The sequence below is a fragment of the Lipotes vexillifer genome, unplaced genomic scaffold, assembly GCF_000442215.2.
Source record: "Lipotes vexillifer unplaced genomic scaffold, Lipotes_vexillifer_v1.1 scaffold58, whole genome shotgun sequence".
Taxonomy (NCBI): Eukaryota; Metazoa; Chordata; class Mammalia; order Artiodactyla; family Lipotidae; genus Lipotes; species Lipotes vexillifer.
In genome coordinates, this window is record NW_006781997.1 from 4,836,542 (window position 1) to 4,975,934 (window position 139,393).

Consider the following 139,393-nt stretch of genomic DNA (forward strand, 5'->3'; position numbering starts at 1 on the left):
CAACTTCATGTACCCTGCATCTGTGGAATACCTGAATACACAACGAATCATCCCAAAATTGAATTGGTGGACTTTGGGAGCAACTGTAGACTTGGGGATTGCTTTCTGCATCTAATTTGTTTCTGGTTTTATGTTTATCTTGGTTTAGTATTTAGAGCTTGTTATCATTGGTAGATTTGTTTATTGTTTTGGTTGCTCTCTTCCTTTTTGTTTTTAATATATATATTTTTTTCCTTTTTCTCTTTTTGTGAGTGTGTATGTGTATGCTTCTTTGTGTGCTTTTGTCTGTATAGCTTTGCTTTTGCCATTTGTCCTAGGGTTCTGTCTGTCATTATTATTTTTTTTTGCATAGTTTTTAGCACTTGTTATCATTGATGGATTTGTTTTTTGGTTTGGTTGCTCTCTTCTTTCTTTCTTTTTTATTTTTAATAATAATATTTATTATTCTTTATTTTAATAACTGTGTTTTATTTTATTTTATTTTTCTTTCTTTCTTTTTTTTCTCCCTTTTCTTCTGAGCCGTGTGAGTGACAGGGTTTTGTGCTCCAGCCGGATGTCAGGCCTGAGCCTCTGAGGTGAGAGAGCCGAGTTCAGGACATTGGTCCACCAGAGACCTCCCAGCTCCACATAATATCAAACAGCAAAAACTCTCCCAGAGATCTCCATCTCAGCACTAAGAGCCAGATCCACTCAATAACCAGCAAGCTACAGTGCTGGACACCCTATGACAAACCACTAGCAAGACAGGAACACAATCCCACTTATTAGCAGAAAGGCTGCCTAAAATCATAATAAGGTCACAGACACACCAAAACACACCTCCGGACATGGTCCTGCTCACCAGATAGACAAGATCCAGCCTCATTCACCAGAACACAGGCACCAGGAAGCTGACACACCCACTGAACCAACCTTACCCAATGGGTGCAGACACCAAAAACAACAGGATCTACGAACCTGCAGCCTGCAAAAGGGAGACCCCAAACACAGTAAGTTAAGTAAAATTAGAAGACAGAGAAATACACAGCAGTTGAAGTAGCAAGGTAATAACCCACCAGAAAAAACAAATGAACAGGAAATAGGCAGTCTACCTGAAAAAGAATTCAGAATAATGATAGTAAAGATGATCCAAAATCTTGGAAATAGCATAGAGAAAATGCAAGAAACATTTAACAAGGACCTAGAAGAACTAAACAGCAAACAAACAATGATGAACAACAAAATAAATGAAATTAAAAATTCTCTAGAGGGAATCAGTAGCAGAATAACTGAGGCAGAAGAACAGATAAGTGACCTGGAAGATAAAATAGTGGAAATAACTACTACAGAGCGGAAAAAAGAAAAAAGAATGAAAAGAATTGAGGAGCGTCTCAGAGACCTCTGGGACAACATTAAACACACCAACATTAGAATTATAGGGGTTCCAGAAGAAGAAGAGAAAAAGAAAGGGACTGAAAAAATATTTGAAGAGGTTATAGTCAAAAACTTCCCTAACATGGGAAAGGAAATAATCAAGTCCAGGAAGCTCAGAGAGTCCCATACAGGATAAATCCAAGGAGAAACACGCCAAGACACATATTAATTAAACTATCAAAAATTAAATACAAAGAAAAAATATTAAAAGCAGCAAGGGAAAGCAACAGATAACATACAAGGGAATCACCATAAGTTTAACAGCTGATCTTTCAGCAGAAACTCTGTAAGCCAGAAAGGAGTATCAGGACATATTTAAAGTGATGAAAGGGGAAAACCTATAAGCAAGATTACTCTACCCAGCAAAGATCTCATTCAGATTCAGTGGAGAAATTAAAACCATTACAGACAAGCAAAAGCTAAGAGAATTCAGCACCACCAAACCACCTTTACAACAAACGCTAAAGGAACTTCTCAAGGCAGGAAACACAAGAGAAAGAAAAGATCTACAATAACAAACCCAAGACAATTAAGAAAATGGTAATAGGAACACACATATCGATAACTACCTTAAATGTAAATGGATTAAATGCTCCAACCAAAAGACATAGACTGGCTGAATGGATACAGAAACAAAACTTGTATATATGTTGTCTGCAAGAGACCCACTTCAGACCTAGGGACACATACAGACTGAAAGTGAGGGTATGGAAGAAGATATTCCATGCAAATGGAAATCAAAAGAAAGCTGGAGTAGCAATTCTCATATCAGACAAAATAGACTTTAAAAAAAGACTATTAGAAGAGACAAAGAAGGACACTACATAATGATCAAGGGATCAGTCCAAGAAGAAGATATAATAATTGTAAATGTTTATGCACCCAACATAGGAGCACCTCAATACATAAGGCAAACAGCCATAAAAGGGGAAATCAACAGTAACACCATAATAGTAGGGGACTTTAACCCCCCACTTTCATCAATTGATAGCTCATCCAAAATGAAAATAAATAAGGAAACACAAGTTTTAAATGATACATTAAACAAGATGGACTTAATTGATATTTATAGGACATTCCATCCAAAAACAACAGAATACACTTTCTTCTCAAGTGCTCATGGAACATCCTCCAGGATAGATCATATCTTGAGTCACAAATCAAGCCTTGGTAAACTTAAGAAAATTGAAATGGTATCAAGTACCTTTTCGACTACAAGGCTATGAGGCTAGATATCAATTACAGGGAAAAAATCTGTAAAAAATACAAACACATGGAGGCTAAACAATATGCTACTAAATAACCAAGAGATCACTGATGAAATCAAAGAGGAAATCAAAAAATACCTAGAAACAAATGACAATGAAAACACGACAACCCAAAACCTATGAGATGCAGCAAAAGCAGTTCTGAGATGGAAGTTTATAGCGATAGAATTCTACCCCAAGAAACAAGAAACACCTCAAACAACCTAACCTTACACTTAATGCAATTAGAGAAGGAAGAACAAAAAACCCCGAAATTAGCAGAAGGAAAGAAAGCATAAGGATCAGATCAGAAATAAATGAAAAAGAAATGAAGGAAACAGTAGTTAAGATCAATAAAACTAAAAGCTGGTTCTCTGAGAAGATAAACAAAATTGATCAACCATTAGCCAGACTCATCAAAAAGAAAAAAGGGAGAAGACTCAAGTCAATAGAATTAGAAATGAAGAAGAAGTAACAACTGACACTCCAGAGATACAAAGGATCATGAGAGATTGCTACAAGCAACTACATGCCAATAAAATGGACAACCTGGAAGAAATGGACAAATTCTTAGAAATGCACAACTTCCAAGACTGGACCAGGAAGAAATAGAAAGTATGAACAAACCAATCACAAGCACTGAAATTGAGACTGTGATTAAAAATCTTCCAGCAAACAAAAGCCCAGGACCAGATGGCTTCACAGGCAAATTCTATCAAACATTTAGGGAAGAGCTAACACCTATCCTTCTCAAACTCTTCCAAAATATAGCAGAGGGAGGAACACTCCCAAACTCATTCTATGAGGCCACCATCACCATGATACCAAAACCAGACAAAGATGTCACAAAAAAAGAAAACTACAGGCCAATATCACTGATGAACATAGATGCAAAAATCCTCAACAAAATACTAGCAAACAGAATCCAAAAATGCATTAAACGGATCATACACCATGATGAAGTGGGGTTTATCCCAAGAATGCAAGGATTCTTCAATATACACAAATCAATCAATGTGATAAAACATAGTAACATATTGAAGGAGAAAAACCATATGATCATCTCAATAGATGCAGAAAAAGCTTTTGACAAAATTCAACACCCATTTATGATAAAAACCCTCCAGAAAGTAGGCATAGAGGGAACTTACCTCAACATAATAAAGGCCATATAAGACAAACCCACAGCCAACATCGTTCTCAATGGTGAAAAACTGAAACCATTTCCTCTAAGATCAGGAACAAGACAAGGTTGCCCATTCTCACCTCTATTATTCAACATAGTTTTGGAATTTTTAGCCACAGCAATCAGAGAAGAAAGAGAAATAAAAGGAATCCAAATCAGAAAAGAAGAAATAAAACAGTCACTGTTTGCAGATGACATGATACTATACATAGAGAATCCTAAAGATGCTACCAGAAAACTACTAGAGCTAATCAATGAATTTGGTAAAGTAGCAGGATACAAAATTAATGTACAGAAATCTCTTGCATTCCTATACACTAATGATGAAAAATCTGAAAGAGAAAGTAAGGACACACTCCTATTTACCACTGCAACAAAAAGAATAAAATACCTAGGAATAAACCTACCTAAGTAGACAGAAGACCTATATGCAGAAAACTAGAAAACACTGATGAAAGAAATTAAAGATGATACAAACAGATGGAGAGATGTACCATGTTCTTGGGTTGGAAGAATCAACACTGTGAAAATGACTATACTACCCAAAGCAATCTACAGATTCAGTGCAATCCCTATCACTCTACCAATGGCGTTTTTCACAGAACTAGAACAAAAAATTTCACCATTTGTATGGAAACACAAAAGACCCCAAATAGCCAAAACAACCTTGAGAAAGAAAAACAGAGCTGGAGGAATCATGGTCCCTAACTTCAGACTATACTACAATACAGTATGGTACTGGCACAAAAACAGAAATATAGATCAGTGGAACAGGATAGAAAGCCCAGAGATAAACCCATGCACATATGGTCACCTTATCTTTGATTAAAGGAGGCAAGAATATACAATGGAGAAAAGACAGTCTCTTCAATAAGTGGTGCTGGAAAAACTGGACAGCTACATGTAAAAGAATGAAATTAGAATGCTGCCAAACAGCATACACAAAAATAAGCTCAAAATGGAGTAAAGACCTAAATGTAAGGCCAGACACTATAAAACTCTTAGAGGAAAACATAGGCAGAACACTCTATGACATCAATCACAGCAAGCTCCTTTTTGACCCTCCCCCTAGAGAAATGGAAATAAACAAATGGGACCTAATGAAACTTAAAAGCTTTTGCACAACAAAGGAAACCATAAACAAGAGAAAAAGACAACCCTCAATGGGAGAAAATATTTACAAGTGAAGAAACTGACAGAGGATTAATCTCCAAAATATACAAGCAGCTCATGCAGCTCAATATCAAAAAAACAAACAACCCAATCCAAAAATGGGCAGAAGACCTAAATAGACATTCCTCCAAAGAAGATATACAGAGTGCCAACAAACACATGAAAGGATGCTCAACATCACTAATAATTAGCAAAATGCAAATCAAAACTACAATGAGGTATCACCTAACACTGGTCAGAATGACCATCATCAAACAATCTACAAACAATAAATGCTGGAGAGGGTGTGGAGAAAAGGGAACCCTCTTGCACTGTTGGCGGGAAGGTAAATTGATACAGCCACTATGGAGAACAGAATGGAGGTTCCTTAAAAAACTAAAAATAGAACTACCATACGACCCAGCAATCCCACTACTGGGCATATACCCTGAGAAAATCATAATTCAAAAAGAGTCATATACCACAATGTTCATTGCAGCTCTATTTACAATAGTCAGGACATGGAAGCAACCTAAGTGTCCATCAACAGATGAATGGATAAAGAAGATGTGGCACATATATACTATGGAATATTACTCAGCCATAAAAAGAAATGAAATTGAGTTATTTGTAGTGAGGTGGCTGGACCTTGAGACTGTCATATAGAGTAAAGTCAGAAAGAGAAAAACAAATACCATATGCTAACACATATATATGGAATCTAAAAAAAAATTGGTAATGATGAACCTAGTTGCAGGACAGAAATAAAGGCATAGAGAATGGACTTGAGGACACGGGGAGGGGGAAGGGTAAGCTGGGATGAAGTGATAGAGTGGCATGGACATATATCCACTATCAAATGTAAAATAGATAGCTAGTGGGAAGCAGCCGCATAGCACAAGGAGATCAGCTTGGTGCTTTGTGACCACCTAGAGGGGTGGGATAGGGATAGTGGGAGGGAGCCACACGAGGGAGGGGATATGGGGATATATGTATATGTGTAGCTGATTCACTTTGTTATACAGCAGAAACTAACACAACATTGTAAAGCAGTTATACTCCAATAAAGATGTTAAGAAAAACGAGCTCATAATACTCTAAAATATAGCCACTTATTAGTTGTGTGATTGTGGACGAGTCATTTACCCCCCTTGGTATCTCAGTATCCTGATGTGAAAAAAAAAGAATATATTTTGGAAGTTCTAATTCTGTCCTCTGTGTCTCTTAACTTCTCTTTTCTGCTTTTTGCACCTTTATCTCTGTGCTGCATTTAGATTATTTCCTCAGGTCTATTTTCTAGCTAGCGTTCTTTCCTCCTGATCATAATGCTAATTATCTTTTCTTTTCACAGGTAAATTTTTCCCCAGCTAAATGCCTAGTTTCCTTGCCATTTCCTCTGGCTGGTGAGAGGAGTTTTAGTCATTTCACAGAAATACCTCAGCTCTCTGCCCAAGATCCAAATCCTGAACACGCTTGTTGGTGTAGAGATTCAACTCCCAGCCCACAGCTGTTAAAGCCAATATTTTCCCCTAATGTTCCCGTTTGAAGCCATTTCCTTCTATCCTGGCTTCAGTCCTTCTCATTCCCCAGCAATTCATGCCTTTTTCGTTCTTTCCATGTCTGGTACCTGAGGATTTCCCTTTCTTGAATTTGAGCTTCATTAAGTATTTGAAAATATATTTGTTAACTTTTTATCCAACAAATATATCCATGTGTGCCAAGAGAGGGTGAGGGCAGAATTTTGATATCAGCTGTCCTGTTGACTGGAACTCTAGCAACTGAAGTAAATTTTTTTTCTGTACCAAAGGATCATTCTTCTCAAATGCTATGTGTGACAGATGCTTTAAGTTACTTCTCTCCTTTTCATAGAGTCTTTCCTGTGTTTCTCTATCTAAAACACAAATTCTTCCAGAGTGTCAAAATGCTTTGCTTTTTATTTGTTTGCTTGTTTCTGCAGGCTGCAGAATGACACGAGTCTTTAACAAGTTGGAACCTGGCAAATAAGGCAAAGTGGCATGAGGAAGCTGCGTTGGCTGCACAGGGCAAGGCTAAATGATAGTCTAACTGACAAAGTGATCATCAGGACATCACAGCAACACAGACATCACAGCATCACAGCAACACAGACATCACAGTTATCAGCAACAATAAAAGATAGGTAAAAGAGACTATTTAACAAGATACTTGCCAAGGTTTTACTTTGGTAACAAGAACCACAAAGTCTTTTTTATTTCTACTTTTTAGTAAAGTTTTGTTGAAGTATAACATACATTCAGAGAATGCACAAAAGTGTATACAGCTTGACAGATTTTTACATAGTGAACACACTTCTATAGCCACTGCCCAGGTCGAGATGTAGAACATCATCAAGAGCACATCAGAAGCCTCCTTTCTGCCCTGTCAGTGATTACCCTCCACAGATAACCATCGTTGTGAGTTTTATCACCATAGATTATTTTTGCCTGTATTCAGACTTCATATAAATAGAATTACACAATATACACCTGTGAGTGTGAATTCTTATACTCAGCATTATATTGTGAGATTCATCCACAGATTGTAGCATGTGTTCATTCATTTTTATTGTGTTATAGTATTCCATTGTATGAATATGCCACAGTTTATCTGAATATTTGGTCCAGTTTTTGGCCACTAAAGATAATGCTAAAATGAGCATTCTGTGCATCTCATTAAAACATTGTTGAATTGAATCACTAAGGGCTCTTTAAAACCTAAACTAATTTTCAACCAAAGTTCTACTGTATTTGGTGATTGGTTAGTCCCTCTGGGTATTCTTTTCATAGTTTGCAACTAGATGAAACAGGTTTAAAAAGTCTTATAAACTGAGAAGTATGAATTTCAAAACCTATTTTAAAATGATAAAAGTACTAAAACAGTAATTGTAAAAGCAATTTAAAAAAGACAAAAACATTAAAGAAATAAAAATGGTATGAGTCAATGGTCTTCAAACTTGAGTAAGCCCTAAAACAGCTTTACAAATTATATATCTCCTCACACATTTTAATTTGGCATCTATAATTTTAAAATGTAATTAGTTGAAATGATATAAATTCCATTTTATTGTGTATTAAATGTACTTTAAATATATTTTCCATCATAACCCTGAAGCTACCTAGTTAGCTCATTCAATTTATGGAGGATGTCCGCTTTGTAATTTTCAGGACAAAGCCAGTCCTCATTGTCAAACTAATAAGTCAAATCAAACCTAGAGTAACTTTCTGTTAGAAAAAGTCTCACTTTCATTTGAAAATGACAGTGATACCCATTCCTCTGACAATAATCTCACTTCTGAGTTCAATTCTAAGGTAGATAGAGAAGGCAGGAAGCACTGTTATGAGTCCACCCCCTGGATGAACCAAGGCATTGACTGCTGTAGCCTTTTGCACAGGGGCTGTCTTTGCCCTTGTGGGACTCCTCTTCAGGAGCTGTGTGTTCTGAATTACCCATTTGTCATGCAGAAGGCTTTTACACCACGGAGTAAAGCATGAATAAGAATCAAGAATGGAAGACAAGTATTGATATTTTGGGTGGCATAACAGTACAAAGTTGATTATGAGAAGAGGTAAGAACTAGCAGACCACAGTCTATTCTCAGACAGGTCAGTTTTAGGAAAGAGTATATATAAAGTTTAAAGATCTAGAAATCAATTTTCTTAAGAATACCTTACTCTGTATACTTCCTTGAAAGTCTTTGACACTCTGCTCGAAGATTCCTGGGATATTCTAAATATTATAGAAAACCTCAAAGAAAATGTTTATAAGGATAGATGTGATGATTTCCCTTTCTGGGTAGATGGAAGACTAGATTTCCAGAGAAGTCATCCAGCATTGAGCTAAAAATCCTGGTTAAAATATTTTTTAAAACATCTTTTAAAACACTTGACTGAACTGTTGGGAAAAGAAGGAAGATCCTTGCTATAGACAATAAGAAAGTAAAAATCCAGAGTTAAGCCTGTCTTATGCTGCTGCTTGCCATGGGGGCATCTAGATATCCTATGTGATCATATGCTAGGGGGAATAAACAAAAACATGAGGCTAGGTAAAGCTGAGAGGATGGACATCCACATGAAGCCAGAATCCCAGAAAGTTTATATTGTCAGAGGATTGAGCTGAGATTTGGTGGTAATGGTGGGGTGCCTGGAGCAGTCAGATTTCTGACTGATTATATCTATACCTATATCTATATCTATATCTATATCTATAATCAGTACAAGAGTTTATGTCTATATAAATAGATTTATCTATATATTTATCTCTCTATATATATTTATTCATTAACATTTTATTTATTTATTTAAAGGGATTGGCTTACATGACTGTGGGAGCTGGCAAATCAGAAATGTGTAGGGCAGCCCAGCAGGCTGGGAACCCTCTGGCAGGAGCTGAAACTATAGTCCAAAGGCAGAATTTTTGTCTTCCTCAGGAAACCTTTGTTTTGCTCTGCTGGTCTTTCAAATGATTGGATAAGGCCCACTCAGATTATCAAATGTATCTCCTTTTCTTAAAGTCAACTGACTGAAAGTATTAATCCCACCTACAGAATACCTTCACAGCAACATTTAGATTAGTGTTTAAGTGGGTAACTGTGTACTATAGCCTAGTCAGACTGACACAAAAACCAACAGAGTGAGGGGTTGAGTAAGAAACTCACCTATTTATCATCTTTAGATTTAAATGAAAAGTAGAAAACAATTCTTGAAGAATTCCTAACCACAAGTTTGTTACCACGTGTATTTGGGGCCAGAATTTATGCCATCTGTGTTAGCTGCAGCTCCCAATAAATCTACACCAATTATTTGGTTAAAAGTATTAACAGCAGAACTTAGGTGGTGGAAGTGCTCTGAAACTGGATTGTAGAAATGCACAACTGTGTGAATTTATGAAAACTCAAATTGTACACTTAAAATGGGTGGATATTATGATATATAAATTACACCACAATAAAGCTGCTTTTTTAAAAAGTGAGCTGAATAACATACCATTTCCATATGTGAGAAGGAGGTGCTCACATATGTTGCTGTTTGGAATGAAAGATAGTACAACCCTTATGGATGGAAATTTGACAATACCTAGCAAAATTGTATACGTATTTACTGAGTTCGAAATTTACAGTGATATTCATTGCCACACTATTTACAATGGCAAAAGACTGAAAACAATTTAAATGTCCATCAGTGGGGGATTAATTGAATAAATGTCAGACAAAATAAACTTTAAGATAAAATTAATTACTAGAGATATAGAGGGTTACAAGATATTGGTAAAAGATTCAATTCATCAAAAGATATCATTCTCTTGGTACAATGGCATCCAATGGCAAGATTGGCCTGTCCACCCTCAACAGCAATCTGGCAAATTTAGGGGCTGAGAGCCCCTAGATGCTGGACTTCAAGGCTGGTTCTCTGCCCTTGGATATATTTTGTCCCCAACATCACCTTTGGTCACCCTGCTGTAGAAAGCCTCCACAAGCAGCTAGGTTTGGATATGCACGTGATAGTGTCTCGGCTAGACCAGTGGATAAAGTGAATGGCTGTAGCAAGAACCAATCAATATTTAATCTGGGGGTTACTGAGAATCCAGGGCTTTGATTAAAGACATATGAGAATGAGATGAAATTGACCCTGCCATTAAACTAGGCATGTGAGCATTTGGCACCATGGGCTAATCAGATAGAGAAGGCTTTGGTTATGACAGTGGAACCTGGATTTGGAAGGCAGAAATCCATGGAAGATATGATGCCAAGGATTCACTGATTGACAGTGGAGTGGGTACTGACACTGTCCATAACTGTACAGAGTCAGGAGGTAACATGATTGTGTCTGGCAATGAGGAGTGATGACGTATCTGTGACAATGCTTTTAAAAATGTTTGCTCAGTGTCTACTCAGAAACGTTCTCTTGATCAGTGAAACCTCAAAAGCCGAGTGTTTCTTCTCATGAAATCTTTTAACTGGAAAGCAAGAATGTTGACTACCAAATTATATTGGGATTGAGGCAATGCTGCTTTTCTGGGCAGTTATTCATTCCAGTGCCTAAAATCTATTTGTTCTGAGAGGTTAGAAATTGATGTATTTAACTACATTTTTAGAGATGGAATTTAAAGATTAGTGTGATGAATATTCTGCTTTTACTTGGTGATTTCATTTTTATGAAGTGTGAATATATGGCTTTATTATTACGATTATAAAAAAGTATGTTTTAATGACTAAGGAAGGCATATTAGTCACTATTAGAAAATTATTTTTCCTGGTTTTCTAAAAAGACTTGTGTCTCACACATCTTCTAAAAGCAAAGGGAGTTGTTATGTTTTTCCTGTTTGGGGTCATTTGTGATTTGTCTATATGCTTGATAATGATTAGAATGGAATATATGAAAAATTAAGCTTGAGTCTAGCTGGGATAGATACCATATTTTTCTTATGTCTAAAACATCTATTTTTCACTTTCATCTTACAGTTGATGCATCAAAACTATTTTAAAATGTATGAAATACAGGGTATTTCAAGTGGTCTGTGGTCTATTCTAAAATGTGAGCATAGGTTTCACCTGTCAATTTTGCTGGTGGGATAGATTATTCAGTGATTTTTTTCCCCCTTTCTTTAACACATCTAACATCCTTAAGGACATTGTTGCCTTACTTTACAAAGGAAAAAGTAAAGTCTCTCTTTGGAAGTAATATCCAGATTCCCGGCTCTGCCTTTTCCAGCTGTTTGAACTTAGCAAAGCACTCAACCTCTGAGCTTCTAATATTTCATTTATAAACTCAATGTAATTATAACAACTTTGCAGGGTTGTGTTGGGGATTAAAAGAGGTAACATTATATATGTAAAGCACCCAGCACTACTCCTAGAACTTAATAGATGCTCAATACAAAGTAACTATTATATAAATTTATGTTTCGTAGGTACAGAGTACTTCGGTATAATTTCATTAAGTCTGTAAATCATTCTAATGTGTGTTGGGACAGGTATTTTTGACCCTATTTTTAAAATGAAGAAACTAAAATTCAGCAATAGGCTGATACCCTGGAAAGGATCCAGGGGACATAGGATTTCCAGTCTGTACTCCTTACAAATGGGGCCTTGGAAGGTGGGTCAGGTAAAGCAAGATGCTTTTATCTAACATTTTCTTATTTCCAGTCTAACTTTAGCATGTAGCAGACCAGATAGCTGAGAATATTCTGGAACTATAGATTTTCACCCCAGGGATATGCATTTTATTATTCCATGAAAGACCAGGTGGGCTATTAGATGACAGAGTTAATTCATAAACTAAAAGTTTTATGTGTTCTCCAAATTACACTTGGACAACAAATATGTATTTACCCCTTAATTCTTATAATTACTCTTGCTACATAATAAATATGACAAGAAATAACAGAGCCAGTGTCTCTAAACTTCTCAAGGTTACTATGAATTTTGAGAAATAAGGTTTGAAAAATAAGAATGTTAGCACTTAAGTATCAATATATAATAGAGTCTGTTTTTTTCCCTCTAACAGTATAAGATAAAATTTTGTTTCTTAATATTTGTTTTTATTTTGGCCTAGGAAAGGGTTGTGTCATGAACAAGTGGCATTTCACCCAAATCAGACAACACAAGGAATATAAAAACAGCTGTAATTTTTAAATTTACATACTAGATTATAATATCAGACATGACGGAAAGATTTGAGTTTATTTGTCTGGGAAACTTGGGCTCGACCAGCTTTTACTTTCTTTTTCTTTAAAAATAAATGTACAGTGAAAGTACAATAGTGCTTGCTTCAACAGCATGTATACTAAATTGCAATGATATGGAGATTATGGCCCCTGCACAAGGATGACATGCAGATTCCTGAAGCGTTCCATATTTTTTCATCACAAGAAGAAAACCAATTTTTTTGTTTTTGGGGGGATATCTATGTGAGATGATGGATATTAATTAAACTTACTGTGGTAATCATTTCACAATAATTGTAAGTCAAATCATTACACTGTACACTTTAAACTTAAAACCACAAGTGACTAACACTTGTTTGTGGGTGAAAAGTTAGTTACTCCTATGGTTCAAGAAGGAAAGAAAAAATACTTATCTTGCCTGTCTCATAAACAGCATAAAAGATTAATACATGAAGTATACATTCTTATTCTGAAATTGTGGCTGCAGGGAGTAGGGGATTGAGAACAGGGCTTTTTTGTTGTTACGAATCCTGTTTTCCCTTAAGTTACGTCATTTTATTAACCAACCTATTCTCTTTCACTTATTTTTTTTAACATTAGTAAATCCTAGATCAAAGGTTTCATACTCTTCCATTCCATCTGCTGTCTGCCTCTTTGGATGGTGGCCATATTCTGGTGTACTGGTACAGAAGATTTCATCATGTAAAGCCATGCCTGACCTTTTGATCTGATCATATTTTTCATCTTGACCTAACACTGCTATATCTTCAGCCTTCAGGAGGGAAGTCCATTGTTCCCACCACAAACACTGAAAGGGAAAATATTTTCAATTAAGTTTCAACTAGTTTGTTTTATTTAAATTCACTTCTCATGTAATCTGAAAATATCAGTTTTGTAATAACTATTGTTCTATTCTTTTAGCACATAAATGTACAGATTCTCATTTGAACCTGAAAAAATGATATAGTAATTCTAAATCTGTATGCACAAAATAATGTAGCATGTAAATACAGCCAGAACTCCAAGGAAAAAAATGAATAAACCCACTATCATCTTGGGAAATTTTAACACACCTCTCTTAGAAACTGACAAATTAAGCTGAATAGTAAAGATATAAATTATGTGAATCAATTAATAAAACAAATTCTTTTCTAGCATGCATGCAACATTTCACTAAAACTGAGCACATACTAGGTCATGAAGCACATTTCATCAACTTTTAAACTACATGTAATCACATCACAACTTAGAAATTAAGGGCATGTTTTTAAAGTTTGAAGATTTAAAGACACATTTCTAAATGACTCTTTGGTCAAAGAGTAAATCATAATGGGAGGGGTTTTTTTGTTTTGTTTTTAAAGATGATGTTCGGGGTAGGAGTTTATTAATTAATTAATTTATTTTTGCTGTGTTGGGTCTTCGTTTCTGTGTGAGGGCTTTCTCTAGTTGTGGCAAGCGGGGGCCACTCTTCATCGCAGTGCGCGGGCCTCTCACTATCGCGGCCTCTCTTGTTGCAGAGCACAGGCTCTAGACGCGCAGGCTCAGTAGTTGTGGCTCACGGGCCTAGTTGCTCTGCGGCATGTGGGATTCTCCCAGACCAGGGCTCGAACCCGTGTCCCCTGCATTAGCAGGCAGATAACCACTGCGCCACCAGGGAAGCCCATAATGGGAGCTTTAAAATGCTTAGAGCTGAATGATAAGAAAAAGCTATATATATTAAAGCTTGTGGAATGCAGCTGAAGTGGTACTTCAAAGTAAATTGTTAGCCTCACAAAACGCTTTTCTCAGAAAAGAAAGGTTTAAACAAATGTGTAAACATCCCTAAGAAATTAGAAAAAATTGAATAAATCCAAAGGAAATAAAACATTGGAAATTATAAAATTAATGTTGCTGAAACTCAGCCTCTGTTCACCGGTGCTGAAAAGAAACACGGAGACAGAGTTTTGGGTGAAGGAGAAATGAGTAGCTTTTATTGCTTTGCCAGGCAAAGGGGGCCACAACGGGCTAATGCCCTCAAGACTGTGTGTCCCCCCTGGAGCGGGTAGTGAGTTTTCAAGGAGCAGGGTGTGATCAGCTTGTGGACATTCATCTGATTGGTTGGTGGTGAGGTAATCGGGAGTCAGCATCATGACCCTTCTGGTTCCAACCGGTCTGGTCTGGAGTCTACATACTTGTGGGCAGCGGACAGTTAACTTCTTCCACCTGGTGGGGGATTCAGTATCTGCAAAACAGCTCAAAGGACAGGGCTCAGATATTATCTACAGCCCTTGAGGAAGAACTAAAGGTCCTTGACTCTGTTTAATGGCTAAAGTATTATTATTTTGTCTTGCTTGACTGTTTTCCTTTCTTCCTGCATTTTCTCACTTCTCTGATCCATTTTATTCTTTGACTAAATTCTTTCTACAGACAAAAGGCAGGCAGAGGACATGGGTGGGGTCTGTCCTGGGAAGGTCTTAGAGCGTCCTGCTCGGTTACATTAGGAGCAGAAACTAATGAGGTAAATGCAAACATAGAATTTAGAGGATCACTATAACCTAATTTGGCAAATGTCATCAAGATAAAAAAGTACAAGAAAACAAAATTAGAAATGATAAAAGGGATGAAAGCCAAAAGAACATTATAAATTGGCATGTCATCTTTCCCTCTGGCCAAAATGGAATAATAGGGACAAGAGTCACTCTCCTGCCACAAACAACTAAAAAATCAGACAGAAATATGAAATGACACTTTCCAGACACTGGATATCAGGCACTCAAGGACAGTGATCTGTAAAATAGAGGAAATAGGTTAGTTGGGCCCTATGATTGCTCCACCTTACTGCCTAGAGAGTTTCAAGACTGCAGGACATAGAAGGGAAACCCATGTGGAACTTAGAATTCTGAGTTGAGGAGAAAGAGTTGGGAGGCCAGGGAAGATAAGACAACCAGATTTCACAGGGTAGAGTATCAAGGTGACAGAGCTGCACAGATAGCTCCGGAGATCTGCAGCTGAGTACTGATGACCACATGTGACTACTACCCAATACCATGAAAAGAACCACCTGAAAGAACAAGGAGAAACAATTTTTGGAGCTCACACATGGCCAAGAATAGTTTCCAGACAAAGTGGAAACCCTTCTGTTTCATAGAGTAGCAGAGTACTAGGAATAGTATTGTCTCAGTAAAAAAAAAAAAGAAGAAGAAGAAGCTATCTGTGCTTGCCTTACAAAGTTCAAAAGCAAGCCTTTATGTAAAGAATAAAAATTTCTCCAAGTAACTTAATTTTTCTGATAACAAAGCTCAAGAATATACATATATATGTGTGTGTGTATATATATATATATATATATATATATATATAATCTAATATCTAATAGCCAACAAAGTAACATTCACAATGCCTGGTATCCAATAAAAAATTACCAGATGTGCACAGAACGCATGCCAATGTAAAATATAACCCATAGTATGGAGAAAAATCAATAAAAAGAAAGACCAAGAAATGACACAGATGATAGAATTAGCAGACAAGGACAATATAACATAACATCTATAATTCTACTTGTTATGTTCAACACAGTGGAGGAAAGCTTGAGCATGGTAAGAAAAAACATGGCAGATATAAAACAGACCCAAATAGAACTTCTAGAAATAAAATATACAAAGTATCATATGAAAAATACACTAATGAAATTAAAAGCAGATTAGACACTAATCTTGTTGATTAGTGAACTTGAAGACAAAGCAAGAAAAATTATCCCAAATGAAACACATATTGAGAAACAACTGAAAAAGAAATGAACAAAGCATCAGTAAGCAGCATGACTATTTTGGGCAACCTAATATAAGTGGAATTGGAATTTTAAAAATATTTGAAGAAATAATGGTTGAAATGTTTCCAAATTTGATGAAAACTATAAACTCACAAATCCAAGAGGCTCAGCTAACTGCAAGAATAAGAAACATGAAAAAAAGGCATACCAAGTTACATCATAATCAAATTGCTTAAAACCAGTGATAAAGAAAAAAATTTTTAAAGCAGAGAAAAGTTAACATTACACACAAAGGAACAACAATTAAGAATGATAGCAAACTTCTTGCCAGAAACAAAGCAAATAAGATGACAGTGGGGGCAACATCTTGAAAGAACAAAATGTGTTTGGAATTCTATACCCAATAGAAATATCTTTTTAAAATGAAGGTGAAATAAAGGTTTATGTTGGCATACAAAAGCTAACAGAATTGATCACCAGCAACTTACAATACAAAAATATAAGTCCTTCATGCAGAAGGAAAATGATATCAGATAGAAATCTAGATCTACACAAAGAATTGAAGAATAGTAGAAATGGTAAGTATGTGGGCAAATATATTTTTAAAAACCTTTATAATTTGTTTAAACCTTTTAAAAATAGTTGACTGTTTAAAGCAAAATTTTAAAAAATGCATTGTGGAGTTTATAACATGTAGAAAAATCTGACAGTAGCACAAAGGCAGAGAGGGAGGAAAAGGAAGTTTACTGTATTAAGCTTCTTATACCACTGTCAATGAATAGAAAAATAATGCCATATATGTAATTTATGTTTCTAATAGCCATGTTAAAAAGTCAAAATAATCAGTGAAATTAATTTTAATAGAATATTTTACTTATTAATCCAATGTCCAAAATATTACTTTAGCAAATAACTCCTCAGTTTGCCTTAAATAAAACTCTTTTCTATTCCTATTATAGATTGTCTATTATTTATCGATAACATTTATGAAGACAATTATAAAAATTTGTTGAAATACACTACAGAAGATCTAAATAAATGGTGAGCTATATAACTTGTTCATGGATAGGAAGAGTTAGTATCATTGAGATGTTAATTCCTCCAAAATTGTCCTATGGATTACATGTAATTTCATCCAAAATCCCTAAGAGGCTTTTCATAGAATTGAACAAGTGAATGCTACATTTATATGGAAATGCAAAGAGCTAAGACGATTCTGAACAAAAGCAAAATAGAACTTTCCCTATCAGTCATCATGATGTAGTCACAAAATGGATTAGTATACAGCAAGGAAAATGAACAAACCACAGATACATGCATCAGTATGAATGAATCTCAAAAAATGTTAACATTCAGCCAAAACAAAAGAGCCACAGATATAAAAAATACTCCAGTTTACATATTTAAAAAACAGGCAGGGGAATCTGTATTTCTTAGGGATACATACACATGAGATGAAACTGAGGAAAAAGCACAGGGATTATTAATAAAATCCAGAGTAATATCTACAAGGGACTGATAATAATTAATTAAGCTGGATGGCGAATACACAGGTGTTCATGTTATTATTCAAATTGTCTTCTTACACATTATTCTCATCGTGTGTGTGTATATATCTATATATACTTTTTTTTTTTTTTTTCCCGTACTTGGGCCTCTCACTGCTGTGGCTTCTCCCATTGTGGAGCACAGGCTCCAGACGCGCAGGCTCAGTGGCCATGGCTCACGGGCCCAGCCGCTCTGCGGCATGTGGGGTCTTCCCGGACCAGGGCACGAACCCATGTCCTCTGCATTTTCAGGTGGACTCTCAACCACTGCACGACCAGCGAAGCCCCCGTGTATATTTTATAATAAAACAATTTAAAAGATGGAATGGAGCGATCAGGAAGATGGCAGAAGAGTAATACACGGAGATCACTTTCCTCCCCACAGATAGACCAGAAATACAGATACACGTGGAACAACTCCTACAGAACACCTACTGAACGCTGGCAGAAGACCTCAGACTTCCCAAAAGGCAAGAAACTCCCCACGTACCTGGGTAGGGCAAAAGAAAAAAGAATACACAGAGGCAAAAGAATAGGGACGGGACCTGCACCAGTGGGAGGGAGCCGTGAAGGAGGAACGGTTTCCACACACTAGGAAGCCCCTTCGCGGGCGGAGACAGCGGGTGGCGGAGGGGGGAGCTTCGGAGCCGCGGGGGAGAGCGCAGCAACCGGGGTGCGGAGGGCAAAGCGGGGAGATTCCCGCACAGAGGATCGGTGCCGACCGGCACTCACCAGCCCGAGAGGCTTGTCTGCTCACCCGCTGGGGCGGGCGAGGTTGGGAGCTGAGTCTCGGGATTCGGTCAGAGCGCCAGGAGAGGACTGGGGCTGGCGGCGTGAACACAGCCCTGCAGGGGGTTAGTGCACCGCGGCTAGCCGGGAGGGAGTCCGGGAAAAGTCTGGAGCTGCCGAAGAGGCAAGAGACTTTTTCTTGCCTCTTTGTTTCGTGGTGCGCGAGGAGAGGGGATTAAGAGCGCTGCTTAAAGGAGCTCCAGAGACGGGCGCGAGCCACGGCTATCAGCGCGGACCCCAGAGACGGGCATGAGACGCTAAGGCTGCTGCTGCCGCCACCAAGAAGCCTGTGTGCGAGCACAGGTCACTATCCACACCCCACTTCCGGGGAGCCTGTGCAGCCCGCCACTGCCGGGGTCCCAGGATCCAGGGACAACTTCCCCGGGAGAATGCACAGCGAGCTGCCGCAGGCCCGCCCCGCATCCGCACCCCTCCCTCCCCCTGGCCTGAGTGAGCCAGAGTCCCTGAAGCAGCTGCTCCTTTAACCCCGTCCTGTCTGAGAGAAGAACAGGCACCCTCCGGCGACCTACACGCAGAGGCAGAGGCGGGGCCAAATCCAAAGCTAAGCCCCGGGAGCTGTGCGAACAAAGAAGAGAAAGGGAAATCACTCCCAGCAGCATCAGGAGCAGCGGATTAAAGCTCCACAAACAGCTTAAGCTGTAGCCTGCATCTGTGGAACACATGAATAGACAACGAATCATCCAAAATTGAGGAGGTGGACTCTGAGAGCAAGATTTATGATTTTTTTCCCCTTTTCCTCTTTTTGTGAGTGTGTATGTGTATGCTTCTGTGTGAGATTTTGTCTGTATAGCTTTGCTTCCACAATTTGTCCTAGGGTTCTATCTGTACGTTTTTTGGTTTGAGTTTTCTTTAAAAAATTTTCTAATAATTATTTTATATTTTAATAACTTTATTTTACTTTATCTTTCTCTTTCCTTCCTTCCCTCCCTCCTTCCTTCCTTCTTTTTTTCTTTTTCTTTCTTTCTTCCTCTCTCTTTCCTTCCTTCTTTCTTTCTTTCTTTCTTTCTCTTCCTTCGTTCCTTCCTTCCTTCCTTCCTTTCTTTCTTTCCCTTTCTTTCTCTTTCTTTCTTTCTTTCTTTCTTTCTTTCTTTCTTTCTTTCTCTTTCTCCCTTTCTACTTTTTCTCCCTTTTATTCTGAGCCATGTGGATGAAAGGCTCTTGGTGCTGCAGCCAGGAGTCAGTGCTGTGCCTCTGAGGTGAGAGAGCCAACTTCAGGACACTGGTCCACAAGTGACCTCCCAGCTCCACATAATATCAAACAGCGAAAATCTCCCAGAGGTCACCATCTCAACACGAACCAGCTTCACTCAACGACCAGCAAGCTACACTGCTGGACACCCTACGCCAAACAACTAGCAAGACAGGAACACAACACCACCCATTAGCAGAGAGGCTGCCTAAAATCATAATAAGTCCACAGATACCCCAAAACCCACCACCAGATGTGGACCTGCCCACCAGAAAGACAAGATCCAGCCTCATCCACAAGAACACAGGCACTAGTCCCCTCCACCAGGAAGCCTACACAACCCACTGAACCAATTTTAGCCACTGGGGACAGACACCAAAAACAACGGGAACTACAAACCTGCAGCCTGCAAAAAGGAGACCCCAAACACAGTAACATAAACAGAATGAGAAGACAGAAAAACACACAGCAGATGAAGGAGCAAGATAAAAACCCACCAGACCTAACAAACGAAGAGGAAATAGGCAGTCTACCTGAAAACGAATTCAGAATAATGATAGTAAAGATGATCCAAAATCTTGGAAATAGAATAGAGAAAATGCAAGAAACATCCAACAAGGACCTAGAAGAACTAAAGATGAAACAAGCAACAATGAACAACACAACAAATGAAACTAAAAATACTCGAGATGGGATCAATAGCAGAATAACTGAGGCAGAAGAACAGATAAGTGACCTGGAAGATAAAACAGTGGAAATAACTACTGCAGAGCAGAATAAAGAAAAAAGGATGAAAAGAACTGAGAACAGTCTCAGAGACTTCTGGGACAACATTAAATGCACCAACATTCGAATTATAGGGGTTCCAGAAGAAGAAGAGAAAAGGAAAGGGACTCAGAAAATATTTGAAGAGATTATAGTTGAAAACTTCCCTAATATGGGAAAGAAATAGTTAATCAAGTCCAGGAAGCACAGAGAGTCCCATACAGGATAAATCGAAGGAGAAACACATCAAGAAACATATGAATCAAACTGTCAAAAATTAAATACAAAGAAAACATATTAAAAGCAGCAAGGGAAAAACAAAAAAATAACACACAAGGAACCCCAATAAGGTTAACAGCTGATCTCTCAGCAGAAACTCTACAAGCCAGAAGGGAGTGGCAGAGAAGATAAACAAAATAGATAAACCATTAGCCAGACTCATCAAGAAAAAAAGGGAGAAGACTCAAATCAATAGAATCAGAAATGAAAAAGGAGAAGTAACAACTGACACTGCAGAAATAAAAAAAATCATGAGGGATTACTACAAGCAACTCTATGCCAATAAAATGGACAATCTGGAAGAAATGGACAAATTCTTAGAAATGCACAAACTGCCAAGACTGAATCAGGAAGAAATAGAAAATATGAACAGACCAATCACAAACACTGAAATTGAAACTGTGATTAAAAATCTTAATAGACTTTATAAAGAGTATTAGAAGAGACAAAGAAGGACACTACATAATGATCAAGGGATCGATCCAAGAAAAAGAGATCTCAAACTCTTCCAAAATATAGCAGAGGGAGGAACCTTCCCAAACTCATTCTACGAGGCCACCATCACCCTGATACCAAAACCAGACAAGGATGTCACAAAGAAAGAAAACTACAGGCCAATATCACTGATGAACATAGATGCAAAAATCCTCACCAAAATAGTAGCAAACAGAATCCAACAGCACATTAAAAGGATCATACACCATGATCAAGTGGGGTTTATTCCAGGAATGCAAGGATTCTTCAATATACGCAAATCTATCAATGTGATTAACCATATTAACAAATTGAAGGAGAAAAACCATATGATCATCTCAATAGATGCAGAGAAAGCTTTTGACAAAATTCAACACCCATTTATGATAAAAACCCTGCAGAAAGTAGGTGTAGAGGGAACTTTCCTCAATATAATAAAGGCCGTATATGACAAGCCCACAGCCAACATCATCCTCAATGGCGAAAAACTGAAAGCATTTCCACTAAGGTCAGGAACAAGACAAGGTTGCCCACTCTCACCACTCTTATTCAACATAGTTTTGGAAGTTTTAGCCACAGCAATCAGAGAAGAAAAGGAAATAAAAGGAATCCAAATCGGAAAAGAAGAAGTAAAGCTGTCACTGTTTGCAGATGACATGATACTATACATAGAGAATCCTAAAGATGCTACCAGAAAACTACTAGAGCTAATCAATGAATTTGGTAAAGTAGCAGGATACAAAATTAATGCACAGAAATCTCCTTGCATTCCAAACACTAATGATGAAAAATCTGAAAGTGAAATCAAGAAAACACTCCCATTTACCATTGCAACAAAAATAATAAAATATCTAGGAATAAACCTACCTAAGGAGACAAAATGCCTGTATGCAGAAAATTTTAAGACACTGATGAAAGAAATTAAAGATGATACAAATAGATGGAGAGATATACCATGTTCTTGGATTGGAAGAATCAACATTGTGAAAATGACTCTACTACCGAAAGCAATCTACAGATTCAATGCTATCCCTATCAAACTACCACTGGCATTTTTCACAGAACTAGAACAAAAAATTTCACAATTTGTATGGAAACACAAAAGACCCCGAATAGCCAAAGCAACCTTGAGAATGAAAAATGGAGCTGGAGGAAGCAGGCTCCCTGACTTCAGAGTATACTACAAAGCTACAGTAATCAAGACAGTATGGTACTGGCACAAAAACAGAAATATAGATCAATGGAACAGGATAGAAAGCCCAGAGATAAACCCACGCACATATGGTCACCTCATCTTTGATAAAGGAGGCAGGAATGTACAGTGGAGAAAGGACAGCCTCTTCAATAAGTGGTGCTTGGAAAACTGGACAGCTACATGTAAAAGTATGAGATTAGATCACTCCCTAACACCATACACAAAATAAGCTCTAAGTGGATTAAAGACCTAAATGTAAGGCCAGAAACTATCAAACTTTTAGAGGAAAACATAGGCAGAACACTCTATGACATAAACCACAACAAGATCCTTTTTGACACACCTACTAGAGAAATGGAAATAAAAACAAAAATAAACAAATGGGACCTAATGAAACCTCAAAGCTTTTGCACAGCAAAAGAAACCATAAACAAGACCAAAAGACAACCCTCAGAATGGGAGAAAATATTTGCAAATGAAGCAACTGACAAAGGATTAATCTGTAAAATTTACAAGCAGCTCATGCAGCTCAATAACAAAAAAAGAAACAACCCAATCCAAAAATGGGCAGAAGACCTACATAGACATTTCTCCAAAGAAGATACAGACTGCCAACAAACACATGAAAGAATGCTCAACATCATTAATCATTAGAGAAACGCAAATCAAAACTGCAATGAGATATCATCTCCCACCGGTCAGAATGGCCACCATCAAAAAATCTAGGAACAATAAATGCTGGAGAGGGTGTGGAGAAAAGGGAACACTCTTGTACTGCTGGTGCAAGAATGTGAATGTGAATTGATACAGCCACTATGGAGAACAGTATGGAGGTTCCTTAAAAAACTACAAATAGAACTACCATACGACCCAGCAATCCCACTACTGGACATATACCCTGAGAAAACCATAATTCAAAAAGAGTCATATACCAAAATGTTTATTGCATCTCTATTTACAATAGCCAGGAGATGGAAACATCCTAAGTGTCCATTATTGGATGAATGGATAAAGACGATGTGGCACATATATACAATGGAATATTACTCAGCCATAAAAAGAAACGAAACTGAGCTATTTGTAATGAGGTGGATGGACCTAGAGTCTGTCATACAGAGTGAAGTAAGTCAGAAAGAGAAAGACAAATACCGTATGCTAACCCATATATATGGAATTTAAGAAAAAATAATGTCAAGAAGAACCTAGGGGTAAGACAGGAATAAAGACAGAGACCTACTAGAGAATGGACTTGAGGATATGGGGAGGGGGAAGGGGAAGCTGTGACAAAGCGAGAGAGTGGCATGGACATATATACACTACCAAACGTAAGGTAGATAGCTAGTGGGAAGCAGCCGCATAGCACAGGGAGATCAGCTTGGTGGTTTGTGACCACCTAGAGGGTTGGAATAGGGAGGGTAGGAGGGAGGGAGACGCAAGAGGGAGGAGATATGGGAACATATGTATATGTATAACTGATTCACTTTGTTATAAAGCAGAAACTAACACACCGCTGTAAAGCAATTATACTCCAATAAAGATGTAAAAAGAAAAAAATGTTGGAATGCTCAGAAAATAGTCATGCTGAAAACCTAAACAAAGAATATATTAAACTTTGCCATGCTTTTTTAGAACAGTTTAAAAAAACAACCATAACTGAAAGGGAACAGGAGGGATCCCTCAAAAGTAATATTGTCCAAAGTTTAAAACTCCCAATTTTTAAATAACAGGTACTCTGGGGAATTGCACATTAAATTCCCTAAACTGCCTACTGTTTCCAAATTTAAATATTTATGCATAAACTAGTAAACACTCCAAGCTCTTTACTTGGTGGGGTTGCTCCCAATCAACATTTTAGTTCTGGTAGTGCTATACAGCAGTGCTTGGAAGTGCAACTACTTGAAATTTTTATTTCAAAACAGAATGGAAAATTGATATGTTAAAGTGCTACTAATAATGATATGATGTATGTATCTCTTAAAACTTAAACTACTGAAGCAAACATGAAAATCAGTAGATGTCCTGAAAGGGGGGAATTATATGCTCATTTAATTTCAGTGGTAAACTGTTCAAATATCAAAGGAAAAAAATGAAAGAACAAATACACAACTGAGTAAACACATAATTAAAGGGTATACTTAAGGATTTCTGCGATGGGACCTCCACTGCGTGTTTAAATCTATTGTTTGACTTGTACATTATATTTTTCATACATTTTCAGGAATTCATTTCCCACTAAAACTGCCAACCACTTTACTGGGAGCAAGAAACCCTAAAAATAATTGATCCAATTAGTTTCACTACTCTGTGATTAACACAGTTTCAAATACTGAAGGAAATGACGCCAGCCAAAGCAAACAAACACCCCCCCCCCCCACACACACACAAAATGAACAACAGAAAACCATGGTAGTGGAAGAAGAAAAAAATAAAAACAGTAAGCTAGGAGGGCCTAAGCTTGGCTACTGTGTGATTTTGTGTTTCACAGTATATTAAGGAAGTTAAATCAGACATTCCCTCGTATTTATTAGGTTTAAAACTCGAAGCCTTAAATAAATGCATTGTATTGCATTAAAATAACAGAAAAGTAAAAGTAATCTCAGTTGAAACATGTGAATGTCCCACTAACTGCCAAGACTTGAGCTACAAAGATAAATTGGATATGTTCCCCGTTACAGCTGAATATACAAGTTCTAAAATAAAAGCAACATACTACTTTATCAGATAATGCTACCAATGAAATCTTACTGGTTTTATAAACGGGATGGAATTTTAATGAATCAGGGCATCTATTTTTGCTTTATTAGGCATATACAATCATAAGTGAAAACAAGTGAAACAGACACTTATATAAATGCAATTGTAAAATAGTATTTTATTATTTTTAATATAGTGCTGTAACATTTCATAATATTGCATACTACTCAAATGTTGGTTTATTTAGTTTGGCAAGAATATCTTCCCCTCATCCCATTTCCCAATTAGAATTTAAAGATGCATTATCCTTTTAGAGATCCATCATATGGGCTCCTAATATGTTACATTTCATAAAACAGTAATGCTATGAACTAAAATGAGTAAAGGTTAACAACAATTACTTTGATTTCACAGTTTCACAAAGCAGCCAGTAGATTGCTGAATTTAGAACAGCAACAAAAATACACAAAGACTTTGTATTATAATTACTTTATCCATAAATGCTCCTTCTTGAGAGAAGAAAAAATATGAAGGCAAAGGTAATGCTTTGTCCAACAAAAGTCCTTTATCCAAAAAAATCAACCTTTATCTGCAAATAGGTTTTACAGTTACCAAATGATATGCCGTTTCTGTGCCAACAGATTTTATCACTTTTTTTTTGTTTTTATTTTTTGCTTGCTTGTTCTAGTGCTATCAGCAAGTGAACAAAATGACACTAACAATTAAGTTCTAGGAACAATTTTCAAAATAAAACAGAGTAAAAAAAACCCCCAGGGCATTGAGTCAAGTACTTACAAATATAAAACAAGTAAGCATAATTGCATAGATTAGCTAGTAAAAATTCAAATTCAGACAAAAATAAAACACCGAATTTAATTCAATAAATGTAAAGGACTCTTTCAAGTATTCTCTTGATTTTTACATTAATGTTGCATGCATTGCCCTTTTACAACATGTTTTCATTTTTTTTTTTGGCACAGTTTCTCTCGGATTAAAATATAATAAATCTTAGGAAAGCAAGTTGAAAAAAGAAAAATTTTCCCACAAGGGTCAGTGAAGATTAATGAAAATACATTTTGGAGCATTTAAAATAGTACATTTGAAAAGAGTAGTCATATTAAAAAAATTTTTAGGAACAAAGTATTTGCTAGTATTGGTTCAATAAAGTCATCACCACACCAACTATTACATATTACCCTTTGCATTCACATCTAATCAAATTAATTACCCAAGTAACAGATCCAATGAATTAAATATAATTTTATATATAAATGCTTAAAATATGGTCAAATTCTATACTTAGAGATATAATGCTTATTTCACTGGCAAAAATTTAAAAATCCTCCCCTCAAAGGTCATTCTATTATTTCTATTATTTTTCCTTCTGTAAGAACTATTTTGTTTGAAAGACTTAGCTTAAAGATTTATTAATGTGACTACAGGGTCCTCAAAAAAAAAGCAGGCACAGCTGGTTAGTCTATGAATTATGCTGCATTAACAAGTTCAATTGATTAGAAAGAGTGGAACACCCTGTCACCTGATACTTATAGACTATCTGCATCACAAAAAAGTGTTTATCTGATAAATTCACCATCAATTTGGTGATCTTTAATATAACTACCCTGTTCTTTTGAATATACATATACTGAACTTCATAACTTCTACTACAATAAAAAGAGCACAGATACAATCTTCTACTTAACAATATAAAAGAGGTTTGGCAGATGCAGTCAGCATTGTGGACACCATTTAAACCTGTATTCTATAGCTTGTAGGTTTTTAAGTGTATTGCCAAAAGCTTAGTTTCATGATATTTAATTTACAAAGTGTCATACTATTTAAAAGTACTACTATATACATTTCCTTTTTGTAACATACCTCTGATTTCCAGCAGAAACATTATAAATGCTATCATAAATGAAACCTTTCTTTACAGAATAGACTATGAATCATATCAAAAATGCTTTTAGTTCCCATCTTAAAACATCAGTAAACTAATTTTTAAACAAGTATTTTAGGTATACAATTGGAAATGTAAATAGCCTGCACATAACTATAATGATGAAAAGACTGATTCAACAGTACCATATCTGCTTAGAAAACTACCAAGTATAGTACTGTGAGAAAAACGCACACACAAATATATATGTATTTGTAAATAAATATATATATATAATTTTCTATTGAAACTTTTTTTAAAAAGTTTCACAGTATGAAGAGGTTTTTGCTGTTAATACATAAACAGAAATATTATATTGACGTATCTGATACAAATGTAATCTAATACGATGGTTCATTAACAAGCAGCAGTTTGACCCTTTGAGGATCACCAAAGGGGAAAAAAATCCTAATATAGGGTTCACCCAATTAAAGAATCCTTAGTAATTTTCATGAATAGCATCCTTTTGTGTCCAAACCATTTAAGTCCATTTAATGAAATTTAACACATAACAAGGTGATTTCTTCAGGAGAATTTTGCCATTCAAGTACCTAAGTTCATTATTACATAGAAAGTGAAACTTTTCAATTACTGCTCTGAAAAATCAGAGAAAGGAATACAGTATTATTTTTGCTATGCAGCACTACTTTAGATTCATGATGGCATCTCATGATGCTCTTTAAAATGAGCAGTGAAAAAATAATAAAACACTATTCCAAAAATGTTGGCATATTTGGTCAAAATACAAAATATACTAATATAATAGCATTTATATGTTAAAAACACAAACATTTAAATGTTGTGTAATCATTTTAATGTGTTCAACATGAAGAACAGCTTCTCTCTTCACAATTGCCACATTTTAATTGATTATCAGTACAATATTTCTTCTGTATTTTATAAGTAACTTTTACAGGTTTTCTGTAGTAATTTTTTTTTTGCAAAGTATAACATAGCACAGTGATTTATAATTTAAGGTAACAGCTACTTTCACATTCTAATTTAGCTTTTTCTCTGTTTCATGCTTCTGAAGCTCTTTTGTTTTGTTTTTGCTTTGAGAGGTAGATTTAGTAAAGAATGGGCATATCAAACTTACTGCCAAAATGCAATTATCGACAGCTGTACTGCTAATGTGCAGTTTCTAAGAATGCTAGAAAAATTCAGAACCATTACTGTAATACTTTACTAAAGTTTTCCTTTTCAGGCTTAAATTATTAAATAATCTCATAATGTATTTAACTGGTCACAAATAGATACAAAAAAAAGATAAAACAATGAAAGACATATATACAGGCACACCAAAATAACAACAAAACTATAATAAAAGGTTGCATATGGATGGAAACTTGTTTTGTTTTGCTTTTTAAAAGTGCATTAACGTCTTTTTTTTGTTCTACATAAAAACACATCAAATATTCCTAATGACATTACAAGAAAAAGGAGATATCTGAAGCTACCCTTTTTAGACATTAATTTTTCCTCCTACCAAGTTAAAGTTGAAACCCTTCCATTGGTGCTTCCTGATGCTGAAATACAAATTGTTGTTGGTTTTCATCCACGTGAGGTACAATACTGGAGTCGTCATCTTCTACACCAAAGTAATGTTCAATCAGATCAAAAGCCTTTTGGTAAATTTCCTGATTTTCATGACTTTGAAGAAATTCGATTTTATCCAGGCCTATTAACACAAAGCATATGTACAAAAACAAAGTTGTAACTCGAATTTCAACATATATTTAAGTCAAAATAATGAATCAATAGCATCCATCAGTCCACTGGCAATTGGATTGTTATTTTTATCTAATTAAAAAGATTAAAATATAATTTTTAAAGGTTACTTTCCATTTACAGTTATTACAAAATATTGGCTATATTCCCTGTGCTGTATACTACATCCTTGAGCCTATCTTACACCCAATAGTTTGTACTTCCCACTGCCCCACCCCACAGGTAACCACTAGTTTACTCTATAAGAGTCTGCTTCTTTTTTATTATATTCACTAGTTTGTAGTATTTTTTAGATTCTACATATAACTGATATCATAACTTTTATCTAATTTTTGCACATACCGATAGCCAACACTTATGCCTTATACTTCAAGAATGAAAGAATGGGGCAATGTGGTATGAAGAATAAGCACAGGCTGGGGAGTAGGAAGATCATAGACTCCACCCTTCTAGTTGTGTGATTTTTCCCAAATAAGTTTGGTTCCTCTGTACTTTAGTTTCTGAATTTTAAAATGACAGTTTTACATTATGTAACTCCACAAGTTGTTTCCAGAGTAACTGCTAAATAAAAAGCACAAAAAGGGAAAGCAACAAAATAAAAATAAAAAAACTAAAATACAAGCAAGCTACCACACAAGTTCTTTCAAAGAATCAGCCAAAAGATATCAATAAGGATAAATGAATACTATTTGCAAATCTAATACAGCCTATAAGTGAAACTGAAAAAGCTCATTTCGATAGTATAAGGAGAATCTACAGCGCTCTATTTTATTGCTTACAAGAAAATAATCTACATACAAGTCTGGGTGATGCTAAAAATCTTTTTCACTTATTACAGATAAACCTCTTTAATTATATGATTGCAGGATATAAGGAATAAGCAAAGTAGTCATATCTATATACAATCATAGAATAGCCTAAACTCTAGTATAACTTGGGATCAAAATAATGATTGTAGTATGGAAATATTCTTAAATCGGTGATTGATAACTTTTATTTATATGATGTTTTAACCATTGGCATTATATAATTTGAAATAAAGGCAAAGTGATCTCCCAGGCTTGGTTCAAGAATCACAAATAAAAGCTTGACTCAACCATATAATATAATAGGACTTAAAACAGAAAGTGAATATTTAATGGAAATATATTGAGAGGAAAAAATACTGACTTAGATTCATGTGTTATCCTAAAATAAATTCCATGTGAGTTAAGTTATATATTTTAAGACTCCAATCAGAAAAATCTAGCCAATAAATAAAATAATTTTCATCAAATCTCTGTGAGGACAATGACTTTGTAAACTTTGAAGGAATAGAATATTAGGCTGAACCATTTATTAATTATAAAAGAACACAGTTTATCTCATTAAATTAAAAAGGTAAAAAAGATGGGAGAAAAGCTGTATTAAAATAAACTATAAAATAAAATTAATTCAAATTTTTACAGAAAACTACAAGTTGGTAACTGAACAAAGTATAATAAAGATGTAATTGAGATAAGGAAATATACTAACACATGGAAAATACACACCACTTTCTACATGAAACAAAACAAGAAACACATAAAAACAACTTGGTGGTACCATTTTACATTGGCTAAATCAGCAAAATCAACAAAACAAGTAAGAGGCAGTGACACTGCCGAGTAACATGCCTTCAGAAAGCAAAATGAGAAAACATATCAAAAACTTAAAAAGAAGTTTGTGCCCAAGCTCAGCAATAATATCCTTGAAATTTTATCCCCAAATATTAACTCAACAGAAGAAAAGTATTATTAAATATTATATTTTTGTATATTTTGTATTATTTGAATGTTATTTTGTATATTACAAATATTAAAATATATTAATAATATAATATTTTTAATAAAAATATTAAAAAATAAGCATCAGAAAGATGTTTATTTTGGCATGTGTTAAGTGCAAAACGAATTGGAAACAAACTAATGGTCAACTACAAGAGTGTGGCTAAAACCCCACTTAATATGGCTAAAACAGCATGCAACATTGTCTTTTTATAACATTATGTGGCTATTGCAAATCCCAGAAAATTATGCAAATCATAGAAATTATGTATTGTTTGGAGAAAATATAAAATTCCTCCAAAATGTTAAAAGTAGAACACCAAACTATACATGGACTGCAATTATATCAATGTAAACTAATTCTGCATAAGGACAATGTAAAAAGGATGGTAAATAATAAAAAGAAATTGTTAGGATAATAGAATTAAGGGTAACTGTAAAAAAAAGATATCAAAAATATTATACTGCTTTTACACAAAATATTTTTATAGAATTAGAGGGGGAAAATGCCTATGGTACATAATTAAGAATTGACTCACTCTCAACAAAGTGGGTATATAGTGAATGTACCTTAACATAATAAAGGCCATATATGACAAGCCCACAGGTAACATCATACTCAACAGTGGAAAGCTGAAAGCTTTTCCTCGAAGATCAGGAACAAGACAAGATTGTCCATTCTCATCACTTTTATTCAACATAGTAATGGAAGTCCTAGCCAGAGCAATTAGGCAATAAAAAGAAATAAAAGTCATTCAATTCAGAAATGAAGAAGTAAAACGGTCACCATTTGCAGATGGCATATTACATACAGAATACTGTAGACCCCACCAAAAAACTGTTATAACTAATCAATGAATTCAGGAAAGCCACAGGATATAAAATCAATATACAAAAATCTGTTGCATACCCTAATAACAAACTATCAGAAAGAGAAATAAGGAAAACAATCCCATTTACAATTCCATCAAAAAGAATAAAATGCCTTGGAATAAACTTAACCAAGGAGGTTCATGAAAGACCTGTACAATGAAAACTATGATGAAAGAAACTGAAGAAGACACACATAAACAGAAAGACATTCTATGCTCATGGATTAGAAGAATTAATACTGTTAAAATGTTCATACTATCCAAAGCAATCTACAGATCCAATACAATCTCCATCAAAATTCCAACGGCATTTTTCACAGAAATATAACAATTAATCTTAAATTTGTATAGAACCACAAAAGAACCCAAATAGCCAAAGAAATCTTAAGAAAGAAGAACACAGCTGGAGGCATCATGCTCCCTGATTTACACACTATATTATAAAGCTATAACCAAAACAGTATAGTATTGGCATATAAGCAGATCAGTGGAACAGAATAGAGAGCCCAGAAATAAACCCACATATATAGTCAATTAATTTATGACAAAGGAGCCAAGAATATGCAATGGGGGAAAAGGACAGTCTTTTCAATAAGTGATGCTGTGAAAATGATAGCTACATGCAAAAGAATGAAACTGGACCACCATCTTACACCATACTCAAAAGCTAACTCCAAATGGATTAAAGACTCAAATGTAACACGTGAAACCATAAAACTCCTAGAAGAAAATATAGGCGGTAAGCTCCTCGACATTGGTCTTGGCGATGGTTTTTTGAATTTTGAAGTTGATGCCAAAAGAAAAGACCACAAAAGCAAAGATAAACAAGTGGGACCACATCACACTAAAAAACTTCTGCACAGCAAAGGAAAACGTCAATAATATGAAAAGATAACCTATGAAATGAGAGAAAGTACTTGCAAATCATATACCTGGTAGGGGTTTAATATCCAAAATATATAAAGAATTCATACAACTCAATAGCATAAAACCAAACTATCCAATTAAAAAATGGGCAGAAGATCTGAATGGACATTTTTCCAAAGGAGATACACAGATGGCCAACAGGTACATAAAAAGATGCTCAACACCATTAATCATCAGGGAAATGCAAATCAAAACCACAACAAGATATCACCTTACACCTGTTAGAATAATTATTATGAAAAAGACAAGATAACAAGTGTTGGCAAGAATGTGGAGAAAGGGAACCCTTGTGCAGTGTTGGTGGGAATGTAAACTGATGCAACCACTATGGAAAACAGTACAGAGGCTCCTCAAAAAATTAAAAATATAAGTGTTGTATAATCCAGCAATTCTACTTCTGGGCATTTATCTGAAGAAAACGAAAACACTAACTCAAAAAATATATGAACCTTCATGTTCACTTCAGCATTATTTGCAATAGCCCAGACATGGAAGCAATCTAAGTATCCATCAAAGAATGAATGGATAAGAAAATGTACATGTATATGTATATATGTATATTCACTCCACACACAGTGGAATATTATTCAGCCATAAAAAGGAAGGAAATCTTGCCATTTGCAACAACCTGGATGGACCCTGAGGGCATTACAGTCAGTGAAACAAGTCATAGGTAAAGACAAATACTGTATAATATCACTTATATGTAGAATCTAAAAAAACAAACAAACAAACAAACAAAACCGAGCTCATAGATACAGAGCACAGACAGATTGGCGGTTGCCAGAGGCAGCAGGTGCGGGGTGAATTATATGGGTGAAAGGGGCTGCCAAAAGGCACAAACTTCTAGTTTGTACAAGCTTTGGGGAAGTAATGTACAGCAATGGGGACTATAGTTAATAATACTGTATTGTATGTTTGAAAGCTTCTAAGAGAGTAAATCTGAAGAGTTCTAATTACAAGAAAAAAAATTTTAACTATGTTTCATGACATGAACTAAAATTATGATGCTCATTTTGCAGTATATACAAATATTGAATCACTATGTTATATACATGAAACCAATATATCACTTGTATTTCAATTAAAAAAATTGATAGTAATTATAAATTTTTGACTGCTTACCATATGCTTCTTCAATGAGGGCACAGTATGGATTAATCCCTATTCCATTCTGCTTACATTCTTGTTCTCCAAGACGTAAAATATTTTCAAGTCCATTTAAAGCCACTTGGACTATTTTAGAGTCCATAACAGTCAATAGGTCACAAAGTGGTTTAATGCAGCCTAAGGCTACCAAATACCTTCAGAGTAATTAAAAAAAGAAAAGTGGGGAAAAAACATTTTAAAAGATATGAATAAATATAATTTATAGCAATGACATGAAAATATTCTTCAGCGAAATGCTACATAAACAATTAAGTATTCTTATACAATCTCAAACATCAAAAATTTAAATTTTCACTTACATAGGAACCTGAAAATTCTTACTCTCCTAGTTTCATAATTTAACATAATTAGCAATAAATGGTATTACAAATATTAGAAAAAAATACATGCAAGCAAACTGGTACTTACACCTGTTTTTGCATAGCATATGAGCACTAAGAATAATGGGCTCAAGGTTTATTTTTGGTTTTGATTTTTATGGTTAGTTAGCCCATGAAACACATGGAGTCATATGGGGATAGGTAGAAATGAAGATGGAGAGGACATCTAAATCAAACTTCAGGAAATTTCCCACAAAAACAATTGTAGTTAATGTCGTAAAACATCTGCTATGTTTCAGAAGCACAGATGGCTTCTAGGAGCAAAACAGGCCATGTTGTGAATAATTTTAATAAATAATGATCACAAAAACTATTCTACTCATTTCCTAATGCTTTTTTCCTTTTCTAGTTGTTATTAGCTCCTTAAAGTAACTGATTTGTTCACTTGGCAAAAAGTCCACATTAAGCATGTCCTGAAGTCCATATTAAATATGCTCTAAAGCCAGGCTGCATGGCTTCAAGTCCTAATTCCACTCCTTATTAGTTGTGTGATTTTTGAGTAACTTCTCTGTGCCTCAGTTTCCACATCTTAAGTGGGAATAATAATAGTACCAAACTCAGAAGGTTGCTGCGAGAATACTGCAGGTATTCAGTAACAGTTTCCATCCCCCCAACCCCCGGCTTTTTTAAATGTGCATACCTTCACTGGAGCACTCACTTGCCATATACTATTATTACTGTGACTGATCAAATATAATTGCTGAATGAATAACTATCTCACAGAGTTATAAAGTTAAAGAAAATAAAATACTTGAAAGTATCTGATGCACTGCTGATGCTCAATAATTGAAATGACTTAGCACAACAACTGGCACTCAGTAAGTATTAGTGATATGCATGCTGAACCTTATCTGAGATCAAGACTTCTTCCCATATATGTAGAGTTAATGAAATAGTGAAAACTGGCTAGAAAAATAGTGATCTCAGTTTGGACACCTGATTCACACTAATACTTTTTTTTTTTTTTTTTTTTGCGGCATGCGGGCCTCTCACTGTTGTGGCCTCTCCCGTTGCACAGCACAGGCTCCGGACGCGCAGGCTCAGCAGCCATGGCTCACGGGCCCAGCCGCTCCACAGCATGTGGGATCTTCCCGGACCGGGGCACGAACCCGTGTCCCCTGCATCGGCAGGCGGACTCTCAACCACTGCGCCACCAGGGAAGCCCCATACTAATACATTTTAAGGAATAATATATGGAACAGACACAAAGATGAAAATAAATTGAAAAAAATACAACTGTTTATAGGTGGACAAACAAACTTTGGGCCCCTAAGCAGATAAAAATAACACCAGCATTAAAAAAAATACAAGTTAGAACAAATGAAAGACCTTGTTTTATTACTGCTTGTATTCATAACACAAATGAAGTGGAAATAATACTAATTAAATCAAAGAAGAGAAATGGAAAATAAAAAGCAAAGACAGATGTTATCAACATGTAGAGATATGAATCTGAGAAAAGAAGATAACAGTAGAAATGAAGACAATAATAGACAATGATCTCCCAATAAGTAGATTTCAAAATCCTCTACGTGATTTGTAAAATGGCATAGCAGACTGACTTCTTGTTTTATAAATTAAGAAATAAATCAAATATGCATTAGAAAATATTTCCTAAATATTCACTTCAAGAAACCTAAAAAGTCCTGAGTTTCATGAAGGGATCCTCAGAACAAGAAGATTCTGTAGGAAGTCAGGCTTTTATAGAATTGCAAAGTAGAATTTTGCTATCAAGGAAAAAAGAGTAAAAGCAGGGAATTCCCTGGTGATCCAGTGATTAGGATTCTGTGCTTCCACTGCAGAGGGCATGGGTTCTATCCCTGGCTAGGGAACTAAGATCCCAAAAGCTACAAGGTGCAGCCAAAAAAAAAAAAAAAAAAGAGTGAAAGCAGAAGATGAAAAGAGATTTAGGAATTGATAATAAAAATTATGATAAATTATAATAATGATAATAGCTAATCTTAGTACAGACCTTAACGTTTAGGCACCATGCTAAAGCACTTTAAATGTACAAATTACATTTAATTGTCAACATACTACCACAAGGTACTATCCATTATTGAATCCATTTAAAAAATGAAGAAAACTGTGGATTAGAGAGACTAAATGACTTTGTAAAGGTCACACATCTTTTATTAAAGGAACAGGATTTGAAAGCAGGCTGACTTCAAAGCCCATATACCTATTATTTATATTGTTAGTAAAAGAAACAAATAAATAAACAATAAAAGGCTAGAATCAAAAAGCTATCCTAAGAAAAAATAGAATAATTTATGGAAAAATAAAAGTGAGATACTATCCATAGGTAAAGCTAACAACCAATTAGGAATGTCTGTTTCAATTTTATTTTAAATAAGTGGATATTTAAATTTATTAGCCATTTTATAAAGTTACATGCATGTGATTTTAATGACCTAAAAAATACTTAATGCCCATGATAGTATATTTTTCAAATTAACACAGGCTTCTTCTTCAGATTTTTTTAACCTCTGATTTTTCATAAGTAGTCTACCAAGAATGATGTTAATTATACTTTAAATGAAAAAAATAAACCACTGTGAGTGAATAACTGATATAACAAATGCTGTCATTTCATATTAGAAATGCTTAAGAAACTAACTTAGAAATAATGTTTTAGTTTCATCAACAAATAAAAAATATGTATTATTTGAAATTTTGTCCTATTTACATTTATAAAACAGTTTAAAAAATCTGTTTCACACCTTATCTGTTCTGGAGTGCCTCCTGATGTCGCATTAGTTATCGCCCAAGCTGCTTCTTTCCTGGTGCGAAACTCTGCTTTCTGAAGAATCTCAATTAATACAGGAAAAATATTTGCATCTGCAACACCCTGAGGAGAAAAAAATAATCATAATCAATGCAAATACTATTTTAAAAATATTAGGAAGTAGATGAATTTTGAAACTTGTTGGCTTTAAAATGTCAGACTTTTTGGAAACACCTTTGGAAATATTTTATTTCCAATCTTCCAACAAACTTTCACATACTTTCTTTTTAAGACTGGAGAATATATTAATTAGCAGAATATAAATTTTAAAGATGATAAAGCACCAACATATGATTGATCAAAATGCATTAGTAATCACTGACTCAAGGAGCTTGATGGGACACTAATAAATCATTATTTAAAAGCTTTGAGAGGAAGATCATTGCCTAACTTATATTTAAGCCTAATGAAATTCAATCCCTTTTTAAAGACTAAATGCTATGTGTCAAGCACTGTACTAGAATGCCTACTACAAGTAAATGTTATTATTTTAAAGGAGGAAAGTCCAGTTCTTTAAAACACTTTTTAAGAATCTTTTTTTAGTAACTCACTAAAAAAAAATCACTGATAAAATGACTTTCGCCCAAAATGACTCCTGAGATCTCCTTGTTTTTTCAGATCTGAAAGGTATTTACCTGAATCTGAGCTCTATTTCCAGCAGTGATGTTTGAAACAGTCCAGCAGGCTTCTTTTCTGATTGACTCCTTTGAGCTACTCAATAAATGTAAGAGACAGGGTAATGCAGAGCAATTCAAAATTACCTAAAACAAACAACAACAAAAAAATGGAAATAGAAAGTTTTATTGGAGAAAAACTACACAAAAATATACTAATTATTTGGTACAGATGAACCGGTTTGCAGGGCAGAAATAGAGACACAGATGTAGAGAACAAACGTATGGACACCAAGGGTGGAAAGCGTGGGGTGGTAGTGGTTGGAAGATTGGGATTGACACAGATACACTAATATGTATAAAATAGATAACTAATAAGAAACTGCTGTATAAAAAATAAATAAAATTCAAAACTTCAAATAAAAATACTATTTAGAAACACAAAAATCATTCTGCATTAAAAATCATTAACTGCATTGAGAAAAAAGAAAAAAGCAATTCCTCTCAAAGTAAAACTTAAGCACTTGCTGTCCTCTACCCTCCCAATTTGCCAAAAGTTGTTCAATGTTGGTGTAGTGAAGTGCCCTGTTCTCAATCCACTCATCTGCAAGTAAAAGCAGCATATTCAGAGGTGTGTCCTTCAAGTTTACAAATACATTCAGAGTTCGACTGATACAACTATTTGAAGAGAGATTTAGTGATTGGTCAGCAACCATCCTCTAAGTTTTGCCAAATGAAAAAAATATACAGGGAAAAATATATCTATCTATCAACATATCTCAAACAGTCTGAAAGTATCTAATTCCATAACTGTTACGAAACCTTAATGTGTATAAGTCTGTTTGTTTCATTAAAATTTTTACTGTTCCATTTTCCATTTTCCTTTTCTAAGTAAGTATAGTCTGCTTTGTCTCTTTACATTCTTTATTCCATGGCAAGATTATGTTCCATTTTCACAGTACCCACAATGATTTACATTAAGTTTACTTGGTTAAAAACATATGAAGCAGTGCACCGAAATTCTGCTCAAAACAGTGTATGTTTAGAAGTGCATTTTATTTTAAAGAGCTATTTTAAATTAATAATTATCAATTTCTAAAAATCTGTTTGATAACTAAGGTAAGTATCTAAATATGACTTTAAAATATTAAAACTGAAAGAATGTAGATTAGAATAAAAAGTTTACTTTATGATGGCAAACAAAGGAGGATTTAATGTTTCAGAGTTTAAGCTTCTGTCTTCAAGAAAGACCACCCCACATCTGAAGTCAATCTGACAACACACCTTTTTTTTTTGACACCTCACCATCCTCCAAGATAGGCAGACAAAGACACACACACACACACACACACACACACACACAGAGTTAGTTACCAATCTGGAAATGTTTCCTTGCTATCCTTCCTTCCATTCTCATAATCAGTCTTCAATTTACTATAAAAGCCCCTTCCATTTCCAACCCCACTTTTAACCTATTTATAACCAATCACCATCTCACTAGCAGTTTCTTTACCAGTCAAGTTTAATGCTTCTTAAACATAACTCACACGTCTGTCTCTGTACCTATGGTCACATGAATTTCTTCTAGTCTGCTGAAATTCTTCTCCACTTTTAAGATTTAGCTTTAGTTCCAACCCCTTTATGGAATCTACAAAGATTTCTCAGCACACTGATCTCTGTTTTAAATTTTTATACTATTTACTGACAAATCAGTTCTCAGCAAACATACTACCTCAGGTAATTTGCTTTGTTTCAATATATATTTTCTGCTCAATTGAACTGTAAACCCCTCAAGAGCTGAACTCCTATCTTGTACTTCTTTACATCAATATAGGTCTAGGATAGTGCTTTCAGATAGAGGTATCTGAGATGGATTGCTTACTATCAAAAATATGCTTACTGTCACACTGTAGATGCCTGCATAATTATGGTAATGCTAACATCTTGATTAATATGTAATCAAGTGGTATGAAACATGATAAACTTCTTAAAGTTCATTATGTCACCAGTTCATCACATTAAAGTCTGAACTCACCTGTGTTTGTATATCATCACCAGTCACAATATTACCAACTGCTCTTAATGCAGGTGATACAACTTTATAATCATTGTGCCTAAAAGTAATAAAAATATGAACTTACATACTATAATAAAATTTACAGAAAATTTGCAAAAACTGTACAGAAAATTCTTGCATACTCTCTACCCAGAGATCCCATTCAAGTTTCACTAATTATCTCAGTAATATTCCTATAACAAAGACTCTAACCCAGAATCATGTGTTGCACCCATGTCTCTCTAGTCTCTTTCAACTCAAAACAGTTCCTTAGTTTCCCTTTGACAATCACAAGCTAGTTATTTGGGTTTTTTTTGTTCAGTGATTAAGACCAAGTTATATGCTTTTGGCTGAGATGTCACAAATGCTATACAGTCTTTTCATTACATAGTATTGGATGGCATATGGTATCTATTTTGTCCATTATAGTGGCACTGGCCTCTGGTCACTTAAGATGGTGTCTCCCAGATTTCTTCACTTCAACATTACCGTTTGTCCCTTTATAATTGTTTTGTGAAGAAATACTACTTTTAGGCTATGTAAAATCCCATTCCTTAACCTACTTTCACCATAAGTTTTAGCATATCTTGATATTTATTGTCTGAATTATTAATAATTATTAGTATTGTTGCCCATGATGATTTTCTAATGCTATGACTTCAACTATGTGTCTTTTCTATCTATTGATCTATCTACTTATTTTAGTGTGGACTCATGGATTCCTATTTTATTCAATAAGTTATGTTACTACAATTTATTTCAATGCTCAAATCATCCCAGGTTTAAGCAGTAGGAGTCCCTTCAAGTGGACTTCTGTGGGCTTTTGACATTTCTCTATTCTTTGAGAACTCATTACTTTCTGGGTTCATCTTATTTTTTTCTCAGTCCCAGCCCTGGAGTTAGTCATTTCTTCAAGAACCTGTTAACTCTATGTGGTGGAGAATAGTGTTTAAAAACCAAGATTTATGCATTTGGTGTGCTCATCTTGTTAGTACAGATGTGTCACTGCTCTCAGGCCCCTAAGAGGACACATAACATACATACACATATATTTACATATACATTTTTTTCTATATCTATCTTTTTATGATGAAAGCCATGAGTTCACACTGATACCTCTACTTCAGATCTAATAACACAAGATTATTTTGGCTTTTCTCCTTTTCATATGAATATCTCCATTTTCTAAGAATAAGAAGCTGGATTCTATTATCATAATCTCTCTATATATGGCCAGTCTTCTGATCCAGCTAAGCTGCTATCCTATCCCATAGTGTGTTGGCTCCAACCCCTGCTCCAGCCTGCTTATCTGCTCTGCTCTAGTGGGTGCCATCCTTAACCTGGGTCTTGATCTGATCCCCCTGTTGGATCTGTCTTCCCATCCTCCTCAGATGCTGTCCTCAAGCTAGGGCTACAACCCCTTATCGAACCTCTCTTTTTCTACCATCTACCTTGTTTAGGCCTACTTAATGGTTTTCTGACAAAAGAAGAAAGGATGAAAGATAATACACTTTTTTAAAAGAAGAGGATGAGGAAACTACAATATCTTTCTAAAACAAGTTTTCTTACAACTTTTTAACTTCTTTGTAAAGCAAATCAGTTCTATTTAAAGAAGGTAGCAATAATAGCCCAGCAAAGAGAAACATGATCTTTAATACAAGTGAAATACTAAATGTTTTTCACTGCACGGGCTTATACACAAATTAATTACTGTAATGAACAATTAACTAGATTATTGGTTCTGTGAGAGCAGGAACTGTATTCCATACATCATTAATACATTGCACAACACTAGCAGGTAATAGGCATTCCATAAATACTTGTTGAACTAAGTCCCGCCCATTCCTGAAGAGATTAAAACTAGTAAAATTCATTAACAAACTGATTAGTTCCAAATAGAGGACATAAGAACTAAGTTTAAGGGTCAAATTCTCAGTATTATAGCTATTCTGCAGAGTGGACTTGGTAGCTTTTCAATCCTTCCTGAAGATAGTGATTCTTGAGATGTTTAGAAGGCCATTACTCTAACTGCTCAACTTAAAACACAATCATACAATTAACCATAAATTATAGTTACATCAAAAGTTCCACCAATCTTCGACAGACTCCAGAATCAATGACAGCTTGAATTTTATCATTGGATCCATCGGAGAGATAAGAAAGGGCCCAACACACATCTGCTAATACATCTGGGTCACTGCTAAACAACAATCGTGACAGGACATTTAAGCAAGGTGAAACCTGGAAGGGAAGAAAGAGCCAGTATTTAAAATTTTTCTCTATCTAAAACAAAGTTTCTTTAGGAAAATTGTTTCTACTCTGTTTAAAATGAAAATTTAATGCTACAAAAATACCGGAGAAATTAAGACATTCTATTGTTTTAAAATTATGATCATGAAAACTATATATAAATATGAAACTGATTACGATTCCTATTTATCTTATATTGAATAAGATATGTGGTAATTTAAAGTTCTTAAAAATAATTAAATATGTATTTGGGATGCCCTGTCTATGTCCAAATCATACACACACACCCTCAATGATTTAAAAAACCAAGTCCTACAGAGTTCTAGTTTTAAGAAAGTAAGATAAAAACATTTCTGTTTCTGGCTTCCCAGAAACAAGGAAAAGAAGAAATAGCAATACAAATCTCATCTTTGAGGAGTCCAGTAGACATTTATACCTGACCACAACTGGTGAACTACAGAAACTGAACTTTGGGGTATCAAGCATAGAGGTTGAAATTGAACACTGGATTGGAAACTATAGAGATTAAGTAAAAGTTACATACTGATTGAATTGAAAACTTCCAGCCCTCTTGCAATTCCCAGCTCCCAGATCTCAAGTGGTATTACCTAGTCAACCCAATCTACCCACATTCCAATAGGAGAGTGGAAAAATCTGTCTCTAGAGAAACAAAACAGTTTTAGAAAACATACTGAAATTTTGAGTTCCTCAAAGAAAATATGGTTTTGCTGCCCAATTATCCTACAATGAAGCCCATAAGATAACAAGCCTGTACACCCATCTTCCAATCAGCTTTTTAGTGCCTTCCTCCTGAGTATTTCCAGCGTGTCAAAGATCACCAGATATATGAGAAGAGCCTCCAGTAGGAAAGAGATCAAGACAAACAAACCATAAACAAAACAAAAATGTAGAGACATCAGAAAAAAGAAAACTTCAAAAATTATAAATCCACAGATAAGAACATTTGCTGAAACCATAAAAGAACAAAATTCTACATAAAGATGAGCAATCAACATACAAAATTATTGTTGAGAATATAAAATATGATTGTGGAAATAAAATTTCAAAAAACTCTGAATGATAAAGGAATCTCTCCCATAGAAAATCACAGAAAATTTACTTAACAAAAGTCTTAAGCACTATTAATATGATATTACACTGTAAGTTTGGAATATGTAAGTAAACAAAAAAGATCAAGATTCCTAACTCTAAAGAGTTTACATTTTAGAAGAAGATAATAAACACATTATTATGCTAAAAAGTGTTAAGAAAAAAAGAGTAAAATGTGGGGGTGCGTGGCTGGGGGATAGTGATAGATTACACTAAATACAGTAGTTAGGGTAGAGCTCATGGAACAGGTAACTTCTAAGCAAAGACTTAAAGATGAGGGAATTAGGTAGATATTAAGCAGTGTCGTAGGGCAGTGGCTCTCAAAGTGTGGTCCAAAGACCCCCTTGAAAACTTTAGGGGGTCTTTAATGCCAAAACTATTTTCATAATTATACTAACACATAATTGGCCTTTTTCATTTTGTTGACATTTGCATGAAAAATATAAAAGAAAAATATTAAAAAAATATAAAAGAAAACTTCACTATGTCATATATAGTGAAGTAAGTCAGAAAGAGAAAAACAAATACCGTATGCTAACACATATATATGGAATCTAAAAAAAAAAAAATGGTTCTGATGAACCTAGGGGCAGGACAGGAATATAGACAGGGATGTAGAGAATGGACTTGAGGACATGGGGAGGGGGAAGCGTAAGCTGAGAAGAAGGGAAAAAGTAGCACTGACATATATACACTACCAAATGTAAAATAGCTAGCTAGTGGGAAGCAGCTGCACAGCACAGGGAGACCGGCTAGGTGCTTTGTGACCACCTAGAGGGGTGGGATAGGGAAGGTGGGAGGGAGGCACAAGAAAGAGGGGATATATGTATACATATAACTGATTCACTTTTTTATACAGCAGAAACTAACGCAACATTGTAAAGCAATTATACTCCAATAAAGACATTAAAATAAAAAAGAAAGAAACGGTGGGTAAAACTATCAGCACATTTGCACAAATCAAAGCAGTGATACCAAAATGTATCACAGATCTTTGTATTCTTCATGTCCACACACTTGTAGTTAAAAGTGGGGAGGAAGGATAACCTTGAAGAAGCAGTAAAAATTACTAATTTTATTAAATCTCAACCCTTGAATATGTATCTTCTGAATATATTGTGAGATAAAATGGGAAGTACACATAGAACACTTCTGCATATCAGAAAAGATGGTGATCCCCAGGAAAAACACTCATTTGAGTTACAAGCCGAATTAGCTATTTTTTCCCATGGGAATATCATTTTTACTTAAAAGACTGTTAATCGTTATTCAGTCTTAGATATTTGGCAGACATTTTTTTTGGAAAATAAAGTGAGCCTTTCCATTGTATATATTTTGATTTTATGTATGTGCAAATATTGTCTAGTCAATAAAAAAAGTAATTACTAAAAAAAGAGTAAAGTCCCTTTAATCTCTAAAAATCTATAATAAGGAGACTTAAAAGTTTATGTAGACAGATTCCTTAATTTGTGTATTTTACAAATACCTTACTAAAGTTGGGAGGAGGATTTTTGCCTCGACATAAATTTGAGAGGGCCCATACTGCATTTCTGGTTGTTGTAAGTCTGTTTGAATTTGTTAATAACCTGCCAAGAAAAAGAAAAAAGGAATTGTCACTTTACATTCACTTTTCCTCTTTAGCTATTTTCTACTATCATAACATAAAAATTCTTAAAATATTTTATAAGGAATTCAAACCGACCTGGTAAAATAGGAAAAGGAATTTTTAAAAATTCATTATATTTCCAGAAACAAAAATAAACATATCACAGCTCTATTTTGAAAATTTTAAAAATATGACCTGAATGGATTCTTATAAGACATAAAACATGTTCAAACTAAAGAGTGCCATGGTAAACTGACTTATTAACTTCTATATATTTTAAAGAGTATATTATTAGATTACTTTTTTTAACTGAGAAAATAATACACTATACAAATTCATGAAGGACTACAGAGTCAAAGTGAATGAAGGTCAGCTGTTGAGAAGAGATAGTTTGTTTTCTTTTGTTTTGTTTTAAACAGATTGCCTATCTTAGTATTTTCATCTGCAACCTGCTATCAACCTGCTAGAAGTACAGAGAACCTAGCTTTAAAAAAATTCTTGTTCTGGAGTGACTTCAGCAAAAATGGTAGAAAAGGGAACTCTGGGGGCCTATCCTTCCCCGAAACACCAAAAAAATTTTGCAAACTCTGTCAGAATCAACTTTATCAGAACTCTCCAAGAAAGTAAAAGTTCACAATAAGCAAGTAAACTTTTAATCAGGAAGGGGCTGAAATGTGGTAGGAGAGCTTTCTGGCAATATAACTTGCCTTTGCCCAATCCCCTCCCCAGCCTGGAAGCAGCCTTGAAGACAAAAGCTGGAGTTCCCACTGTGAGTTCTGGTTCCAAAAGGGGCTATGGAGACTTTGTTTCCAAGGAATTGTGTTTCTCTGTTTTGACCTGTCTGGGTACTCCCTGAAGGACCAATGAAGGGCTTGCCTTTGTTTTGCCTAACTGGGAACTTGCTTATTAAGATGAATATCTGATTTGTCATCAAAAACCATGGAGGACAGAAGGCAATAATATATCTGAAGGGCTGAAAGAAAACTGTCAAAGAAGAATTCTATATCCAGCAAAATTACACTTCAAAAATGAAGGAACAACAAAAGCTGAGGAAATTCCATCACTAGTAGATCTGCTTTATAAGAATAACTATAATAACTAAAATGTCCTGAAATAAAAGGACAATCAATAATGACTCAAGACCATACGAAGAAATAACATAACTAAAAATAACTACACAGGTAAATGTAAAAGGCAGTATTATTTTATTTTTGGTTTATAATTTCTCTTTTTTCTATGATTTAAAAGATACATACATAGAGCAATAATTACAAATCTATGCTAACAGGCACACAATGTTTAATAATGTAATTTGTGACAACAGTAACTTATTGTACGACAGAGATGTAAAGGAACAGAGTTTTTGTATAATATTGAGATTAAATTGGTATAAATTCAAAGTTGTTGTTAGTTTAAGATGTTAGCTGTACTCCTTAGAGTAACCATTAAGAATATAACTAAAAAATATACTAAGAAAGAAATGAGAAGTAAATCAATACAGTATATTACCAAAAAAAAAAAAAAATCAATTAAACACAAAAGAAGGCAAGAAGGAAGGAACTGAGGAACAAAAAAAGATTTAAGCCATAAGACACATAGAAAACAACAAAATGGTAGAAGTACTTCCCCATCAGTACTTACACTGAATGTAAATGGACTAAACTCTTGACTTAGAATTAAAAGGCAATGACTGGCAGCGTGCATTAAAAAAAACAGAAATAAACTAAAACAATTCACGAACCATCTGTAACGCACTCACAAGACACTCATTTTATTTATTATTATTTTTTTAATTTATTTTTTTTTTGCGGTACGCGGGCCTCTCACTGTTGTGGCCTCTCCCGTTGCGGAGCACAGGCTCCGGACGCACAGGCTCAGCGGCCATGGCTCACAGGCCCAGCTGCTACACGGCATGTGGGATCTTCCCAGACCGGGACATGAACGCGTGTCCCCCGCATCAGCAGGTGGACTCTCAACCACTGTGCCACCAGGGAGGCCCAAGACACTCATTTTAGATTCAAAGATACAAACAGGTTGAAAGTGAAAGGGTGGAAGAAACATTCCATGCAAATAATAATCCAAAGAGAGCCAGGGGAGCTATACTAGCATGAGAAAAATGGATTTAAGTCAAAAATTGTTTAAGAGATAAAGAAGAACGTTATATATTGATAAGAATGACAATCCATCATGAAGTTATAACACATAGCAACAGAGCAAGTATACAAAGCAAAAATTGACAGAATTGAAGGGAGAAATAGACAGATATAGAATCATTGTTAAAAACCTCAATATAGGGCTTCCCCAGTGGTGCAGTGGTACACTCCATGTTAGATCACAAAGCAAATCTGATATATTTTCAAAGATTGAAATCATATAGAGCACAACAGAATGAAACAAAAAATCACTAAAAGAAGGAAAATTGGAAAATTCACAAATATGCAGAAATTAAGTAACATACTCTTACACAACCAATGGGTCAAAAAAACTCCCAAGGAAATTAGGAAATACTTCGAAATAAATGAAAATGAAAACCCGACATGCTAAAACCTACAGAATGCAGTGAAAGCTCAGAGCGAAAATTATAGCTGAAAACACCTACATGAAAAAAGATCTCAAAAAAATATAACATAAACCTTCATCTTAATTAAGAAACTAAAAAAATTAGAGCAAACAAAACCCCAAGCTAGCAGAAGGAAGGCAATAATAAAGAGAAGAAATAAATGAAATAGACAAGAGAAAAACACTAGAGAAAATGAACTAAATCAAAAGTTGATTCTTTGAAAGAAAAATCAACAAAATAAACAAACTTTTACCTAGACTGACAAAGAAAAAAAGACTTAAATTAGGAATGAAAGTGGGGATATTACTACTTATCTTTCGGAAATACAAATAACTATAAGAGAATACTATGAACAATTGTAAGCCAACAAACTGGATAACCTAGAAGAAATGAACAATTTCTCAGAAACACATAAACTACCATGACTCAAGATGAAACAGAAAATCTAAATAGATACATAACAATAAAAGATACTGAACCAGTAATCAAAAACTTTCCAATAAAGAAAAGTCCAGCACAAAACAGCTTCACTGGGAAATTCTACTAAACATTAAAGAATTAAATCCTTCTCAAACTCTTCCAGGAAATAGAAGAGAACATTCCTACTATTTTTTTTTTTTTTACATCTTTATTGGAGTATAATTGCTTTACAATGGTGTGTTAGTTTCTGCTTTATAACAAAGTGAATCAGTTATACATATACATATGTTCCCATATCTCTTCCCTCTTCCATCTCCCTCCCTCCCACCCTCCATATCCCACCCCTCTAGGTGGTCACAAACCACCGAGCTGATCTCCCTGTGCTATGCAGCTGCTTCCCACTAGCTTATCTATTTTATTTTGGTAGTGTATGTATGTCCATGCCACTCTCTCGCTTTGTCACAGCTTCCCCTTCCCCCTCCCCATATCTTCAAGTCCATTCTCTAGTAGGTCTCTGTCTTTATTCCTGTCTTACCCCTAGGTTCTTCATGACATTTATTTCCTTAAATTCCATATATATGTGTTAGCATACAGTATTTGTCTTTCTCTTTCTGACTTACTTCACTCTGTATGACAGACTCTAGGTCCATCCACCTCATTACAAATAGCTCAGTTTCGTTTCTTTTTATGGCTGAGTAATATTCCATTGTATATATGTGCCACATCTTCTTTATCCATTCATCCGAAGATGGACACTTAAGTTGTTTCCATCTCCTGGCTGTTGTAAATAGAGATGCAATAAACATTTTGGTACATGACTCTTTTTGAATTATGGTTTTCTCTGGGTATATGCCCAGTAGTGGGATTGCTGGGTCATATGGTAGTTCTATTTGTAGTTTTTTAAGGAACCTCCACACTGTTCTCCACAGTGGCTGTACCAATTCACATTCCCACCAGCAGTGCAAGAGTGTTCCCTTTTCTCCACACCCTCTCCAGCATTTGTTTCTAGATTTTTTGATGATGGCCATTCTGACCGGTGGGAGATGATATCTCATTGCAGTTTTGATTTGCATTTCTCTAATGATTAATGATGTTGAGCATTCTTTCATGTGTTTGTTGGCAGTCTGTATATCTTCTTTGGAGAAATGTCTATTTAGGTCTTCTGCCCATTTTTGGATTGGGTTTTTTGTTTTTTTGTTATTGAGCTGCATGAGCTGCTTGTAAATTTTACAGATTAATCCTTTGTCAGTTGCTTCATTTGCAAATATTTTCTCCCATTCTGAGGGCTGTCTTTTGGTCTTGTTTATGATTTCCTTTGCTGTGTAAAAGCTTTGAAGCTTCATTAGTCCCATTTGTTTATTTTTGTTTTTATTTCCATTTCTCTAGGAGGTGTGCCAAAAAGGATCTTCCTGTGGTTTATATCATAGAGTGTTCTGCCTATGTTTTCCTCTAAGAGTTTGATAGTTTCTGGCCTTACATTTAGGTCTTTAATCCATTTTGAGCTTATTTTTGTGTATGGTGTTAGGGAGTGATCTAATCTCATACTTTTAAATGTACCTGTCCAGTTTTCCAAGCACCACTTATTGAAGAGGCTGTCCTTTCTCCACTGTACATTCCTGCCTCCTTTATCAAAGATAAGGTGACCATATGTGTGTGGGTTTATCTCTGGGCTTTCTATCCTGTTCCATTGATCTGTTTTTGTGCCAGTACCATACTGTCTTGATTACTGTAGCTTTGTAGTATAGTCTGAAGTCTGGGAGCCTGATTCCTCCAGCTCCGTTTTTCTTTCTCAAGGTTGTTTTGGCTATTCGGGGTCTTTTGTGTTTCCATACACATTGTGAAATTGGAGGACGATGTTGGCTGTGGGTTTGTCTTATATGGCCTTTATTATGTTGAGAAAAGTTCCCTCTATGCATACTTTCTGCAGGGTTTTTATCATAAATGGGTGTTGAATTTTGTTGAATGCTTTCTCTGCATCTATTGAGATGATCATATGGTTTTTCTCCTTCAATTTGTTAATATGGTGTATCACATTGATTGATTTGGGTATATTGAAGAATCTTTGCATTCCTGGAATAAACCCCACTTGATCATGGTGTATGATCCTTTTAATGTGCTGTTGGATTCTGTTTTCTACTATTTTGTTGAGGATTTTTGCATCTATGTTCATCAGTGATATTGGCCTGTAGTTTCCTTTCTTTGTGACATCCTTGTCTGGTTTTGGTATCAGGGTGATGGTGGCCTCGTAGAATGAGTTTGGGAGTGTTCCTCACTCTGCTATATTTTGGAAGAGTTTGAGAAGGATAAGTCTTAGCTCTTCTCTAAATGTTTGATAGAATTTACCTGTGAAGCCATCTGGTCCTAGGCTTTTGTTTGTTGGAAGATTTTTAATCACAGTTTCAATTTCAGTGCTTGTGATTGGTCTGTTCATATTTTCTATTTCTTCCTGATTCAGTCTTGGCAGGGTATGCATTACTAAGAATTTGTCCATTTCTTCCAGGTTGTCCATTTTATTGGCATAGAGTTGCTTGTAGTAATCTCTCATGATCTTTTGTATTTCTACAGCATCAGTTGTTACTTCTTTTTCATTTCTAATTCTATTGATTTAAGTCTTCTCTCTTCTTTTCGTGATGAGTCTGGCTAATGGTTTATCAATTTTATTTATCTTCTCAAAGAACCAGCTTTTAGTTTTACTGATGTTTGCTACTGTTTCCTTTTTTTTTTTTCATTTATTTCTGATCTGATTTTTATGATTTCTTTCCTTCTGCTAACTTTGGGTTTTTTTTGTTCTTCTTTCTCTAATTGCTTTAGGTGAAAGGTTAGGTAGTTTATTCGAGATGTTTCCTGTTTCTTAAGGTAGGATTGTATTGCTATAAACATCCCTCTTAGAACTGCTTTTGCTGCATCCCATAGGTTGTGGGTCGTTGTGCCTCCATTGTCATTTGTTTCTATGTATTTTTTGATTTCCTCTTTGATTTCTTCAGTGATCACTTCGTCATTAAGTAGTGTATTGTTTAGCCTCCATGTGTTTCTATTTTTTACAGATCTTTTCCTGTAATTCATATCTAGTCTCATAACATTGTGGTCAGAAAAGATACCTGATACAATTTCAATTTTCCTAAATTTACCAAGGTTTGATTTGTAACCCAAGATATGATCTACCCTGGAGAATGTTCCGTAAGTACTTGAGAAAAATGTGTATTCTGTTGTTTTTGGATGGAATGTCCTATAAATATCAATTAAGCCCATCTTGTTTGATGTATCATTTAAAGCTTGTGTTTCCTTATTTATTTTCATTTTGGATGATCTGTCCATTGGTGAAAGTGGGGTGTTAAAGTCCCCTACTATGAATGTGTTACTGTCGATTTCCCCTTTTATGGCTGTTAGTATTTGTCTTATGTATTGAGGTGCTCCTATGTTGGGTGCATAAATATTTACAATTGTTCTTTTTCTTGGGTCAATCCCTTGATCATTATGTAGTGTCCTTCTTTGTCTCTTCTAATAGTCTTTATTTTAAAATCTGTTTTGTCTGATATGAGAATTGCTACTCCAGATTTCTTTTGGTTTCCATTTGCATGGAATATCTTTTTCCATCCCCTCACTATCAGTCTGTACATGTCTCTAGGTCTGAAGTGGGTCTCTTGTAGACAGCATATACATAGGTCTTGTTTTTGTATCCATTCAGCCAGTCTGTGTCTTTTGGTGGGAGCATTTAATCCATTTACATTTAAGGTAATTATCGATATGTATGTTCCTCTTCCCATTTTCTTAATTGTTTTGGGTTTGCTATTGTAGGTCTTTTCCTTCTCTTGTGTTTCTCGCCTAGAGAAGATCCTTTAGCATTTGTTGTAAAGCTGGTATGGTGGTGCTGAACTCTCTCAGCTTTTGCTTGTCTGTAAAGGTTTTAATTTCTCCATCAAATCTGAATGAGTTCCTTGCTGGGTAGAGTAATCTTGGTTGTAGTTTTTTCTCCTTCATCACTTTAAATATGTCCTGCCAGTCCCTTTGGGCTTGCAGAGTTTCTGCTGAAAGATCAGCTGTTAACCTTATGGGTCTTCCCTTGTGTGTTATTTGTTGTTTTTACCTTGCTGTTTTTAATATGTTTTCTTTGTATTTAATTTTTGACAGTTTGATTAATATGTGTCTTGGCGTGTTTCTCCTTCGATTTATCCTGTATGGGACTCTCTGTGCTTCCTGGACTTGATTAACGATTTCTTTCCCATATTTGGGAAGTTTTCAACTATGATCTCTTCAAGTATTTTCTCAGTCCCTTTCTTTTTCTCTTCCTCTTTTGGAACCCCTATTAATTCGAATGTTGGTGCATTTAATGTTGTCCCAGAGTTCTCTGAGACTGTCCTCAGTTCTTTTCATTCCTTTTTCTTTATTCTGCTCTGCAGTAGTTATTTCCACTATTTTATCTTCCAGGTCACTTATCCATTCTTCTGCCTCAGTTATTCTGCTATTGATCCCTTCTAGAGTATTTATAATTTCATTTATTGTGTTGTTCATTGTTGCCCATTTCATCTTTAGTTCTTCTAGGTCCTTGTTAAATGTTTGTTGCATTTTTTCTATTCTATTTCCAAGATTTTGGATCATCTTTTCTATCATTATTCTGAATTCGTTTTCAGGTAGACTGCCTATTTCCTCTTCATTTGTTAGGTGTGGTGGGTTTTTATCTTGTTCCTCAACCTGCTGTTTTTCTGTCTTCTCATTTTGCTTATCTTACTGTGTCTGGGGTCTCCTTTTTGCAGGCTGCAGGTTTGTAGTTCCCGTTGTTTTTGGTGTCTGTCCCCAGTGGCTAAAGTTGGTTCAGTGGGTTGTGTAGGCTCCCTGGTGGAGGGGACTAGTGCCTGTGTTCTTGTGGATGAGGCTGGATCTTGTCTTTCTGGTGGGCAGGTCCACATCTGGTGGTGTGTTTTGGGGTGTCTGTGGACTTATATGATTTTAGGCAGCCTCTCTGCTAATGGGTGGGGTTGTGTTCCTGTCTTGCTAGTTGTTTGGCATAGGTTGTCCAGCAGTGTAGCTTGCTGGTCGTTGAGTGAAGCTGGTTCGTGTTGAGATGGTGATCTCTGGGAGATTTTCGCTGTTTGATATTATGTGGAGCTGGGAGGTCACTTGTGGACCAGTGTCCTGAAGTTGGCTCTCTCACCTCAGAGGCACAGCACTGACTCCTGGCTGCAGCACCAAGAGCCTTTCATCCACATGGCTCAGAATAAAAGGGAGCAAAAGTAGAAAGAAAGAAAGAGGATAAAAGATAGTAAAATAAAGTTAATAAAATAAAAGATTATTAAGAAAAAAAAATTTTTTAAGTAAAAAAAAAAAACAAAAACTGACGGATAGAACCCTAGGACAAATGGTGAAAGCAAAGCTATACAGACAAAATCTCACACAGAAGCATACACATACACACTCACAAAAAGAGGAAAAGAGGAAAAATAAATAAATCTTGCTCTCAAAGTCCACCTCCTCAATTTGGGATGATTCATTGTCTATTCATGTATTCCACAGATGCAGGGTACATCAAGTTGATTGTGGGTATTTAATCCGCTGCTTGAGGCTGCTGGGAGATATTTCCCTTTCTCTTCTTTGTTCACACAGCTCCCGGGGTTCAGCTTTGGATTTGGCCCCACCTCTACGTGTACGTCGCCAGAGGGCGTCTGTTCTTCGCTCATACAGGACGAGGTTAAAGGAGCCACTGATTCGGTGGCTCTGGCTCACTCAGGCAGGGGGAGGGAGGGGTACGGAGTGTGAGGCGAGCCTGTGTTGGCAGAGGCCAGCGTGACGTTGCACCAGCCTGATGCGCGCCGTGTGTTCTCCCGGGGAAGTTGTCCCTGGATCCCGGGACCCTGGCAGTGGTGGGCTGCACAGGCTCCCCGGAAGGGAGGTGTGGAGAGTGACCTGTGCTCGCACACAGGCTTCTTGGTGGTGGCAGCAGCCCCCTTAGCGTCTCATGCCCGTCTCTGGGGTCTACGCTGTTAGCCGCGGCTCGCACCCGTCTCTGGAGCTCCTTCAAGCAGCGCTCTTAATCCCCTCCCCTCACGCACCAGGAAACAAAGAGGGAAGAAAGTCCCTTTCCTTTTTGGCAGGTCCAGACTTTTTCCCAGACTCCCTCCCGGCTAGCCGTGGTGCACTTCCGGCTGTGTTCACACCGCCAGTCCTCTCCCTGCGCTCCGACCAAAGCCCGAGCCTCAGCTCACAGCCTCACCCGCCCCAGTGGGTGAGCAGACAAGCCTCTCGGGCTGGTGAGTGCTGGTCGGCACCAATCCTCTGTGCGGAAATCTCTCCACTTTGCCCTCTGCACCCCTGTGGCTGTGCTCTCCTCCGTGGCTCCGAAGCTTCCCCCCTCCGCCACCCACAGTCTCCACCCGCGAAGGGACTTCTCGTGTGTGGAAACCTTTCCTCCTTCACGGCTCCCTCCCACTGGTGCAGGTCCCATCCCTATTCTTTTGCCTTTGTTTATTCTTTTTTCTTTTGCCCTACCCAGGTACGTGGGGAGTTTCTTGCCTTTTGGGAGGTCTGAGGTTTTCTGCCAGCGTTCAGTAGGTGTTCTGTAGGAGTTGTTCCATGTGTAGATGTATTTCTGATGTATCTGTGGAGAGGAAGGTGATCTCCGCGTGTTACTCTTCCGCCATCTTTCCCCGGCCCGCAGTCCCCACAACTGTCGTGGCTTTGGCTGCCGGGGCCCCTCCAGATCCGACAGCCTCAGTAAGGCCGCCCTCCCCTCGGGCTCCGGGGCAGTTCTGTGATGGCGGAGGAAAGAGACCCCAAGCTGGGAGTTCCAGCTGTGCCCTACCTTGTTTTATGAGGCCAGCATTACCCTGATATCAAAGCCAAAGACATCACAAGTATGTATGTACATTCCTAGTAGATACAAAAAATCTTTAACACAATTCTAGGAAACTGAATCCAGCAACATATTAGAAGAACTATACACTATGAACTAATGGGATTTATCCCAGGAATCCAAAGATGATCCAATGAACAATAGCAAACAAAATAATACATCACAGTAATAGCATGAAGGAAAAAAACATGTGATCATGTCAATTGACACAGAAAAAGCGTTTAACAGATGCCAACACCTTTTCATGATAAAAACATTCAACAACCTAGGAATATAAGGAAACCACCTCAATATGATAAAGGATATTTATGAAAAACCCACAGCTAACGTCATTCTTAATGGTGAAAGAGTGATAAAAAACAAGACAAAGATACCTGCTTTTGCCACTTTTATGCAATCCTGTACTGGAAGCTCTAGCCAGAGCGATCAGGCAATAAAAAGAAATAAAAGGCATCCAAATTGGAATGGAAGAACTATCACTATTCACAGGTGACATGTCCTTATATATAGAAATCCAAAAAAATCCACACAAAAAACTAATAGTGCTAATAAATGAATTCAACAATGGTGCAGGATACAAGATCAACACACAAAAATCAACTGTATTTCTATACATTGGGTACTGAACAACTCAAAAAATCCAAGAAATAACTGCATCTAAAATTGCATCAAGGAGAATAAAATACTTAAAGATGAAATTTAACCAAGACCTGTACAGTAAAAACTATGAAATATTGTCAAAGAAATTAACGAATACTTAACTATATTAAAAGATATCACATGTTCACAGATGGATGACTTGATTTTATTACAACAGAAATACTCCACAAAGTGATGTGATATACAGTTTCAATGCAATCACTATCAAAATGCCAATAGTATTTTTTAGAAATGGAAAAGTGAGGCATCAAATTTGCATGGAATTACAAGGAACCTTGAACAGCTAAAACAACATGGAAAAAAAATTTGAAGGTAAACTGAAGGACTCACACCTCCTGATTTCAAAACTTACCATAAAAGCTACAGTAATCAAAACAGTTACTGGCATAAGGACAGACATACAGATCAATGGAACAGAATGTAAGAATCCAGAAATAAACTCACACATGGATGGTCAACTCATATTCACCAAGGGTGTCAAGACCATTCAATGAGGAAAGAACAGTCTCTTCAACCAATCATGCTGGAACAAGTGGATGTCCACATATACCTCATGTCATATAAAAAAATAGCTCTAGATGGATCAAAAATGCAAATTTAAGAGATAAAACTATAAAACTCTTAGAAGAAAACAAAAGGGTTTCATGACCCTAGATTTGGCAATGGTTTCTTACAAATGACACCAAAAACATAAGCAACAAAGGAAAAAAATAGATAAACTGGACTTCATCAAAATTAAAAACTTTGTGAATCAAGGAAATTATCAAGAGTGAAAAGGCAACCCAGAGAATGCAAAAAATATTTAAAAATCATATACCTGACAAGAATCTATCCAGAATATATGAAGAATTCTTATAACTCAACAACAAAAAGACAAATAACTGAATATAAAAATATGCAAAGGAGTTAGATATTTCTCCAAAGAAGATACACAAATAGCCAATAAATGTATGAAAAGATGTTCAGTGTCATTAGGAAATGCAAATCAAAGCAAAATGAGATACCACCTCACATCCACTAGGATGGCTTAAATCAGAATAACAGACAAATGTTGGTGACAAAGTAGAGAAACTGGAACCCTCACACACTGCTGGTGGAAATGTAGAATGGTGCAGCTACTGTGGAAAAAGTTTGGTGGTTCCTTAAAGTTAAAGATAGCGTTACTACATTACCCAGCAATTCCACCGGTAGGTAATACGTAAAAAGAATTGAAAACTGGTGTTCAAACAAAAACCTGTACACGAACGTTCATAAGAGTACTATTCACAGTAGTCAAAAGGTGGGAATAATCCAAATGACCATCAACTGACGAATGTACCACAAAATGTGGTACATCCATACAATGGAATATTATTTAGCTATAAGAAGAACAAAGTATTGATACATGTTACCATATGAATGAACCCTGAAAACCATATGGTAAGTGAAAGAAGCCAGACACAAAAGGTCACACACTATAATGATTTCATTTATATGAAATATCCAGAATAGGTAAATACGTAAATACAGAAAGAAGATTAGTGGTTTCCAAGGACTGAGGTACTGGAAAAAGGGGATGTGACTGCTTAATGGGTATTGGGGTTTTGTCTGGGGTGATAAAAAGTTCTAGAACTAGACAGTGGTTATGATTGCAAAACACTATGAATGTACTTACTGGCAGTAAACTGTACACTTTAAAATGGCAAATTTTATACTGTGTATATTTTATCACACACACAAAAAATATGTTCTAAAGGTTTTCCGATAAACAGTCTTTGAAGCCTCCTAAAACCATAACTCGTTTAGAAATAAATTAGTTACACTGATTTTCTATATCAGGAGTTGACAAACTTTTTCAGTAAATACTTTTGGCTTCACAGGCCTTTCTCTGTTGCAACTATGAACTCTGCTGATGTAGCATGAAAGCAACTATAGACATTAAGTAAGCAAACTGATGTGACTGTGTTCCAATAAAATTTAATTTTCAAAAACAGGGGACAGGCCAAATTTGGCCTGAAGACTGTAGTTGGCCAAGCTGTGATGTATACTATTTTTCTTCACTTGTATTAATGGGATTATTATGAGAAATTGCAAATCTTTTCTTGTCCAGATTTGCTGTATTATAAATTAAAGTTGAATTATATTAAAACAACAAAGCTATATCAGTATAGAAAGTCCATAGTTGCAAAAGGCTTATACTTACTGAGAATAAAACAAATTGAAACTCCCCAAGGCAGAATTGATAAAACCATATTATATTAATAGAAATTTTATGTATACTTAAGCATTAGCTAAATGTGAATTTTAGTGCGAACTACAGATTATCCATAATCTTTTTTAAGTTAATACCATTTTTCCTTTTGACCAACTACAGTGAGAACATCTGGCAGCTAACTTGACTTTACTTCCTTTTTACGACCTTTCTCAATTTTTTAATGAATGTTTGAAACTTTCTAAACCTACTCTTTTCCTGAAATTTATTATGTTTATAACCAGGACTACATAGCTGGGTACTATTTGTTTGTCATTAGTTTTATTTTTTAGTTTGGTTTCTTTAGTCATAATTAAAAGCTCCTTAGAACATTTAAAGGGATTAGAACTAATAAATACTCACTTACTGTTTCATAAACCATTACCAACTTGAGATATTAACAAAAAATAAAATGACCTAGAGACAGAGAGCAAAAGTGAAAAGAGAAACAAAGTGCTCACAGTTAATCTACAAACCATATAATCAGGCTAAAAAGTCTCAAATTGAAAATTTAAGAGATGTTTTTAATAGTATGAACTTCAAAATAACTCTGATATTGAACCCTGAATCAGTGTTTTCCTTCATGGCTCAACTAAATTCTCAAATACCATAAAGCTTAACTCTGGAAAAGCGCAAAGTAAATGAAATCACAAGTGGTTCAGTGGCCTCCATATAGTAGGTACTCAATGTTAGTTGAGTGAAATGATGCTGAGAAATCCATTTTGTCCATGGAAAGTTACGCTCTCTAAAATAATAAAATATCTTTTACAAAATCATATCAAAAAATTTATTATTCCTATCCAATTTCTCAGCTTGGAAAGGATGGAGAATGGGCTAGAAATGATGAGTAAAATTTTCCCTTTCAATTAGTTTTTCCTCTTTCATTATTTACCACTGGCATTTAGCCTAAATAAAAATCCTCTTAGTAAATGATAACCAACATAGATAAAGAAACCTATCTTTCAAATAATTTTATGTCATTTCTGTAAAGAACCTTACATTATAGGGTAATTTCTTTTTTAAAAAAAGTATAAGGTATTTGAAAAAGAAACCACTAGCTAAGTCATTTTAAGTAAAATTCTAATTCTGAAAGAAAACTCTCTTTGTTCTCTGAACATTTCAAAATCAAATATGAAAACCTGACACCCTCAATGCATCATTTGTTCATGTATTAAATACTCCCTGCTTTAGCAACTTTTAAATTTTTATTGTATTAAAAACTACTACTTATCCTTGTTTTGTAGAATAATTATTTTAGCACAGTAAGCATCAAGTAAGCAAGGACCACTGTGAAGTGTGGCTTAAGAGAACATAAAAGACAGATATGATACAATTGGAAAATTTTTGTTGTTGTTAGTTTTAAGTACTTTCAAGCTATTTCAGGCTTGGATAAACATAAGTGAAATTTAAAAGTATCACTGAAGAACTTAACTGTGTATGTAGTAATACAGTGTAGAAAAAAGTCTGCTTTTCCCAAAGTAGTATTTAATCATAGTAACTTAAAGTACTTACTCTAAAAGAGGTGGAAGTATTTCACAATTCAAAACAAAATCTCTGCATTCTGCATTGTCACCAGCAATATTACCAAGTGCCCAAACAGCCTTAGAAAAATAAGAAAAAAAGATTCTTTTATGACAATATCTTAAATAAGATGCTCTCTCTTAAGAATGAGATTTTAGTGTAGAAGGAAAAAAGTGATAGTTTTCAAGATGTTAAAACATGCTAGTAGGAAACAAGAAAGGAAAACTTTAAAAGTACCTTTAATAATATTTTTAGTCAAATTGAAGCATAGGGCATTTAAAAACTTTTTCTTACATGCTAGTGAAATGTTTATTCTGTTCAACAAAGGGATAGTTTGTCTGCTCTGAATCTACATGGAGAGACAAAATAGAGTTGACCCTTGAACAATGAGGGGGTGAGGGGCACCAAGCCCTGCACAGTCAAGAATCCATGTATAATTTTACAGTTGGCCCTCCTTATCCAAGGTTCTGCATTTGCAGATTCAACCAACCTCAGACTGCATAGTACTGTAGTACGTATCTATTACGAAAAAATCCATGTGTAAGTTAACCGCACAGTTCAAACCTGTTGTTGTTCAAGGGTCAACTGTATATCTATATTTAGTGAATCTTCCAATTACCTATGCTAGAGGTTTGCTCCTATGCCAAGGAATCCACTCACTGGGAAGGGACTGACTTGTAAAAGGAAAAAGGAAGGACAGACAAAGCATAGGAAAGGAAGGTAAAGCTAATGTGAGAATTGGCTTGAATTGATGCTTGAAAATAAGTTTAGAGTTAGTCCAGCTTAAATAAATGGTAGTAAAAGATTATTCAAATATTAAATTTCAATTAGATGAGAAATTACACAAATGCAACTGATCATTATATTCTCATTTCAAGCTTTTCATATAAGTACAAAAGTAAACATTAAGTTACTTTTTCAATTGGGAAAATTTTATTTTAACATCTAAAATATGCGTTAATATTTTTAACATCTACTCTAGACCTATGCTTATTGTCTATTTTTTTGAGAAAATTTTTTTAAAGTGATGACATTTTGCAACCTGTGAAGTATTTTGTTGGTGGGGATATAAATTTGTTAACATTTTTGGAAGTCTACTTTGAAATATGTAATAAGAACTTTAAAATTTTTTCTTTGACTGAGTAAAGTCATTTTTCCCTAATGAAATAATCGAGGTACATATATATGTCAAGTCATATTAATATCAAGACTGATATACAATGATGTTCATCACAATATTATTAACACTAATAAGCTAGAAATAACTCAAATGTATAACTATTGAGGAACAGATAAATTATGGTACCTACCTGAATGGATAATGAGTAACCAGTAAAATTTTCTTGGAAGAATAATTAATGCCGTATGCAAAGGCTCTCAATACTAGTGTTAAGTGGGAAAAAAATATACACATAAAAATAAAAATATAAACAAACAGATGGAATGGTAGAGAGATCTAAGATCAATTTGCATGAAAATGATCCAAAACGAAAATATAAAAACATTTGACTTTCTCTGGATGGCAAATTATATGTGATTAAATTTTCCCTGTTACAACAACTATGAGAAAGTTTAATCTAAAATGGTTCATTCAAAATAATGTGATATATTAAATAGAAACAATGAAATAATCTACATACATGCAAAGAACAAGGAATCAGACTGGCCCAGGTTTAAAACCTGGTTCAGCCATTCACTGTGACTTTGGGTAGATTACTAACTTTTCTGGGTTTCACTCAGTATGCTCTTTTATAAATGGGAATAGTAGTTCCCAATAGCTGAGATCCCATGTTTACAAAACCCAGGATTATGCCTAAGACAGTTCATTCTTCCTTCCTTCTAATTTGACAGTAAATAGAAATTATTGTATTCTAATAAATGTACAACACAGGCAACTTGGTAAAACTGAATTTCAAATCATAATCGCAAATGGTACTTTCAAGAGAAAGTTAAAATCTAGTAGATATAATAGGTCAAATTAGAAACTTACCTGTTCTTGAACATCTTCATGCTCTGAATTAAGAAGTTTGATAAAAATTGGAACAGCCCCAGTTTCAATCACTACTTTGGTATGTAGAAAAGTTCCAGATGCTATATTAGTTAATGCCCATGCAGCTTCAAACTAAGGAAAAATAAAAGAATAAATGAAAGCACCCAAAATATGTCAGAAAGGGGAAGAAAGGAAGAAGAGAGGGAGTAAAGACTTAGCTGAACAAGTCGGAGAGAAAAACTTACGATTAATAAGATTTAATGGGAAATCAGATTTGATAGGTAAAAATGCTTTATTTTAAAAAAAGGACTCTTCAATCTGGAAAAATAAGAACTGAGAAGAATATAATAAAATTTACAAATCATGAGCAATAAATGAACACATTTGAATTTATAATTCATAAAACTCCTAATGTTTACAATTAGGGAGCCAGGTATTCTAAAGCAAGCAGCGCAAAAATAAACGAGACACTACTTAATAGAGTAATAGTATACCTATGGAACTTAGCATCATAAAAGGTATTTTTGTTTCCCTAGGCATCATCTAGTCCTAACCTCCTCACTTAAGAAATAAGAAAATTATAAGTCCAGACATTTAGGTGATTTGTTCAAGGTCAAAGAGTTCATTATTAGCAGATATCTTTTAAAACATGTGCAGGCCAAACAAAATTTGTTTGTGGGCCAATCTGGCATGTAGGCCCCCAGTTTGAGGCCTATTAGATCAATGTTTCGAACTAGCATATTTCATATGAACTTGGATATGGAACAGCATATAGCTGCCCCAAGAGCATACTGCTGAATTTCATTAGGTTTCAAGTATAATGATTAATAAACACTCAAATCCCCAATATTCTTCTTGAATACTGCATGCTCTCTGCACATGTTATTCTCACAACCTGAAATTAATGTTCCTTTTTTCAGCCTGTTAAACTCTCATTCACCCTCAAGACTAGCCATGTGACACTACTAAACCAAAAAAACCCAGATAAGTTGCCATGTTCTCTGTGCTCCCAAAGCACTCTATATATTGTTTTGCTAGCACTAACTGTACTATGGTATCACAGATCTGTTTGTGTGTTTGTCTCCCTCAACAGAGTGAAGAATTTCTGCAGAGAGGGATAATATCTTACTCAATTTTTTAACTACAATGCCTTATACAATGTATTGCTTAAACTAACACTCAATTTTATTCATTCATATTCACTCATTTCTTCTTTCAATCACTTAGAATTAAAGAGCCAAATAAAAAACTAGTTATCAGGAGGCTTAGGTTTTAGTCTGGACTCAGAGCTTATGAATAAGGCAAATGGACTAGATCATGATCTCCCGTCCTTTCAGCACTATCACCTAAAGACTCTGAACACTAATTGACAATAAGACTATACTATGGATAAAAGGGTCTTTTCCTCAGACACCCTTGTTGTAAACATTCTCAACAATTTTTCAGCATAAAGCTCATGATGGTTAATAGTCACAGGTTCAACACATTCCTTTGCTTATACCTAGATGTGAGGAACTTTCCCAAATTACTCAGATAAGTGGAACACAATTCTAAGTTGTAATTTCAACAACTATTACTCAAATACTAGTAAAAGTCCTCCATGACCAACAAGAGCATTGAGAATTTTTTAGGTGTAGGTCTTGTGCAATTCCTGATAGATATAATTCCACCCTGTACACTTACTTAAGAATATTTATAGCAATGAAAGTCAGGAAGAACAATCTTAAACAGTAAAATACCTGCAAACTTCAGTAATTTACTACTAGTAGCCAATTATTTGGAAGACATCTTAAAATTTTCACTATAGTATAACTGAGAAGCATGCTCTTTAGGACAAACTTAATGTTGGTCGCATTTTAAGTAGATTATACTGATTCGTTCTTTTCTCAAAAAAAGAACTAATTAATCAGAAAAAAATGTTTTAAGAGGTACAAGAGTTTATACTAAAAAGTTACAACTTTAGTTAGCTAAGAGCCAAAAAAAATTTAACCATTAAATTAACATTTTGGTTTATGGTTTTCTAAAACAGAAGTTATTAAAGGTTGACAACTACAAAATTTTTCTTAACATTAGGAATGATTTCATATATTTTTCCCAAAACTGTTTAATTAAATAACAGTTCCTAGAAAAAATTAGCATTGCAACCTTGACCAAGGCAAGACATGTAGCACCCCCTTTAATTGCCAAGTATTTACTGAATGCTTACAATATACTCAGTACTGTAGAAGCTGCTTTCACTAGACACATTAATCCTATGTCATTTCTGGAAAAAGATTAAGAAAGTAAACTACAGAACTCACTTGTAATGTACAATTTTCATTTCTTTCAAGAAATTTCACAAATCTCTGCACAACTCCTGGTTTCTGTATAACTTGATCAATTGGTGGATTAGGTTCTGAAAATTAAAAAATAATTAAGTTATTACATAGACACAAAAACACAATGATCTGGACCCTATGCCAATTAACAGGGCACATAAAATAACTAGGTTTCACTGATCCAGTTTAAAACCCTTAGCTGGATGTAGCTGAAGAAAATAAACGTTCTCATAATTGCAATGTTTACTGCAAAAAAAAAAAAAAAAGCAAATTGTTTTTCATTACCATAATGATAAGAAAATTTTTAAATATTTTCTATACAAATATTTATAATTCATAAATTGAATGCTATTTAGGAGGTCACCTTCACAATATGGGAATATTTCAGTCCAATACTCAAAATACCAATCGAAGGATAAAGTGTCTTCTAATTCTTCATAACCACACTCCAATTTCCAGGGATGTCTCTTTCACTATCAACCACGAATTGCCTAATGTCTTTCAGCTAGATAGGTTCTATTTTGTCAGGGTATTATTTATTATTTACAAAAATGCTATTGAAGTACCTAGAATTCTTGATAAATTCTCATGAAATGCTGAGGACTTTTTTTTTTTTAATGTTTTTTTCTGTTTTTTTTTTTAATTAATTAATTAATTAATTTATTTATTTTTGGCTGTGTTGGGTCTTCGTTTCTGCGCGAGGGCTTTCTCTAGTTGCGGCGAGTGGGGGCCGCTCTTCATCGCGGTGCACGGGCCTCTCACTGTCGTGGCCTCTCTTGTTGCGGAGCCCAGGCTCCAGATGCGCAGGCTCAGTAGTTGTGGCTCACGGGCCTAGTTGCTCCGCGGTATGTGGGATCTTCCCAGACCAGGGCTCGAACCCGTGACCCCTGCATTGGCAGGCAGATCCTCAACCACTGCGCCACCAGGGAAGCCCCCTGAGGACTTTTGAGAATCATAAAAGCTCTAAGAAATTTTAAAACAAAGATATGTAAATTGAAAACAAAGATATTTCTGGGACTTCCCTGGCGGTCCAGAGGTTAAGACTCTGCGCTTCCAAGGCAGGGGGCACGGGTTCAATCCCTGGTTGGGGAACTAAGATCCCACATGCCGCGGGGCGCAGCCAAAACAAAACAAAGATATTTCAGCTCCCAATAATATAAGTACCAAGAATTCTTTCTCCTCCCTTGGCTTCAGCAACAAATACGCTCTTGTGGTTCTCCAGGAACTTCTTCACTGTTGCTCCTTTGGGTTAGTTTTCTCCGTTATTTATTCTCCTCCTAGAAAATTTATTTCTAGGAAATCCTCTCCTAGAAAATCTATTTCTATTTTATTTCTATTTTGCTAATTCAGTTGTCACTTATCATTCACAAATCTAACCCCCGTAAATTCTTCTTTCCTAGATTCTGTCCCACATTTTTAAGTGCTTATGGTTACATTTTTCCCCCACAGCTTCTTTAAAATGTACATAAACAAAACCAAACTCATAATATCAGTATGCTTATTCCTTCCCCTTGCCCTGTACCCACCACACAAATTTGTCTGAGCTATCTGTCCACCTGGTTACACGAGAGAAATCTCATTTCCACTTTTGACTCTTCCTTTTCTTAATTCCTGTTTGAGTATGTTACTGATCATAAATAATGTTTAATAAGTAGAATTAATAAATGAATGATAACCATAAAAGGTCTACAAATCCTGCTTGTTTGATACAGAAAAACCTTATTACTAAGTTTTAAGTCAGTTTAAATCTTAGAAATCGTGTTCTCAACTGTTAAGAAAGATTTATTTAGGAATGGACTTCTTGGTAATTCCCTGGTGGTCCAGTGGTTAGGACTCCACGCTTCCGCTGCAGTCCGCACGGGTTCCATTCCTGGTCGGGGAACTAAGATCCCACAAGCTGCATGGTGTGACAAAAAAAAAAGAAATGGACTTTTTTCTTCCTTTTCTTCTTTTTTCTACAAATCTGCTATCTTTCTAACTTGCTCAAAAATTGGGAGATTTCTGCAAAATTTGTAAAGTTAAAACTATAAAATTTTGTTTGGGTGTTCTAAATGAAAAGTCTGGATTCTTCAAAATGTAAATTCCAGACCATAGCTTAAACTGTTCTTATAGTTATAAAACATCAACAAGATAAAATAATATATATTATTAATGCCTTTATTCCCATCTTAAAAAAAATCAAAACAAAGTTATTAGGTTGTGGTTACCATCTTTACCTTCCAGTTCTTTCTCTTTTCCCAAAAGAAAATTCTAAATCTACTTTCCCCTTATTTTTGTAAAGGACAAAATTTTGTCTTGCTCTTTTTGAGCAGAGAAGAAAGGGGAGGTTGAGAAAAGGAAGTAAACATAGAAAATTGGTTTTCTAGTTAGAGGGTGGGGAGAAGTGGGTATTGAGACTACCTGAATATGTAGATAAAGAAATATAGACAAAGATATAAATATATAGATATATAGATATATAAATTTAAGAACCCAAATATGATCTCTTCCTGGGGAATTACTTTACAGTTACTTTCATCTAAAAGAAAGCAATTAAAGTGTGCTTGGATCATCAAGTAATCTAACAAGTATCATGAACTTTTAACTTTTACATTGATATTATACTGACAGAATAATAGCCTACCTTATCTTATAAAGGTGATGAACTATTACAGAGAAGACTTAGTCAATATGGCAATGTAAACATAAGTAAAATAGAGGAATATCTGCTTCAGCACTGAAGACTAATCAAGAGTTATCCACAACAAAAAAGCCTTGGAGAAACAAAACTGGGATTGAAGAAAAGAATAATTTGTGATTCACATCTATAAGAGTGGCCATGATAGGGAAGTAAATAACAGATTCTAGCAAAAGATCACTATCATGACAAATCAGAGGAGTTCTATTATTTCTATTTCTAGCTCCAGTTCTAGTTCTAGCTCCTTCCCCATATTTCCTACAGTGATGGATCAAGGAAAATTATAGTAAATCTAATATTCTTCTAGACCTAAAATATTTGGCAGGAACTCACATCAATCAGCAAAAGAAAGTATCTATAATTCCTGACATATGCCCAACCTGGGCAAGCATAATCCCACTACAAGAAACAGAAAAATCATTGAATCTATGAAAAAGATACTATATTTTAAAAGACACAGAACACCCTGAGGAATTAGGAATGAAGATAAAATCTTATGACTAAAGAATTCAATAATGGGGAAGTTGTGGTGTAAAAACTGGTGGCAAACTCTAATATTCTTAAATACAATTAAATCTAAATTAATTCTGTTAATTGGTTATAACATAAAACATATGGCAAAAAGAAATCTTAAAAGAGAATATGGTAATGTAAAAATTATTGATGTGTTACTATTAATACACTTAACTTATTTTTTAAATTAATGTTTTAATTTATAAATATTAATCTGACTAAAAAAAATCCAAATTAAAAAAACAAAAACTGTGGAATATGGTGAGGAAGAGGAAGCTACTCTTGATTTTATAGGGTCTCCTAACATTGCTAAGCTACTTTTGCTTGGAAGATAAGGGATGGAAAAGGAAAATTAAAGGTACTTATGAAAAAGAACTACAATAAGAAAGCAAAGGTAATAGCCTGTAATCTGTGCTGAACTGAACACAAGATTTCTTTTATTCCTCATACGTTACTAAATTTTGTCTTTCAGGAACATACGGCAGCTAGCCAAGGGCAATTTCAAAATCTTATCAGTTCATGTATACAGCTCAATATAATTAGAATTACTAATCCTATAAATTCCATGTATGAAAGATGAGATAGACTAAGGGTTAAATTTTTACTTAATAAGGAATTTTTATAAACTCAATATAATATTGGATAAATAACATAAATAGGCAAATTATAAATTATAAAGGTCAATAATAAAAAATATTCAACTTAGGTGCTCAAAAACTGCCACACTATAAGCACTATTATATAACCATCTTTTTCTTTTTTAAAGATAGCTGTGTTGGTAAGAATATAGTGAAATGAATATCTGCACAAACTAAAGATGGGAATGTAAATTAATACACTGTTTACTCCCTTTGACCCACGATTTCACTTTTATAAATTCATACTAAGGAAGCTTTAGGTTATACAAGGATTTATGTAGCTTTGCTTATGATAATCAAAAATTGGTGAATCACTTTGCTGTATACCTGAAATTAACACAATATCGTAAATCAACTATACCCCAATATAAAATACAAATTAAATTTTTTAAAATTTGGAAAAAAATATCTGATTGATTGATTATTCATTTTACAGTCATGCTCTGATGTTATGCTGCCATTTTAAAAAAATGTCTGAGGGCTTCCCTGATGGCACAGTGGTTAAGAATCCACCTGCCAATGCAAGGGACACGGGTTCAAGCCTTGGTCCTGGAAATTCCACATACCACAGAGTAACTAAGACCGTGCGCCACAACTACTGAAGCCCACTGACCGAGAGCCTGTGCTCCACAACAAGAGAAGCCACTGCAGTGAGAAGCCCACACACCACAACGAAGAGTAGCCCCCTGCTCGCTGCAACCCAACACAGCCGAAAATAAATTAATTAATTAAAAAAAAAAAATCAACTGATTTTGACCACAGATGTATGGGTTTATTTCTAGCCTTTCAATTTAAAAAAATTAAAAAAATAAAAATTTTTTAAAGTCTGAAAAATATTTCTACAAGAATTTAAAAATATGTATTTCTAACTTTCTTTCTTGGCAATGGGACTAATTTGGGACTATATTTGCTTCTTTAAATCCTTTTATACTTGCAGATATTCTACAATCAACATGCGTTACTTTGATAATATAATGTTTAAAAAAGAGATGTTATTTAAAAATATATTTTAGAGAAAAATTAAGACCTACTGGCAAAGAAAGTGCCTTGAAATAAAAAAAATATAATAAATAAAACTGTACTACAAATTCTTGTAACATCAAATAAGCATACTGAAAATAATTCTTGCCTTTAGAAAGCAGCTTTCTAAATTTCTGTGTTGCTGTTAGTTGTTGATCAGCATTATTAGAAAAAATCATCTGAACCATATCTGTGGTAATAACTTCTTCCTAAAACACAGAAAATACAATTGTTATTTAACTATTTTGCATTAGTAATTTTGCTGTATCATCTCTGTAATACTGTTGAAATATAATTTGAAATACGTTTTTGTAATATCTACCTCTGGAATGGGTACGGTGGAACTGATATCCGGATCCTGGATAGGATTTTCTAACATAGATTCATCATTTCTGGGCAAAGAGACATTTCGGCGTTTGAATAACTGTAATAAAGAGAAATAACAATATATTGAGCTTTCCATAAAATACTAAATTCCCATAGAATTATATTTTTCCTTTACTAAACAAAACAATAATTTTATCATCCAAAATTCTGAATATTTTAGCATTTCTTAATCATCATACCATAACAAATTTATGAGTAGTTTTGGGGCTAAATTAGCTCTTGTTCTGTAGACTGCTTCTTAATCTCAGGTCTTTCACCAACGTCTAGTAGCATAAGCAGAGTACACATTTATATTTTACAGCACTTGGAAAACCACATATGCTTAAACTAAATTATGAGATGTCTAAGAAGAAAATCTTAGTTAAAAAGCATATCTGTTATATGAGTGAGATAATGTGGTATATTAACAGAGTTAGTATATTAGATTAAAAAGGAATAGAGAGCAGCTCTCAGGAAAGAGGGCCCTATGCTTATTAACTCAAAAGTGAATATAAAGAAATAAAACAGAGGAGGAAAGAGACATGGTCAGGTCACTGAGAAAGATTTATAGGTACATCTCATAAATCAAAATTGACGAAAAAAATCTGGTATCACATACTTTTTGATAGCTAAATAAATTCTGCTGTTCCTCAGTCTGTACACAGTTCTCTTTCTATTCATTTATTCAAGAGATTTTTTTTTTTTGAGTACCTACTGTAATATAGTAGGGACTATGTTAGCTACTACAAATAGGGGAACGACAAATAGTCATATTGCTAAAACAGGCCTTTTTCTACTTTCTTCATTGCTGGTCCTTTTTACACATTAGTTTTAATTCATGTATGTGAGGACCATACCCTCCTAATTATTTATGAATACTTCTAAATTTAGGTATATCCTGGAATGAAAAATGTTGAGATGCATTCTTTTAATTTTTCTATTCCTTATGTCACATATATAAAGTTCAAACAGAGAAGGCTAAGAGGTCTGCCTGATAGACTATAGGAGGAACAGTATGAATAGCATAGGAAAACGATTATAATTAACTTAGGGGCAAGAGCTATGAAAATCATAAAGCAACAAATGAATACAATTAACGTTCTTTTAGGGGGCAAATTTTACAATGACAAGTAGAAGTGATCTAAATAGGCTCAAGAGTAAAGATTTCTTAGCACTGGAGCAGAAATATTAATGTAAAAGGTTTATCAATGGAACGGAGAAGCCATTCTTGTTGGTGATTAAAAATAGCACAGGCTTCTGATTCGTGAATTTGCTAATATTATTACTGGAGCCTAATAAACTAAAATATATATTTACCCATATTCAATTTCCTAAAACATTTTTTTCATTTAAAATTATCTAAAAATTAGCAGCAATAATAATACTACTTCTAAACTCTTTATATAATGTTTTTATCTTAACAGAATTAAATATTTTAAAACACCTACCTGTTCTTCCCTTTTTTGTTTTCGAAGCTGTATTCCTTCTTCTTCTCTTCGTCTACGCATCTCTTGGGGATTTAGGGCTTTATTCTTATAACTTTTCATTCTATAGTTATCTTTCCCTGGACTAGCCATGGCATCTTAAGATTAGGAGAGAAGAAAACAGATACTGATAACTCTCAAAACAACACAAGATGTTTACTCTAGGGCAATTAAATTCAGGCTCATGGATTAAATAGACCAACAAAACCCATTCTGAAAATTATGTACAAAGAATACATTTCTTCACCGCCATATCAAAATTGGAGCAAAATGACCAAATATTTTAGAACTTAACTATCAAATAATAGATTTTGGTCTAAACACAAAGTCATTACCCTAATTCCACTGATTCTGAGATGCACTCCCCCATCCGTGGTATTTTAAACTTTCTGTAAGTGAGATGCATCTTAAAATTACTGTCAGCCAGGAACTAATCATGAAATAGTTGGGTAAAAAACTTCTAAATTCCAGCTTATGGAAAGATCAAGAAATAACCAGCAATGAATTGTCTTATTTTCAATAAAATATGGTATCAGGCTTCAGTAAGCACACCTCACATATTTATTGGGGTCTGTCTTCTTTAATTTACTTAAGGCACTGCCTAAAGAACTAAAGCCACACAGGTCATGACCTGAGTTATGACTGCCTTACCAGTTTTCAGTACTAGAGTATAATCAGTTCTTTTAAAATACTGAAATACTTCTACTTTATTTTTAAGTAGTTTTATTATAAATGTTTTTTAAAAATTAACATTTATATAAACATTTTTATAAGTATATTTAAAATATATATTTTATATAAATATAAAATTGTATGTTTGAATATATATAATAGTTTTAGAAAAAGAATTATAAACACTTCTTAGTATTATATTAATAGTTTGGTATTATTGGAAACAAATACAAAATTACGAATACTATAACCTATCCTGCATTTACACATTAAAAAAAATCAGTCTAAAGCACGGTTTCAATTTGAATTTAATATGAGAGATAATTAATGCCTATATAGAATGTTATTCTGATAAATTCTGATGACATACCCATGTATAGCCAGAGAGAATGCTGTAATCAATTAGCACTTATGAAGTAAACAGGAGAGGAGGAGAGATGGGCATTTATATGCTGTCCCTGATATAGAAGAGCTAGATTAATGAACTGGCAAATTATATTTTAAGTAGTAAAGTACACTAAAACATAAGCATTAAATCCTGCGAAAGCACAGAAGACACAGAAACTAACTGTGCCTTAGGGAGTTCTGAAAGTTTTCCCAGTTATCCTGTCTTAAAGGATGAGCAAGAATTTGCCAGGGAAGAGGATGAAAGGGGAAAAGGAAGGGAACAAGTATTTCAGACAGAGGGAATATATGTAAACACAGAATTCATGAAGAAGCCTGGCATAAACATGGAACAGTAAGAAATCAAGTGTACCTGAACAAGAGGATGCATGGGAGAAGGGGCAGGAGATAAAGCTGGAAAGGTAGGTAACAAAACATATGCTTCCTGCAATCTGGTTGAGAAATCTGGACTTGATCCTAAGGAATAGAATTAAAGAAATTAAAGTGAAGGTTGTTTCAAGCTTTGATGATAAAGACCTAAACTATATTAGTAGCTGCGTTGAAAAATATAGAAGACAGATTGATTCCAGAAACATTTCAGAAACTGATTCAATAAGAATTAGAGGCCAAATGAATATAAGGAATATGCAGTAAGGAAGAAAAAGGAGTTGAGTATGACTCCATGGTTTTTAGTGTGAGCCATTTCAGTATAAGGACAAAATAACCCCAAATAGGGAATACCGATAAAGGAACAGAGTGGTGGTTTTGTTTTCTTGCCTCCATGTTTTTGAGATGAAAATAATGCATTCAATTATACAGCAAAAATCATTCTTTCAGTACTATGAATTTGACAAAATGCACAGGCATATAACCAACACAGTAAGATACAGAACAGCTTCATAACTCCCCCCCAAAACTTCCTCACGCTGCTCCTATTAGTCCTTCTCCCACTCTTAAAACCTGACAACCACTGATTTGTTTTCTACTTCCATTGATCTGCCTGTTCATGAATTCCACATACATGAAATAATAACAGTATGTAGTCTTAATTGGCTTCTTTCATTTAGCATAATGCATCTATATAAGTCATCCATATTGTTGGCATGTATCAATAGATTATTCCTCCTTATCGCTGAGTAATATTCTATTGTACAGATATACCACAGTTTATCCATTCATTTACTGAAGGACATTTAGGTTGTTTCTAGTTTAGGGCAGTTATGAATATATCTGTTATAAACATTCACGTACAGGTTTTTGTGTAAAAGTAAGTTTTCATTTCTCTCGGGTAAACACCTAGGAGTAGGATTGATGAATAATACAAGCGTATGCTTCGCATTTTATAAGAAACTGCCAAACTACAAAGTAACTATAACATTTTGCATTCCCATTAGCAACATATAAGAGTTCCTGTTACTCTGTATCCTGGCTATACACTTGGTATTGTTAGAATGTTGTTATTGTTAATTGTAGCCATTCTAATGGTATACAGTGACTTTTAATTTTAAATGTGTTAAATTTACAGTACATAGGGCACAAACAGAAAGTTTTTATTTATGGATGGTTAAAAATGAGTCAAAACTTAGGAAAAGAGTGCTGAATGATAACCCAAGAGCATTAGAGCTATAAAAGAAAGATGCCCAAAGGAGAAATCTTAAGGATATTCACATTTCAGTGGAAAATGGAAAGAGCAAAGGAAACCAAAAATAAATAGGAGGATCAGAAGAAAATAAGAGTCATGAAAAAGAAGGGAATTCAAAAGATAAAGGAGTATTTCAGTTGTAGTAGCACTAAAAACAGGTCACCCAATTTGTTCATTCATTGATTTATCCAGCAAATTTAAGTGCCTACAATAAGCCAAGTACCACAGGAAGGAAGCAATAGATTTGATAATTAGGTCACTGGTAAAGATATTGAGAGAAATTTCATTAGTGGTGGAGCTAAAGAGTGAATGGAATGGGCTGAGGACTTCACAAGGATTTAAAACTTTGTGCTTCTGAACTTTTATTATTGACTTTCTTAATAATAACAATGTTTAGCATTATTCTCTACTTCATATATAAATATTCTGTCACATTAATAAAAGCTTAGGCTCTTGGAAGGGAAAAACAGATCAGAGTTCATGACAGAGCAAACTGGGCTTCAACATTAGTTGCTGAATTATGTTCAACAGTATAAAATATCTTAGCAAAATGAAATGTTTGCAGCAATAAACCTCTTTAATATACTTACCACCTATACATTAGGCATCTTATCTTCTAGGCCACTGGCCTCTAAACTTTTTGATCACATATCCTATGTACACAAAATACATTTAGGAATTCCACGTACAGAAAATACATTTGAGAATTCATCCTCAACATGTTTATTTATATACATGTATTACTAGCTTAATAAACTATCCCATTATAAATTCACAGATAGAAAAGTTTTTTTAAAAACAGAGTAGTTTTAAAAGGTAAACAAACAGAAGTTCTAATATTTTCTCCCCACATCTGATTGAATCACCTTGTGCCTCCCAACACACACAGCAGACACTACTCCTTAATACCATCAGTCAGGCAATGACATTAAAACCTTTCAATATAAATGTTAACCAAATAAAATCTAGCCCCAACAACTCATACATCATTTGTTCCTTTTTCTTCTGTAGTACTAACTTCCTGTCTCTTATTTAACATCTGCATCCTCACTGCAGTTGCTTCAAAGGGGATGTAAAGTTCAAGGAAAATGATCTTTAAAGGGGCCTCACCCAAGGGGATTGTTTCTTTCTCTGGATTATAGCTTAAAAAACTACGGTACTTCAAAGGCTGCTGTCTCATACAAGTTATTTTAAATATAAGAAATGCTATTCAAACACTGTAAAGTTGCCAGAGGAATTTTTTTTCAGTTGTAAGCGTATTTTTTCACTCTCCTCTTTGAAAAACTGCTGACCTTGGGCAAACAACTGGAATCCGAACTTTTTCTAATATATATTAATGGAATTTCTTGTCTCCATAAAGCCTCCATTTCCAGGGACTAGGGTGGCTGTTAGTAAAATTACAATATCAGTACAAAGGGGAAAGTGCACCAATCAGACCTAAAGGACAGAGCCGTTTGTTTACCAAGAGGGAAAGTCATTTTCTTACAAAATATAAATCACTGAATGTTGTAATTAAGAGACCTCAAATCAGAAGTCTTTTTTTTTTAAAGGTGTTCAAAAAGCCTAAGAGTTAATGCCCATATCATATTCTTTTGAAGTATCACTATCCCGTTTAACAGCTTTCAACTCCTTTCATCTCTTATGCATTATCGAGGAGACACGATTAAATTTTCATCTTGGAAGTGAGGTGGCCGACTATTAGAGAGAAGCATCTAAGAAGCCACGCTCGCCCGCGTCAGGACTGAGCCCTTCCCGGCACCTGCATCCAGGTGGAGGGCAGCTCGTGGAGGTAGAGGGTGCGACCTAACATGTGTAGGCCCCTGGGACCGAAGCTGCCTTATTCTGGACACGGTGAAACTTCTAATAAGCTGAGCCGCGGGACAGACTGCTGAGCCCCAGAAGTGACAGGCAACGTTTGACAAGACCATGTACCAAAAAAAGGAACTACCGAGAAACAGTGGGGCAGAGCGGCGATAGAATGAGATCCTCTGCCTTAAGCTCCTTCAGAGGACCAGCCCGGCTCTCGGAGAGGCTCAGTGCTCCCCGCGACTTCGCCTCCTCAAGAGAAAGGTCCGGCTGCCACGCCCCCGCCACCGCTCTCTCCCTCTGGGGAAGCTGAGAAAATCCCCGCTTGGCCTGGTTCTGAACCCTTTGTAGGGGAAGGGGTAAATCAAAACAGTGGCCTCAGGAACTAGTAGCTCCCAAAGGGACCAAACCCGAGGCTCACCCAACCTGTCCAGTGTCACTCCTACTTACCTATTAATGTGGCACTATCCGGCGCTCTGACTTTCCAGTCCCCAGCTGCGGCGTCTGCTGCGGTAACAGCGGGGTCACCACTCCGCCCCTAGCGATGAGTCTGAAGACCAGGCTCGCAACTCAAGATGGCGGCCTCCTGCGCCCCTCACCCGAGACCCCAAGGCTCGCCTCCCAGAAGCCCTTGCACGCGGCGGCGGCGGCGGCGGAGGCTGCGGCACTGACCAGCAGAGGGGGCGGAGAGAAGTGGAAGCCCCAGCGGCACCCACCCATTGGGGAGCCGGCTCCTGCCCGGACTCCGGGATTTTAACCCGGCGCGGTTGCCGTTGCAGGAGTGTGTCCTACTGCCCTAGTCCTCCGTGCCAGCTCTCAGTCTTTCATTCACTCATTCGTTGGTTTGCTCACCCATCCATCCATCCACCCATTCATTTGTTCATTTTACAACGTGGTATATTGATGGAGGGCATAATCTGTGCCAGGTATTGTTTGATATTGGAGGTACAACAGTGTACACAACGGATAAAAATCTTAACCTTAATGGAGCTTTATTTCCTTCCTTCCTACATTCTCTGCTCATTTGTTTCAAGCGTTTCAGTTAGCTATTTATTTAAATTTTTGTATTCTGTAACATCTGTGGATTTTTGACAAAAAAGTAGTCACTGATATATGAAATAAATAACTCCAGATAAAGTACTCTAAATTATTATAACACATATATAGCCTTGTAATCCACCCTGGGGTTGAACAAGCAGTATTGAAAACAGACTGTTTTCTACATGTAGTGTTAGGCACAGAATATGCAAGATAAATAACACTATTCCTTCCCCGGAGAAACTCCTGTTTTCCATCTCTTGTTCTTTTTGTTCTCTTTTCTGAGAAATTTTTTGGGTTATCCTACAGCTCTCCATTGATGTCTTTTTTAAAATTCTGCTATTGTATTTTTTAAATCCCAAGAGCTGTTTCATATTTTTAATTCAGGGATCAAGATAGCGTTATCTTGTAACCTTGAGGCAAGAACGTGTCTTTGTCATCCTCCATAGCTCTGAGTTTGGCACGCTGTAGCATTATAAGCCCTTTATTGATAACGTAATAGAGTGCTACTCAGTCAGGCCCTGGATAGTGGGTATTGCGGATTCGTGTAATGCCTTAGGACCTGCCCTCTCCTCGTAAATTAGGCGTTGGAACCTTGTCGGGAAGGTGCAAAAAGACTACGACTCCCAGAATGCACTAAAACCCAGATCGGCGTGGAGCGGTGCATGCTGGGAGTCCTTCCCTTCCGGGGAATAGAAAAAGAGCTTTTTTGAATTCGTTCCTGGAGGCTGAAGCTTTTCGGAGTCCCTGGTTCTCTTCTCGGTTCACCGTGAGTCTCTGGAGAAAGAGGGCCTGCCTCAGTCTTTTAGGCCGGGAAAGGTAATCGACCCCGCGCACGCACTCCTCTACCCGCAAGCCGGACGGCGTCAGCCGGGGGATCCGAAGAGGAAGCCAAGCACAAGGCAGTGTGGCCGGCCTGTGGCCGGCTCTCCAGGCCGGTAGGAAGTGACCGTCCAGCCCTGGTTCCCTGGGCCCAACGCTTTGACCCAGTTAGTATCGGGGCTGGTTTCCTGTCCTGGCCCGGGACGCTGGCATGGACCCTTGGGTAGGCTCCGGCACCTCTCGCCGGCCTCCGTACATCTCTCATCCCCTTGTTGTGATCTAAGTGTTAGGGAGTTGAAGCGTATCCTGCGTCCAGCTGTGTCCCAGCCCGGGGAACGTAGAAACTTCTCTGCGTGTGACGTTCTTCCCACTGGGGGTTTGGGAGAATTTTCATCTAAAATCAGAGACTATTTTCACTTACCTGAAGGGAAATGGAAAAAAGGACAAAGTTGGGAGTTCTTAGAAAGCTACATTTATTTAAATGATGGGAATAATTTCCTTATTTTTCATTTCCTGTTTGTTTTCTGAATAGTTTTTAGCTGAACGGTAGTCTGTAGTAGAAAGGTTGTGATGGTGATTGCTTTTTGAAAATTACTTTTAGCAAAATCACCTTTGTGTCAGTAGCCAGTACTTTATTTGTCCGTAAAACCCAGAAATGACTTGATTTAGTACAACTCGTTTTGTAGAACGAACCTCAAAGAGGTGAGATGTCTCACCTAAAATTATGAAACCTGAGATTATAATCCAGTTCTCTTTGACTCTGGAATCAGTGCTGTTTTCTGTTATGCTCACTCTGCTTTTATTTCTTTGGGTGGAGAGTACAGCCTCTGGAGCGTGACTGGGTTAGCATTTTGGCTAACCATTTTCTGGCGCTGGTGACATATCTGAGCCAGGGTTTCCTCCATATAGAATGATAATAATGATGCCTGAATTGGTTTGATACATGTAAAGCTCTTTAACTGTTAACTGCTATTATAAAGATTTATTTACCCAATTCATTGTTAATAACTTCAAAGTTTTTTATTTAGATATATCAGTTGGTAAGGTTTCTTCTCTTTGTTTTCTCTTACTTGACTTATTTTACCTGGGCAAGTTTATAAACGTTATTTTTTCTCTACCTCAGTCTAGATACACACTTTTTGAAATTTTTGAAAAATTATTTACTTTAATTTGCATTATTGCCTTTGTTTTATCGAAACCATAAACTTGAAATACAGTAGTGAAATTTTGGTTGAGATTTATAAATAAGTTTGTGTATTTGAGGAACAGTAAGTACATTGAAACTTTCTTCATCTAAATAATTCAGTTATAAATAACAAATATAATTGCTCGAAATCATTTTATAAAATGTATTTTCTTCAACTCCTACTTTCTAACTTAAAATAATATTGTATTCTTTTCTAGTTACCTGCTGTACCATGCTATCTTGCAATATATGTGGTGAAACAGTAACCTCAGAACCAGACATGAAGGCTCACCTCCTAATTGTTCACATGGAAAATGAAGTTACATGTCCATTTTGCAAGTTGTCAGGTGTGAATTATGATGAAATGTGTTTTCATATTGAAACTGCTCATTTTGAGCAAAATGAACTAGAAAAAAACTTTGAGAGGATTAATACAGTACAGTATGGAACTTCCAATAGCAGGAAGGACAGCACCCTACAGTGTAGAATGGAAGTTAATTCAAGTATTCATTCAGCTTGTGCATCTAATCATCCGAAAATTTCAGCTCAAGGCCCGCCTAACAATGGTATTTTAAAACATAAAGGCTTTTATTCAGAGAACTTAACTGAATCTAGAAAATTCCTGAAAAGTAAGGAAAAACAGTCTGACCGAACCAAAATTAAAGGATCAATTTATGAAGCAACGTATAGTCCTCCTGAATGTCCATTCTGTGGAAAAATAGAAGGTTGTAGTCAAGATATGGAAACTCATGTGAAAATAGAGCATGCCGATGTTTTAGACACTCCATTAGAAGGTAAAGTATTCGTTTTATATAATAAGTAGCAGTAGTCTCAGTTTAATATGTGGTGTCCCAAAAGTTGATTTGTAAATGAGATCACTACAAATGTGTTTTCAATTTGTTTATAACATTGTTCATTTGCCATTATTGCAATATGAAAATACAATAATGGAAAAGAGTTTTGATGCAAATAATAAATGTTTCAGCTACATTGAAAATAGTTTTAGAAACTTTCTGAGGAGAAATACACTCAGAGTCCAGTTTGCAGAGGCCATTCTTTTTTTTTTATTTTGCGGTACACGGGCCTCTCACTGTTGTGGTCTCTCCCATTGCGTAGCACAGGCTCCGGATGCACAGGCTCAGTGGCCATGGCTCACGAGCCTAGCCACTCCGTGGCATTTGGGATCTTCCCAGACCGGGGCACGAACCTGGGTCCCCTGCATCGGCAGGCAGACTCTCAACCACTGTGCCACCAGGGAAGCCCTTCAGAGGCCATTCTTTTATTTACCACCAGCCCAGTGGCATCTGAACTGTCTGGGACTCAGATTTTGTTACCAAGTTCTAGTTTGATTCTGTTATGATCAGAAAACAAACTTTATGGTTTAAGTTCTTTTGAATTTCTTGAAACTTGTTTTATGGCCTAAGGTATGGTATATGGTCTATCTCAGCACATGTTCCATAGACACTTGGGGAAAAAAATGTGTGTTCTGCAGTTGTTGGGTCGAGTGTTCTATATTTGTCAATTAGGGTATGTTGTTTGATCGTGTTCAGATCTTCCATGTCCTTGCTGATTTCCTGTCTAGCAGTTCTACCAGTTTTTGGAAGGGAGTTGAAGTCCCTAATTATAATTGTGTATTTGTCTGTTTTTCCTTTCAGCTCTATTAGGATTTGTTTCATGTATTTTGAGGCTCTTTTATTGGTGCATACACATTAGAATCATGTATTTTTTGATACCATTGAGTTTTTAAGAGTAATTTATATATTTTGGATGCAAGTCCTTTATCAGATAATGTGTTATGCAAATATTTTTTCCTGGTCTGAGGCTTGTCTTTTCATTCTCTTAACAATGTCTTTCACAGCACAGAAGATTTTACTTTTAATGAAGTTCAACTTACTTGATTTCTTCTTTCATGGGTTGTGCTTTTGGAGTTGTATCAAAACTGTCTGACAGACCCAAGGTCACCTTTCCCACATTATCTTCTAGAAGTTTTAGAGTTTTGAATTTTACATTTAAGTCTGATTCATTTGAGTTAATTTCTATAAAAGGTTAAGGAGAGTGCATAAATTCATTTTTTGAAATTTAATAAATGCTATTTTTTAGGGAAGTTTCAGGTTCACAGCAAAATTGAGTAGAAAGTACAGAGATTACCTGTATACCCCCTGTCCCCTTATCCTCTGAACCTTCTCCATTATTCAACAACCCATACCAAGTGATACGTTTGTTAAAATCAGTGAATCTACATTGACATATCAATATCACTCAAAGTCCATAGTTTACATTAGGGTTCACTCTTGGTCTTGTATATTCTACAGGTTTTTTGGGGTTTTTTTTGTTTGTTTGTTTTGCGGTACGCGGGCCTCCCACCGCTGCAGCCTCTCCCGTCGTGGAGCACAGGCTTTGGACGCGCAGGCCCAGCGGCCATGGCTCACGGGCCCAGCTGCTCCGCGGCATGTGGGATCCTCCCGGACCGGGGCCCAAACCCACATCCCCCACATTGGCAGGCGGACTCCCAACCACTGCACCACCAGGGAAGCCCTATTCTACAGGTTTTGACGAATGTATAATTACATGAACCCACCATTTAGTATTTAGTATCATACAGAATAGTCACACTGCCCTAAAAATCCTCTGTGCTCCACCTATTCATCCTTCCCTCCCCCTGGCCACTGGCAACCACTGATCTTTTTACTATCCATATTTTTGCCTTTTCCAGAATGTCATATAATTGGAATCATACAGTATGTCGCTTTTTCAGATTGGTTTATTTCACTAAGTAATGTACATTTAAGATTCCTCCATGTCTTTTTATGGCTTGATAGCCCATTCTTTTTTTTTTTAAGCGTTGAATAATATTCCTTTGGATGTGCCACAGTTTATTTATCTGTTCACCTACTGAAGGACATCTTGGTTGCTTCCAGGTTTTGGCAATTATGAATAAAGCTGCTATAAATGTCCATGTACCGGTTTTTGTGTGGACAGAAATTTTCAATTCATTTGGGTAAATACAAGGGAATTCATGATTCTGGATCATATAGTGACAATGTGTTTAGTTTTATAAGAAACTGCCAAACCCTTCCAAAGTGGTTGTACCATTTTGCATTCCCACCAGCAGTGAATGAGAGTTCCTCTTGCTCACATCCTTGCCAGCATTTTGTGTTGTCAGTGGTCCAGATTTTGGTCATTCTAATATATGTGTAGTGTTACCTTGTTTTAATTTGCAGTTCCCTAATAACATAATAACATTTTCAGTGCCCAGTATCAGCCAGGTCTTGGTCTTGTAGAGGTACCATTTCTTCTGTCTTGGGCATGCTCCCAACTAGGGCGTTTGATCCCAGTGTCCTGCTTTTTTGCTGAATGCTTGAATTCTGCATGTCACCACGCAGTTTGGAGGGTACTGAGAATCCAACCCCCAAAGTCCATATCTGAACTGGCCTCTACTTACCATTTGACTTTCCTTTTCTTTTCTTGTTTTGACTACGGAGCTAAATGTTTATTATTAGTATTTTCCTTTATTGTAAGAGGTTTGTGCTTATGCTCAGGCTTTCATCTTGACCCTAGAAGTAGAAAAATTTCTTTAAATCCAACTACAAAGAGCTTTTACTTATTTAATAAAGTTAGTGGGTAGTAGAGTCTTTGACTTGGGGTGAAAAATTTTAAGGTTTTAAAAATCAAACCAACTAAATTATATCTCTAATACAGATTGTAATCAGCCACTCTATGACTGCCCTATGTGTGGGCTCATCTGTACAAATTACCATATTCTCCAAGAACATGTTGACTTGCATTTGGAAGAAAGCAGCTTTGGACAAGGTATGTCTATATGTTTAAAGATAAGAATGTCATGATTTAATTTCTACTTCCTAGGATACTATCTACTTTTTAGATTAGTGTTATAGAGGGAAAAAAAAAAACCCACACTGGTTAAAAATAAATCTGTCCCTTAAAAAATTCTAATACCGCTTCAACTATTTTAAGAAGTTTTTTCACAGAAAAGTTATAAAGAATGAACTATTGTGACCAACAACTGAACTAGGGGTGTGAATCCAGGGTTTTGACCTAGAACATCAGTATTTAGAAGATAGTGAAATATTGTACAATTTACAAAATCTTTTTGATGTATAAGTTGAGGCCATTCTTTCAGCCGCTGGAAGTAGTTGAATTTAGCATCTTGTCAGTAAAAATTGTTTATGAACTAGGAAGCTGCCATATGGCACATATAATTTTAAAAAGAATATGAACTATGAGACTTAAAAGTTTTTCAAGTGCATTTTCAGATACTCTTCTAGTTTCTTTATTACCACCTACTAGTTTTATAAGAGATTCTAAAGTTTTCCTCTGTCCCCTATTTTTTTTAATAGTGGTATTGATTAAGTAATCATGAGGGTGCCTTAGAAGTGGAAAGATCCTATATGGTTTTCACAATTCCATTGAAACAAAATGTAATGTAGACCTAAAGAGAAACCAATTGTGTTCTACTGGATTTCAGTTTCTTAAGGTACATAGATATCTCCTGTTAATGCAGGGGTTTTTAGTGTTCATTATCAATGATCCTAGTACCACTTAGTGATGTCCAGGGACAGCATTACCTGCTCACTCAGCCTAATACGAAGATGAGAATTACTGGAGTAAAGATGGAACAGTTCTCTACTGTGGTGGTTCTTTACTAATTACTGTGGAAGAATAAATCTCTGAAGTTGAGAGTCTAATAGTTCTTACTTTGTTTATGATAAGCTTTGTATGGGTACATAAATTATTCTGTAAGCCTGTAGTGGGTAATGAGAGAAAGATATGGTCTGAGTGAATCACTGTTGATAGCTTCAGAAGTATGCTAAGAATCAGTTTTGAATTGCATGTTTCTACCAGTGGAAGTAGGGACAAATTAGGAAGATGTAGCAGAGGCTGAGAGATTTGAAAGGAAAGAAAGAATATTCAGATACATAATTAAACCATCAAATTGGGAGGTCAAGGAGATGCTGGCCAGAAGCCACTCACTAATGGATCTGTGGGACACTGGGTAGAGAGGAAAAAGGGCAAGATGTTCCATAGTTGTAATATTTGCTTAGGGGTCAGACTGTAATTAAGTTACAATCTAATATCTGTACTTTGCAAACTTATATTTTTACCTTCTTTATTATTTCCTTTACCCCCCACAGTATTTCTTTTAAAAACCAATATGCCTTATTTTTGTTAATGAGGGGCACTACTCAAGGGTGCGACTTAATTTCTCTAAGTTCTGGTTTCCTTAGTAGATAATAATACCTAACTTCCTAAGGTTGTTATGAGGATCCAAATGAGATAATTAATAAGAAGTGCCTGTCACAGCCTAAACACTCAGTGAGTATTAGCGATTTAAGTGGAGGCTATACCCTTACAGAAGCAATTCAAGTTCTGCTAGATTTGTTCTCAGTGTTTCTGTGACATCATAGTCATGAATAAATGGGAAAATAATAGCATTTACTCCTTTTAAAAAATACGTATTAACATATAAGTGAGCCTTTATTTCAGTAGTTATTTTATTCTAAACATTAAAAATATATAATAGGTATGGATAGAGTCCAGTGTTCTAGAGATCTGGAATTGGCTCAACAGCTTCAACAAGAAGAAGACAGAAAGAGGAGATCTGAAGAATCAAGACAAGAAATGGAAGAATTTCAGAACCTGCAGGTACAAAGATTAATAGCAATTATATTATTTTGGTTTGGTTAGAGTTCTTATTTTTCAAACATGCTATCAAGTCTTCAGCCTATTATTTTTGTCTTTATTATACAAAATATTTTTTTACATATATTTTTTATAGTTCATAACAGCCACCATTTATAAGTACTCATTCTGGTCATGTACTAGGGTGAACACTTCGTATAAAGTATCTTAAAATCTTCACTGCTCCATGAAGTTATTTTAGACTTTTTTTTTTAACAGCAGATGAAGAAATGGAGACATAAAGTACTTAAGTAGCTTAACTTGCTCAGGGTTTGGCAGTATTAAATGGTAAAGCCTGGATATAAACCTATGTCGATGGGGAAAATTAGGAAATTGAGACTCAGAATTTTAAGTGTTTGTATAGGTACTTAAAACAGAAACTTAGAATTAATGTCTCCTGAGTCTTAAATTCTTTTAGTGACTGCAATTCAGGCATTTAGAAAGAACCATTTTTAATGGAAAATGCTTTTTGATGATGTTTGAGACTTCATTTTTTTTAGGTGAGTGGTGGTATCTGTTGAACTAAACTGGTAGCATCTATTATATTTTTAATGCATTAAAAATTTTAACAGCTTTTTCTACTTTTTTCAGACCTAATTTGCTGTAGACTATGATGTCATCTGTGCTAATAATGCTCATATAGTTTTTAAGTGTTCTTTTTCTATGTGCTAATAGGGTAATGTATGAGTAAAAAGGGTTTATGATTGAATAGGTTTGAAAGTGTCCAGTTAAACAGGTTTGTGTACTTGGGGTCTTCTCAAAGCCTTTAATATACTAATATGCATTGTACATATCATAATCTTCCTGATCTTAATTTGACCTTTGACTTCTTTTTTCTCCAGTATCTTAGACATGGCTGTTCTTCCTTTGGAATATCTAATTTAGGCTATTTTTCTCATTCATGATTCATTTATTTGCAAAATTATTTTCCCACCAGGATTCAGAGGAGAAAAGAAAGTTGGCTTTTCCTAAGTCTTCTTTGCCTTATATAATTTTGAAACATTTATCAATACAAAAACTTTTCAGTGTTTAAGGGAGTTTATTATGTAAGTTTGCAGGTTACTTGTTCAGATCTCAGAAATGTTTTCCATAGGGGCTGTTTTAACATATTATTGTCAGTGTGCAAAAACATAGTTCATTCACTACATAGAATGAATACCTGAATGAATTATGGATTAAGTAGGCCTTTGTAAGCTAGCCTAGGAACCAAATAACAAGTACTGACAGGTTGTCTTGAAAAAATCAGCAGTATGGTCAGAACTCATCTGCCTTTTACAGTACCATTAGTAGGAAGACAGGATTCTCTATTTTCCCTACTACAAGGAAAACAAGTCTCTTGCCATGATGGTTGTTTGTAAAGAAAGGCTATTATTAACTTAGGGATTTTTTGGTGTGTGATTTATTTTTCATAAAAATCTTTAAGTTGACTTGTATAAATGTCTATAAACCAAAATGTTTCAAAATATATTTCCAGATATAAAAAATAGTGGGAAGTTTCCATTCTCATTAATGTAAAGGGACATAAAAATTAAGTCATTTGTTTTTATGTTCAATAGAGACAATATGGTTTAAGTAATTCTGGAGGGTACAAGCAACAGCAGCTACGAAATATGGAGATAGAAGTAAATAGGGGAAGAATGCATCCATCTGAATTTCATAGAAGAAAAGCTGATATGATGGAATCACTAGCTATTGGTATTGATGATGGAAAAACAAAAACTTCTGGTGAGTATTTAAACATCCAAATCATGGTTTTAATATCCCATACATCACTGAAGTAATAATCAGAATTATTTGAATTTTGCTTAATTTTCATAACCCATAGTTTATATAGTTTTAGGTGAGACTGTGTGTTCAAGTAATTTTTTGTTTGTTGTTTTAAAACTCCTGAACTTTTATTTTTATAGTAAATAATTCACTTAAAAATAATTCACTTTTATATTGTGTCAATTTATTTGACATTTGGAAACAAACCTTTTAGAGAAGTTTTTAAGTGCTTACTATGTTCTAGACAATTGCTGTCTAGTAGAATGTGAGCCACATAAATAATTTTAAATTTCCGGTAGTCACATTAGAAAAAGTAAAAAGGACTAGGTGCAATTAATTTTAATATTTTTCCAGCGTGTGCATAATATGTCAACATGTAATAGGTATTAAAAACTGTTAATGGGATATTTTGCAGTTCTTCAAAATCCAATGTGTATTTTACTTTGCAGGGCATCCCAGTTTGGACAAGCCACACTTCAGGTGTTCAAATAGCCACCTGTAAATAGTTTCTACCGTATTGTTTAGTACAGTTTTAGATACTAAGACCTTTATATATATTGTATCATGTAACTCTCTAAAGAAAAATCTTGTGTACTGTTGGATTTTTCTGGATGAGGTCATTGTGACTTAGGTTAAATTACTTTCCCAAGGTAAAGGTTACATAGCTAGTTATTGGCCCAGCTGGTATTCAGTCAGATCTGCCTTGTTCCAAAGAATGCCATTTTTCCTGATGTTTTTAATATTCTTTTTAACATATCTGTTAGTATAGTTTAAAAAAAAAACAAATTATATGGAAACAGCTCTGTTCCCACCACCCAGTTTTTATGAAATTTAATGTTTTAAAGCTGTAAACCCTTTCATATGTATTTTAAACCCCTTGCGTACCCCTCATTCATTCTGATTTCTGTCCTCCACAAGGGAATCATTATCCTGAATTTGGTATTTATCAGTCTCATATGTTTTAGTAATTTTATCTTATATGTAGGTTTCCATAATAATACATAATCTTGTATATTTTAAACTACATGTAAATTGGTATACAATATGTATGCTTTAATTGGATTTGCCTAAATATATTGATTCTTATAACTGTACTTCATTCATTTTGATTTTTGCTGTATAGAATTTCCTTGTATTACTTAGGTTGTTTCCAGTGTTTTATTCTTACAAATTGTGAACAGGTTTCCCCCTCAAGAGTTTCTCTAACATCCAGACTGGAAATACTAGATTAAAGGGTATTTGCATAATTAACTTTGTTAAGGGCATTATGGAGTTGTTTTCTAAAATGGTTGTAATCTACGTTAGCATCAGTGTGTTCTGACTTATACTTTGTATCGTGACACTTTTTAATTTTTGCCATTTAATAGGGCATGAGAGGAGGATACATCTCTTAATTGTATTTCTCAGATTACTCCTGAGTTAGTTTCTTCTGTAAATAACCTAGGTCCCTTCCTTTTTCCCTTCTCTGTTGGGTTGTTTGTCCTTTTCTTATTGATTTTTGGAAGTCCATTAAGTATTCAGGATACTAATTCTTCATTGATTATATGAGGAGCAAATATCTTCTTCAAATCTATAATTTGCCTTTAAATTTTGTACCTGGTGTCTTCAATTAGACAGAATTTTAAATTTGAAAATCGAATTTCTCAATCTTTCCCTTTATTTGTTTTCTAAGTGTCTTGTTTAAGAAACTCCCCCATCTTTGAGATCATAAACATATCCCTTTATATTGTCTTTAAATATTTATACCCTTAAAATGGATAACCAACAAGGACCTACTGTATAGCACAGGGAACTCCGCTCAATATTATGTAACAACCTAAATGGGAAAAGAATTTGAAAAAGAATAGGTACATGTATATGTATAACAGAATCACTTTGCTGTACACCTGAAACTATCACAACATTGTTAATCAGCTATACTCCAATATAAAATAAAAAGTTTAAAAAAAGTATATTTTTAAAAAAGATAGTTCCTTCACATAGATCATGGTATTTTTTTATGCCAACTGGAAGTGACTGTAGCACATAAAAATCAACTCACTGTGATAAACCATAATATGGAAAAGAATATTATATGTATAACTGAGTCACTTTGCTGTACAGTAGAAATTAACACATTGTAAATCAACTGTACTTCAATAAAATAAACTAAAATTTAAAAAAATAGAACAAAACAAAAGAAAAATTTATGCCTGCTTTTCATATTCAGGAATTCCCTGGCGGTCCAGTGGTTAGGACTCCACACTTCCACTGCAGGGGCCACAAGTTTGATCCCTGGTTGGGGAACTAAGATCCCGCAAGCGGCGCTGCCAAAAATATAAAATAAAATAAAGTAGCCATTACTAAAAAAAAAAAATTATATATACCATTTCATATTTTGACTTTTAATCAACTTGGAATTTATTTGTGCATATGTCTGTGTGAGAGAGAGGGAAGGAGGGAAAAAGTTGAGTGAGAGAAAGAGAAGGCATGGATCTAATTTTTCCCCTTATTTATAGTGATACTTACAATACTAAGTTGTTATTGCTTGTTTGTCTCAGTACCACTTAGCAAATCTGTACTGTCTCCATGTATTTGTAACACATATGTCATATTTTCATATATCCATAGGTCTGTTTTTCCCTGCAGAAAGTTTCTGTACAGGATAGGACTTCCCAGCAGATGTGTAATATGATGCATTAGGGTATATAGGAAGAAAATATTAGAACTTCTACTTGTCTTTAATTTATGGTATCCTTTAATTTCTGTTTATGCATATGTTTTAGAGTTACTGGAGAATATAGTAGTGTATGTATAATTTAAAATAAATATATCTGTAAAAGATTGAAGAACACTGCCCTGTAACATACTGTGTCCTTTTTATAAACTACCTTGAAATTTAGAAGTAATCGATTTGGTGCTAAAGATTTTTTTTTACTCCCTTCACTCATTTCTCCCATCCCCCCACATCCTGCCTCTGGCAAAGACCAGTCTGTTCCCTGTATCCATGAGTTTGTTTTTGTTGTTGTTGTGGTTGTTGTTTTGTTGTTGTGTTTTTAGATTCCACATGTAAGAGAGATGATGCAGTATCTGTCTTTCCCTGTCTGACTTACTTCACTTAGCATAATGCCCTTAAGGTCCCTCCACTGTTATAAATGGCAAGATTTCATTCTGTTCTGTGGCTAAATAATATTCCATTGTATGTATGTGTGTGTGTGTGTGTGTGTTATCTCTTCTTATTTTGTTTTTTTGTTGTTGTTGTTACATTAATTTTTTTATTCTGTTTTTTATTGGGGTATAGTTGATTTACAATATTATATTAGTTTCAAGTATACAACATAGTGATTCAATACTTTTTAGATTATACTCTATTTAAAGTTATTATAAAATATTGGCTGTATTCCTTGTGCTATATAATATATCCTTGTAGCTTATTTATTTTATACATAGGAGTTTGTACTTCTTAACCCCCTACCCCTATCTTGCCCCTTTTTCCTTCTCTCTCCCCGCTGGTTATCCACTGATTTGTTCTCTATATATATGTGAGTCTGTTTCTGTTTTGTTATAGTCATTTGTTTTATTTTTTAGATCCCTCATATAAGTGATAACATGCAGTTATTTGTCTTTCTCTGTCTGACTTATTTTACTAAGTGTTAATACCCTTCAGGTCCATCCATGTTGTTGCAGATGGTGAAATTTCATTCTCTTTTATGACTGAGTAGCATTCCTTTGCGTGTATGTATGTGTACCACAATTTCTTTATCCATTCATCCTTCAGTGGACACTTAGGGTCTATATCTTGCCTATTATAAACCATTATGCAGTGAACATAGGGGTGCATATATCTTTTCAAGTTGGTGTTTCTGTTTTCTTCTGATAACAGATTGGCTTGCTGTGTCATATGGTAGTGAAATTGCTGGATCATATGGTAGTTCTAGTTTTATTTTTTTGAGGAACCTCCATACTGTTTTCAATAGTGGCTGTAACAGCTTTCAAAAGTATGCAAATATATACAGTCCTGTTGGACTGCTAGTATAAGGCCTGCTGACCAGGTGATATGGCAGTGTCCCCTGGGTGACAATCGCAAAATCAGGGTTGCACACAAGTGTATGGGCTCTTTTCTGGAAGTTACTGATAAGCTGGAGTAAGGCAGAGGGAGAATGCCAAGGTGGCATCCACAGCCTTCATTCCTTGAGAGCAGCTCCTTAGTCCACTAGATATGTGCCAGTCCTGAAGCTTGCACCCCAGGCTGAAGCTCTAAGACAAAGAAAGAGGCTGCCTTCAGAGAAAGACTTGGGGATATGCCTCAGTTTTTTGTCTGTGCTGTGCCCTGGAGGTGGCGGCCTTCTAAGAATCGTCTTCCCTATTGCCATAGTCCTGTGAGACCCAGGAATGCAAGCCCTCCTGGCCACCAGAATCAGGCCGTCAGGGTGGCAGCTGTGAAAGCTGGGGTACCAGGTGTAAAAACCAGGACACCAGCCGTGTGTAAGGCTCCCCTCCAGGAGACACTGGCTCTCTGAAAACTTCCCTAACCTTGGGAAGGAAAAAGAAATCCAGATCCAGGAAATCCAGACTTCCAAATAAAATTTTATTTTTTGTTAGTTATGCAGATGTTAATTGAAGCTGCTCTCATTTGAAGAGTCTCATTATTTTAACATTCTATATTCTATATAGAATAGAATATAATTTAACAGAAGGTACATTCATCTTGGAAAATATCTAAAGACATTTAGGTGCTAAGAAATAAAAAACTTTAATGAGGAAATTTTCCTTAAAAGGAAGTGCTATGATGTGGTTACTAGGACAGTATTACCTACACAATGAGGCACCATTGAGTTAGTAATAACTATGCCAAAGTATATTAGAATGTACATTACTTTTTTTTTCTATTTTTCTATTATTCCACCTCACTCTTAAATGTCTCTCAAATCTTGATCTCTTTATCAAAGTCTATGATACTGAATCACACATTAATTTCTCTGAATTCCTAGAGTACCCATTCCATGCTACAACATTTAGTACTCAGTTATATAGCATTTTAATTGTTCTTTTTCTTGACCGTGAGTCTAATCTTTTTAAGTTCCCTGGAAATGGTTATAATGGTCTATATTTCTGTCCTTCATAGTGTAGGCACAGCTACAACTCTTGGTTCCTTTAATTGTTTTGATTTATTGACTTAAAGACAAAAACTCATTTTCCTATAGGATAATCTTCATTCAAGTAAAGCATTTAGTGATTGCCTTTTTGGTGCCATGTTCTCTGTGAGAAAGTATGGGCTATCCAAATAAGATTTTCCTGTCAATAAGCTTCCCAGAGTCTGTAAAGTATACACAGAGAACTGTAGAATTCTGCCATGAAATATGACCAGTACCTAGGAGGCACAAGTAAAATGTAGTGATTGTTCAGATAAAGAGGACCTTTTTGTTTGGGGTTATGGAATCAGGAAAAGTGTTTACGAAGACTGTAGCATTTGCTTCTGAAGGTATCAGTAGGATTTTGAAATATAGGGAGAGTTACTAGAAGCAGGAAAGGGATAGAATCAGATGTACCCTGCCCTAACACCTTGTTATTCATGCTATAGCACTTCTTATAATCTGGGTCCAGGAGATTTTAAGGAATATTGTCATAATATTTTGTATCCTCAATGCTTAGCATAGTGCTAAGTATTTTAAAAGTGCTTAGTAAATATTGTAATTGAATGAAAACTCCATGGTCAAAATCATGTTTAATGTGTTCAGTTAGGCCACAGCCAAAATTGTGGCAAGAAGAGTGGTTTGAAATAAAGGTAAGTTAGAGGATGGCCTGCTGTGGGCTTCATATTACCATGGATTAAAACTATTCCATGGGTAATAGGAAGCTATTGAAGTTTTTAAATTGAGAGCAAATTGACTAGGACTGAGCTTCAGAAAGAATGATGTCCAGCAAAATGTATAATAAGTTGGGGGGTCAAGAACATTCATTCAGCAATGTACTTTTATGTGCTGCCCCTGCAGATGCAGAAGTGAAGGAAGCAAACAGTTTCAATTCAGCATAATAAGTAATATGCTAGTATTAGGAAACTCGCATAGTAGTAAACAAGCAGGACAATAACCAAGATTATATCAGTAAAAAGATAAAGAAGATGGAATCGACAGGATTTAGATGTGGCCCTTGAGAAAGAGGTTCATATTAGAAATATATGAGACAGCCATAGAAAGATGATATCCCTCTAAACTTTCTAAATCTCTTTTTCACTTTAGGAATTATGGAAGCACTTTATAGGTATTATCAGAATGCTGCCACAGATGTGAGGCGTGTGTGGCTTTCTACAGTAGTGGATCACTTTCATTCATCTTTTGGTGACAAAGGTTGGGGTTGTGGTTACAGAAATTTCCAAATGCTGCTTTCATCATTATTGCAAAATGATGCTTATGATGATTGCTTGAAAGGTATGTGAGATACGATACCCTGAACTTATCATCTGATAAAGTACATTTGATGTGGAATGAATTAATATATAGTAGGCACAATTAATAGTTTTAATAAAGATGTATTTTAGTGGATATTTACATTAAAAACCTGAATTCTGGTTGAAGGAAGAGAAAATGATGCAGTAGAAGATATCAGAAATAATGGCTTAAAAACTGTAGGTTCCTGTAGAATGTTTGGTGTACTGCTAAATGATATTATTCAGTACTTTACTAACTGTCATATTACATATTTGCTTTGTATAATTTTAGGTATGTCAGTTCCTTGCATTCCAAAAATTCAGTCTATGATTGAAGATGCATGGAAGGAAGGTTTTGATCCCCAGGGTGCCTCTCAACTTAATAATAGGTTACAGGGAACAAAGGCCTGGATTGGAGCATGTGAAGTATATACACTTCTGACCTCCCTAAGGATAAAGTATGTACCTAAAAAACCAAGTTAATGTTATTGTCATATCCGGGAAATTTTTGTTATTGTGGTTTTTTTTTTTTATCAAAGGGATAGTTAAAAAATAAAATTTAAGTAGCATTAAAATGAAAGACTTACAATGAAAACCAGCAACTCATTCCCCATTTCATGCTCTTCTCTATTCTCAAGTCCTGTCTCTCAGAGGCAGCTGTCACTTGCATTGTTTTTAAACAATATGCTTTCATGGCCTTTTCTTGGTTTGTCACTTTTAGACATTGTCTATTGCATTCTCTTTATATCTCCCATCTGTTTCCCCTCAATTTTTGTAATATAGTTAAATCTCAGTTTTTATTAAGTTAAAGTCAGAGTTTACATCATGACTGTGTAAATATTATTCATTGCTGATTTTATATCTTTCCTGAAAAGCTTTTTAAAATTTTCTTTGAGTTAAGAATTGCCTTTCCTTTTCCGTTTTACAGTTTGGCTGCATCATGGTCAAATTTTTCCAAAAACTCCACTTATCATGAAATCTGAGGCGCTCCTTATTCCTGGACACCTTTTTCTTGAAGCTGTCTTTCCTCTGCTCTAGTCTGCATTATTTGCCTTCTAGATCCCTTCCACAGCTCTAATCATGTTGCATTTCTTCACTGTTTTCTTGAATTGTGTCCTGGATTTTTCCTGGATTCCATCTCTCTCTCTTTTTTGGATTACTCTCTTTTGCTTGAACACTTCCTTTATTAGCCTTCTAAGAAAGGGTACCTAGTCTTATTACATAAGTGATAGTTTGTGTGGCTGTATTATTCTTAACCCAAAATCATTTGCAAATCAGATCAAGTTGTTACTCTGTTGACTTCTAGCAATCAGTATTACTAAAGAGATGCCATCTGATTTTTGTTCCTTTGTGTATAACCTATTTATTTTCTCTGGAAGTTTTTTGGCATCTTTTCTTAGCCCCGATACTATGAAATTTCACCATTGGATGTGGGGCTTTGATTCATTGTGTTGGGCATTTGTTTTTCCTTTTGAATCTGGAATTGTAGGCTATAAGATCTCAGTATAGTGGTTAAGAGCTTAGACTTTTTGAAGTAAGATTGCCTACAATTGATTCTAGCTTTCTGCCTACTAGCTCTATGACTTAACTTGTCCTAGTCCCACCATTGATAAAAGAACATGTAAATAGTTACTGCTTCATAGAGTTGTAGTGATAATTAAATGAGATAATAATGTCCTTAGGACTATGACTGGCATGTAGTAAGAGCTTAGAGGTTAACTTGTTTGATAATTATGATCCCTCCATTTTCTTTCTGGAACTCCTGTTAGTTGGCCACTGAACTTCTTTGACTTTCTTTGATTTTGTTTTATTATCTAAATTTACTTAACATTATCTCCCAGCTACTGTATTGAAATTTTTGTTTTAACAATCATGTTTTTAATTTTAAGGGGTAATTTCATAGCATCATATTCTTTTATGGTTGTAAAATTTTTTTCCAACATTTTCTTTTTTTCTATTCCTTTCATTTTTCTGTATCCTCCATGTTAACTTGTTTTCTTGTCTATTTATTTTAGTCTTTTCCATTTGGAAGGCTTTCTTCTAACTTTTAAAAATCCTTAGCTGTCTGTTCCTAAAGTGAAGAATGAGGCACTAAAAAACTGGCGGACCTCGGCTTTCAAGAGGCATCGGAGATAGATGCTTATGATCATCTTTAATCATCTTTAATGGAAAGTTTGCCTTAAGCTTCATGACTCTATATTTCCTTTTATGTTTGTGTCTAAGTAATTTAGCCAGTGTTTTACATCATTTCTATCATGTTAATTGATTCAGAAGAAAAAATATTTCTTAAATTTTAAATAGAAAAACGAATGTGTGTATAATAACTTTCTCAAATTATTAAATTGAAAGGACTATTTTAATGCCCTCTAAATTTCTTTTTTCTTTTTTTCTTTTCCTTTTTGCCAGTCTGTTCACACCTTCAGATTATATATACTATATCATGTTTTGAGCTTTTAAGTAATTTTTAAGGAAAGGGAAATTTTTTTTTTAAGTACCTGATGTATCCAGCTGTTTTCTTGGCACCTGAAAAAGTTTAGTTTTTTGTAAAGCCTTTTTATTACTATACCCTGAATTTCCTTACTAGTTATTTAAATGTCTTCCTTTTGCTCTCTGTGAATTATAATCTGTAGGATGCTATTCACATTCTAAATCTAAGCCTGCAATCAACTGCTAACTCAAAAGCACTGTTCTTTTTGATAGTTTTTCCAGAAGTTCATTTCAACATGTAAAGCTCAGTAGTAATCAGTTGAGAGTTACCAACATTAAACTTGGTGTATTTGGAAACTTTATGGCCAAGAGAGACAAGGATAGGATATCTGTGCTATATTTTAAAGTGAAAATAAAGCTTTTAATTGCTTTTACTTATATTCGACCTTTTTTAAAATAGTTGTTGAGAAGTGTAAATAGTGCTCCTAGTTAAAATAGTTTGGTTTATTCATGGTTGACTTCCTCTTGAGGAAACAATACCACCATGGTCTGTTGCCAAATAGGAGATGTATAGATGGGAGTACATACAGGTTTTTTATGATCTTTACAGGTATTCTTTTCTTGTCTATTATTGAAATTTGAGAGAACTGACAGGAAAAATATTTAGGATATTTTTGATAGCTTCAAATGGCTGTTGAGGAATTATAATTAGAGGTCGGCTTCTAATTGATCATCGGGTTTTAGAGACTTTGGAGTAAAAGTCCCTATGTCTCAGGCTATATGTAGACTTTCAAAAGTCAAGTATGATCCTCATTTACTACTAATGGAAGTTTTATATGTCAGAAAATTTTTGTAACTTTTATATCTGTCATCAACCTTAAAAGTTATTTAAATAATTTCCTCATAAAATAACAGTTTTCAGATAAATAATAAAATTTTTATTTCTTCTTAAGAAAATGATGAAATAAAATTAATTCTAAATTAAGAATTTTTTGTATTTTATAACTTCATTGATGAAAAAATTTTTTTAATATTTTCTAAATAATCCATTTTGTCCATTTTTTTAATAGGTGTCATATTGTTGACTTTCACAAGTCAACTGGCCCTTTGGGTACACACCCTCGCTTATTTGAATGGATATTGAGCTACTATTCTTCAGAGAGAGAAGGGAGTCCAAAAGTACTGTGCACATCTAAACCTCCTATCTATCTTCAGCATCAAGGTTAGTATAACTTACAGATACTAAGTGTAACTTATAAGACAGGCAATTGGCTTTTTCTTTAGGATACGTTAAGATTCTGATAATGGGAGGAGAGGAGTATTGTGACTTTACTCTGATTTTTAGAGGTATATTGTCATCATAATACATTCCAGTAATGGATGATATCCTTGGTATCTTCAGGGCCACCTGGTTCACTCTCCCTTTATTGCTCATCCTTTACATTTTCCAAGGCTTTACCTCCCTTCAGTGAGGCCTTCCCTGACCATATTTTTAAAAAATTCATCTTGTTATTCTGCCCGCCTCCAACGATGGCATTTCCTATCCCTCTTCCCTGCTTTATTTTTCTTTATCTAACATGATATATATAAACTTTACCTATTTACCTTGTTTATGGAGAATTCCTTCCTATTAGAATATAAGCTCCATGAAGGCAGAAGTGTTTGTTTTGTTTGCTTTTGTATCACTAACTGCATGGAATAGTGCCTGGCATATGGATATTTCATAAAATTTGTCGAATGGATGATTTGGATTGACAGGAGGAAGGAGAAGTAAATATTAGGAATTTCATTGTTTAGGATACAAGCTAGAAAGTTTAAGCCCTTCCCATTGAAGTTCTAGTATATATAAATTGACTTTTGTTTACCTTTTGGAACCATGAGAGTTTTTGTTCTTCAGTAGGTAAATTTCAAATCCATTCATCTGAGATAATTTGAATAAGAAGGACTATGGGATTAGGAAAGAAAGACTAAAATATATGGCATAGTGAAAGTAGAATTTTTTGCCACGAAGCCTTTAGAAAACTAAAATTGAACAAAGAAAACTGAAAGTGTCTTAGAACTGAAAGAACTCAGATAACCTATATGTCAGAGGGACTGACTGTATTTATATTCTAAGTACATGTGCACACACACTATATATAGAAAGTGTATATAGTGTGTCTATATATGTGCATGTGTATATATAGTAACATATCTGTATATAGCTGTACATATAGGTAGATATCACACACGCACACAGATATATATATATAGCTCTTACTTGATTTTTTGATAGGTCATAGTCAAACAGTTGTTGGAATTGAAGAGAGAAAAAACCGAACATTATGTTTACTAGTATTTGATCCTGGATGTCCTTCTCGAGAAATGCAGAAACTCTTAAAACAAGACATGGAAGCTAGCAGTGTCAAGCAACTTCGGAAATTTGTGGGGAATTTAAAACATAAGCAATACCAGATAGTGGCAGTAGAGGGTGTTCTTTCTTCAGAGGAGAAAATTGTAAGTATCTAAATATTTATTATGTGAAGCTTGGACAGGTTGAACTTCAGAGTATAAAATTTTTAGCTAACTCCGAACACCTCATTCTGTAACATTAGGTTGGCAAAGATATTTTGTGTGTCATTTAATTTCTGGAATAGACATCTTTAAATTTCAAATGGTACCTAATTTTGTCAAATATTTTACTTGGAGCTTCACAAAAATATTTAATTTTATAATACATAATTTAATTTTTAATGTCAGGGGAGTAATGAAAAATGGCAACATATATGGTAAGAAAAAGCTAACTTAATCCAAGGAGTTCTAACTCATACTGGTCTCATAATTGCTGTTTATTAAATGTGATTCTAGTGATTCCTGAGGCTCTGTGTTAGGCACTTGGATATGTTGGATGAACTATTGGAGCTATATATATCACACTGTTGAGAGAGTGAAGTACTCTAATAGGGCACATACACTTACTTATTGGATATATACAGTTCCAGAAATTAACTTCAGTACAGTTACCTCTTTATCCCTTGCATTTAAGTGATGAGTAGTACATTATAGAAGAATTCCTAGGAATTGGAAACCCTCCACTTGTATAAACTGAAGCTATGTGGTAGCATATCAAGTCTAGAAAATACACAGTTCTCGAATCTTAAAGAAAAAAAAATGTCCCTATTAGAGTACTTCACATTTGTTTCCCTCTAAAGAGAGAGGAGATAGAGCAGTAGAAAGGAGCGTTTATGAAGAATAATAGGATCATGAGGGAAAGGACTAAAATTGTTTGAAATGAGAGATAGAGCTAGAGTAATCTTTTCAGCATCACAACTTGGGATATAAAGGCAAGGACTGTGTAAGAGGTTCTTCAGTTTAATTACGATACATTAGAGGTTTCTTTGCAATGACTTAAATACCAAAATTGCATTCATTTTTTTCACCCTATCATTAATTTGGCTGAATAAAGTTAGAGGTTAATTTTATCTGTTATAAAATACCAAGATGCTTGTTCACCAATATACTGATAACTTTTGACATCATAGGTGGGGTTAAGATGTTATGGAAAAGCCCAAGTGAACTTTTTGGCCGACACAATATCATGGAGTCTAGCTGCACATTTTATTTAGCTGTTAGCTTTCTGGTCTTGGAAAGTGAGACCTTGGTGGTGTTTCTCTGCTTGTAGCCCCATCTCTACCCTCTCCTTCTCTCTGTTTTTACCTCTCTCTGACTTTGAGCCAGGATTTTTTATTTTGATTCATTATTCCATAAAAAAGGTGATATTTTCTTTTGAATCCTTTGGGTTTTGTCTTTATCTGGAATTTTCTTTAATTTTTTAATGGCTTGGCTTTAAAAATGTTTTTCCTAATTTCCTAAATTTGAAGTTGTAATATTCCTTAAGGAATTTTCATTATCTTGAAAAAAATTCTAGATTTTTTGTATTATAAAATTAATACATATTTTAATTAATTGACTTCTCCCTTACTATTAATATTATTTTTAATTTCTTTTCAAGGCCAGGAGACAAGCTTCTCAAGTCTTTACAGCCGAGAAGATCCCTTGAAGAAGTAAACATTTCAGTGATTGTGGAATTTTACTTTATTTTCCAAATTCAGATATTAAACTTTTAATACAACATATGAATTCTCTAAATACTCCGTTTATAATTTAATTTCTAAAATTCTAAATTATACCTTTAGTACTCCATTGTTTAGTAGTTATTCCAATAAAATATCTTGTTTGCATTGTGGGTTTTATATTTCTTATCCATGTTTCAGAAACTGGTTTTGTATAATAGTCATATGACTATTTATTAGGTTCTTACTTGTGTTAGGTATTCTCAGTATTTTGCGTGTATTGATTAATCTCCAAAATAGTTCTGTGAGACAAGTACTGTTATTAGTTTGTGAGGAGGCTGAAACTCTGAGAGATTAGTAATTTGCCCAAGAAAGTGGTCATCATCCAGAGTGTGAACCCGACTGCTCACCTCCAGGCTCTTACCATTATAGCATTCTGCTTTCTTCTGTTATTATATATGTAATGAAATTCCCTCCTCACTACTTAGAAATAACCTTAATATTTAATAGGCATAGCTCTAAAAAGAGGGATTTGCTTTTGTTAAATATTTACACGTACTTATACAACGGTGATGTAGAGTGTTGTGTTTAATGTGTCCTGTAGGAAAGAAACTTTCATATTCTGTTGGATTTGCCATGTAAGGTTGCAAGCTAGAATCCTACTCTGGCCAATTTAAGCAGAAGAGAATTCATTCAAATTATCAGAAAGCTCACAGAATCCATAGGTAACTAGGGAACTCTGCTAGAACAAAGGCAACAGTAGGGGCTAGAATATTGCATAATTTACAGCAGGGTCAATCAGGTTAGGAGCAGAGGTAGAATGTTTGCTCAAATTTCAGATTCCAGAGAGGGCACATCTGATTAGCATGTGACTGTATGCCGTGGGACAGAGGCAATTTCTCAAAAGGAAATCTGGGTAGATGAAGAAATGGATATTAAATAACAAAAAAGAAAAGCAGTAAGTGTCTACTGCCCCGTGAAAAAATGAACAAGAACTTATTTGAATGAAGTTCTATAAATATTATTTATGGCATCAAATACAGAAAGTTGCTCTCCGAGAATGAATAATATGTATAGCTGATTCACTTTGTTATACAGCAGAAACTAACACACCATTGTAAAGCAATTATACTCCAATAAAGATGTTAAAAAAAATAGTGTGTATTAACAGCAAGAACTCACAAAACCATAACCTTTATATTCTTAAAAAATAATATTGCCAGCTGGAAAATTCTGGAAGCCATCATTTCTAATATTCTGTCATCCAGACTGGTGAATAGGTTTCTACTCTATATCCCCATGCAGTTACACTCCTTTGTGCCATCATTATCTCTTACCTAGGCAATGTAATAACCTCCTAAATGGGCTCCCTGTCTTGGTCCTCTGTCAGTCCATCTTCCACACGGAAACCAAACCGTTCTAAAGTACAAATGCGATTTTGTGACTTCCAGTTGAGTCCTCTTCATTGCTCATGGTTAAAATCCAAACATCCCACACAATCTGGGCCCTGCATACCTCTCCAGTTTCATCTCTCACCACTCTCAAAGTTTCACTCCTTTCACCCTAAAGACCTTTGCCGAAATACAGCTGGTGCTGCCTAGGGCCCTTACCCCCTTAGTTCTCCTCTTAGAAGGGCTTCCACTTAGAAATGCTTCCTGGACTGCTCAAGTTTGGATTAAATGCACCTTCTAAGTGTTTGATAAGCAACGTTTCTGAAAGTATAGATTGATGAGCTGCAAACCACCAGTCTGTGACAGGATAATTATAGAAGTTACAATTGCTGACATACTTTTATTCTATTTTACACAGATAATAGCCATGGATTAGCAGTTTGTTTGTTTTTTTAATTGGTTCTTCACCACAGAGTTTGAAAGACACTGTCCTATGGTATAATATTTGTATCACAATACCTGCTATTCTAATTATCTACCTTTATATGTTTCCCTCCTTGAATGTAAGCGCTAAGATTTCAGGAGCAATGTCTAGTTTTTAACAGTAGCCCCACAGTGCCTGGCACATCACATATAGAACTTAAGAATACTATTTTTTTTTTTTTTTTTTTTTGCGATATGTGGGCCTCTCACTGTCGTGGCCTTTCCCGTTGCCGGATGCGCAAGCTCAGCGCCCATGGCTCACGGGCCCAGCCGCTCCGCGGCATGTGGGATCCTCCCGGACCGGGGCACGAACCTGTATCCCCTGCATCGGCAGGCGGACTCTCAACCACTGCGCCACCAGGGAGGCCCAAAAATACTATTTTGGTGAATGGAAATAACTAACTTTAGAAAAGCAGTGGTAGAAAATATCAGTTTGAAGTCTTTGAATGTCCCAGCTAGCCGTCTCTGTGCAAATTGTTTTCCCTGAAATCAGATAAAACTAGTTTCTATAGGATGAAAGAAGAGTTACATTGAGACATTTCTTTAAGAAGCAACAAGTAAAAGAGTTAAGAAATTTGAATGTTCCCACAGTCTTTGAGCAGGTGGTGGAGTTACATACCCTCTCCCCACAGGGGGGGAATATATATATAGATGTATATACATGCACACAGTATTTGCATACAATATAACAGATTGCTTAAGAACACACGCTCTAATTTAGTTATTTTCAATATTTTTGGTCTCAGTATTCCTTGATGCTCAAAAAATATTTAAGTTCCCAAAGAGCTTTTGTGGGTTATGTATTTTCATGTCTGCCATATTAGAAATTCAACCTGAGACTTAAAAAAAAAGAAAAAAATATAGAGGCACATATTCCATTAGCTGCAGCCATCAAAACAGTAATGTTAGAAAATGTCATTTAGCCTTTGAAAAATCCGTTGAGTATCTTTCTAAAAGTACATATTAATAGTTCTACATACAAAATTCCAAATTTTATATTTTCAAGGAATGGTATTTTGCATATCAATAGTTGCCTATATATATATAGGCAAATATATATATATATATATATATATGTCCCAAATAAGGAGTATGTGTGTATCAGTATAAGACTGGGCTAATTTTATCTTTATTAGTCATAGTCATCTTCATCTTCCTCAGTTTCTTCATTTTCCTCTGTTGAATTTACAGCTGCTTCTTGTGCAGCCCTGAAAGCCTGCTCCTCTTCCACACTAGGGTCATCCATTTCTGTAATTTCTGGTCCACTGGGGTACTCTTGATAAACTGGTGGTGGAACTGGAGGTGTATAGCTGTCTGGACTATATTTATGACCCCAGCCTATGTAGAAATTTTCAAACTTTCTGTAAGTTAAAAAAAAATGTAGATCATTGTATAATTTTTCAGTAAGAAAAATTGATCCTTCTTTTCTGTAAGGATAAGGTACTTAGAGTATGATAGTCCCATAATGTTAAAACAGTACAGTATATTTTAAATGCATTAGAGATGAAATATCCTTAAATGATTCTTTTACCACAGGGAATTACTATGATCCAAACTGCTTAAGCTGGTTAAGAAAACATAGGGCCAGACCCTGTCAAAATGTACCCCACACCTGGACCACAGCCTTTCATCTTTTAATTATTTTCAGAAAAACAAAGCAACGAAATTCAAAATTACATACCTTCCTTAGAGTTAGAAAGAATTAAGAAGTTGCCAACCTTGAAAACTCTTGGCTGGGTGAGAAGTAGGACTTGTGGTTAACAACCTATGTGTGATTTTTCAGGTCCATCCTTGAGCAATTACAAAAGCTTTACCTAGTTAGGCCTCACGGGGGGAAAACTGCCCTCTCCACCCCAGACTTGGTGCATAGCCAGTGCACTGCAATCTCTAAGAGAGTGTTGTGGTCAAGGATTCTGGCCCCTCTGGCCTGTCATGCTCTTAACACAATTGTGTTCCTGGCCCAGGTGCCTTCATTCCCAGGCCTCTTCATCTGAGGCCTTCAGCAGAGGTCTTCTTCAGGCCCCTTTGCCAAGGCTTCCTAATGACGGTTGGGTGAGAGAAGGGAAGACCTTATAGACACTTGCCCTACTCTTGACTCAGTACCCAGTACTTTTCCCTAGCCCTCCCCACCTTTCTCTGGTCACAGGTCCTTAAAACTGCAGGAGCCCTATGTGGGGACTTGCTTGTCATTGAGATGACCCCACAACTCTGCTGACCCATCTGACCTTCCACCAGTGTGCCATTCCATGGGGGTAAATGGAACGGGGTGGGGGAATCAGTCCTTCAACTTGGTTATACCATCACAGTAAGTGATTAAAGGCTTAACATTTTCATTTCTGGCTTGTTGCTTTAATGGCTACTCTGACATATGACCGCTCAGCTCTCCAGCTCAGCCGAGCTTCTGACACTAGGTTATTAAGTAAGAAATGGAAGCATAAGACAAATGAAAGTATGCTCTGGGTGAGGAATTAAAGGACGTTTACTATCCTCTTATCCTAACTCTTTTGAAAGTGATAGCCTAAATCATACATATTTTAAATTATCTTTTATCAAGATATCCAACAAAAATGATGAGATTTAAATTAAATACTGCTTAGAATTACCTCCATGAAATGAATATCAATTACTCAAATTATCATAGAATAAAAAACATATTTTAGCCCCATCAATTGGATAATTCAGATGAAAAGGCAGAAGTCTGAATTACTCTAATGTTCTAAATTTGATGCTTTGTTGTATAAGATGGATGTTGTTTGAATTAATCTTATGCCATACACACTTGACATTCCAGTGATAACTTATAATTTCCAGAAGTTAAATAATCAAAATAATAGCCTTGTAAGTTGTCACATACTTACTTGCCATTGGAAAAGGCATATGCTCCAGTCCAAAGGTTGGATCTAAGGACTGCAATAGCATATTGAGGAATGAGATTTGAGGATAACCGTGTTGTCCAAGGCGGTATATTCTGGATCTCTGTAAACCAAAGAGAAATTCAAAATAGACTTAACTCCTAAATAGGCAAGGATATACTGTGTAACAGAAAAGCTGTATTTATAAATCTTAAAATACACACCTGACATAAAGTTAAAACATTAGCAGCTTAACATAAGAGCAGGAGGGTATTATATGAACGTTGTGTAAAAATGAAATTTGAAAAAAAAAGTGTGTGTATACATTTATATAGATATATATACACACACACATATGTGTGTGTATATATATATATATATTTGTGTGTGTTTATATGTGTGTGTACATTTGTAAAGCAGAGAAAATAAGTTTTACAAGAGGAGGCCTATGTGGCGGAGGGAAAAATACGTGATGACCAAATCATTATTACGAAAGAGAGCTAGGGTTATAAGCATGAATGCCCCAAAACTGAATAGGAAGAAAAAAAGAATATGAAAGCAATAGTAGATTAGAAAAAAACCAAAAACAGTACCTCATATTTTAGCTATGTCATGTGTTTATGATCTGTAGAATGCAAAACAAGAATGATAAAAAAGATAGCTATCAGCATTTCCACTAAGAGGTAGAGCCACCTAATACTTCCTCTGCCGTGCACTCCTGCAACCTCTGTCCTAGACAGTTCTTGGTAGGGCCAGCTACATTACATTCTTTATTCCTACCATGTACTGTAGTGTGTGTGTGTGTGTGTGTGTGTGTGTGTGTGTGTGTACACAGGTTTCTCCCGCTATCCAAAAGTAGAGCATTCCTATGAAACCTTTTTTAAGCTGAAATGACAAAGAGCAAAGAAGCAATTACCTTAGGACACATCTTGCTAATGGATTGACAAGGTTAAGAGAGAAAGCATAGAAGCTCACAAGCACAGTTCAAAGCTATGGCAACTTGATGCTGAGATGCTGAGTGTAGTTCCTGGAGAAGGAGCTTGGAGGTGCCCCTCCGACAGATTGAAGTGTGTGCTACTTCTATAACTGCTCACTGCAAAGCAAGAGCTGAACGCTATTTTTGCCTTTTTTTTTTTTCTTCGTAAAAGAGAAAATCCTCTGGATTTCTATCAGTGAAAATACGTGCTAATGTAGTTCTCTCATAAAAGCAAAGTGGTGTAAGTCTATCTTTTGAAAAGCAGGAAATACCTGTGTATATATACATATATAGTATCAATATAGAGAGAGTATTTGGTATATATATTAAAATATATATTACACTGTATACATACATAGTACGGCATACCTTGTTTTATTGTGCTTAACAGGCATGGAGTTTTTTACAGATTGAAATTTTGTGGCAACCCTGCATCAAGCAAGTCTGTTGACACCATTTTTTCCAGCAGCATTTGCTCACCTCGTGTCTCTGTAACATTTTGGTAATTCTCTCAGTATTTCAGACTTTTTCATTATTATTGTATTTGTTATGGTGATCTGTGATCTTTAATGTTACTATTGTAATTGTTTTGGGGTACCACAAACCATGCCCATGTAAAACAGAGAACTTAATTCTATAAATATTGTGTGTGTTCTGACTGCTCCAACAATGGTGGATTATGTCGTGCACCAGGAACTAATATTGTGCTGTAGGTCAATTATACTTAAAAAACAAACAAAAAAGCTCATAAAAAAAGAGATCAGGTTTGTGATTACTGGAGATGGTGGGTTGTCGGAGGTGGAATTGAAATTGAAGGAAGGGGGTCAAAAGGTACAAACATCCTAATAAGTAGGTACTAGGGATGTCATGTACAACATGATTAATATAATTAACACTGATGTGTGTTATATATGAAAGGTGTGAATAGAGTAAATCCTGAGAGTTCTCGTCACATCACAAGGAAAATTTTTTTTCTTTTTTCTTTTTTAACTATATGAGATAATGGTTGGTGACTAAACTTATTGTGGTTATCATTTTGTGATGTATTTTAGTCAAATCATTATGTCTTACACCTTAAACTTATACAGTGCTGTATGTCAATTATATCAATACAACTGGAAGGAAAAAATAAATAAATGGGAGAATTTAACAAATAAAATTTAAAAAAGAAAACCTGGAAAGGATTCACCTTTCTAGATGCCATTAAGAACATATATGATTCATGGGAAGTGGTCAAAATGTCAACATTAACAGGAGTTTGGAAGACATTGATTCCAACCTTCATGGATGACTTTGAGGGGATCAAGACTTCAGTTGGAGGAAGTAATTGCAGATGTGGTGGAAATAGCAAGAGAACTGTAATTAGAAGTGGTGCCTGAAGATGTGACTGAATTGCTGCAATCTCATGATAAAACTTGAATGGATAAGGAGTTGCTTCTTATGGATGAACAAAGACAGTGGTTTCTTGACATGGACATGGAATCTACTCCTGGTGAAGATGCTGTGAAGATTGTTGAAACGAATACAAAGGATTTACAATATGACATAAACTTAGTTGATAAAGCAGTGGCAGAGTTTGAGAAGATTGACTTCAATTTTCTACTGTGAGTAAAATGCTATCAAACACCTTTGCATGCTACTAAGAAATCGTTTGTGAAAGGAAGAGTCAATGTGGTAAACTTCCTTGTCGTCTTATTTTAAGACCCCAACCTTCACCAACCACCACCCTGATTAGTCAACAGCCATCAACATCAAGGCAAGACTCTCCACCAGTAAAAAGATTATGAGTCGCTGAAGGCTCAGATGATGGTTAGCATTTTTTAGCAATATAATATTTTTTCTTCCAGTTTGATCTCTTTTTCTTTGAGTTTGCATGTATATTTGTTTTTTGAACTATAATTGACCTACAACACTGTGTTAGTTCCTGTTACACAACATAGTGATTTTTTTTCTATACATTTCAAAATGATCACCACGACAAGTTTAGCCACTTTGTATGTCACCATACAAAGACCTTTTTATTTGGACTATTCCCCACACTGTACATTTCATACCCTTGACTCATTTATTTTGTAACTGGAAGTTTGTACCTCTTAATTTCCCTCACCTAATTCTCTCATCCCCCCACAATACAGTGTTTTTTAATTAAGGTATGTACATATTTTGGGAAATAATGTTATTGCACACTTAATAGACTACAGTAGAGTGTAAATAAAACTTTCATATGCACTGGGAAACCAAAAAATTATTGACTCACTTTATTGCAGTGGTCTGGAATTTATCCCTCAATACCTCCAAAGTTTGCTTGTATGTACATGTGTACATACTTATGTATGCCTATACGCACACACGTGCGTGCGCACACACACACACACACATATAGTGTGTAAAATTACCTAAATCTTCAGAGATTGGTGTCAAGAGAGGAGGTCCTACTTCCTGTTCTATGGAGTCAGGCTCTTCTCTTTCTTCTTCTTCTGCTTCTGCTTCTGCTTCTGCTGCTTCTTCCTCCTCACTTTTTTGTAAGGGGTTGAACCAATTACAGCGACCCTGGGTATAAATATTGGAAGATTTAGTAGTCTAACAAGGACCTTAAAATATCAAAATATTCTTTTGGATTGAAGTAATTATCTGCATGACATCCCATTATGTGGCATATTGATCATTCATTCAGCATATATTTACCAAAAGCTGTTTTGATCAATGTTATTTTAAGCAAAGACTGTACTATTTATTTCAAGAATCTGCCCACTTCTTGAAGTTACAGAACATTTATATATTAAAATCATTAGAACCTTAGTGAAAAAAGGTAATCATTTTACTGATTTATGTGAAGGTAACGTACTGTTATTATTATTAATACCAAAAATGTGATAATAAGATTAGGTATGGAGCTTGGGGCTTATAATTTCTCATTTAATTAACTCATCTAGAGGTATTTAAGAATATCTCTTATGTACATCAAAGTGTAATGAAGATTTTCTACCTGCAGGTGAGACAATTTAACAGATTGATTAAGAGTATGGACTCTGGATCCATTCTGCCCATTCATATCTGACCCTGTTGTTTATTAGCTATATTCCCCTTGTGACATTTCCTAAACCCTCTGCCTTAATTTCGTCATCTGTAAAATAAGGATATTAGTCTTTCATACAGTTGTGAGTTTTAAATGAGATAATACATATAAAGTGCTATTAAGAACAACTGGCAGAATAGGTTCTATATAACTGTTATGGAACACTGTTTACTTGTTTTTGTTAGAATCTTTTATCATTCTTGGCAAAAAAAAGTTCCTTGTATTATAAAAATAGAATAAAAGAACTCCTACCAAAATTAATGTACCATCTATATTTAACATATAAAAAATAATTTCACAACACACCTAAATCTAAATCCTTATGTAACTTGTCAAATACTCCATAGAAATATTTATTTTATTTACATTTGGATCACATGTTTATACTACTTGGCAAGTATACAGTACTCTGTGTTTTCGCTAGGTTTTTTAATTGTCTCTGTCTGGAGTCTGAAGGCCTTTGTCTTGTATATATTGTATGCATTGTAGACAGAATTTAATAAATATTTGCTGAATGGATGATAGATTGAGAATTGCAAGGCCCCTACCTGGGGGAGTATATGTTGTACATGATGAACCCAATTGGATAGGGATTCCACTAGATCAATCACTTGGATGCCTTCAAAATCAGGGTTTTCTTCAAAGCTATCTCGCCTGCCTTCTGTTTCTTCCTCCTCTTTTCCTTCTTCTTCACCAAAATGATAGAATCCTAGAGGGGAGACCTGCGTCCCTGCTGAAATTCTGGCAATTTGTGCTCGTAAGTAATTGCTCTCATTTCCTGGGAAGGGTGGGTAGCTTATGATGGGGGTATCCAATCGCCCAGTGAGAAATTTCTTGATTTTTCTTGCAATAACAATTTGTGCAGGTGTAACTGCTGGTAACTTCACCCATGGTCTTCCTGGTTCATTGCAAACAAAATAGACATATTTGTTGGCACCTGTTCTGCTTTCTTCCTTTGGAGTAGCCTGTGGGGCCTTGGAAAAGGACCTCGGTAATTCACCTTCATCAGCTTCATTGTCTCCATTGTCCCTCTCTTCAGCTTCATCTTCCTCTTCCACCTCCTCTTCATCTTCTCCCTCACGGAATTCCACTTCAGCTACAATATAATTCATTTCCAGACCTAAGATCTTACCCCAGAAACGACATTTTTGGATTGGGTGGGTGTCAGTAAGCTGCTTGAGGGCAAGAAATATGCGATAAGTCTCATCTGTGCCCAAACCGACTCCAGCTTGTTCAAAATAAAAAGCCGACTCCATTACATTTGGAAGAGAGTGTTCTGCCTGGGAATACAATTGCTGTGATTAATATTTTATCCATAAGAGAACTGTTTGCAGTCTACATTAATGTGATCCCTATTTTTTTAAAAACCATGACATTTTTCACAGAACTAGAACAATTAATTCCAAAATTTATATGGAACTACAGAAGACCCAGAATTGCCAAAGCAATCTGAGGAAAAAACAAAGCTGGAGGTATAACCCTCCCAGACTTCAGACAATATTACAATGCTATAGTAATCAAATCAGCATGGTTTTGGCACAAAAGCAGACATATAGATCAATGGGACAGAATAGAGAGCCCAGAAATAAACCCACACACCCATGGCCAATTAATCCACGACAAAGGAGATAAGAATATACAATGGGGAAAAGACAGTCTCTTCAGCAAGTGGTATTGGGAAAGCTGGACAGCTACATATAAATCAATGAAATTAGTACACTCCCTCACACCATATACAAAAATAAACTGAAAATGGCTTAAAGAGCTGAATATAAGTCACAACACCATAAAACTCCTAGAAAAGAACATAGGCAAATCATTCTTGGACATAAATCATAGCAATATTTTCTTAGATCAGTCTCCCAAGGCAAAAGAAATAAAAGCAAAAATAAACAAATGGGACCTAATCAAACTTACAAGCTTTCGCATAGCAAAAGAAAATATTAACAAAACAAAAAGACAACCTAGGGAATGGGAGAAAATATTTGCAAATGATGCTGCCGACAAGGGGTCAATATCCAAAACATACAAACAATTTATACAACTCAATATCAAAAATCAAACAACCCAATCAGAAAATGGGCAGAAGACCTAAATAGACATTTCTCCAAAGAAGATATACAGATGGCCAACAGGCACATGAAAAGATGCTCAAAATCACTAATTATTAGAGACTACAAATCAAAACCACAATAGGTATCACCTCACGCTGGTCGGAATAGCTATCATCAAAAAATCTACAAGGAGAAAAGGAACTCTCCTACGCTGTTGGTGGGAATGTAAATTGGTGTAGCCACTAAGGAAAACAGTATGGAGGTTCCTTAAAAAATTTTAAATAGAACCACCATATGATCCAGCAGTTCCATGCCTGGGTATGTATCTGAAGAAAACAAAGACACTAACTGCAAAAGATACGTGCACCCTGATGTTTATAGCAGCACTATTTACAATAGCCAAGATATGGAAACAACCCAAGTTCCCATCAACAGACGACTGGTTTAAGAAGATGTGGTATGTGTATACAATGGAATGCTACCCAGCCATAAGAATGAACTATTGCCATTTGCAGCAACATGGATGGACCTCGAGAATATCATACTAAGTGAAGTAAGACAGGGGAAGACAAATATTATATATCACTTACATGTAGAATCTAAAAACTAATGTAAATGAATCTATATACAAAACAGAAACAGACTCACAGACACAGAAAACAAATTTATGGTTACCAAAGGGGAAAGGGAGGGGAGGGATAAATTAAGAGTATGGGATTAACAGATACAAACTATTATACATAAAATAGATAAGCAACAAGGATTTATTGTATAACACAGGGAACTATATTCAATATCTTGTAATAACCTATCATGGAAAAAAAAAGTCCAACATCCTCTCCTTATAAGAAATATTTAAGTGGCCCCTTTACTATCTTGAAATAATAAAATATAGCATACAGTAATATGTATAAAATAGACAACCAATAAGAACCTGCTGTAGTAAAAAATAAAATAAAATTCAAAAAACATTAAAAAATAAAAAAATTAAATGCCATATTTGCCAAATAAATAAATAAATATAGCAAAACCTACCTACAGATATTTAGAAAATAATTTTTATAAATATATGTTTTTATATATTATCATACATTTACTAAATATTTATAATATGGATATGGTAAGATATAGGGTAAATAAAAATCAATATGGGTGTAATATACAGGATAAATAAAAGGAATGCATAATAAGATAAATGCTCAGGCATGACTACATTTGAAGACATAATTTAGTTAGATGCTTGCTTCTACTTATGATAAATAATTTGATAAATAATTTAAAATGAGAAAAGCAGAAATAATTCCAAAAAAAATACAGGAAAATAAAAAGAGTCTCAAGTGAACTCTAGAAAAACATTTTTGAGAAAGTAGAAAATAACCTTAACTGAGCTAGGGATAACTTGGCAAGACAACCTTTAGATCCTGAGAAATTAAGAGCACTTTGCTATTCTTACAAATGATCTGCTCTTATTTGTATTATAACTTGAGTTGAAAAATAGAGTGTCAAAATAAGCATAATGACTTTTTTCAATCCTAATCTCATCTGATTGTAAGACTGTTTCTTTGGGATCTATTGCACCACGTGCTCTGATCCTACTCTGTCTTCTATAACTATTTCTTCTTAGTCTTTTTAATTAATTGAGGCCTAAATATTGGTGTCCTCAAAATTTCAGTCATCTCATCATTCAGCAGTTTATGCTTAGAAGATTTCTCCCACACCAACCCAAGTGATATGTGGTTTTAAAAATCTACTTCTCTCACTCTGACTCTCCTCTGACATTTCACACCCTTATTCCTAGCCAGCTACGAGAACCTTCAATCTGAATAATTTCCAAAGATATCACCATCACTCAGTTTCCCAAACTAGAAAGTTCAGTCATCCTTGCTCCCTCTGACTCCCTTGACTCTCATGTTTAGTTAAAGTCCTATTGATTCCACCACCTAAAAAGCTGTTGGCATTATCCCCTCCTCTTTAACATGCTAGTCTCCACCCGGACTACTCGTCCTGTCACAGAAGTCTTCTAATACTGTCTTCCTTGTCCCCATTCAAACCCTTCTTCTTTCATTCTGCTCCACATTACTACCAAAGTTATGTTCCTAAACCATAAGTCAGACCATGCTTTCTCTACTAAAAGCCTCTATGAATTTCCCACTGTACGCAAGAGATCAATTTCTTATCAACACACGGTGAGCAGTCTAGCTTTAAAGCACCTTGCTTGCTTCATTTCCTTCACTCAAAATCCCTCAAATCTGAAGTCAGTTTCCCAAATGCTAAATAATCTCTCTTGACATTTTATTGTGCTTTTGGCCCAGAATTTTATGCCTTATAGTCTTCACCTGGTGAACTTCTACTTATCCTTCATGATCCAAATGAAATATCACTGCCATTACAAAGCACTGCCCAGACCCTAATAGCAGAGTTAGTTGCTCATAGCTTGTCGAAACAATGCAGTAGTAACTGCTACTATTCATTAAGTTTCTAGGATGTGCCAGATCCTTTATATATAGGACCTCTACCCCTCAAGTTGTTGCCATGTGATTATCCCTGAGGCTTGGAAAGGTTTAGTCATTTAGAGTCACACAGGGAATAAGTGATTGAACTAGGATTCAAATTCAGATTTAATTCAAAAGCCCCTGTTCTTTCCACCATATCACTATTACTGCAGTAGTCAAATAACTTTAATCTTTTTTTACCTCTTTCACTAGACTGTGACCAACATAAAGTTAGAAAAGTCTTTTTTATGTGTATATCTCAGTACCTAGCATGCAGTAGGTATGTTTGCAAATCAATGGGTGAATTCAGGAATAAATGAATGCTGAAGACTAAGAACAGGAATTCTGGTGTGGTCAAAGACATGAATAGAAATATTAATACTCTAAACATATCATTCTGGGACAGAGTTCCAAGAGCTACCTGTCTTCCTGTTCCTGAATCTTTCTACTCTCTGAGGTACAACTTTTGCGTACGCGGGCCTCTCTCACTGTTGTGGCCTCTCCCGTTGCGGAGCAACAGGCTCCGGACGCGCAGGCTCAGCGGCCATGGCTCACGGGCCCAGCCGCTCCGCGGCATGTGGGATCTTCTGGACCCGGGCACGAAGCCGTGTCCCCTGCATAGGCAGGCGGACTCTCAACCACTGTGCCACCAGGGAAGCCCTCTGAGGTAGAACTTTTTATCTTCATCTGATGACTTGGTTCATCCTTTCTCTAAAACCAATCCTACTCTTTATTAGGAGGAATTGATGGAATCTGGTTAAGAGGCTCAGGTTCCAGGATCAAAACAGCTTATCTGTATTCTCATCCCAAAACCTAGTTCAGAACGCAGATCCCTGCCTTGTAATACTGTGCCTATAGATAGTGCAGTGCCCTATTTTCATACTGGAGTCGAACCTTCTTTGATAAACTCCTGCATGAGAGTGCCTGCCTCTGTTTGATCCCCACATGCTGTTTGCCGCCAGACTTGTCAATACTATATATATGTGGCTACATAATCAAGTGTTTGGAGTAAGGTATTTTCAGAAAAGGTCAGCCAATATCAAATCCTTGACACCTATCACTTGTTCCTTCTGAGTATTCTATATCTCACTGTGTCAATTTGTGTCTCCCTATAACAGCTAAGGAGTTCTAGAGGGTAAACCTACGCCTCCTCTTTCTTTGACTGAACTCTATGTCCTTTTCTGAACATATGTTACTCCAAACATCAAATTTGCAAGTATGAGGACAGTTTTGAATAGTCTAGTAGTAACAGAACATAGAAGCTCAGTAGATGTACATTATAAATTACTCAGTAGAATAAATTGCAAATATGCAGGCATTTAGGAAACAGTAGCGCATACTGATTTGGAAGTAAAATTTCAGTAATACGGCTGATTTTATTCTCGAATGATACCTTTTTATCTCTGTCACCAACTTTGTAAATATTTTCAGCAATTTATCTATGGGGATTAAAAGAAATATTTTATTTCTCTCCTCTTCTGTCTCATTGACATAATATATATACTGTCAAGACACAATATGAAGAAGTAGCCTTGGAAGAGAAGCAAATGACATTAGAAGTTCTTTTAATTTTCCCAGTAAATTAAAGGGGAAAATATGCAACTTGATTTAAAGCCTAATTTTAAATTATGTGACATTTATTCATTCACTCAGCAAATATTTAATAAGAAACAGCTACACACTCAGATCTGTACCAGGTACTTTGGAGAATATAAAAGAGGAAGAAAACATTTTTTCTGATATCAAGCAGTTTAACCCTACAAACATATAAAACAGCTAAGCCTCTGAAATACTAAAACACTGTGTGAAAACATAAGAAACTCTAACCAAGGAAATGAGTGGTGTGAAATGAGGCCGCAATACTATTTAGTAAGCTATAAAAGGCAGTGGATATGAATTTAAAGCCACACCCCACTAACCTCAAAACCCTAAGGTTGATCTATTCAGATTTATAGGAGTGACTTACTATTTCATCTTCCATTTCTTGGTCAGCTCCTTCTGAATTTCCCTGGAGAAAAAGAGCTTTTTGCTTCTCTGCTGTTTCATAGGCTGGAAGCATCTCATTCTCATTTTGGAGCGTATCCAGTTTTATACTAAAGTGTTCCATCTTCACATCTTGGCTAACATTTTCAATGATGTCCACAGCATTTTCAGGACGCTTATCTAAGACCTTGGTCAGCATTTCAGAAAGATGATCATATCTACCCAAAAAGAGAAAATTCCAGATAATAACCCTGTCAAAAGCATTTGAAAAATATTTCATGCATTCTCAGTGGGTTTTTAGGAAACTTCAAGAACTCGAAGACTTTAGAGATTTTTAGTGGAAAAACACAGTAACTTCTACCACTGCCAAGAAAAGCTTTGAGAATAAAATAAATCAAAGCAAGTTCTCTATGGTTTTTTTTTTTTTTTTTTTTTTTTGGCAGTGCTGCGTGGCTTATGGGATCTTAACTTCCTGACCAGGGATTGAACCCGCACACCCTGCATTGGAAGGCGAAGTCTTAACCATTGGACCGCCAGGTTAGTTTTTTATTTTTTCTTTAATATCTGTATCTATCTAACAGATCTTAAGAATGTCAAAGAAGGGCTTCCCTGGTGGCGCAGTGGTTGAGCGTCCGCTTGCCGATGCAGGGAACGCGGGTTCATGCCCCGGTCCAGGAGGATCCCGCATGCCGCGCAGCGGCCGGGCCCGTGAGCCGTGGCCGCTGGGCCCGCGCGTCCGGAGCCTGTGCTCCGCAATGGGAGAGGCCGCAACAGTGAGAGGCCCGCGTACCGCAAAAAAAAAAGAATGTCAAAGAAAAATATGTAGATTATATGGGCAACCAATGTGAAGGCCAGTTTACAAATATTATATATGAAGAATATCATATTCTTTCTCAAAATATTGCTATTTTTATAAATGAACAGAAATATTATGACTGGCAAAAAAGAAGCAAGCAATTATTTTCTGTAGGCTTTTTATTCAACAATGTGAAATTTTGTATTTTAGGCAAATATTGTTTTAATTGCAACGACAACAAAAAAACAGCTTTCATGGCTGTCATAGGTCTGCGTATAGGAGATGGAGTTAAAGTTGTCCTTTACTAAAAGCCATTTTTAACTACAGGCTCTGAAGCACTTAGAAAATAATAGTGAATATTATGGAAGGTAGTCATTTGTTACCTCAGAGACTTAATATTTGGAAATTAAATTAAATTTAGCTATTTAAGTAATGTCAGTTACAAAATCATTCAGCAAACAAAATTTTCCCGTTTTTTGTTTTGTATTCAGTTTTAAATTGTGAACTTTCAAGTGTTTATAATGAGCTCTTTTGGCATTTTATCAAAGTTCGTAAATTCATGCTTGTTATTTAACCCAGGGAATTGTGACAAGAAGTTTATATCAGTAATTCAAATAGAATCCACTGCTAAGCAGCAAATCACATCCCTGAAACATAAGTAAATTGTAGTTAAAAACAGTAATTTATAAATAATATTTTAATTTGGGTTTTGTGAAGATTTCTCACATCAAATATTCATTGGTTTCTTATTCTTCAGACTTTAAAATTATACCTCATATTTTTAAAAGCCAAGTAATAGCTACAAACATTTGCCACATACTGTATATTGAATGGGCATTCATTTAATGTTTGCTGATTAATCAGGAGGCATCTCAGCAAATTACGTGGTGGATTAACTAGATTCAAAAGGTCCAGGCTGTATTTCCTGTACTTCCATTCATTAATTCATTCTTTATTCAGTAAATAGCTGATAGCACTGTGCTAGGCATTAAGTATATAGTGGTGTACAAAACTCACATGGCCCCTGAACTCTGAAGGCCTGCACTTAAGTGGGAGAGTCAGACATTAAATATAAGTCTGTAAGTCTATGTACAATTATAAATGGCCTTACGTGCTATGAAGGAAAGAACAGGCAGTTATAATAGAGTTCTGTGGAAGTTGACTTCTAAAAGATGAGAAGCCAGCCAGGCAAAGACTTAGAAAGACTTAGGGCAGAAGCCTTTCAGGCACAGGGAGCAGCGTGGGAACTGAAGAGGCCATGTGGCTAAAGCATAGTGAGGGAAAGGTAAGAGTCAGTGAGTGCTGTAAGCCAGAGAAATCTTGAGCAAATTAATTTTTCCATGACTCAGTTCCCTCACTTAAAAAACAAGTGGATTGTATTAGATGTTTTCTCAAGTCCCTTCTAGCTCTAAAATTCTGTTGACTCTATTGTTATGTAACCCTGGCAGCAAGAATCTCTAGAAATCTATACTCAACGATAAGATCTGAATTTTAGCTATAATGGGATGGTCAGAACATTCCTGGGCCATTGATCACCACATTTTAAGAGATCTGGATTAAAAGGCATGTATTTTTGAGTAGCCTGTATAGTGACCAATTCTCCTGGTTTGCCTAGGACTGAGAGGTTTCTCAGGATGCAGAACTTTCAGTGCTCAATCAGGACAGTTCCAGGTTAACGCAGGTAATTTATCACCCTAGCACTGGCCTGGGTGGGGACTCAAAACCAAGCCATATAAGCACTTAGAATGCTTAGATTTTGGTAGACAGTCCTTTTTTACAAGCATCTTGGAGAGATGCTTGGACTTCACTGTCTTTATGGTTTCTTTCAAACCCCAGACTCCACAATTCCTAGATTTTATTTCTGTGCACCTAGGGTCTTTAAAGAAGCTAGAAGAATTTCCTTTGAGTCCTATGATACAAGGACTTATTAAGTCACTCTCTCAGTCATACAGACTTTTCAGATATATTTCCATTCACCCTCAGAAACACATCCCCACACAGAGATACTTTCCTTTGCCAAATTTCTCCCCCCAACCCCCTTCCTCCAAGACTTACAGATTTAAGCCCGACTTGCTACTGGACTTTAGTAGGTAAGCCTTAGCATTCTGAATGGCAATCTCAAGCATGCTGGGGGCCACTTCAGAAGCCCCAGACTCAGGCTGATCCAGATCATAGTTACTGTTTGAGTCTTCTTCTTGAAAAATGTCAAATCTCAGCTCTTTCCGTTTAGAGCTGTTGTAGCTCACATCCCTCGGTCCATACAGGTGACATTTGGTTTGCTGAGATTGATGAAAAGTGTTTCCCTCTGATTGGCATGTTTGATGAGGAGTTGATTCTCCTTTAACAGATGATTGTTCCAAATGGTCAAAGTGAGGTGTCCCAGCTTCAGAAATCACACTAGTGGTCTTGTCTGACTGCCATGGTGCCATAAGGTCCTGCACGGCCAGAGCCAGGGGAGGAGTGGAAGAGGGCTCTTGAGATGGGGAAGGTGGAGATGACACACCTGGTCCTACGAGGTCATCCACAGGCGTGCTGGCTCCAGATTGGGGGATCCCAGGAGGGCTGCTCCTGGGCTGGGGTCCAGTTTCCAGCCCCTGCTCCGACTCTGAGGCCTCGGATAACCCAGGTTCAGGATCTTGGGAGGCTGTTACCATTTCTTCCCACGGCCTCCCTGTTTCCCCAAGTTCTTGGTGTTCTATTTTTTGTTTCAGGGGGGTCGAGTCTTCCATGGAAGGAGTCAAGAGAAAAAAAGTTCTGGATGAAGGGGGCGTTCAGATATGGAAGGAGGCAACGCAAGGCAGTGGCTTGGCTTAGGTCTGCTAGGCGATTTCTGGGTCCTAGTTACTCTGCAAGTCGCAGCGTCCTATCTCCATAGCAACCCCGGGCAGGGTTCCCCTAAGAGAAATAACACACATCTGTTGCCAGGATTCTAGGGAGGAGACCAAGAAAGATGAACATCTTAGATCTGTGATTTGGTGGAGCCTCTGCTCCTCTACCTAGCTCAGCCAATCCAATCTGCAGTCCATCAGTCGCGGTTGGAAGCCTGAGAACTGGTCCGACGCAGAGAGGAGGAGCCGCGACCCGGCGGGATGATTTTCAGGGTCTGATAGTTTGATTCAGGTTGCACGTTGAGGAGTGAGTCCTGAATTAGTGGAGGGACAATACATTTACAGAGCACGTGTGTGTGTGTGTGTGTGTGTGTGTGTGAGAGAGAGAGAGAGAGCGAGAGAGAGAGCGAGAGAACGAGAACGAGAACGAGGGAGGGAGGGAGAGAGAGAGAAAGGAGGGATGGAGGGAAGGAGGGAGGGGGAGACCTTGGTAATGTTGAGGTGCAGGCGACAATGAGACTCTAGTGTGCAGAACATCAGAGTCCGAGACTCACTTAGAGGGCAAAGGTGTCTCATCTGTGCCAACCAAACTTGGGCAACTTTTGAACAATAAACAAGGAAGCCCTGATTTTTCGTCTTCTCCCTCATGTGGAATCTGCCGGATGAGTAGGCAGAAAATTACCTTCAAGGAGAAGGCAGTGCAGAAGCTTACCCTATATAAATAGACAATTCATGGGTTACCTGTTTCCTAATAATTGAAATTCAAATTAACCTTAAAGCTATATTAGTATAGTGTAAACTTTATTTGATAATATGAACGTGAATTCATAATTTTGCAATATTTAAGATCATGACTATTAATTCATATTATTCCATCTCCAACATAAAGAAGGTATAGAGGATGGAACCATATCTGGCCTTGACTAAAAACTGTAAATTAAAGTCTTTTTTTTTTAAGATTATAATTTAAAAACATTTTTTTTGGCCACGTGGCTTGTGGGGTTTTTAGCTCCCTGACCATGGGCAGTGACAGCAGAAGAGTTCTAACCACTGGACCACCAAGGAATTCCCTAATTAAAGTCTTTAATGTTAATTTGTTCTGTATCTCTCTCTCTTTTAAAATAAACCAATTAATACTTGATATAACTTCCAATTAGCAACATGTTGGTCATAAATTCTAATTTCATGAAAGAGCACCATACTTACCTCCAACCCCCAAGTTGGTGGGAGAAGCACAGAACTCTTCAATCATTTGTTCAAAGCTGTGGATATTTACCCTTCCCAAAATACACATGGGTTTGCACACACCAAATGTTGCATGTAATTTCTTCTGGTTCAGGGACTCCTTGAAATCAGAGTCCCAGATTAGAACTCTTGGAATAAGACTAGGAAAAACAAAATGAAAGCTAAACTGGAATTATAAATTGGAGATTTTTTGTAATTAATACAAGGGTTGAAGGGGGGATAGCATTTTTTCCCCATCATAGTTCTATTTTCTCCACCCTTGAAGCTGACAAGATATGATGGAGGCTTTTTTCTTGGACTGACAAGCCAGAGCAGGGTGGTAGGACCAGAAGAAAGGCATGATAAGGAACAGTTTTTTGCATCTATGTTCATGAGAGAGCTTAGTTTGTAGTTTTCTTTTCTGCAATGTCTTTGTCTGGTTTTGTTATTAGAGCAATTCTGGCTTCATAGAATGAAGTAGGAAGTATTTCCCCTGTTTCTATTTTCTGGAAGAGATTGTAGAGAATTGATCAAATTCACCTGTGAACCCATCTGGGCCTGTTTTCAAAGATTATTAATTATTGATTCAATTTCCTCATATATATGCCTGTATATGTGTGTGTGTGTGTGTTGGCAGACTGTTTTTCAAGGAATTGTTCCATTTTATCTAGGTTATCAAATTTACGAGCATAGACTTGTTCATAATATCTTGTATTATCCTTTTAATGTCCATGGGATCTCTAGTGATGTTACATCTTTTTTTTTTTTTTGCGGTATGCAGGCCTCTCACTGTTGTGGCCTCTCCCGTTGCGGAGCACAGGCTCCGGGCGCACGGGCTCAGCGTCCATGGCTCACGGGCCCAGCCGCTCCGTGGCATGTGGGATCTTCCCAGACAGGGGCACGAACCCGTGTCCCCTGCATCAGCAGACGGACTCTCAACCACTGCGCCACCAGGGAAGCCCTAGTGATGTTACATCTTTAATTTTCGATTTAGTAATTGCATCTTCTCTCCTTTTATTCTTTTTCTTAGCCTGGCTAGAGGCTTATTAATTGACTGACTTTTTCATAGAAACAGCTTTTGGTTTTGGTGATTTTCTGTTTTCAATTTCATTAATTTCTGCTCTAATTTATATTATTTCCTTCTTTAGCTTACTTTGGATTTAATTTGCTCTTTTTTCTCTAGTGCGCTGAGGTGGAAGCTTAGACAATTGAAGCTTAGGTGATTTAGATCTTTCTTCTTTTCTGATATATGAATTCAATTCTATAAATTTTCCTCTAAGTATTGATTTTGCTGTATCCCACAAATTTTAAGTTACAATTTCATTTTCATTTATTTCAAAATATTTTGATATGTTTTCAGCTATTTTTCTGTTATTGATTTATAGTTTAATTCCATTGTGGTCTGAGAGCAGGCATTGTATGATTTTACTGTTTATTTTCTTTATCCTTTAAATTTGTTGAAGTGCTTTTATAGCCCAGAATGTGGTCTATCTTGGTGAATGTTCCATATGAGCAGAAAGTATATTCTGTTATTGTTGGCTGAAGTAGTCTATAGATGTCAATTACAGCCAGTTGATTGATGGTATTGTTGAGTTCAACTATGTACTTATTGATTTTCTCCTTGCTGGATCTGTCCATTCTGATAGAAATGTGTTGAAATCTCCAACTACAATAGTGGATTCATTTATTTATCCCTGCAGCTTTATCAGTATTTGCCTCATGTATTTTGACCCTCTGTTTTTAGGTGTGTAGCCGTTAATGATTGTTATGTCTTCTTGGAGAACTGATCCCTTATCATTATGTAATGACCTTCATTATCTCCGGTAACTTTCCTTGTTCTGAAGTTGCCTTTGTCTGAAATTAATATAGCCACCCCTAGTTTCTTTTAATGAGTGTTAGCATGGTGTATTTTTGCCCATCCATTTACTTTATTCTATATGTGTCTTTATATTTAAAGTGGGTTTCTTGTAGATAGCATGCTTCAAGACCCCACACTTGTATAGGCCCCTTGCCATGCCCTCTACTTAATTTTGAATTCATAAATTTGCATTCTTTTTCTTAAGAGACCCCCTCCAAATTATATAAGCTTTAGGCACCACAAAGCCTGGATCTGCCCTATTCCTGTATAGGAATCAAGAGGAAGCTCATACAAATAAAAAGTAACACTGTGTCCTGATTTAAATTAATAACTTTATAGATTAACAGTCTAGTTCTCTTGGGTGACCAGCTCTCTTATGTTAGCTTGAGGTGAATGGATGTAATTCATTTATGACTTAGTTAATTTTATGTGCAGTCTTCTATAGAACCCTATTTTACAGTGAGAAATTAACACTTTTGAAAACACATATGTGCTATGTTGTTGATATAGAATATTTTATTTGACCCCTACTGGAACCCCAAACTGTAGGAATTACAGTCCCCAACTCTATCTCAGAGTATTAAAGTAATTTGTCCAAGGTTATACAGCTGGAAAGTTTGCATCTGGGATTTTAAATGAGTTCTTTCTGACTCTAGAGCTCATGGGGCCTCCATACAACACAACTGTAGTGTTCTTTTTATTTTTCCTAAATTGATATTTGATTTTACCAAGATCATCCATAGAATCAAAGCTAGAGATAAGTGTGAGGGATAAGATACTCAGAAACTTTTCAAATAAATTACTTGGTAATAAGAAATTTAACATAATGTACTGCATTTTTCCATTTGCCACACGATAAAAGTATCGATGAGGACTATTTAAAAGAATTGTTCAGCTCTAAATAGGTGGTGGCAACAACATTTTCTTCTGCATAGTAACTTTTCACTTCCTCATACAATTAACATTGCTATTCCTCCTCATACACATCCAAGTGGAAAAATTTGTCATGGGCTTGTGCAAGGGCCAGAAAAATAAAAATAGAGCATGTCCTCTCCTAGCTTCCTGTTTGGCTAATTGTAAACTCAGTTAACATTTTGGGGATGGATTTATAAAATCCATGCAAAAATGCATAGTTTTGCCAAGCATTTGCAAAACAGCAGAATTCCTTAATCCTTAGGCATCAATTTCCACAGCATCTTCCAAATGCCTTAAACTCTGCTCACCCCCATCTGTGACTCTTCTGGCTGCGGCAGGGCCTAGTCATCACAGTCCGGAAAAGCACCATAGGAGTAGCCCTGGCAGCCTTGGTATGCTCTCTGTGCGATGATCGCGTGGTAAAATCTGGGGAGGAACACCAGGATGCCAACAGTCAGAACTGGAAAGGCTCGGTTGGCGCCAACTTGGCTGATGTAGCCTGCCAGCAGGAGGCAACCCGTAATAATGGGAAAAACACCAGTCAAAAACTGTAAGGAGGCGCAGGCAGTGGCCTTATAAGGAATGTTAGTAGGGCTTTTCTTGAACTTTGATATCTCAGGACACCTGGGCATTTTTTCGATGGAACTAGCTTCGGCAGGTAAAGTTTCCTTCTGACAGTTAATGTGTCCATCATCAGTGCTGGAGAGCTTTGAGTATTTCACTTTGCTGCTGGGGATCCCAGCAGACACGTTGGTGGGAGTGGGCACCATAACCAGAAGGGTGGGTGGGGAGCTTGCTCGCCGCCACACAGGGCGGAGGCGTCGAGGCCAGGGCGCCCACCCAACGGCCGCCTGACCATGCGGTGGGTTGCCTCAGCCTCTCTCCTTCATCTGTCTCCCCCTAACTAACTGTTTCTGGGCGACTGCCCTGTTTTTGATGGAATCTGTCTTTTATCATACAAGGTTGACATTACTTTGATAATCTGTTGTTATATTGGCTCTCTTTGTTTATTTTCTTAAGCCAGTTCTAGTAAACTCGCAAATTCCTTTGTGATCGAAAATCTGCATTTTAACAATCCAAACATTCACACTAAAAATTCAGAATCAAAAAAGTAAGTGATAAAGCACTGTCTTGGTTTCCATGAATGTTTTATCTCAACCTCCAGAGAAGGCTTCGTGGGATGTTATTTGACTCCCAGTTAAAAGATCCAATTAAGCCCTACTAACCTGCCAGAGTTTCCTCACTCAAGCTGAAATCCAGGCAATTTCTACTAATGAGAACTGAGTTAGAACAGACTGGCTGATAAGCCATCAAGTGCCGTTTCAACAGAGGTAGGTAGAGAGTGATTATGACACTAGTACACAAATTTTCCAGGAAGAGCCTTGGAGAAACTAGTCTGTGGGATGTGGTAAGGAAGGATTTATACTGAAGAACATGGACAATGTAAAAGTCATAAGTTGGAAGTATAGTCGAAGAGAAAAGCAAAGATGAAAATGTGAGTCACTATCACATCCCTCCTGACACCCCATAATACCATACACACACACACACAGACTTGAAAAACCAATTCCAGAAAATCCGGATGCTGAGAAAACAGAAAAGAGTGTCAGCCGGCCCACACAAACACTCTGATCATCATTCTATTTTTGCTGTTTATTATGTCTAGTCTGTCTTGCACAGTTTCAGGAGAGAGAGAATTATAAGCATTGGTGTATCATAGAAACAAGAGAAAAAGAGTGGGTTATGGGGTAGATTCATGTGGGATGTGGGTATTGGCAAAATATATATTGTTTGCATCTCCTTGATTAATATGGAGGAAGTGATTGTGTAAAGGACAGCTTTTGTATCTCTCTTATTCTTGCACCGAAGTTCAAAAAAAGAGAAGGAGGGCTTCCCTGGTGGCACAGTGGTTGGAAGTCCGCCTGCCGATGCAGGGGACACGGGTTCGTGACCCGGTCCGGGAAGATCCCACATGCCGCAGAGCGGCTGGGCCCGTGAGCCATGGCCGCTGAGCCTGCGCGTCCGGAGCCTGCGCTCCGCAACGGGAGAGGCCACAACAGTGAGAGGCCCGCGTACCGCCAAAATAAAAAAGAAGGAAAAATATAAAACTGATGAAAAAGTAAATTCATTTGTATGCTAAAGAGGGGGTGAGATTTGAAAGAGCTCTAAGTCTACCCTTTTACTACTCACTGTTACAGATTCACTGAAGAAGCAAAATCCACTTCTGATATAACTTTAAGGATGATAGGGATCAATTTGTTGTTGAGAAAGAAATATCCTCTGCAGAGTTCGTCTTGGCCAATGAGTATTGTTCTAGGGTGTCAAAAGGTAACTCAGTTTGGATAAATAAATTGGGTAAGATTTTGCTGGCATTAGGAAAATGATATCCAGTTATTCCAGAAACAGCAAGAGTCAAAACTGTTGGGTATACTAAAGAGAACTGCATGTAACAAGTAGTCATACTTACTTAACTTTGGCAGCTATCCAACACACAACAAGATGTATTTGAAAGCTACAGCAGTGACTTCCTCGGGCATGAAATAAGGTTAGTAAGATCTTTTATACCTGTCTCACAGGGCTGATATTTATTTTTCCTGTCTTTATTTGCACCATCCTATGTAAAAGTGGCTATGGCCGTGGAATGTACCAAGGGTCTTATAAAATCACTGATATTTAAATTATTTTTTCAGAAACACCCAGGGTTGTCCATCCTAAGTGATGCCCTTCCAATTTGTTTATCTTTTTTTTAAAAGTAGACATTACAGAAGCTTTATCATCAGGAATGAGACTAGAATGCCCACTCTTGGTACTTTTACTCAACACAATATTGGAAGTCCTAGCCATACAAATTAGGCAAGTAAAATAAATAAAAGTCATTCAGATTAGAAGGGAAGAAGTAAAACTTTCACTTTTTTCAGAGGATATTATATTATACATAGAAAACTCCAAAGACTCCAAAAAACTATTAGACTAATAAATAAATTCAGTAATGTTGCAGAATACAAAATTAATATACAGAAAGCTGTTGCATTTTATACACTAATAATGAATAATCAAGAAAAGTGAAGAAAAACGACCTCATTTACAATTTCATCAAAAATAATAAAATACCTAGGAATAAATTTAATGAAGAAGGTGAAAGAACTGTACTCTGAAAACTATAAGACATTAAGGGAAGAAATTGAAGACAGATGAAAGGGAGCAATAGACCGTGCTCATGGGTTGGAAGAATCAGTATCTTTAAAATGTCCATACTACCCGAAGCAATCTACAGATGCAGTGCAATCCCTATCAAATTACCAAAGCCATTTTTCACAAAACTAGAACACGTAATCTTAAGATTTGCATGAAACAGCAAAAGACCTCAAATAGACAAAGCAATATTGAGAAATAAAAACATAGTTGGAATTATCACACTCCCAGCCCATTTTTTCTGAATTCAACAATAACTGAAATTTGTCGCAGATCTGTCCTAACATCTCTTTTGGACATTTCCTCATTCCTCAGTCATCATGCTTACATAAGCTTCTCTTTGATAATGATTTTCAGGTTTCCACTAAACACAGAATTTGATTCCAGGGGAGATCTTTAATCCCTTCAATGTCCAAATCAGCACTGATAAGGAAATAGGGTTTAATCTGAGGGTAATTTATGCTTGGAAATGTTCATCTTATCTCTTGTTTTACCTACTGTTTGTGAATTAAGGCACTAATACATTTTGTGAGAATGACAACCCTAAAAGTAGAAATCAAAGAGATTAGAACACTTACAAAGGTGAATAGCTCACCCAATAATTTCTGATTTCATAGCAGGAATTTTCATTGAATTGAATGCTTTAGGGGCCTTTAGAGGTGCTTGAGATCTCTCTTTAGACAAGTCTGTAATAACATGAGAGTGAAAAAGACAGTGCCACATCTACAATTAAAGGAATTGTCTTAGTTTCCTCATTTCTATACCAAAAAAAAAAAAAAAAAGATACGGTACATCTGCAACTAAGAATGCTACTAACTTTTTGTTTCCTTGGAACTTATTTCTTCTTCTTTTTTTTTTTGTGGTACACGGGCCTCTCACTGCTGTGGCCTCTCCCATTGCAGAGCACGGGCTTTGGACGCGCAGGCTCAGCGGCCATGGCTCACGGGCCCAGCCGCTCTGCGGCATGTGGGATCTTCCCGGACCGGGGCACGAACCCGCGTCCCCTGCATCGCAGGCGGACTCTCAACCACTGTGCCACCAGGGAAGCCCCCCTTGGAACTTTTTAATGATCAGTGAAGTTTTAGTTTCCTAAGCTGTTGGAGGGGATGCCCTATTCCAATAATGGTCTGCCAAAAATTTTAACTAAATGTGAAATGAAATATTTTAGAAAGACCTGTATAATTGTGATGTCGTAATTTGTTCCTCTTCTTCACTGCAAGTAATCAATTCACTTTTTTCATTTTGTCATTTTGGATCTCAAAGTATTGAAGTAATTGGAACACATCATATCATCACATGAAATTGTACCATGTTATATTACCTAGGTTTGTCTGCTGAGGGACCTGGAAGCAATGAGAAGTCAGAGCAATGAGCATACCTAAAGCATACCTAAATCAGTCACAATCAATGACTGATTGCAGTGGAGGAACAAGGAAAGTACAAATGAGCCTAGAACATCTTCCTATATCAGAAAGAACTGAAAGAATACTGGAAACATGTCAAAAGCACACCAGAGCCAACTTGGGCTTATTGCAACTGACAAATTCTGGGACATTTTAAATATTAAAATAAATAAAGGTAGTACAGACTGTACTGTTTAAATAAAAAAGAAGACATGAGCCTAATACAAGGCATAGGCAAACTTTTCGGTAATGGGCCAGTAATTGTTTTAGTTTTGTGACCCAAATATTATGTGTCTATATAACAAGAAAGAAAAAAGTTTCCACAGATTTTCTATTATATTTTATTCAAACTAGATTATACTTTATAATAATTCTTTGTAATATATGTCTACTAAAGACAAGGGCAGACTCACGGATGTTGGGAGACAGTTTACAGTCTTAGGTATGTTTATTTTCTATAGACATGTTTCTTTAGATGCTTTACTCAAACTCTAACCAACCCAACATCAATAAATAACTTATTTTGCTTGGCTAACAAATGAATCACTGCATATTTATTTTGATTGCAGCCTCATTTTTTACTTTTATTTTTGTGAAGCGATTTTGTTGAGATGAAATATTCTGTTTAAAATTTTATATTTTTTCTGTCCATTTCTTTCCTCTGAGTTGCAAGTATTGAGATTACTGCTTAATGTGGTTATATTAATGCATATCGTATTCTTTTAGCTTAGCTATAGTGTCATTGTGTAATAAACACGATGCTTTATTCTTCAATAAAAGTAATCCATTCTCCACTGTGCCTTAAAAGCATGACATTCAAATCTACTTTTCTTTTCTTGTTTCTTCATAATGAGCATGTACTGGTAATAAAAAGTAAAATATTGAAGTAAGGCCATACATACTCTGAAAGCCTGTTTATTTATAATGACATCATTGTAATTATGCTTATTATTTATGTTTATGAATTATTTCATCAGTTTTATTAGTATAGGACAAAATATATTGAAAATCACTAATCACATGCACAGAGCCTGATAAATATTCACAAAGTGACCACACCTATGGAACCAGCACTAAGATGAAGAAACAGAGTATTACCAAGACCACAGGAATTGTCATTTGCCTTACCAGTTACTATACCACTCCTATAGGTAACTTCTCTTTTTCTAAACCCATAGATTATTTTAACCTATTTTTTTTATCTTACATAATGTTTCATGCAGTAAGTGTCTAGCCTTTTTTCCACTCAATAGTACGTTTCTGAGATTCGTGTATGTTTTCAATGTGGTTGTAATTCATGCATCCTTAGTAATGTACACTGTACATAAACATTGAGTTCTTTCCTTTGTTGATTGCTGTGGATAGTGGTGCCTTGAAATGTTGATGATTGTAAGTTTACTAATTTTTTCCTTTAAGTTTCTTCCATTGATTTATGCTTCACAAGTTTTTTCCCATTGGGGAATTATGATCAGATTCACTTATATTTTTCTAGTTATTCAGAATGATTTTATCTTAAATTATTTAACCAGTAAATACATATGGAATTAGTCTAGTGACTGAGATGTTATGGATAAAAGTATTTTTTCAACCAATAATTAAATGATAGAACCACTAGATGATTATTTCACCTTTGAACCTCTGCTCTTTCATGTAAACTTTGTGATCTGGTAAATTATTAAATAGATGCATGTGTTTCATGTGAGTCCTCTATTTTGACATTCATGTTTGGTTAAAACCAAAGAATAAAGTTCACTTAGAAGGATAAAGGATTTTTACTTTTTAATCCCAAATTTATTTGTAGATAAAGGAAAAGTACACACTACAGAAAACTCTCTCAAGGGATTTACAATTCATGCTGCATGCTTTCTGTTTTTCCCTTTATCTTACAGGCTACTAAATGCAGAGAATCTCCCAAATCATTTTAATGTTTGAAATTTCAAAGTGTTTACAAAACTCATGGCAACGAATGTAAGTACTGTTCACTAATTTTGTTTCATAATAAAGTTTTATAATCAACATTAGCGTGAGAAGTATGTATTAAAATATATATTAAAATATGCCCACAAATTTGCTAGATTTTTATGAGTCTTTTGCATTGATTCTACTCCTCATTTATGTCCCAGATAAAATTCAAGGGAAAATATTTCATCTTCCTTTGGAATACTCTGTCAAATGTTTCATTTTGCTCCATGGTCAAGTGATGTTTCCAGTCTCCGATGGTACCTAGTGGGACAAGCACATCAACAACGATTGGGTAAGAAATAGCACTATGAGGGCAAGAAGTTCCTCCAACCCACTCTAATCTCTTCTTCAACTTACTCCAGGCTGTTCTCAAGCCAGCTGTTAGTTCTCCATAGGCTTTTCTACTTCACTTTCCTTTTACAGTTATCAGCTAAGAAACAAATTTAGGATGCAGTAAGGCTGAAAATAGGATTATAGTCCACTTCATTATCAGTTAGACTTCCAACAGCCACTACCATTAAATTATAACATTTCTTTAGGGAAAAAGAACCTTAAAATATAGGAAGAGATTTGAAAACTTAAATATGTTTTACTAAATGCCAGGCACCATACTTGGCAAACTACATCTATCATGTAATATTAATTCTTAATACAACCCTTAAAACAAACCAGCAACATATTATAAGGATTATCATGATCAAGTAGAATTTACTTCTGGGATACAAAGATGGGTCAAAATATATCAATTAATTAATGTCATACCACATTTACAGAACAAAGGGAAGAAAACCTCATGATCATCTCAATAGAGAAAAAGCATTTTATAATATGCAACACCTTTTCATGATTTAAAAAAAACTCAAAAAATAAAGAATAGGGCGAAACTAAACATAAAAAGTCATATATGAAATAGCTACTGCTAACATCGTAATCAATGTTTGAAGACTGAAAGATTTTCCACTAAGATCATGAACAAAGCAAGGATGCCTATTCATGCCATTTCTATCTAACACAGTACTGGAAGTCCTAGCCAGAAAAATTAAGCTAGAAAAAGAAATAAGAGGCATCAGTTGGAAAGGAATAAGTAAAATTGTCTCTGGTCACAGACAACATGACTTTATACATAGTAAAACCTAAAGATTCCACACAAATATTATTAGAAGCAGTAAACAAATTCACAAAGTTGCATGATGTAAAACCAACAAACAAAAATCAGTTGCATTTCTATATACGAGCAAGGAACAATCCAAAGAAAAAATTCACAAAACAGTTTGATTTAACATTGCATTAAAAAGAATAAAATATTTAGGAATAAACTTAGTCAAGGAGGTTAAAGCCTTGTATACTTAAAACTACAAAATAGTGCTAAACAAAACTAAAGAACACAAATAACTAGACAATATCCCTTGGACATAAATTGGAAGATATAATAATGTCAAGATGTGAATACTACCCAAAGTGGTCCACAGATTCAATGCAATCTTATGCAGTAGTCCACTAATATTTTTTGCACCTAGAATAATTTACTATAAAATTCATATAAAAATGTCAACAGACTCTGAATAGCCAAAACATTCTTGAAAAAGAACAAAGTTGGAGGCGTTAGATCTCTGGATTTCAAAACTTACCACCAAATCAGTTATCAAAATATTGTGGTACTGACATTAAGACAGACAAATAGATCAATGGAACAGAATACAGAGTCCAGAAAGAAATTTTCACAATATCAAGCAAAATGAATTTTGACAAAGGAATCAAGACCATACGATGGGGAAAAGACAGCCTTTTCAATAAATGCTGTTGAGTAAACTGGATATCTACATGGAAAAGTGTATAAAGTTGGGCTCCTACTTATACCATATCGAAAAATTAACTCAAAAAAGGAATATATTTAAACATAGATATTTTGCCAAAGAAAATATGCAGTAAATCAAAAAGCACATAAAATGATACTCAACATCACTAATCATTAGGTAAATACATGTCAAAAACCACAATGAGCTACCACTTCACACCCATTAGGATGGCTGGTTACAAAAAAATTAAAATTAAAAAAATAACAAGTGTTGGTGAGAATGTAGAGAAATTGGAACCATCGTGCATTGTTTAGTGGGAATACAAAATGATGCAGTCACTATGGAGAGTAGTTTGAATAGTATGGTGGTTCCTCAAAACATTAAAAATACAGTTACCATGTAATACAATAATTCTGTGTGAGGGTAGGTACTCAAAAGAACAGAAAACAGGGACTCAAACAGATAATTGCATTCTTATGTTCATAGCAGCATTATTCACAATTGTCAAAAAGTGGAAGCAATCCATGTGTCCATCCATGGACAAATGGATAAATAAAATGTGGTATATAAATACAATGGAATATTTTTCACCCTTCAAAATGTAGGCAATTTCACAACATGGATGAATCGGGATGGTGTTATGCTAACTGAATTAAGCCAGTCAAAAACGTTTAAATACTCACTCACATGAGACCTTAGTATAGTAAAATTTATAGTGGCATAAAATAAAATGGTGGTTGCCAGGGGATAGGAGGATGGGAAAATGGGGAGTTATTGATTTGGAGTACGAGTTTCAGTTTTGCAAGATGAAAAAAAAAAAAAACCTGGAGATGGGTGGTGGTAATGGTTGCACAACAATGTGTAGTTAATGGCGTGGAACTGTATGCTAAAAATGATTAAAACAGTAACTTTTATGTTGTATTCTGATACAAATTCTAATAAAACTATTGAGGGGGGAAACTGGAAAGAGAAACACCATGAACAATGGAAGTTCATAGGAAAGAGAGATTTAATTTATCTTGGAAAAGAGAGCAATTTTCAAGGAAAAAAGAACATTTCTTCCAATTCAAGTGAAAAGATAAGAAATGTCCCTGAAAAAGCTGGAAAATTCCTTTGAAAATGTGAAAGTAAGTCCCAAACTACAGAAACTTGAAACATTTTCCATATTCAACAAAAATTAAACTTCACTGTCCTTGGTACTTGATAGACTCACAAGAAATTTACCTGGAGATGCAGGTTGGAGACAAGATGAATTGTCTTCTATGCCTGATGAGTACCTTAGTATTTATATTTTAAGTAAATTGTATTTCCCTTGTAGTCAGTGGAAAAGGTTGAGTGTGATGGGCTGAGTAAAATAATAGGACCCTCGTTATCAAATTATTTCTTCAAATAATGTTTGTATACAGTAACTAACATAAAATCAAGACATGCAAGTATTTGAAGATATAAGAAAATGTAGCCAAAACCAGCAGAAACTAAGACAATAGAATTGAATCAAGATATTACACCTGCAATTATCTGAAATAAGTCAGTTACTATGCTATGATATTCAAGGTATCAAAGACAAAATTTAAATTAAAATTTGACAGAACTGGAAACTATAAAAAACAATATAGCAGATTTACAAGATATCCCAATGCATGAATAGAAATGAAGAACTTGGTGAGATTTACATTCTAGCCAAAAATATTGGGTTCAATATTACTATATAAAGTAAATCTTATTATCTGAACAATAAAAATGTATACAGTTTTAAAACATAAAAATCGAAGTGGGGGCTTCCCTGGTGGCGCAGTGGTTGAGAGTCCTCCTGCCGATGCAGGGGACACGGGTTCGTGCCCTGGTCTGGGAAGATCCCACATGCCGCGGAGCAGCTGGGCCCATGAGCCATGGCCGCTGAGCCTGCGCGTCCGGAGCCCGTGCTCCGCGACGGGAGAGGTCACAGCAGTGAGAGGCCCGCGGATCACAAAAAAAAAAAAAAAAAAAATTAAGTAATAGTGCTGTGCAGAACCACACTGAGGCAAGAAAGAAAGTCAGTACTTATTTAAAATTTGGATATTTGTTTACCATCAATTTTACATTAATTTTTATTTTTTTAAGTATTGCATTAAAATATTATTTATCTGAATTGCTGAGTTTTTGGTGCCTCTTTAAATCTTCACCTAAGGTAAGTGCCTCAGTCACCTCCCTGTACTCCACGGTAGTTCAAAAAGGCTCTCAGTGTTACCTGGCGTCCGTCACCAAGATCATTAGGTAGAAAGGCCTGGAGGTGGAATCACATGGAGCTTTCAGGTAAGGAAACGTTTTTGCATAAATGAAGGTGCTCAATGGACAAGTAAAATGAAGCCATATTATTGACAACCTCAACCAAATACTTAATATAAATAATTAGAAACCTGAAAATTATTGGAATGTGAGCTGCTACCATATGCCCAAGATGTTAAAAAATAGGTAATTGGCTTTGACCATAGCAGTGTAAACATATTTAATATGATATAATCATTAAATGAATATGAAATATACTCCAAATTTGGTGGTATCTTTTTTTATTTTAAGCATTTTATTTGGTTGTATCTTTAATATATCGATTCTTGTGGAACTCCGACTATTTTGAAAATATGGATCCAGAACATTTACCACCTATAACTTTTGAATATATATTTTTTAAACTTCTTAATATTAATTTGGATGTGTCTTCTAACATTAAAATTTCATCCTTATAGCATGTGATGAATTCATGCCTATTTATCTAAAGGCTCTTAAGAAGTTAGGACCTGTTACCAAATGTGTTTGCTTTAAAAGGTAAAGATTAATGCTAAGATCTTTAAAACTGTCACAAAAGGAAAGGGTTAGGCACATTCTCAAAGGTATGTATTTAATGTCTTGTCTTTTTTTTTTTTTTTTTTTTTTTTTTTTTTGCTATTATCAACTAGTTTTGTGGGATTCTACTTGAGATAGGAAGTGTCTCTGTGTACACATAATTTTTTACATTGGGAGGTTGGGATTTCTCTCTTTCTGACATTGGTGCTCAATTCATAATGAATCAACACACTTTGAGGCTGCCCGAGGGAGCTTGAGCAGAAGGGGGTAAATTTGAAGATTTAATATTTAATCCTGAATATTTTAGTCCACCACAAAATTTAACACATTTCTCAGTATGAAAATGTATGAGGTGGTTCTGATGAAACAGAGGTGAAAATTAGAATAATAGGTTCTTCTACTAACGGTGGGAGCTTGAAAAAAATTCACATAACCTCTGATCCTCAGTTTTCTCACCTGGAAGATGAAAGTCCTATATATGAAAAATATATTTAAAAAGGAAAATTAATAAGCAAATTCAAAACTGGTCAGTTAACAGTGAACTTCACAGGGCTTTGTCTACAAATCCAGCCCACCTTTCCCACTTGCACCTTATTCCACCTGCCCTACACAGCCAAATTACAGTAAAGAAGTCTACTGCTATGGACTGAATGTTTGTGTCCCCCCAAAATTTATATATTAAATTATAACCCCCATGGTGATGATGTTAGGTGTTAGGGCCTTTGGGAAGTGATGAATGGGATTAGAGTCTTTATAAAAGAAGGCCTTGGAATCTCCCTTGCCTCTTCTGTCATGTGAAATATAGAGAGAAGACAGCCAAGAAAGCAGATTTCACCAGACATGAATCTGCCCTTGTCATAACCTAATAAAGTTAGTTTTACAACATGCTTATAGATTCCTGATTGAACTTTTTAAAAATAAACTATGTTAACTGTTTTCACAGAAAGTTTAGGAGACATACACACACACACACACACACACACACACACACACACACACACACATCAGATAGCTCCTCTGATCAATACAAAGAAGCCATAGATCAATGTCACAAAGTGTGGCTGAAGACCCCACACACACAAATCTCAGTCTTCGGGACCTCACCCAAAACCTGAGAAATTAGAATCTCTGTGGGGTGGAGCCTTGAAATCTATCTTTTCACACACTCACCCGGACATTTCTATACACTTACATTTCAAAAAACTGCTGTTACAGTATATGTGTATTTAGTTTGGAAGAGAACTTTGTCTCACTAACAGAAGGTCGTTTGGGGAAGGTAAAGTCTCAGATGATTTGTGTAAAAAATGGTAAGAAATATGTTTTTCATATTGACAGGAGCATCTACATATATATATTGTGAAACAACTAAACCAGTTAATCAACTGGAATATAATAAAATATTGTTCAGGGTTACATATCAGGAATCTTGGTTTTTCCACAGATGAATTTAGGTTCATCAGTTTACCTCTCTTCTTGGAATACATGATAGTTCAATAAAATTACATATAAAAGTGCTTTCTATGTTAACAGGACAACAGGAGAACACTTAAAGAACATGTTCAGATGAATGATTTTATATGACAAAGTGTGTCACATTTTGGAAATAATTAGGTAAAACACTTGTGCTATTTAGGGTCATGCACTTGGACTAGCTAATTTAATTATATAGGTTGTGACTCACTCTCTCACTTAAGACCCATGATTTCCTGCAAAGGTATTTGAGGGTTAAAAATAGAAAGAGTGAAATTCCAACTCCAAAGTGTCAGTTGGCATTTAAGGCTACAGTTGAAAGATAGACAAGCAAACTCTTCAGAGTTGGAGGGTGGTCACCATAATTGGTCAATTACAGCAGCTAAGAGGGTAGCTATGGTAATACACTTTAGTACAAATCATCCTTTAAAATTGGGTTAACAACTTTCTTTCCTGAATAAGAAGGATATAATAGGTCACGAGAGGCCAATGCTCCCATGGTGAAAACCAGTAAAAAACAGGTAAAGTACAAAAATTAAATTAAAAAAACCCTTAGATCTCTGGAAACTATAATTACTAGATTAACTAAAAGTCTAGAGAGGAAGAGCCCTTTTGTAGGTGAAGCATCATTAGTTGTCTTTTCAGGGTGCATGTGCCAATTCTGGGCTTTTGGGCCAGAATTTGAAACTTTAGGGCAGCAGGAGATTATAAAGAACTAAAATCAGCACTTCTAAAAAGGAGCACTAAATACTCCCATTTTTAAGGGCTCACGAAAGATACTTACTGGGCAGTCAGTGGAAGGAGGATAAACCAAATGTAGACTTGAATTATATTAAAATAGCAACTCAGTCCCCAAATAACTTAATCCTTAAAAGTGAACTAAAAGGCAAGACAAGAATATCAAAGAGTTTTCAGTTCTACAGTCAGACCAGGTTTTGCATCATAATGCTAATGCTTACTAAATATTTGCCCTTGGGAAATTTAGTTCACCTCCCTACACCTTGTTTTCTTATTTATGAAATGGCACTTACCTCATTCATTTTTTGTTAATAATAAAGGAGGTAATTCATGTGAAAATCTAACTCCATTCTGGTATGCAGAAGGTGCCAATATTTATTTATTTATTTATTTATTTATTTTTACATCTTTATTGGGGTATAATTGCTTTACAATGGTGTGTTAGTTTCTGCTTTATAACAAAGTGAGTCAGTTATACATATATATATGTTCCCATATCTCTTCTGTCTTGCGTCACCCTCCCTATCCCACCCCTCTAGGTGGTCACAAAGCACCGAGCTGATCTCCCTGTGCTGTGCGGCTGCTTCCCACTAGCTATCTATTTTACATTTGGTAGTGTATATATGTCCATGCCACTCTCTCACTTTGAGTCATGTACCAAAATGTTCATTGCAGCTCTATTTACAATAGCCAGGAAATGGAAACAACCTAAGTGTCCATCATCAGATGAATGGGTAAAGAAGATGTGGCACATATATACAATGGAATATTACTCAACCATAAAAAGAAACGAAATTGAGCTATTTGTAATGAGGTGGATGGACCTAGAGTCTGTCATACAGAGTGAAGTAAGTCAGAAAGAGAAAGACAAATACCGTATTCTAACACATATATATGGAATTTAAGAAACAATGTTTATTTTTTTAAGCACAAGATTTCATTTCCATTATTAATCCAAACTCTGTTTGAGAAGAAAAAAAGGAGAAACGAGGAGAAAAGGAACGTCTCTCACCAGACATATAACATTCCTAAGCCAACACTTGTGGAAGTTACGAGCACTTCAATCAAAGGAGTTCAGAAAGACGGGAGGTGGTGAACCAGGGGTAGGGCACAAGGGATGAGAAATTCTTTTCTCTCAAGAATCAGAGCCCTTTATATCCTAGTTTAAAGCAGCACCTTATGAAAATCACTGTTTTTCTTAGGAAAGATCAACAGAGTGATGAGCAATTGAAATGAAAGCAAGTGAGGCAGCCAGCCTTCCTATGTTGGCCATGAATCAGCAGAGTGATACAAGTGAGTGCAGAATCTGGTGGGTGGAGCTGGTGGCATCCACTCCACTGCTGGCCTCAGACTAAATGCATTGCTTCTCCTTCAACCAGACTTAATACCAGAAACCCAGATTACAGAGGAGCAGGCAAAAATCCAGGAGCAGAAGTAAGCAGTTAGAAATGTAACTGAAAAAATATCCTATTCACAATAGCTAGAAATACTATCTATACATGCTTAAGAATAAACTTAAGAAATGAGCAAGACTTTTATAAGAACTACGTTCTTTATCAAATGATCAGAAAGAAAATCAGAGCATACGATATTTCTGGTTGGGAAGACTCATTTGTAATGATGTCAGATTTTAAATTACTTTTTAAGTGTAAAGCAGTATTTAAAAATTTCCAACATTATTCCTTATGAGAGTTTAATAATTTATTTTAAATTAAAATGTCAATTCCTTGGAAAGAAAGGTATATCAGCAGAATAATGTGCCATTATACATGAGTCAATTATGTACATATAAATACTTATAAATGATAATGTCTCTTTTTATCAGTAAGTTAATGATGGACCATTCAATAAGTGATGTTGGGTCAGTTTGTTATCTATATCAAAAAATTGTTTTCTTACAACGTAAGAATAATATCCAGAGTAAATAAACATATGATTTGTAATAAATACATGAAAATATTTGGATAGCGATCCTTCTAATTAAATCTCAAAAGCTAAAGGCCATAAAATAAAAGATCGATTCATTTGACTATATGAAAATTAAAATCTTAAATATGAACAAGATCACAACCAGTGTTTTCTTAATTGACATGAATTCTATTTCAGGATAACGAATTCATCAGATTTCATGGCCTCTTTTGCTCAAGAACTCAGGAATTACTAAAAGTAAAGTAAAAGTATTCCATAATTATATGCCAAAACAGTAAGAGGAACCCACTTTTAATCTGAAACTGAGGAATCCCTGGAAATGAACAGGCTACAGATGCCAAAGATGTAAATACACTATATTAATATTTATTATTCACTGAGGTTTTTCAGAAATGATCCAATGCCAGTTAAAGATTAAAGTCTGTAATTAAATGTATTTTTTTCTGAAAGCGCTATATAGGAATTTCTTTGTGCTGAGCTTAGAATTCTATTCTTAATTTATATCCCAGGTGAACTTAAGGGAAATCTTTCATCTTCCTGTGGAAAAGCTTGTGAAATTTGGATTCAGCTCCAGATTCATGTGATCTTCAAGTCTCCAATTGACTATGAGAAGAAAAACAAAGAGATGGCTTCAGTGAAGCTTTGGGGGAACAGGAACATGATAGCTTAGTGTTGGATAAAACATTATTTTCCCACTTTTATTTTTATTTCCACTAAGTTCCCAGTTACTCTTCCACATAGCCATGGCTCTGCCAGCTTATGGCAAGAAGGCAAACTTAGCATTGGAATTATACTATTGTTAGATTTAATTAGCTTCCCTACTCAGCTGTCAGCCACCTGGGAAAAAGAAAAATTAATAAAACAGGATCACAAAATTTTCCAGGCTAACATTGGTTATTGTATCTTACAGTCCTTTAAAAATTCCATAAGATCATATATCATTGAGCTAACATTTACTGATGAGGGCAAGCAAGGGACAAGACCAAATATCTTTGAGCTAATATCTACTGATGAGGACATGGGTGGTCAGAGAGGTTATTAAAAGCAGCCCACATTTACACAGTTTATAATGGCAGACTTGAATTCACTCCATCTTTTCCTTATTTAAGTATGAGACAGGCTTAAACTAAACTTACAGAGATACAAAATTGCCATGACAAGTAGAAGCTGATAGGAGAGGCCAGGAAAGAAGCACTGATTTTAGAAACACACTGAATTGAGAATAAACATCTAAAATAAATTGAAACACTGAACAAATGTAAAACACAAACAAAAACCTAGGGCAGGAGTGGAAAAGCCAATGCAAATTATGTTCAGCCAGGTAACCCCCAAGAGAAAAGTGTTTGTGTATCTACAATGTAAACATGAGTATATGCTTCACTTCCACAAAGATATTTTGCTCCTACTATCAATATTTTTCTTCTTAGCCATTTCAGTCTCTAATTTTCAGGTTTTGTTAAAGTCATAGAAACACAGAAAGTTTTCTTTTTTTCAAAAACCAAAACATGCAAAGCAGTTGACAATCGCTTTAGAATCTTGAACACAACAGAATGTGCTGGGACAAACAGAAAAGAATATGTGCCCACATCAGGTAGGCTGCATTGTTACCAGTGCAGAAGACGGAAAGAGACAACCTGAGAGGACAGGAAAGAAATACTAACTTAGAGAAGTCAAAGTCAACATTTATTGCTATTTGACATAGAGACATATTACCCTATAATTAATTGTAATATCAATGTCTATAATTCTACTATTACACATTTTCTATGTACTAAGTTAGAAGATCATAGAATATAATTTAGAATGATTGTATAAAATAATAAAAATATTTTAACATGTTCATATTTATCAGTTTTACAAAGAATTTATTCTAAACACCCAATTACCATGTAAATGAGATGTTACTATAAATTTCTATGATACGAGATTCTGGTGTAATGAAAAACATGTAATAGTCCCTTCCAATAAGAAAAGAAGTACAAATTTTGCTGTTAATTCTCCCCGGGCGGAGGTTCAGGACACACTATTGAGATGGTGTAAGAGCAGCCAGTGATGGCCAAAAGATCCTATGGCCAATGTCAGTGAGGCAACAAGGCAAACAGGAAATGAACAACAGTTTTGCCTCCGGCACAGCTCTAAGCATTCGTAGATTTTCAGGAGCCATGCTGTAGACCAGGTGATTTTAGGTTACTGATCAGATACCTTCAGGAAGCAAATAATGTAGTCTCATGAAGACTGTACAGGCAGAAATACAGGCAGAAATATTGGAAAATAAACTGTCTAGAGAAGGGAAGGGGACCATGAGGGCTCCCCTTTTTGGAAACTCTGGCAAGAAACCCAGAACTTTGCACTTTGGTTCATTTGTACCACAGACCAGGACAACCATACACTGCTGAATTTCACCTTTGGGAAGGAAATGGTCTTCTCTTCTTTTTATCCCAAGCTGGCTTTTCAGACTATTTTTGTAATTTGCTCTTTGGCCATGTTCTGAAATGTGGCCTGTCTCATAGCATCATCCATGGTCTCCTCACTCAGTTCTTTTCCCAGAAATTTGAAGACTTCAACACAGAACTTCTGAGATCCCCAAATAAATCAGAGTATGATAAATTATGAAAATTATAAGAAGAAAGACATACAAATGGCACAGTGAAATGTCATCATCGGAGTAAAAAATGTAGGCGCTGGCTTGAAATACAGAGTTGCACAGTTAGAAGTGACTTTCTTATCCTGTCAAGGTATATTCATCTTTCATTTGTCTACAGTTACAGTGTTCATTTGGGCATATTTTAAAGGTGCTCATATTTCATTTTATCTGTGCTCACTGCAGAAACATTTTGGGAGTAGTTGCTATTTGTCAGACACCACCCTGAGTAATGGCGCAAGTGAACTAAGGAATAACGATGACAGAACTGCTGGAAGTTGTGTTCGAGGACCTAGGGAGGACCATGGGGAATTTCAGAGAATTTCCAACAAGAAGATAAATTTGTTCTGGGTCTTAAAGGAAAAACAGGGATTCTCTAGATAAGGCAAAACTGGAGAACATAGTCTAGAGAAATGAAGCAGTAATGTGCAACCTGTCTTTGCATGGAGAGTGTGTGAGATGCCTGGTCACAGAAACGGTAGAAGTTGAGGACCCCTGGAGCTTGATGGGGACAGGAGTGGGATGGGAAACTTGGGAGATGTGGCTGGAGGAACTGGAGGGGGCCGTATTGTGAGAGCGTTGCAAAGCCAGCCAGATACTTGATTTTTTTTTTTTTTTTTTGTGAGTGATTTGGACTCAAAAGGAGAGTCTAGGGCAGACTTTAACCGAAGCTAGCTAAAAGTATTCAGCAGGTGGAAGCCAACAGTTCTTGTCTTCATTGCAATCTTTCTTTTCTTTCCTGCTG

The 139,393-nt window shown here is 35.6% G+C and overlaps 3 protein-coding genes and 1 pseudogene across 6 annotated transcripts; 1 reads left to right on the forward strand and 3 right to left on the reverse strand.

Moving 5' to 3' along the window:
• Window positions 1–28,745: 28,745 nt before the first annotated feature.
• KPNA5 (karyopherin subunit alpha 5) lies at window positions 28,746–69,965 on the reverse strand. Of its 2 annotated transcripts, none has more exons than XM_007454927.1 (13): window positions 69,832–69,965; window positions 68,340–68,441; window positions 68,127–68,226; window positions 63,152–63,246; window positions 60,852–60,983; window positions 58,853–58,941; window positions 44,507–44,606; window positions 41,738–41,901; window positions 39,640–39,718; window positions 37,626–37,751; window positions 36,926–37,053; window positions 33,778–33,956; window positions 28,746–28,998 (listed from the first exon to the last, which is right to left on the reverse strand). In XM_007454927.1, exons 1-13 carry the CDS (start codon window positions 69,958–69,960, stop codon window positions 28,811–28,813), a joined length of 1,611 nt encoding a protein of 536 aa, XP_007454989.1. In that variant the 5' UTR covers window positions 69,961–69,965; the 3' UTR covers window positions 28,746–28,810. The 2 variants fall into 2 exon arrangements, with proteins under 2 accessions (XP_007454989.1, XP_007454990.1); XM_007454928.1 differs by having other exon boundaries at window positions 28,811–28,998; window positions 68,355–68,441; window positions 69,832–69,960.
• Window positions 69,966–76,071: 6,106 nt separating this feature from the next.
• ZUP1 (zinc finger containing ubiquitin peptidase 1) lies at window positions 76,072–97,942 on the forward strand. Of its 2 annotated transcripts, none has more exons than XM_007454929.1 (10): window positions 76,072–76,458; window positions 77,636–78,211; window positions 81,117–81,227; window positions 82,960–83,081; window positions 84,674–84,842; window positions 91,103–91,291; window positions 91,583–91,748; window positions 94,788–94,939; window positions 95,993–96,213; window positions 97,709–97,942. In XM_007454929.1, exons 1-10 carry the CDS (start codon window positions 76,443–76,445, stop codon window positions 97,754–97,756), a joined length of 1,770 nt encoding a protein of 589 aa, XP_007454991.1. In that variant the 5' UTR covers window positions 76,072–76,442; the 3' UTR covers window positions 97,757–97,942. The 2 variants fall into 2 exon arrangements, with proteins under 2 accessions (XP_007454991.1, XP_007454992.1); XM_007454930.1 differs by having other exon boundaries at window positions 76,143–76,398.
• A 2,833-nt stretch (window positions 97,943–100,775) lies between these two features.
• Window positions 100,776–116,601, reverse strand: RSPH4A (radial spoke head component 4A). Of its 2 annotated transcripts, XM_007454931.1 has the most exons (6): window positions 115,928–116,601; window positions 113,060–113,294; window positions 107,096–107,827; window positions 105,868–106,021; window positions 102,502–102,619; window positions 100,776–101,004 (listed from the first exon to the last, which is right to left on the reverse strand). In XM_007454931.1, exons 1-6 carry the CDS (start codon window positions 116,599–116,601, stop codon window positions 100,776–100,778), a joined length of 2,142 nt encoding a protein of 713 aa, XP_007454993.1. The 2 variants fall into 2 exon arrangements, with proteins under 2 accessions (XP_007454993.1, XP_007454994.1); XM_007454932.1 differs by lacking the exon at window positions 105,868–106,021 and having other exon boundaries at window positions 100,982–101,004.
• Window positions 116,602–121,038: 4,437 nt separating this feature from the next.
• On the reverse strand, window positions 121,039–121,467 carry LOC103088366 (transmembrane protein 230 pseudogene; annotated as a pseudogene).
• Between the last annotated feature and the right edge of the window lie 17,926 nt (window positions 121,468–139,393).

Coding starts and splice junctions, on each gene's coding strand:
- KPNA5 (XM_007454927.1), bottom strand. CDS start 69,960: ATGGCTAGTCCAGGGAAAGATAACTATAGAATGAAAAGTTATAAGAAT. Junction 68,442..69,831: donor AACAAAAAAGGGAAGAACAG/GTAGGTGTTTTA, acceptor TCTTTATTACAG/TTATTCAAACGCCGAAATGT. Junction 58,942..60,851: donor ATGAAGATGTTCAAGAACAG/GTAAGTTTCTAA, acceptor TATTTTTCTAAG/GCTGTTTGGGCACTTGGTAA.
- ZUP1 (XM_007454929.1), top strand. Junction 91,292..91,582: donor TTATGATGATTGCTTGAAAG/GTATGTGAGATA, acceptor GTATAATTTTAG/GTATGTCAGTTCCTTGCATT. Junction 91,749..94,787: donor CTGACCTCCCTAAGGATAAA/GTATGTACCTAA, acceptor TTTTTTTAATAG/GTGTCATATTGTTGACTTTC.
- RSPH4A (XM_007454931.1), bottom strand. CDS start 116,601: ATGGAAGACTCGACCCCCCTGAAACAAAAAATAGAACACCAAGAACTT. Junction 113,295..115,927: donor AGCAAGTCGGGCTTAAATCT/GTAAGTCTTGGA, acceptor CTTTTTGGGTAG/ATATGATCATCTTTCTGAAA. Junction 107,828..113,059: donor AAGAAATGGAAGATGAAATA/GTAAGTCACTCC, acceptor TTGTATTCCCAG/GCAGAACACTCTCTTCCAAA.